Genomic DNA, 125,042 nt, shown 5'->3' with positions numbered 1-125,042 from the left:
CTGTCTCTCTCTGTCTCTCTGTGTGTGTGTCTCTCTCTCTCTCCTCTGAGCTATGACACAGAAGAGCATTCAGGAAATTACTTTTCTCCTGCTCAGAAAGAAGGCCTCTACTTGGTCCAGTCTCTGCATGGCTAAGAACTCTGTCTGGCCATCTTGCTCAGCTGTCTTGGTAAAGGGCTCAGAGCTGCAACTGCCAACCCAGCCTCCCTGCCCCACGACATAGCAGGAGAAACCAAGCCTGGAGCTCCAGGTTCTTGGTAGAGAGTCCCAGGACACTCTCTCTGGACCTTGAAGTTCCTGGTCAGCCTCCTCCACTGGGGTAGGCCACACTCCTCTATAATCAAGGGCTGCCACGGGCTCTTGGTGGGGGCTGACGGCTCTGCGTCCTCACCTGCACACGACATGGAGAGTGAAGGATTCCTCTGTAAGGGACTCACTCAGCTGACAGGGGGTTTGGTTAGAGATTATCTTTGGCACAGAAAGGGAAGCAGCAGGTAATCCGGTGAACGCTGAATGATTAAACCGGTCGACTGGCACGGAGGCTGAAGCCACAGCCAGCCTCGCGTGCTTTCGTCAGGGCCGATTATCGGATAAAAGCAATTACCTGCCTGCCAGGGTATACATACTGTAATGGAATGAATGTGCTTTTCCTGCATCCCTGCTCTGCCACTTCCCAGAGAAGTAATCCTGAGCCCGGCATGTGGCACGTCTGCTCTCGGGCTCAGGTTTCCTAGGTGTAGAGAAGGACTCATAAACCAGACTTACTGGGTTTGAGGGAGTGATTAGATGAGATCAACTATGGAGCAGGGTCTGAAAATTGCTAGGCACAGAGTAGGTCCTTGTTCTTACTAGTTAATTAGTACAGTTCCCTTGATGATGTGTTCCTCTTTCCTACTGCCTCTTAAGAAAGCTTGCAGGCCGGGCGGTGGTGGCGCACGCCTTTAATCTCAGCACTCGGGAGGCAGAGGCAGGCAGATCTCTGTGAGTTCAAGGCCAGCCTGGGCTACAGAGTGAGTCCCAGGAAATGTGCAAAGCTACACAGAGAAACCCTGTCTCGAAAAAACAAAAAGAAAGAAAGAAAGAAAGAAAGAAAGAAAGAAAGAAAGAAAGAAAGAAAGAAAGAAAGAAAGAAAGAAAGAAAGAAAGCGAGCTTGCAGAATGGGAAGTAAAAGGTACCAAGGAAAAACAGTGACGAACCTTGAACCTTGAGAGGAGCACAGTGCTGGAAGTCTGGGAGGGAGCGCTACGACGACATTCAGAAGCCAGAACCAGGGTGGAATTTTGTGTTCTTGCAGCTTCTTTTTCTGTCTGCTCAATGTCGTTCTCCCTGAATTAATGTTCCGTTGCTATATAACAAGCCACCCTAGAACACAGCAATTTCAGGCAATGCCCATTTACTCTCTCAGTTTTCTGGGTCAGGAATTTGGGCGACACTTCGCTGAGTCATCCACCCCAGGGTCTCACACAAGGCTGCAATTGTCAGTCAGGGCGTCCTTCAGCTCCCAAGTTCCCCCAGGTGGTCTGGAGGTTGTTGGCAGGGCTCAGTCATTTGTGGGGTACTGGACTGAGGGTCTCCTCAGTTTCTTGCTGGCTAATGTCTGGAGGCCCGTTTTCTTGTCAGGTGGGCCTTTCTGCAGGATTCTCATTCCTAGCGTACAACAGGGGCACTGGCCTCATTGGTATGAGCAAGACAAGGTAAGAGGTGGGGGACGATCATAAACTTTCAAAGATCAATCTCAAAGTGGTACCATCGTGTCTCCTTTATTCTATTCCTTAGAAGTGAGACACTAGGTCCAGTTCGTGCTCAAAGGATTCCATGAAAACCCGGATACCAGGAGGTGGTGATCACCGAGGACAGTCCTAAAAGGCTCACTACCCAACTGTCCTTCTTTCTGATGACTGCAGCGCTCCGTCCTCTATGAAGTGGTATGTGACTCTGGTGGGACTGCCCTCCATAATACCTGCCACCCTTCCCCATCCCCAGGGTGGGGATGGGGTGAGACCCAGAGCACACCAGCACAGTACATGCTCTTGGCACCATAACTGTGACCCCAAAGAGCAGGCACATGCCCCCAAGCTTGATCATTCAGAGCCTTTCCCTGGGATTTACAGAAGCAGAAACAAGGAGAGACAAGTTCACTCTTTAATCTGAAATCACTAACATGGAATAATTACATGCCTGTGGCTTCCTGTGGCTAGATCTTCCTCCAGCCATATAAATGAATTCCAACTACACCAGGAGCCATTCAGGACATCATGTTCTGAGGCAGAGGCAGGTTTAAGATAAAAGAGAGAACACAAATAGCAATGGACAGTAGTTTTTTTGGTGTTTTTTTTTTTTTTTCCTGGTCCTGAAGGTTGGTTCTACTTCTAGACCTAAAATATTCCCCTTCTCATCTGAGATAGTTTTAAATAGGTTCTATCAGTTGTAACGGAAAAAGGTGTTTTTTATTAATTTAGCCATAGTTTAGCATCTATAAAATCAAGGAGCTAAACTAAATGTTCGTTGTGGTTGTTTTTGTTTTTTTTTTTTGTTTGTTTGTTTTGTTTTTTTTCCGGGTTTCAAGTTCCAAGATTCTGATTTCAAATGTCTGGTTCTCAGTAAGAATTGAATTTTCCCGAAGCGAGGGAAGAGCAGGAAGAGCTGGTGTCTGGAGGATGAAGAACTCAGACACGTAGGTGAAGAATGCAGTTTTCTATGGCCCTCATAGACTCCTTTTCCGTATTAGCTGTGTGATCTCGGGGGAGCGAGCGGGCCTCTCCGCCTTTGCCCTATCGCCTACACCGTGGGTAATATCACCCCCTTCACGGGGCTGCGTAGAGACTGGATGAATCGGCTGGACGAATCGGCGTAGCTAAAGCGCCTGACAGGTTTTTCTTTAAACGTCCTTCCTTGCCTTTCACATCCAGTTCAAATACCAACTCTTCTGAAAACCTTCGCCAAACGCCCTTCGTGTCTTCTGTCTCCTACAGCTCTTCACTTCTGGTCCCAGTTTTCTAGCCCAATCCCCTTGGCTCCCCATCCTTTGTCCTTGGGTGTCTGGGACCCAAAGCAATGTCAAATACGCGGCAGCACAGACACGCACCAAGACACACCACGCCTCTCGGTTTCACCACCTCTTTGAGCAGCAGGGATTTCTGTCAGTCGAAACTCTGGTGTGCACGGATGATGCAGCCTCTCGAAAGAAACCACCGGTTGCTCAAGCTAAAGCTCCCGATTCCACGCAACTGGAAGGGCAAGCCGTCAGCAAGCGAGCACGGAGCCCGCGCCTGTGTTGGCGGGTGCGGTGCTGCCTGGCGGCTTGGAAGCTGACCAGAGACAGTAAACACGACGGTTGCCTGGGTGCACAAACACAAATTCAGCGCCTCCACACCTCACCCTCAGACTCTACAGTCATAGCGTCGGGGACACCACAAGTGACTACTTGTCAAGTACAGTGGCGAGGCCCTACCAACCCCCAAACACAGATAGGAGAGACAAAATCACAGTGAAGAGTTGGAAGGAAGTTTAACGGGAAGGCGTAGCCGGCCAGGAGAGGGCTGGTCTGCCGTGCTCACAGCTAAACAGTATGTGCATTCAGAAAAGGTGAGTATAAGCAAGAGTCTGTGTTAAAGGAGGAAACATGTCACCGCTTCTGAGAACACATTCTCTCCACCAGCTGAAGACTGGGTAAAAGAAGAAAAGATCTTTTGGAAATGCTCACCCACCGGCTGACAGGAGGGACATGTAGAGGACATTCTGCTAAGCTAAATGCTGCTGGCTGACCATGAAATATAGTTCATTCCCTTTTCTTTTAAGAAAATTGTATTTATTTAATGTTTAACGTGTATGGGGTTTTGTATGTCTGTGCATCAGGTGTGTTCAGTGTCCAGAGAGATCAGAAGAGGACGTCGGGTCCCCTGGGATTAGAGTTGTGAGCCGCCACGTGGGGGCTGGGAATTGAACCTGTGTCCTCTGGAAGAACAGCCAGTGTGCTTAACCACTGAGCATCTCTCCAGCCCCTGACACCTTTTGGGGGACGGGGTGGAGACAGAGTTTCTCTGTGTAACAATCTTGGCTGTCCTGGAACTCACTCTGTAGACCAGGCTGGCCTCGAACTCACAGAGATCTACCTACCTCTGCCTCCTGAGTGCTAGGATTAAAGGCATGTGCCACCATGCCTGGCATATCTCGTTTCTTAATGGTACAAATATTAATCATAGAAGCAGTGTAAAGTGCTTTTGGAATCTAAAGAGAATGAAGAAAACAAGATGCACACTCAGCTGGTGCAGTATGAAGTCTTCAAAGTAAATAATAATAAAGGCTTTAAATGCAGTTTTTATTACCCTGTGTTGTTTAGGATTCAGCTCCACAGCATGGTAGGACTTTAGATCACAATGAATAGTCTCCCAAAGGACTAGAATTTAAAAAGCAAAATGTCCCTCTTCTAATCCCTCTTCCTTGGGTACTTATTTATTATTATTATTATTATTATTATTATTATTATTATTATTCACATGTGCAAGCTTGTGGTGTGCGGGGTGTGTGTGTGTGTGTGTGTGTGTGTGTGTGTGTGTGTGTGTGTGTGGTTTGCCTAGGTTGGCCTGGAATCCACTATGTAGCCCAGGCTGGTCTTGAACTTGAGATTTTCCTGTCCCAGACTCTCAAGTGTTGGGATTACAGGTTTGTGCCACCATGTGTGGCTGCTGGTGACTTTTAAGCTAGGGAATCCCATGCTAAGGTGTGATCTTTAGATCAGTAGAACCGATGCTGAGGGCAGCCTTAGAGAAGACAGAGGTAGGTACTCCTGGGTAGAGAAGAACTACAAAGTGCCGTATTCTATAAAGACTGTGGATAGTGATGGCGCTGTTAAAGTGCACTGATTCTGTGGGGAAAACAGCTTGGGAGAGGTATGATAAAAAGCACAAGGAAGAGCAGTATGTACGAGTGACCCTCGGATTCCAAACATGTGCCCAGCTGTCAGGACGGGTGACAGGCTGTGACACCAATGAGAACCCGTTGTTGCCCCCATGGTCTCTTGTGGGCTGGTCTCCAGCTGCATCATATAAAGTCGTATGTCCTCCATTCACAGTCTTGACATCCAGACCGCGCCCCATGTCCCCACAGCAATTTTGAGAGAGTGTAGGAGTGAGGCAGGACCAGCTCAGTGCCGCTCCTGGAAACCCAGCAGGACGCGAGAGGCTGAGCCAGTGTCTCCCACTGAGAATGGGGCCCGTGTGGCGCCGTTATATCTTCCAAAGATTTAAAGGATGACTGCCGATCTGCCAGCAGCAGTAAACTAAATATGTAAGGGTAGCTGATCTACTGCTAGGGTAAGCGGTCCCCAGGCTGCGGCTCAAAAGACTGGGCAGGCAAAGGCTCTTGCTTTACATCGGTCTGATCTGATTCCCGCCTAGAAAACTCCTTAGCCTCCCCGAGTGTGAGTGTTGGCCCCTTCCACACCAGGCAAGTCTCTTCCCCTGGAAGCCTGCAGAACAGAGGGGTTGTCGTCTGCTGGAGCCACGTACCCTGCTGGAGCCTGCACTTGGGGATCTCTCTGATTGCTTCACAAACCCAAGGCTTTGTTTGGCTCAGCTTGAGAAAATTTTGCATTTTGTTTGGGGGAGGGAGGTAGTTTTTTGAGACAGAGTCTCACTATGTAGCCGTGGCTAGCCTGGTACTCACTGTGTAGACCACTTTAGCCTCAAATTTAACAGTGATCCGTCTGCCTCTGCCTCTGCCTCTGCCTCTGCCTCTGCCTCATGACTACTTTACAAGTATGCACACCAGAGCAGCTTAGCTTGGGATTGTTTGTGTATATTGTTCATTTATTCACACCTTTCTTTGAAAAGGTTCGCAGCATCTTGCCGTATAAAAAGATGTTTTGAGAATTCCTTCCCCAGAGAGGCATAAACAATGTCTACCACTCTCTGTAAGCTCCCGTCAACAAACTCAAGTACAGTTCCACCACATCCCACACTGGAGAACCAATGTGCTTGCTGGGCTTACCCACAGAGCATGGGGGGCGCTATTCTGGAAATCTTCCTTCCTCGTGGATGATGGTTTCTCTATAGCCACACAGCTGGAGCTTCCTGCCACTCACCCCTACCTCAGTTCATCACTTTAGGGCACAGTTGCACACGAGTGACTGGAAGGAGCGGAAGGGAGCAACCAAAATCTCAGATGACGATCCACGCCCCTTCCTTCTAAAAGGGACCGTCAATGGTCAACAGGCCTGTTCCTGATGGCCTCTTACAGACAGACACGGCTGGTCTGATGAAAACTGAGGCTCCTTTGCTAGGAAGACAAGCATTGACGACACAAGATTGATTTTACTAATAAGGGGAGGATTGAGATGCCTTCCTAAAACACCTGTGGTGCAAGGGTCCAGGCGCCCCCTGCTGGTTTGATTTTGCCCCTGCAGCCTCTTCTTGTCCAGAGGCCAGCGTCCCAGTGATAGCGTGCGGAATTTCACAGGGAGCAAAGCTAGGCTCACCAGATCCTGAAAATGCTCTTCCTTTCAGAGCCAATAATGACTGTCCCTTTTAAGGTGATCATGTTCAAAGCTCACCCCATCATTTTTCTGCCTTTCTCTTCCAGTAGATCTTGTGAAAATATTCTAATGTGTTCATTTGTGGAACATTGATTGGACCCTGCTGCCCTAGTTCTGAGCCAAGAATCAACACTGGGCATGCCCGTGAATGAGCAGCACTCACTGCGGCATTGGAAGACCAGCATACACGGAGCTGCCTTCTTTTAGGAGCTAACTCTGTAGTTACGCTGGTCATAGACTAAGGCAGAACTAGGCTGACCCCTGCAGGTGAGAGGAAATGCTAAGCATCCTGCCCCTGGTTGGCTCTGCTCTGGCCAGGCAGGCCACTCAGACCATCTCCTCCTGCTGGGTCGAGGACAGCCTGACCTGCAGGCATGTAACCTCCAGATTGGGAACAACGGCTTCCCCTTGGGACCTAACAAGAGCAAATTCTCAGAGCTGAAAGGAAACCCTGGGGTGGGCCCTGGCGCCTGTGGTTTAGCAAGCCTCATAGGAAGAGTTTGAGGCTCTCTTAAGTTTGAGGCCCACTCAGTGCAGTGTGGCCTCTCTGGCAGCCCTAGTTCAGTTTCATAATTGGGCCTCACAAGATGGCCTCTGCTGCCTCCGTCAGATTGGAAGCACGCTTCTGGATGTGCCGATTCTGTTCTCCTTACCCTCACAAAGGAGAAGACAAGGTTTGCCCAAGGCAGTTTTCTCCCCAGTATTTCTAATCTGTTTCAGAGGAAAGTGGAAGCCAGTAAAAGAGACCTCCCCGTGGTCCTCAAAGCCGCTGACAGTGACTCTGGGAGTCTGCCGCTCTCAGGCCTACAGCTACATCACCACAGAGCTGTAGACCTGTCCCTCTGGTTCCATAGGCCTTTTGCCCAGTGTTCTTTCTGGGATCCATGTTACCTCCAACTTTCTTTTCTTTGCTCACAGTTGCCTGATGCCACCCACTCGGAGATGGAACGTGGAAGGCCAGCTGTGAAAAGGTCTTAACAGGGTTTTGTTTTTTTTAAAAAAAAAAAATCTCCATCATCTAAAAACGCTGTTAATTACAGAGAACTAGGAAGTCACTAAAGACAGGGAGCCCTTGAGGATGTAAGTCTGTCCTCTTAGCCGGATCATAGAGCACATGTTTTCAAGTAAGTACGGGGTCTACTGAGCGAGCTGCAATGAAGGGAATACACCAACTGCCACCCCCCCGTCCCCTGCCCCACACACACATCTTTAAATGCTGACTTCCTAGCAGGTGAAAAGAATAGAGCCTTTATCGATATTAGTACCTTTGTGAACATCGTCAGAGAACTGGACACCGAGAGGGGGATTGTACTTGGAAGACACAGCTTTCTCTGCAGAAATTTTTAAAAAGTGAGGATACACAGTAGGAGCACTGTGCACAGGGCCTCACAAGGGGTGCTGACTGAGCCACAGACAGGCTTGCTGGGCCTCCCCACTTATATCGCTCCTCCTTCCCTTCCTTAGCTGTGGGGGAGGGGAAGAGCACAGAGGGAAGCGGCCTTCTCGCCAAGCATAGAGGGGAACCTCAGGAACGCCTGGAGGAAGATCTGGGGTCTAGCTACCTGGGCCATGGAGTCTGCTCGCTCATAGTAGACTTTTCTGTCTGAGGGGATTAGGGAAAAAATACTCACACATTCTCTTGATGGCTTCCTTCAGACCTTTTCTTTATTCTTCTTTTGCATTCTCTATTCTTTATTTTCCTGGTGATTTCCTTCTCATTCTTGATGTTTTCCTTCTAGCCCATTTTAACTCTATCTTTATTCTCTTTTTTTTTTTTTCAGCTTATATACCCCAGCAAAATTTTTCAGGCAATATAAAAATTACAATGTGATTATATTCTGTTTTTCAAGTGAATAATTACAATGAATACAAAACAACCAGTAAAAAAACATCATGTTTTCCATATCCCTTACATGATTAAACATTTTACACATTACAGGTGAAAAACAAATTATCCCAAGAACCCACACACATTCATACCCAAGCAACTTGTTATAGAATAACTGTGTGGGCAAGTAAAGCATTCTTCTCAGTTAGGTCTTTCACTGGTGGGCTGTAGTTTTGCAGTTACATAGAAAGGGTCAATTACTTTATTATTTATCTCGAAAAGTAATCTTATAAAGAGTCTTAAAGGAATCACAAACCTAAACTTTTATATATAAAAAAGAATCAGTCAGCTCTATTTTAAATCTTTGGGATGCATACCCACTCATCAATAGTTTCTTTTATCAGGAGATTGAGGGCAAAAATGGGCACAAGGAATTAATCATCACCTTTGATCACCAACCAAACCTATCAAGGAAAGTACATCAGCTAGCAACAATTGGGCTGCTTTGTATTTTTTACCCTAACCTAGTGAATCTGTAACTCAGCTATGTGTCCTTGTGAACCTCAGATTGTTTTCTGGGCTTTTTCATCTCAAAGCTATTATCAAAACATCTGATCTAACCTGAAGTTATTTTAAGGCTTTGTTTCAGCTAATGACGCACACTGAAACCTGTGACTGCACATCTATTCAGAGAATTAGAGCCAGCCTGGCTCCTGTGGACTCAGTTGTTTTCCTTAATCATTAACCTGAACTGCAGTTGATGCAGCTCCTTAGGTGAAACTCATAGGCCCTGACTGTGTAGTATTGACTTGTATTTAATGTTAGTCTAAACTAACATTATTATTATCGATTAGACAGTACAGCTTAGGAAGAAATAATCTTCATAATAATCCACAGGTAAGAATGCCCAGTAGAACAGGTTGTTTCCATGAGATAAACACACTACATTACAGGCAGTGGGGATCTTCCCACACCCATTCACACCGTGTTGTACCAAAGGTACCAAAGGAAGATGGGGCAAACATGTAAAGGCACAGCAGAAGCAAAAGACACTCTGGGGTCTATAGCTAGAGTTTTCCTGCCTGGCCCACAGTCCAGACAAATCTCTATCACCCGCCAGTCCCACAGCCACTCAGACACGACACAGAGACTTATATTGCTTACAAACTGTAAGCAATGGCCATGGCAGGCTTCTTACTAACTGTTCTTATAGCTTAAATTAATTCATTTCTATAAATCTATACCTTGCCACGTGGCTCGTGGCTTACCGGCATCTTCATATGCTTCTTGTCATGGTGGCGGCTGGCAGTGACTCCTTTTCCCTTCCTGTTCCCTTAATTCTCCTCTCTGTTAGTCCCGCCTATACTTCCTGCCTGGCCACTGGCCAATCAGTGTTTTATTTATTGACCAATCAGAGCAACTTGACATACAGACCATCCCACAGCAGGGGTCTATGATCTCAGGGCCTTGCCTATCCAAGAGCCACCCATCAGTGATTTTCCTACTGGTGGGCTGACACCTGATGCTCCTCTGACATGGTCACCAACACTGGAGAGCAACCTATAGAAGAGCGGCCCTTTTTACATTTGCTCTCTGAGAGGTGGGCCCATATAGGCCCGTTTCACACACAGGAGCTTCAACATGTAGGGAACACGGCTGGATTTCAGGACTGGAATTAAAAGGAGAGAATCGTGTAGTTAGTGTGGGAAGAGGAAACTGGGGCACAGCCAGAGTGACCACCACATACACACAGTACACACACAGAGCATACACACAGCACACACACAGAGCATATACACAGCGCGCACACAGCACACATGCACAGCGCATACACACAGCACACACACACAGTGCATACACACAGCACATACACACAGCACACACACACAGCGCATACACACAGCGCATACACACAGCGCATACACACAGCGCATACACACAGTGCATACACACAGCACACACACACAGCGCATACACACAGAGCATACACACAGCACACACACACAGCGCACACACAGAGCAAGCTCTTTTATTTCTGGATAGCCTTCCAAGAAGTGTCCAGCCCTTTCATCAGAAGTGAAAAGCTAATGTTTCTAGAAGATAAACTCCATCCAGTCCTTAAATGACTGACTATCTACTGGAAATTAACCATCTGGAAGTGGGCTATGTATAGGAGAAAGATGGGGTGGGAACTGAAGGAAGGGAGGTTTCTGGGTTCATAACTCATTGGGATCCACACCTTGGCTCTTTCAGAACCCTAGGGATATATCAAGTCCTCTGGGGAGTAGCAAGGGAATGTGCCTAAGGAAATCAGATCTGAGTGTGGGGACACAAAGACCGTCTAGGGGTGAGCAGAACCAGAGCTCAGGCACTTCTGGCTATGTGACGTGGAAGTTACCTCTTTTGACTGTTTCTCTCTCTCTGTAAATTAGGATCGTTTATTCATCTCATAAATATTCATTTTCCTGTGTGTGTCAGGTAGTGTCTCGGGCTTGAGAGACAGCCACAAGCAGACTAAAAGAGATGCTGTCTTTTTAAAGCTTTTATCTTAGTCAGGACAGGAAGACAAAACCACAGTATTCCTATTGCTATGAAAAGTGCTGAGCTGCCAATGCCTGTTAGTGTAAACCGAATGGCTTAGTGTGCTGAAGACCAAGGGTGTTGAAGGATCCAAAGTGGAGCAGAGGAAGCGGGAGCTGTGGGGAATGGGGTACAGAGGTGGTCAAAATGGGTCCCGGTGAGAAGTTACTGCCTGAGCAGATCTGAAAATGAAAAAGAACATTAGTTTCCTCAAAAAAAAATGTTCTACACCAAAGAGTAAAATTGTCTCATGCAAAACTATCAATGTAGAGTATTGCTAAGACTCTAGCACTCTGATAACATTCCATAAATGTCATCCATTGTTATTTTTATGCCCAAGTGAAGCCCAGCAGCTTTATGAGCACCACCCGTCAGGGTTGGCACATGAGGCAGAGAGTGCGGCTGTAAAGATGGCTGTCAAGAACTATGTTCATTTCATTTTCCTTTTCTAACGTCTGTGATCCATAGATTAGAAGCCCTAAATCTGTTAGAATTCCCAAATGTTGGGGATGGAGAAATGGCTCAATGCTTAAGAGCACTGGCCTCTCTTGAAGAGGGCCCAGGTTTGGCTCCCTGCATTGTATCAGGTGGCTCATCTGCAATTCCAGCTCCAGGGGATGCAACACCCTCTTCTGGCCTTCACAGGTACCTGCACACACACAGTTCATATACATTCATTCAAGTACACATACATACGCATAAAATAAGCAAATCTTTATTTAAAAAATCCAAAATACTTAAGTCCTGGATGAGATTTTTGAGCCCGTTCAAGTTAATGCCTTCGTTTTTGAAAGTGGGGAGACTGAGAGTTATAAAAACACGTGAGAATGGGGCTGGAGAGATGGCTCAGCAGTTAAGAGCACTGTCAACTCTTACAAAGGACCCAGGTCCAGTTCTCAGCTCCCACACAGTGGCTCACAACCATATATAACTCAAGTTCCAGAGGATCCTATGTTCTCTTCTGGTCTCTATGGGCACCAGGCACAAATGGTATGCAGGCACAATGCAAGCAAAACACCTGTACACATACAAATAAAATGAAAATTAAAAATTAAGGGGTTGGAGAAATAGCTTAGCGATTAAGAGCACTGACTGCTCTTCCAGACGTCCCAGGTTCAGATTCCCAGCACCCACATAGCAGCTCACAACTGTCTGTAATTCCAGTTTCAAGGGACCTGACATCCATGGCAAAACACCAATGAACATTAAATAAAAATAAATAAAAATTTAAAAAAACAGAAATTTAAAAATTAAGAAAACATGAAAATCTTGCTTGGAGCCACATTGTACTGATAAGAGCTGCATTTACAGGGACAGGAACACATGGCTTACTACGCCAAGGAAGCACCAGCCTCTTAGGACTATGAAGATCAGGACTGGCCATGAGCAGGCACTGGGGGAAGAAACACAGGCAGGAGCCACCCAGGATGTGTGACAGGAATGGGGGACAGTCAGTCTGCTGTCGGTGTGTTCTGTGCAGGCATAGACAGACAGACAGTCTGCTGTCGGTGTGTTCTGTGCAGGCATAGACAGACAGACAGTCTGCTGTCGGTGTGTTCTGTGCAGGCATAGACAGACAGACAGTCTGCTGTTGGTGTGTTCTGTGCAGGCATAGACAGACAGACAGTCTGCTGTCGGTGTGTTCTGTGCATGCATAGACAGTCTGCTGTTGGTGTGTTCTGTGCACGCATAGACAGACAGACAGTCTGCTGTCGGTGTGTTCTGTGCATGCATAGACAGACAGTCTGCTGTCGGTGTGTTCTGTGCACACATAGACAGACAGTCTGCTGTTGGTGTGTTCTGTGCACACATAGACAGACAGACAGTCTGCTGTCGGTGTGTTCTGTGCATGCATAGACAGTCTGCTGTTGGTGTGTTCTGTGCACACATAGGCAGACAGACAGTCTGCTGTCGGTGTGTTCTGTGCATGCATAGACAGACAGACAGTCGGCTGTCAGTGTGTTCTGTGCACACATAGGCAGACAGACAGTCTGCTGTCGGTGTGTTCTGTGCACGCATAGACAGACAGACAGTCTGCTGTCGGTGTGTTCTGTGCACGCATAGGCAGATAGCAGCCCCCTGGAACCCACGATGCTTCTCTTCAGGCCCGTTGTGCTTCATTTCATAGAACAAAATAAATCAAACATTGACATTGTTGAGACAGGATATGGCTGGCAACTTTAATTGTCTCTTTCTCCCCGTGACTATTCAGTGTGGATCTGAAACAGATTCGTAAATCAATGGTGCATGCATTGAATCAAATGTCTGAGAAGTGCTCTGTCTGACCCTCCTAGCAAGATTCCTTTAACATCATCCACTTAAGGAGTGCTTGTTGGATACTCACTGTGTCAAGTAGTGCCCCAGGAGTCGCTTAGCATACAACTCTGGACAAAACGGGGGAGCCTCGCCTCATATACTTGTATTGTAGTGGCCAGGCCAATCAGTGAGTCTTTAAAGTCTGTGGTTTAATCCTGTGTAGCCCAGGATGGCTTTAAACTCAAGGTCCTCCTAACCCAGACCCCAAAGTGGTGGGATTACGACTAAAGTCTATTATTTTTGAAGATGATGGATTATGGAGGACAAGAAACATCCAGAATTGGGAGAGAGTGTGCCACAGGAAGGAAGAGGTGCAGTTTAAAGGGGTGGGCGGGGGAGGGTTTGCGGCAGAGATCTGAAGAGAAGGCGCTGGGCCGCAGGAGCCTGGAGCAGAAGGCGTAACTGGGAGGCCCGGGCGCTGGCAAAGATGGCTGCTTCCCAGCCTTGTCCTGTGACTGTGTTAGTAATGGAGAGGCCCCGTATTACATCAGGTTTTCAGATTTTCTTGAAAACAACATTTAGTTAGGATTTGGCCATATTATCCCTAAATTATTTTAGGAATCAATGAGCTAGGTCTGACTAGATCACCGTTCTTCCCCCATAATAGGACCTACATCTCCAACAGTCCTCTCCACATCCTCTGGTCTCAGATTCACTCCCAGTTACTTCCTTACTTAGTTGCTGATCAAGCTCCTGCTGACCTTCAAGCCCTCTGCCTATGTAGAAGAGGCTAGGACATGTTCCCCACACACCTCGGTGGTTAATTTAGCAGACTTACTTCTACTCATATAAAATCCAGGGGTGGGTGGGTTTTCAGGTCTCTTTCCAGGCAGAGATCCCAGGGAGTGGGTTATTTCCAGCCTGTGGCTCTACAATTTCAACTTATGTACTAGAAGGGGAAGCCAGAGCTTGGGGGAAGCACTTTGACGCCTACATGCTTGACCTTGGACATGATGGCTCACATCACTTCTCTTGGCCTTTCTTTGGCCAGAACTAGTCACAAGGCCTTGCCTGCCTGCAAGAGATCTAGTATAGTGTAAGGATAGTCTTCCTCTGCATTCAGAAGGTCAAAGAATGGGATAGAAATGAATTACTTGAGTCTCTTACCTGCCTTTCTGTGGTAGAACTCAGAAGAGCTGCCTGGGTATGTCTATATGCTGGGATAGCATTGAGAAACGTCCCAGAGAGCTGAGCTGCCCAGCCATACACAGTAATTATATCCAGGGGCTCAGACAGCCTCCATCTCACTGTGTCTCTCCCACTACTAATGAGTACTCTTTGACCAAGTTTCTCAGCCTGTCTAAACCCGTTTCTTCGTCTTTAATTTGAAGATAAGCCTACCCATCACACAGAGTTAATATGAGGATTAGAAGGTATTATGCATACAAAGGGCTTTGAAGGTTACTTAGTAAGCTCTTGATACACACCCATTGTCTTCAACAAATAGCCCAGTCATTATGCGATGCTTTTAAACTTTCCATTATTCAGACTGTGCAAAAACAGTGCAAAGATTCCCAGGTCGTCTTCTTTTCTTTTTGTTTTTTGTTTTGTTTTTGTTGTGTTTTTTTTTTTTTTTTTTTGAAACAGGGTTTCTCTATGTAGCCCTGACGTTAATCCCACTGAATGAGAGTAAAGACCTTTACCCAAATCTTTTAGTTGAATTTAGCAAGCTTTATTTTCTGTCAGACAGGACTGTCTCCCTACAGCAGTGTTTGAAACAACAGCAGTGAATACGGGGGACAGTGGGGTTCACGCAGTTTAAAAAACTGCAAGATTAGGGTCTTCCCAAGGGTTGGGAATTTTGGGTTATGTAGGAATTTGGCTGAACATTTCAAAATTATTTGGCAGGACTTTTCATCTTATCAAGGTAGAGGTCAGGGTGTAGTGTGTGGAACATGTCAAATTCCAGAAAATGGGTCAAGACCTGGTCGAATTTAAGTTTTGCAGAAAACAGAAATGACTTCTAATCTTGTGGGGCGTTTACCCACCACCCCCACAGCTTCCCAGAGTTTTCTTGAGTGCGAGCAGCAGGAAATATTAGATGGAAGGATTTATAGCGGAGAATCTTGTGGAGATAAACAGATAGAAAATAAAGGATAGCCTGGAGAGGGCCTGGAACCTATTCCAACGGGCCCCGACTGTCTCTGGCCCAGGGTTTTTATAGAGACGCCAAGGGGTGGAGCAAAAGACCTCCTCCCCCAGCACAGCCAAGTGCAGATCATCTCAGACACCTGCACTCAGGCCCGTGGTCCTGATCATCCTCTATTCGGACCTGCTGGGTAAAGCCACGAGGGAGAACGGGCTCCCACAGTAAAGCCACGAGGAACCCAAGAACGGGCTCCCACATAATCTCAAGATGGAGTCAGGCTGGTCACCACTGACTGTCCAAGCACTCACTCTAGATCAGGCCAGCCTCATACCCAGAGATCCTCCTGCCTCTTGAGTACTGAGATTAAACCCAGTGTCCATATAGTCTTCTTAAATTCCTCAAATGTTAATATTTTACCACATTTACTTAAAAAAAATTCTGTCTCTTTCTATGTATAGTTTTTCGGAAATATTTAAAAATAAATGACAGACATGCTGGCCTTTGCCTCTACATACCACAGTGTATGTTTTCCAAAAATAAGGACATTCTTTTATATAACCATAGTATAACTCAAGACACTAACACTGAAACCATGATGTTATCTTATCTGCAGAGCTTATTCAAGTTTGGCCAGAATTGTTCACCAACATCCCTTATTATTGTCTAGAATCTGATATAATCTATAACATGACACATTCAGTTGTAATGTCTCTTTAAATCCCTTTAATTTGGAGAAACTTCTCCTTTTTGCCTTTTATGGTCTTGGCATTTTAAAATTACATTTATTTATTCGTGTGTGTGTGTGTGTGTGTGTGTGTGTGTGTGTGTGTGTGTGTAAGGGGCATATGTATGCTATGACTCAAGTATGGAGGTGAGAGACTGACTGGTAGGAACTGGTTCTCCTTCCACCATGTGAGTCCCAGAAATGGAACTCAGGTCATCAAACCCACAGAGCCACCTCACCGAAGTCCTGGATCTTTTTTCTAAGAGTTGCTTTGTGTCTGTTGTTCTTCATGGTTAGGTTCATGCTATGCCTTTCTGTCAGACACACTGCAGGAGTGATGCTGTTCCCTCCTACATGCTTGGTGTCAGGAAGCCACGTGCTCTTTGTCCGTTACTGCCGCGGTCCCCTTTGAACACTTGTTAAAGGTAGCGTCTGCCAGACGGTTCCACCATCAAATTACTGTTTTGGTCCTTCTTTCTGTCTTCTTTTCTTTCTTTCTTTCTTTCTTTCTTTCTTTCTTTCTTTCTTTCTTTCTTTCTTTCTTTCTTTCTTTCTTCTTTTCTTTCTTTCTTTCTTTTTTCTTTCTTTCTTTCTCTCTCTCTCTCTCCCTTCCTTCCTCCCTCCCTCCCTCCCTCCCTCCCTCCCTCCCTCCCTTCCTTCCTTCCTTCCTTCTTTCCTTCCTTCCTTCCTTTCTTTCTTTGACAGGGTTTCTCTGTGTAGCCCTGGCTGTCCTAGAACTCGCTCTGTAGATGAAGAGGCTGGTCTCAAACTCACAAGAGATCCACCTGTCTCTGCCTCTGGAGTGCTGAGATTAAAGATATGCACCACCACTGCCTGGCTATTTTGATCTTTCTAATCAGCATCCTCTTGGGAGATACTTTGAAATTTTATGACTATCCATCTTCTCATTTTACCTTTGTCCATCATTTTTAATTAATTAATTTTTGCAATAGAAATCCCATCTAGGGTCTCGCCCCTGCAGATAAGATCTCTACCACTGAGCTGCACCTGCAGTCCATTTCAGGTGTGTGTGCAGGTGTGTGTGTGCAGGTGTGTGTGCAGGTGTTATCTGTTTATGTTTATGTTGTTTTCTTTCTGACCTAGGGTTTCACTAATGAGCCCAGGCTGGCTTTCAACTCACTATGTAGCTTGAGAATGACCTGGATGTTCGATCTTCTGCATTCTTATGCCAAGAGCTAGGATTACAGATATGTACCACCATGCCTGGGTTATGTAAATCCATAGCCATGTGCTTTCTAGGCAAGTCTTTACCAACTGAGCTATATCCCCAGGCCCTATTTGATTTTTTAAATGATTTATTTATTTTTATTTTATGTGCATTGGTATTTTGCCTGCATGTATGTCTGTGAGAAGGTGTAGGCTGCCATGCGGATGCTGGGAATTGAACCCAGGACCTCTGGAAGAATAGCCAGTGCTCTTAATCACTGAACCATCTCTCCAGCCGTGATCTTTTTTTAGACAGAGTCTCACTGTGTAGGCCTGGAACTCACCAGGTAGACCAGACTGGCCTTGAATTCTCCTGGCAATCTTCTTGCCTCTGCCTCCCAAATGTCAGCTAATTTTAGCTTTCATTGATGAGTCTTGCCTGAAGCAATTAAGACCATGACCACAGCCAAATGACAATTTCCCAAAGCCATCATTCCTTCGCATGTATTTATTGGGAGTCATTAATATTAATGTATCTTGAGCCTCTCAATTAAATAGGCCTTCTGGTGTGGGACTAGGAAACTTGCCCTTAACAGGAAGATCAAGGAGGAAAGTTGAAGTATGAAAGGACACATCAATACCGGGAGATTTGTGGGATGGACACTATTATTCCTAGGGAAACAGAGAGTGTAATTTCTAGCAGGAATGAGTGCACTCACCATCACCACTCGAACCTTCCAAATCGGTAAACTGAGGTAAGGCAGTAAGATGCAGGCTTGCACACCTTTCAAAATTAACCAGTTAAACCACACCTTCTAAGCCCCAGTACTCTGTAGTCACACTGAGAAAGATGCAATTCCATCCTGTTTTCAGAAAGCATGGCCATGCGTGGGGAATCACAGAGAGGTGGGGCTGAGAGAAGAGGAATCTGCCTGTAGGACCTTTCAATGTCTGACTTTGATGGGACATGCAAACCAGGTAAGAATCCTGAGATGCAATACAGATCACGGTAGACATCTGGAGAGAGAATCATCCAACATTGTCCTTCCACTCCTGGATGTAGTTTTGAATGTAAAATCACTTGAGTTCTTAATGTCAGTGTCTTGGATAGTTTTATATCAACTTGACACAAGCTAAAGTCATCTGAGAGGAGGGAACCTCAACTGAGAAAATGCCTGCATGAGATTAGGCTGTAGACAAACCTGTAAGACATATTCTTCATTACTTATTGATGGAGGAGGGCCCAGCCCATTGTGGGTGGTGCCATTCCTGAGCTGGTGGTCCTGGGTTCTATAAGAAAGCATGCTGAGCAAGCTGTGAGGAGCAAGCCAGTAAGCAGCACTCCTCCATGGCCTCTGCATCAGCTCCTGCCTCCAGGTTCCTGCCCTGTTTGAATTTCTGTCCTGACTTCCTTCGATGAGGAACAGTGACATGGAAGTGTAAGCCAAACAAACCTTTTCCTCCCCTATTTGCCTTTTGGTCATGGTGTTTTGTAGCAGCAACAGTAACCCTAACTAAGACAACTGGTAACAGGTAAATGACTCAGAATACATGACATATTTTAATGGAAGACCTAACTGGAGCTACATTTTTAAGCACTAACAATATGCCCAGGCCTATAAAGTAAGGGAAATTTCTCTATGGGCTCTGAGATATTTGTCTAAGGCCTTACCCTGAGACAAAACTCTCATGGCCATCCATCTTCTCAGGCAGTATTATAGCCAACTGCATCAGAGTAGACAAGGCTCACTGATCTGATTCCGACAACAGAGGCTGAGAGCCAATTCTGAACACTCCATCCATCGATCCTCAAAAGGAACTGTGACCAGGTCCTGTTGTGTTGCACTCAGCTTTACTTCTTGGATGGCTACTTGTCAAAATTTCTCTTCTCTTCCAGAATCCATTGGTCTCCCTCTTCCTCTGTAATCTTGAAGTTCCTGATTTATAAGCATGGGCCACAGCCAGGAGTGTCATGTGTTAGATAAATCCGCCAAGGTCGGGCAAGAGAGCTCGGTAGATGAAGAAGCCGGCTGCCAAGGCTGACAGCCTGAGTTCTATTCCAGGGACTCACATAAAGATGGGAAGAGAAAAGTGATCCCACAAGTTCTCTGACCTCTACACGTACACTGTGGCGTGAGTGTGTGTGTGTGTGTTTGTGTGTGTGTGTGTGTGTGTGTGTGTGTGTGTGTGTGTGTGTGTGTAAAAAGATCTAGGAACTTAGACCTAATGTTTAAGCAGTTCACTAATAACTCTTCAGAGTTGGTTTTACTTGGTTTTAAAACTGCTTTGCCTCTGATGCCACGCATCCATACCACAGGCCCCACCGGGCATCACAGAGCCAGTTAACGGTAAGTCAGGCTTACAGATTTTTACCAGAAAAAAGCATTGGCATGAAGGATTAGTTGTTCCAAGTTTCTATTGAAATTTTGGTTGTCTAAAATACCCTGATAAGGACTTGTTGGGTATTCCTTTAAAATTTCCACTCCCTTGATACCATAATATAAATGTTCAGGGAATATCAAATGATGACCTCTGAGGACTTTTACTATTTTGTTACTTATTTAAATTAAGGCCATAGAGCTCTAACTTTATGAAAGATTATTTGGAAAACTATCAATCCCAAATCAGGGATGCTTACCCAGCTGGACATTAGAACAATAACTTACATCATATGTATAGACTAGTTGTGTGTTTTCCAGACTCAAAGCGAGAAACTTCATTTTAATCCTCAAGCCAAGCCTTCCTTGTGTATTGCAGTTCTCTCTCTCTCTCTCTCTCTCTCTCTCTCTCTCTCTCTCTCTCTTTCTCTTTCTCTCCCTCCCTCCCTCCCATGCATACAGTAGGAGAGTCGTATTTAACATGTTTGCTATGTCTATACCTATGGACCTTATTAAAGTGGTTCATTTGACTTTTCATTATAGCTGGTGTCTTAGTTAGGGTTTCTGTTGCTGTGATGAAGCACCATAACCAAAAGCAAGTTGGGAAGGAAAGGGTTTATTTGGGTTACACTTTCTTGTCACTTACTGGCCTGCTTCCCCTGGATTGCTCAGCCTGCTTTCTTATAGAACCCAGGACTAGCAGCCCAGGATGGCACCACCTACAAAGGGCTGGTCCATCCCCCATCAATTACTAATTAGGAAAATGCCTTACAGCCTTATGAGGGCATTTTCTCATTTGTGGCCCCTCCTTCAGATAACTCTAGTTTGTGTGTCAAGTTGACATAAGACCAGCCAGCACAGCTGCTATCTTTTCTGTTGTCCTCATATTTTAGTAAATAATTTCATTTTAAAATATCTAGGGATTGAGAGCAGATAATGTATGCAATATGTTTTCCCTAGTGACTATTACTCAAAAGTCATTAAACAAAATATTCTTGTTTGTCTTGATGTGCATGCTAAAACTTTGGTTTGTGTGTGTGTGTGTGTGTGAGAGAGAGAGAGAGAGAGAGAGAGAGAGAGAGACAGAGACAGAGACAGAGACAGAGACAGAGACAGAGACAGAGACAGAGAGAGAATCTCAATAAGATAGATAGAACCCTATGCAGGTAGAGATAATGCTACACAAATCAACTGCCCACAATGTGGAGGTACTCTGTATTTTGTAATGTTCACTTTGGGTAAATGCTTTTTCACTGTCAATAAATGTACATCTTACATTCCTACCCCCACCCCCTACAAAAAAAAGCCATTTTCAGTAAACACTGTGATGGTTCCGTTTTCAAGGGGTTAAAAAGCACAGCACCAATAAGAAAAGTGGAGCGACCAGCCATCCCTGTACCTTCCAGAAGGATTTGTAAGAGAAACGAGAAAGACAGGTTAGCAATCAGATAAAGAAACAGTCATGCGTGTCTCAGGCTTCCGTGGCTGGGTCGTGAAGGTGTGTTTCAAGGTGCTAGGGAATGAGAACTCGAAGATGCCAGAAGATGACCCCCCGAGAACTCGGGAGGGAAAGGGAAAGAACCGATGCTACTCCAGACATAACTAACCATGAGGAGGAGTGCTGAGGCGCGGGTCGTGTCGGGAAATGAAGTGTGGAGTCTTCTGTGAAGGAGAGAGTGAGGGAGTGGGCAGGGCTCGGAGTGGCCATAGGTGGTTCCGAGAAATAATAGGGCTTCCTGACACCAGAACACCTTAAGGATCTGAAAAGCAAGCGTGTCTGGGTGATGTCTTAGTCCAGACTGACGGCCTCAGAAATCTCCCCCGTGTCTGCTAGTTAGAACATCTGGCTAAGTGTCTAAGTCTGGTGGAAATCTTCAGCAGAATAACTGATAGCTGAGATAACCATTAGCATGCACTTTTCAGTACTTAGAGAAAAGACTTTCCATTCCCATCACACTGTTGAAATACTATTATTCTTCTTAGCTTCAGAATCCCGTCCCTTTACAAAGGCAAACACACACACACACACACACACACACACACACACACACACACACACACACACACACACCAAGCATGAGCTGTCTTGATCTCAGTTTCCCCATCCATCACCACATCCTCTCACTCTTTGACACACTGACTTTCTGGTGACCCCATTATTGATTTTTCCAAACAAAGTTGGCTTTCTACCCATTCCAGTGAGAGCAGCCATGGGTCTTTGTTAGATGTGTTTGTGTCAACTCGAAAGCATTTACCCATACGTCCACGGCCTTCTCTGCCACAGTGTGGTCAATTAGCAATGAAACACCAGTTCCTTCTTCCCGTGCTTCTGTGGAGAGACTGTCACAGTCATTTCCTGGAGAACTGATGCCTGGCAGCCTTGACAAGAAAGGACATGGTCACCATGGGGGGTAGGGCATGGTTGGTAGGGAGAACGAACTTAGGGTGTTGATGCCAGAAACAAGGTACAGTTGTGTGGGGGGGCACCTCTTCCCAGCTTCTAAACAGTTTCTGTGGATTCGAGTCTTTGGCAAACAGCAGCAGCTAAGCTGGAAAGCAGTGAGGAGCGTTCGCCTGGCCAGGGGAAGAATGAATGACTGGTGATGCCGCCCCAGAAATCCCAAGCATGGGGAAATCCTGTGGTGAGCTGCTTGAAGGGGAACCCAGAGCAGAAAAGTAGAGCCGTGCTTTGAGCAACAGTAGAAAGGACAGAATGAAAGCGCCCCCTCCTCTGTCATCTCTTCACAGAGATGGAAATCGTGAAATTTAGATGCTCAAACAGACGCTCGGCAATTTAGAATTTGCATTATTTTTGTGATTGGAGGCTGGTGCTGTTTAATACATGTCTATCACGTTACATCTCACTCCGGATTATTAGTGCTACATTGCCCTTTATTAGATGTACCTTGTTTTGTTTTTTAAATCTCCAATTAGTGATGCTTCAAAGAGCAATTTATGTAAGGGAAAAAGTAATCATAGGGTTATACAGTTAAGAGAAAGTCAGGCCTAGAGTCAGACCGTACTCATCTGTGGAGCCCTGCTGGACATTTAGAGTGTGCGTTGAGTCCATGAATGGAAACTGAGGGCACAGGACCGTCTGGATGCTCTGGCATGTACCTGCCAACGGGTGAAGAGTACAAAGACTATGGGGTCCATGAACAGAGTGGGGTACCCTTGGGAACGAAGGCAGTTAGGCAGAAACACAGCCAGACAGGTTATACGTTGTGTCCTTCCCAAGTCTGGCTTTTCCTTAACCGTGCTGTTTGTCTCCTAAGGACACGTGAGTCACTGCAGAGCCAACTTTTGAGCTAAGGCCTGAAGTCTGAACCAAGCACACCCACAAACAGTGTCTCTGTTGCTGCAGACTCCTTCAGCTGGAACTGAGGAGCCTCCCTAGCTGGTCTCGGGGCAGCTTCCCAAAGGAAGACACAGAAGAGCCAGCTGTTACAGCAGCGTCCTCTCCTCTCCTCAGCCGCTCTCTTCACGCTCTCCCCAGGGCGCAGCTGCACTCTGGGGGTGATCTCTGACCGCCAGCTTATCACAGCTGACACCAGGCCGGCCCCATCCTGTCCCGGCAAAGCATCCCACAGACTCCTCACTGTCTCTTAGCACGGGAACTGTCGTTTCTTAACGTTACAGAAGAGGAGGAGAAAGGGAGGGAAAAGGATGTAGGGAGGAAAGCACTGTGTGAATGGATAAGAAGAAATGCCCGTAACACACTTCAGTTCTTAAAAGGTAATTCGTCCAAAGCTCTATCTGGAATAAGATGATACCATTTTTCAAAAATAAAGAAAACAAAACAGAACCTCTATGGCCACCTGAGGTCTGCTTCCCGTGGGTTTGCTTGAAGGGCGCCAGGTGGGGTGGTTCGGCTAAGGTCCAAGCCCCTGTCCTTGCTGGGGGGTGGTGCACACTGAGCAGGTCTGGCCATAGAAGGAGAGGACAGGAAGGAAGAGGAGGAGGAGGAGGACAGGGAGGAGGGGGAGGAGGGCTAGAGCCAATGCTAGGCCAGAGGAGCTGAGAAGGGGAAAGTTGACCCAAAGAGACCGGATGCCACGGAAGAGGAGCTGCTACTTTGGGGACATGTTATCAGTGAAAGTCACTGTGGGCTGCGCACCTCTTTCAACAGGCGGTTTCTCAGCTCAGAATGACTTGGTGTCTTTGCTTTGCTTTTGGTTTTAATATACTGTGGAAACAAAGCTCCTTGTTGAATTTTTGGTCCATAAACAGTCAGAAAAACTTTTAAATTTATTTTGTTTTTTAAACCACTGCAAAAGGAAGATCATGGAACTAGTGTTTGCTGCCTTGAACTCCAGAGACCACACTGAATGGTCTTAAAGAAATGAGAAAATAGCCGGGCGGTGGTGGCGCACGCCTTTAATCCCAGCACTCGGGAGGCAGAGCCAGGCGGATCTCTGTGAGTTCGAGGCCAGCCTGGGCTACCAAGTGAGCTCCAGGAAAGGCGCAAAGCTACGCAGAGAAACCCTGTCTCGAAAATCCAAAAAAAAAAAAAAAAAGAAATGAGAAAATAGTTTAAATTTAATGTGTATGTATTTTCAGGCAACGAATGAGCAGTAGCTTAGGAACTACCACTGTAGATATAACCGTCTTGTTAAATAAGAAACACAGGGCCAATTGCAAAGATGAAAGCCCAAGAGATCAGAGCAAATGCTAAGAGCTAAAATCCTTACTCTTCACTGCCGCTGCTGTCCTCCTCAGCAAGAGACCTACATCCTGTGTGTTTGTCCTTTTTATTGACTTTCTATTCTGCCTTCTCATTGGTTGTAAACCCAACCACATGACCTCCTCGTCACTGCCCATCTATACAGACCTCCAGGTCTTCTATGGTTGGTATTGAGATTAAAGGCGTGTATCTCCATGCTGGCTGTATCCTTGAACTCACAGAGATTTGCCTAGCTCTGCCTCCCAAATGCTGGGATTAAGGGTGTGCACCACCACCGCCCAGCTTCTGCTATGGCTCTAATAGCTCTGACCCCCAGGCAACTTTATTTATTAACATACAAATAAAATCACATTTCAGTACAAATAAAATATCACCATATATCACCACCAACCATTCGGCTGCCCTCCATGACGGTCTAAGACTGTCACAAGCCCTGTGTCCACACAGATGCTGTGGATTACATTTCACTGGGCAAGGCTCCATAGAAAAAGCATTTGACAACAATGACACTTATGCATTTACAACTGACGAAGCAGAGAACTCGGTGCCCTAATAAGTGTCAGCATACAAATGTATGACAGTGGGAGACTTTCCCCAGCACCCCAACAGCGAGCTAACAAGTGCTTCTTGTTGAATTCACTGGGTTCTTAACTTCAGCTTACTTAGCAGTAAAGATCAGGACACATTCGACAAAACGCTGATCGAAGAAAATGCCCGAGACACAAGTAATTTACTTCATAGAGTCCATTTTACATAAACCAATTCCCCTTTCAAGGGGAAATACATTTACTTTTTAATGTGTTCGAGTGCTTTACCTGCACGTATGTCTGTGTGCCACATGTGTGCCTGGTGCCCACAGAGGTCATGTCCGCATTCAGAACCGCCCCTTGGGGACCTGCCCAGCATCCTGACCAGGTCATTTTACGTGAAGTCCCCTTTAAGAAAAAGCCCTCCCCCTTCTTCCTCCTTCCTTCCTCCTCCTCTCACTGTGAGGCAATGCACACACCTCCGCTCTCCTCTTTCCATCTTTCTCTCTCTCTTTCCCTCTCTCTCCCTCTTTCCCTCTCTCTCCCTCTTTCCCTCTCTCTCCCTCTTTCCCTCTCTTTCCCCTCTCTCTCCCCCCTTCTCTCCCCTCTTCTCTCTATTTCCTCTCCCCTCCCCTTTATAATAAAACTTTCCACGTGGATGCCACATCTGCATGGTGTGAGTAACTTTCCACCATGCCACACTGCCGCCCGCCACGTCTGCATGGCGTGTCTCCCATACCCACCGGGTACCTTGGCTCAAACTCACCAAGGCCTCTCGTGCACCGTTTTACAAAAGGTCAGGGGCACATTGGACCCCCTGGAACTGGAGTTACAGATGGTTGTGAACTGCCATGTGCTGGAAATTGAACCCCGGGTCCTTTAGAGGAGCAACCGGTCCTCTTAACCATTGAGCCATCTCTCCTGGCCCCACTTACGATTTTTTCCTACTATTATTTCAAATTTAATTATAAGTCTTTTCTGTATTTTCTAAATTGTTTGTGACTGTGCTGGCTAGTTTCTTGTCAGCTTGACACATGCTAGAGTCACTGGGGAGGAGGGGACCGCATTTAAGAAAACGCCTCTATCTGATTGGCCTGTGGGCACATCTGTGGGGGGCGTTCTTCTCGATTAGTGACTGATATGGGAGGACCCAGCCCACTGTGGCCAGTGCCACCCCTGGGCAGCTGGACCTGGGATGTATAAGAAGGCAAACTGAGCAGGCCCTGAGGAACAAGCCAGCAAGCAGCACTCCTCCATGGCCTCTCTTCAGTTCCTGTCTTCCATCATCGGTGGACTGTAACCTGTAAGATAAATCCTCTCCTCCCCAAGATGCTCTTGGACAGAATGTTCAACCACGACAATAGGAAGCAAGCAGGACAATGGTAGATGTGTTTTCATTTACAGCCACATGGTTGTTTTAAAACACACTTTAGACAATAACAAAAGACATTGTATCTTAAAAACTTCAGTCTCTATTTTGGTTCCCCACTGCTCTGTCTTCCCAAAAAAGAACCAGGGTCTGCCCAAACAAGAAATCCCATTTAACAGTAGGGTCCCCGCGGGTCTGCTTGCCTGGGTTGGGGGCAGTCGGTAAAGTCAGTCTCCTCTATTTGTGAAAAACTTCATTCAGAGCTTCTGCAGCAACGGCTGCCCCACTTTTCTGAGGCCCCTGCAACACTCATAGCATCGCTGGGCTTCAGTTTTCCACAGAAGAGAAAATGTGGGCGATCTAAAAACAAGCATGTATCCACCAGGGTTCAACCAGAGATGTGCAGGGAACTTCAACACAGTGTACCAGTTTCCACAAGATCAGGAGCACAGAGAGGCCAAGCGGGAGTCAAAGACATCTTAGAGATTAGCAACAAATGGAAGACATCACCTCACGTCAGCTGAAGGGACAAATTATTAGAGATGATGTGGCACACAGAGGAAACTCTCTTATGGGTGATGGGCATGAGGAAGGCATAGCACCTCTTGAAGAGAGCCTTCAAAGGGGAGACGTAGGGATGCAAGAGAGACACTCTTTGACATGCTTAGGTTGCTACTGAAAACTCATTCAGTAGAGTTCTTCATGGGAAACTGAAACATTTATCATATCAAATTTTCCTTTCTGTGGACATAGTGAAGATATTTATGTTTGTCTAAATGGAGTGCAGGAAAGATTTATGATTTTTTTTTTTTTTTTTTGGTTTTTTCGAGACAGGGTTTCTCTGTGTAGCTTTGCGCCTTTCCTGGAGCTCACTTGGTAGCCCAGGCTGGCCTCGAACTCACAGAGATCCGCCTGGCTCTGCCTCCCGAGTGCTGGGATTAAAGGCGTGCGCCACCAACGCCCGGCTCAAGATTTATGATTTTTACTCTATAGTCCCTGGTATATTTCTTGTTCATTTATTCCTAATTGCTGGTCATGGTGGCTCACACTTGTAAGATAGATAGATAAATAGATAGATAGATAGATAGATAGATAGATAGATAGATAGATAGATAGATAGATAGATTGTGGTGGTATTGTGTTCCCCGAAATACTGTGCACTCTAATAAACTTATCTGGGATCAGAGAACAGAACGGCCACTATATTAAACATAGAGGTTAGACAGTGGTAGCACACGCCTTTAATCCTAGCATTCCAGAGGCAGAGATCTGCCTGTATCTCTGTGAGTTCAAGGCCACACTGGAAACAGCCAAGCTTGGTGACTCATGCCTTTAATCCCAGGAAGTAGTGGCAGGAGGCAGAAAGGTATTTAAGGTGTGAGGACCAGGAACAATAACCTGGTTAAGCTTTTAGGCTTTTGAGCAGCAAAGTTCGGCTGAGAGGTATCCAGTCTGAGGAAACAGGATCACCTGAGGAATTGGTAAGGTGAGGTGGCTGTGGCTTGTTCTGCTTCTCTGATCTTTCAGCGCTCACCCCAATACCTGGCTTCGGGTTTGTTTCTAATACTAAGACTCTTTAAGATTCATGTTACAGATAGATAGATAGATCCTGGGCTGGAGAAATGGCTCAGCAGTTTAGAGCACTGGCTGATTTTGCAGAGGACCCAGGTTCAGTCTCCAGCCCCCACATGGCAGCTCACAACCATCTGCAACTCCAGTTCCAGGGAATCCAATACCCTCTTCTGGCCTCCACTGGCACCAGACATCATGCATGTGTCGTGAAGACATATATGCAGGCAAAGTGCTCATACCAAAACAAAACAAAACCAAAAACCCACATCTAATGAATCTTGTGAGGACGTGCATGCATGCATGTGTGCATTTGTGTGTGTAAGCGGCACGATAGTACACATGAAGACCAAACGTTAACAGCAAGTGTCTTCCTCTGTTGTACTCTACCTTATTTTTATTTAGATTTATTTATGTGTGTGTACATGTTTGTGTGCCTGCACATACCATGACACACACATGGAAACGACAGGACAACTTGTGGGAGTTGGTTCTCTCTCTCTCTCCACCATGTGGGTACCAGGGCTTGAACTCGGGTTATGAGGATTGCCTGCAAATGCCTTCGCCTTTGTCTCCCCACCCCTGGCCTTTGCTTGTTTGTTTTTGAGTCAGGATCTCTCACTGAACCTGGAGCTTGCAGGACCTGGCTGGCCAGCAGGCCCCAGGACCCTCCTGTCTGCCTGTCCTCCCAGCTCTGGGGCTGCAGGCACACACTGCTATATCCAGCTTCTTACATGAGTACCAGGGAGCTGAATTCAGGTCCACGGGCTTCTGTGGCTGGCACTTTATCCAATAAAATTCAGTCCCAATTAAAAAAAAAATTGCTACTATTAACAGTATACGTATTATACTTTCTCAATGTTGCTTATGTAATGTAAAGCCTATATGTTAATCTTTCATCGAGAAAAATTGTTGAGCCCTGGTAACTTGTCTATAGAGTTGGTGGTTTTTTATTTGGCTACTCTTAGCATTGTTGTGATGGTGATTGTGGTTGTGGTTGCTGTACCAGAGATCGAACTCGGGGGCTTGGACATGCTAGACAAGCAGCCTGCCGCTGAGCGACACCTCCAGTACAACGCGTGATAAGACCCTTTGTGGGATATTATTTTATTGTTACATTTGTTTCTGCTGCTTTTGTTAACGATGAAGTTACATTTGTTTGATTAAATAAAGTTAACTTGGTCGGGGTCAGGAGAATAAGTCAGCAACTGTCTGACAGGAAGTGATAGGGAGGCACTAAGCGCAGTGAGAGTTCTTTGGTGGGGCGGAGCAGAAGGGCGGAGCAGAAGGACTGACCCAGCAGAAGGACAGGCTGAGCAGGACGGCCCCCTTTTCCGGAGCAACAGAGAAAGTTAGCTTGTTGCTATTCAGCCTTTGTGAGCGAGCAGGATTTCACCACAACCTTTGGATCCTGAGTTCTGTAGAAGGATAGAGGTTTAGATAAAAGTTTCTTTTAGTAGCGGTGATAGCAGAGCCGGTGCCTGAGGGAACAGAATTCCTGCCTGGTTGCCGGCCTGCGGCCAACTGCTGCTGGTAGCTGCCAGTTACCATTGCCGACTGGGACAGCAGCTGAATGAGGTGCAGCCGCAGTGCTGAACGCAAAGCAACCGACAGTGATAGCAAGCACCTTCGCCTTCTCAAATATCACCATTCTAACCAGAGTGGTGGCGCACGCCTTCACTCCGGCACTCTGGAGGCAGAAGCAGGCAGAGCTCTATGATTTTGAGGCCAGCCTGGTCTACATAGCAAGTTCCATGCCAGCCAAGGCTGCCTAGTGAGACCCTGTCTTTTAAAATCGAACGCTAAATAAGTATAATTTTAAAATAAAAACCAAATTCACTTTAAAAAATAAAATAAAGCATCAACATTGGATTAGTATCTGTGGGATGCTTTTGTGCCGACTTCACACTCTTCAGTCTGGGAAGCAGGCTCAGTGTTCTCAATCTCCTTCTCATGGACACCGGGACAGGCTTCAGCCACCTGACTCACGCTGACCACACTCACCAAATATTTACTAGAATGCCAATCCTCGGCTTTATAGCAAGATTAAGTATGAGGCTGTCCATAGGCTCACGTTTCCTCCTCATCACTTTCTGTCCTTAGGGAAGCTTTCCTCAGAGACCAGATTGTCCTGGGAAGGCAGTGGGGTGTGGAAGGTGGTCTGAGGGAGCATGGTTGGCTCACGTGGTTCAGAACCCAAGTTCCTCTCCTGCAGACAAGGGAATAACGCCGTGTCCGCTGCTCTCTTTGTTTAATAGGTATGTACTGCAGCCACCCCTCTCCTGAGCGGTGTGGCCTATGGCGTGGTTAATCCTATGAAGGCCTGAGAATACCGGCACCTTTTCCAGCTTTGAGCCATAGTTTGGCATTCATAAGTTTGAATCATCTAATTTTAAGAAGCTGCGTTAAACATCATCCAACACATGTACACCCTTTGACCTTGCCATGGTAGTTGTGGGAAGTGAAGGCACCCACGGGTGTTTAAAGTCGCACCAAGGGGAGTTGACACACAAATGCACCCCAGTTTGGAATGGTTAGTTAACAAAACACAACACAGATGCTGTAAAGGCCAGAATATCTTTTCATACACGTAATGGGAAAATGTGCTGAATAGACAGGCAATAGGAAATAGGCAGGTCACCAAATAATGTATAATATTGTTAAAATGTGTTTATATGGACAAAATGTCTGCGTCCACACACACACGTTTATATATCTTTTCAAGATATTGACAGTGGTAATTGCCCATGGGTGTCCGTGTGTGTGTGGAATTGTGGAGTTGGACGCTTGCTTTTTATTACAATGTATTATCTGAACAAAGCTATTTCTTAACTTTTTCCATTTTAGTTTTTATATCAAGTACTTTTAAAGTATAATACCCTACAAATAGATGGTGGTGTATATTTGGAATTTAATAACAGGTCTTTGCTGTTCTTTTAAAAAAATTTTGTTTTGGCCGGGCGGTGGTGGTGCACACCTTTAATCCAGACACTTGGAGGCAGAGCTAGGCAGATCTCAGTGGGTTCAAGGCCAGCCTGGTCTACAGTGCGAGATCCAGGACAGGTACCAAAACTACACAGAGAAACCCTGTCTCTAGGGGGGAAAAAATGCCAAGAAGTGGTGGCACACGCCTTCAATCCCAGCACTTGGGAGGCAGAGGCAGGTGGATCTCTGTGAGTTCGAGGCCAGCCTGGTCTACAAAGTGAGTTCCAGGAAAGGCACAAAGCTACACAGAGAAACCCTATCTCAAAAAACAAAAAAACAAAAAAAATTGTTTTCTTTGGATTTTTGATTTTTTGTTTGTTTGTCTGTTTGTTTGTTTTTTATTTGTTTTGTTTTGTTTTGTTTTTGAGACAGGGTTTCTCTATGTAGCCCTGGCTGTCTTGGAACTCTCTCTCCCTGTAGACCAGGCTGGCCTCAAACTCAGAGATCCACCTGCCTCTGCCTCCCAAATGCTGCGATTAAAGACATGGGCCACCACCACCTGGCTTAATTTTTAATTATATTTTATTTATTCTGTGTGTGTGTGTGTGTGTGTGTGTGTGTGTGTGTGTGTGTTTACTTGTATATGTCTGTACACCATGTGTGTGCCTGATGCCCACAGAACCCAGAAGAGGGTGTTGAGATCACCTGGGACTGGAGTTACAGATGATTATGAGCAGCCTGACATGGGTACTGAATCAAACCAGGGTCCTCTGGAAGGGCAGCTAGTGCCCTTAACCACTGAGCCATCTCTCTAGACTCCCCCCAACCTTTGCTATTGTTAAGACCCTCAAAGTATGGAAAAGAAGGACAGTGCTCACTACCCAACCCACCCACAACCATTTTGCAAACCACAGGGAAGGAAGAACAATAAATAAATAATAAAACCTGACTCAAAGCATCTTCAGAGGAGGCAGGCTATTCATCTTTGGCAAACACCCACCAGGAAGACACAGCTGAGATGATTAAGACTCCTTCTTCACCCACACTCAACGTTAATGGAGAAATGGGGATCAATTAAATCAACTGTAGATTAACAAACTATAGCCCCTTTCCTTACCTCCCTTCCTAACCTCCCAACCTCTTGTTCCTTTCCAGCCATCTCTGAAGTTGGCTATTTAAGATTTTCCATGCATATTTTTATATTGAAAAATAGCCTTGACTGGGGATGTCATTCAGTTAGTCCAGTGCCTGCCCAGCACACACAAGACCCTGGATTTGATCTCTATCACCACACAAACAGGACATGGTACACATGCCTCTAATCCCAGAACTCTAGAGCCAGAGACAGGAGGATCAGAAAGCTCCAGGTGATCGTCTTCAGCACGTGTAATTTGAGGCCAGCCTGGAATACATAAAACCCAATCTTTATTTTATTTTTAGTTTTTTGAGATAAGGTTTCTCAGTGTCGCCCTAGCAATCCTGGAACTAGCTAGCTTTGTAGACCAGGCTGGCCTCAAACTCAAAGATCTGCCTGCCTCTGCCTCCCTCGTGCTGTGTTAAAGGCGTGTGTCACCACCACCCAACCTAAGACCCAATCTTAAAAAACAAAATTTAAATAAATAAAAGTAATAAAATTAACTCACGTTTTATTCCATGTTTAAATATACCTGGGCAAATAATTTATGCATGCATATTCTCTAACAACCTAATTTATTTTTGTTTGTTTTTAGAGATGGGTCCTTACCAACATGTGTGTGTAGTGTTTTGGTTTTGTTTGTTTGTTTGTTTTGTTTTTCGAGACAGGGTTTCTCTGTGTAGTTTTGGTGCCTGCCCTGGATCTTGCTCTGTAGACCAGGCTGGCCTTGAACTCACAGAGATCCTCCCGGCTCTGCCTCCTGAGTGCTGGGATTAAAGGCGTGCACCACCACCACCTGGCGTGTGTGTGTGGGGGTAGTTTTATCAGTGTTTCCTAGTCCCTAGTTCTATTGATATCTTCTCTTGAGGACCTTAACTACATGGTAAGGTTAGTAGCATGTTCTAGGCATAGAAAAAAAAAAAAAAAGACATTCCTGCACCACTGAGTCAGAACATTTTTTCAAAGGAGGTGATGTGTGAGCAAGTCTTACAGGACTTGAAGTCATTGACCAGGTATAAAAGGGCAAGGGTTCTAGGTAGAGGGACTCAAGTAGGAAAATGCAGGCATGTCTGGAAATATTTAGAGAGATATGCATTGCGGTGGCTATTCCTGCTTGTCAACTTGACTATATCTGGAATGAACTATAATCCAGAATTGGGGGGCACACTTGTGATCTGGATCTTGAGGCAGGAAGACAGCATGCCTTTAATCCAGACTTTGAGGCTGGATTGAATTAATCTGAGCCACACCTTTTGTTGGAAGCTGATATAGGGACCATGGAAGAAGGAAGGGGGTGTTATTCGCCTGCTCTCCCCCACCTCCATCAGCACATCCATTCCTTCTTCCAGGCCCCAGCAGACCAGCTGAGAAACCCAGCCGCACCGACTGAGCAGCTGCTAGATTCTTGGACTTTCCATTCATATGAGCCGTTGTTGGACTGCAGCCTGTAAGTCATTCCAATAAATTCCCATCTATAGCTATCGAATTTATTTAGACATATAGACATATATAGATATAAATATAGATATAGAAAGATGAGAGAGAGAGAGAGAGAGAGAGAGAGAGAGAGAGAGATTCATTCCATAGGTTCTGTGACTCTAGAGAACCCTGACTAATACATGCGTAATTGAGTGCATATGGTAACACAATAGGAAACCAACAGAAAACTATGGAAAACCTTGTTTCCAGGCAAAAGGCTTCTGTTTTTATTGTATAGACATACTGGGAGAAACAACTGAGGAGTTTTCAGTAATGAATGACATAATCTAGTACAGGCAATTACTTTGGAAGTAGCCCCGAGGTTGAGTTTGGGGGGTGGCTGGACCAGCAAAACAAACAACCCCGCCCAGAGGGAAAGGTGGCCTGTAGGTCCAGGTGTGATCTATAGTGCAGTGGTTTGTGGGCTCCCACGCTTTAACAAAGGGCATCGCGGGAAATACATCACTGGCTGCCCTACTTGACCGAAGGATTTGGAATCCTGACTGTGGCTCTAGATTGCTGATCTAGGATGGAAGTGCCAGGGATGAGTATAGTAACACTGCTCTAGGCTGAGGGCTTGAGTTTGTGCAGCACTGGTGTAAGGTGACTGTCCTTTTGTCCCACGGTGTATGCTTTACTTTGATCGTGCTAATGTCAATATCTCAAAGCCCCTAGTTCTGCCTTTATTTCACCCTGAGAACCTTAACTACATGATTCTTTTTGTTTGTTTGTTTGGTTGGTTGGTTGGTTGATTGGTGTTTTGTTGTTGTTGTTTTTGTTTTTCAAGACAGGGTTTCTCTGTGTAGCTTTGGTGCCTTTCCTGGAACTCACTCTGTAGCCCAGGCTGGCCTTGAACTCACAGAGATCCGCCTGGCTCTGCCTCCCGAGTGCTGGGATTAAAGGTGTGCGCCGCCGCCGCCGCCGCCACCACCGCCGCCGCCGCCACCACCACCACCCGGCCAACTACATGATTCTTAACCTAACACACGTGCCTGTGTTGGGATCAGTACTTGAGTGTTTCAGGACAGCCGTAGTTCCACAGACAGAACCTAACTAGTGCTTTTTTGACCTGTTTGATCATTCTCTCAATAATCACTTGAATATCATCTATGCCTGAAACTGAGGGAGCTGAAAAGTATCCTGGGGCACCCAGAAAAGCTTTCAGGGGCTGGGATCACCAACCCTGTCTTCTTAGGGCATGGATTTTACAGTTCTCTCATACGTGCTTGCCTTGGCTTCACGAGCTCAGAAGACTAAAAGCCCCACAAAGCTGTCTATCATCTCGCTACTGAGATAAGGTTCCTTATACGATTCTTCTCCAACAGTTAAAGTACTCTAGGGAATGTTATCTAAATGCATTTTCAAAGCCACACTTTCAACATTTTTACATCAAAAGAAATGAAAGTAATTGTTGGAATAACAATGAAAAGGTTTTTCTGGTAGTGCATAAAAGGGGAACCATTATCAGGTTGAGAAAGAATCCATTAATATTATGGATAGGGGTAATTTCCAAAGAATTTATGGTTGATAATTTATGAAACTACTGCTCTAAAATTTGGTCCATTTTCTTTAGTAAACCCTCATGGGTGTGATAATATGACAAGAATGTCAATGATTTTTTTTAAACTTTGAAATGATGCATGTTTACATAACTATTATAGAGCACAGAATTCTACACCATCCATTTGGTCCCTTCAGTTACTTCTCCAGCAAATGTGTGATGCTAGTAAACAGAGATGAAGAAGAACTGTTCTTTCCTTTTAAGGGAAAACTCCAAGTTGTCGGTGTGGAGCAGACTGGGAGATCAAAAACTATAATGAGTATAAGACCAATATTGTAGATATGCACAGGTTACTGAGAGGACTTAGAAAATGGGGAACGGGTAGAGTAGTGGGGAGTCAGAGAAGGCTTCAGGAAGAGGGACTGGGCTATGATTCCTCGTCCTCGTCCTCGTCCTCGTCCTCGTCCTCGTCCTCCTCGTCCTCGTCCTCGTCCTCCTCCTCCATTGTTGTTTATGTTTTGGTTTGGTTTGGTTTGTTATTTTTGGTTTTTTGAGACAGGGTTTCTCTATGTAGCCCTGACTGTTCTGGAACTCATTCTTTAGACCAGGTTGGCCTTGAACTCAGAGATCCACCTGCCTCTGCCTCCCAAATGCTGGGATTAAAAGTGTGCACCACTACCACCCAGTTTGATTGTTTCTTCTTAAGGAAAAAATTGGAGCAAGTTCAAGAGTATCTGTCAGAGTTCTTAGTTATAAGCAAAAGAGATCAACATTAGCTGGTTAAACAGTATAGAAATGATGTTAGATCACTCGATAGCTTTCCAGAATAACACACACACACACACACACACACACACACACACACGAAGTGGAGCGAGGCAGCAGAGGCCAGACAGTGGTGGCACACACCTTTAATCCCAGCACTTGGGAGGAGGAAACAGAAAGTGATATGGTTGGGCAGAGAAAGGAAGTGATAAGGTGGGGTGGAGACAGGAGCTTGGCCCTTTCAGGCTGAGGATTCAGTAGAGGTAAGAAATCTCTCTAGTGGCTGGCTCCTTTACTGATCTTTCAGCATTTACCCTGATATCTGGCTGTGGGTTTTTATTATTAAAACCAATTAGGATCTGTGCTACAGTTAACTAGTGTCTAGTTCCACTCTCTGATCTCCAAGCAAGCTCTATTTGTCACAACACAAACAAAATATCATACAACATTCCCCCCTTTTTGTCTAAAAAAAGTGAAGGTTTTAACTAACAGACTATATACAATAAGTACAATAACTATATACAAATATATACAGGTAACAATTACATTAACAATGTCTAGTCCATTAGTGTTTGACAAATTCAGAGAAAATACTCCATAATCTATCCTATCTTAGTGAGTCCAAAGTGTTGTACCTAATTTACCTTCTATCCTAACTTCCATTACCAACCCAAACTATCTTTTTATGTCTCTCAACCATATACACTTTACACCTCTTTAGTGAGTTTCTTTTCTGGGTCTGGTAACAATGAAAACTATAACTATCTAATCTTCAACTCCATCAGAGACCTGAGAAGAATATAATGAAGGACTTTCCCACCTTGTCTTGGCAAAGTTCTGCAGTCACTTTTTTCTCTGTCCTGCTTGTACAGTTTGTACAGCATGCTGCCAGCACTTGAGGCAAGGGCGGTTTCTTGCTCAGTAGCTCACTTTTGCTACCAAGAAAGTAAATTCCATATGGAGTTTCTTTGATGCCCATCATCTATCTTCTCTGAAGTAGACTGGTGCTGCCAGGAGCAGACATGTCTCACTGTCATTATTAAAAAAAAAAAAGAATCTTATGTTATTAAAACATCTTAAAAGCCATATTCCATAAATTTCTGAAGTGTTTGAAGACCACTTACTTGCCTATCTAAAATATATCTCTGTTTGACCTTGGAAACACATCTAACCTGACTACAAGTTTGATTGAAATAGGTGACTAACTACTGACATGCATTTCTTTATTATCCTAAATACTTTGTAATAATAACTTTCAAGGACTAGAAATTTACATTGTTAGATGAGCTGTATAGGTACAATAGCTTGAACAAGCATAGAAACATATGTGTAGAATGTTCTAACCAAAATAATCTTTAACTTGTATCAATATACAAAAATCCATATCAATGTAAAATATTTAAACTAGTAGTTGCTTTTTTATTTAAAAGTAAATGCAAAAATCTACCTTTTTATCCTATCATTTCTATAACATATACACAATATAACAAAAACAACCTCAAATTTCTATCAATATACAAAAATCCAAGCCAATGTAAAATATTTAAAACTAGTAGTTACTTTTTTAAAAGTTGATTCAATATCTACCCTTTTATCCTATTTCTATATCCCCCCACCCCCTTTTAAAATGAGATTCCTGGAGCTAGAGAGATGGCTCAGTGGTTAAGAGCACTGGCTGCTCTCCCAGAGGACCCAGGTTCAATTCACAGCACCCACATGGCAGCTCACAACTGCCTCTAACTCCAGTTCTAGGGGATCTGACACCTTCATACCAATGCATATAAAATAAAGTTAAATAAATAATTTTTTTTAAAAAAACAAGATTCCTGAATCTAATCTCTTGACAATTATCAATCACAACTTGTAATCAATGCACCTAAATGATGACAAATATCCACAATCCACTAAATGACCAAAAACCATCCACCCCACCTCTTGGGAATATGGGTATTGTGTTCTTAAAATTACTTCCTGTTGTCTGGGGATGACAGCATCTTTAGGAGACCCTGAAAAAAATTGAGATAATTGTCAAGTCTTGGGAGAGCTAGTTATATCATTTGTCTAGTCTCTGTGTAATGGGAAGATGCAGGACTTGTCTTAAGTCCTAGCTAGAGTATTATGTGAGGCTAGAGCATCTCACCAGCCACCTTGAAATTGTCTTCAGCAGTTTGTAGTTCAAAGCTTAGTGGAGTTACCATAGTCCAGGTGGAATTGTCATTGTGGGCCCCCATCTTCTTTTTGGAGACTTCAAAGGTCACTGTTAGGCATGGGCATGGTTCACTCCAGAAAACTTAAACATTTTAAATGTCATATGCAGCAGATCTCAAAGAGGTTAAAGGACCATAATTTGTTATATATATCCAGAATGCAAAAACTTAATTCCTAGTTATCTGATAGAGACTCAAACCCAAAATCATGTACAGAAAGCTAGATGAAGCCTTTTTCTAGAGTTAGTACTCTATATGACCATTAATATCAGAACAAAAAGTTTAAAATGTATATGTATATATTAATCTTATAAATTTGGGTATAATATTTATAGCTCAAGAAAAGTTTTGAAGAGTCAAAATAAAATCAAAGGATTATAAGATAAGTGGCAATAGAATAGTCCCTTAATTTTGGTTTGTCTTCTGTCCCATATCAGGTGTCTCTTCTGACATAAGACAGAGATTTTAGATTTTCCTTTTAACAAACATGCTTGGGTTTAGAGAAGGAGAGAGCCATTCTCCAACTCCAAAGCCAGCTTTAATTTTTAATTGAACTAGGGCTACATAAAGAACATTTGTGTTATGTGTCTGTAGAGAGGAGCAGAAACAAACATTTGGGAAGATTTATGAAATTTTATCCTGCTGGAAATATAATATACCAATAGGCCAATTTACCCCCTTTCTTGGGACATTTTCTCTGGATGATTCATCCTTTTTCTTCAGATGTCTACTGTGGGATGTCTTTTAATACACTGTGAATATGTGTTGCTCTGATTGGTTGATAAATAAAGCCATTGGCCTATGGCAAGTAAGGTTATAGCTAGGCAGGAAATTGAAGAGAGAGACAGGAAGAAAGACAGAGGGAAGAGAGATGCCAGCACCACCAAGAGAAGCAAGGTGTGAAATTACCAATAAGCCAGGGCCACATAGCAAATTATAAATTAATAGAAATGGGTCAAGTTATAAGAGCTAGCTAGCAAGAAGCCTGCCGTAGGCCATGCAATTGGTAATTAATAGTAAGCCTCTGAATGATTATTTAATAAGTGGCTGTGGAGCCTTGGGGCTGGCCAAGACCAAAGAAACCTTTCAGCTACATTTGGCTGCCCAATGTATAGGCTTGACTTTCCACCTAAAACTTGAGAGAACTTAAAAAGAAATTCTAAAATTGAGCTAAGAACAGCTTTTACTTCATGTTTCATGCAGGCTGAGATATAGAGATGCCAAGGTACAGAGACCCCATGGCATGTGGACTTGAACTACAGTATGGCTGGTTCATAGCACATGGGCTTGACCTACAGCATGGAAGATTCCTGCTGTGGCACACAAAGGTGTCTCCAAGCTGTGCAGCACACTGCATGGTGGATTTAGCTTTTAGTCTTACAGACAAAAAGGATTTATGAGCCAGCTGCACTCTCCCTGATGGCAGCATGGACCCCAGAGTTAGTGGGGTAAGCATGACTATCCTGGGTACCCACACCATGTTGAAAAGCTGAGGTGAACAGAGTCAGCAGCCAAGGCTGCTGGTCCTAGCCATGCAGCTTAGCAGTTTAAAATCTCTCCTGGTCACAGAAGGATTACAGATTCACAATGAGACAGATTCAGATGGAATAAAACTCTAAACTGTTTACAGTATGTATAAAAATGTATGTAGGCTTGGAAGAGAGAGGAAAAGAAGGATAGACAGTTATATAAAGAAATAAATAGTTTTAAAAATAAAGTATTTAAAGAGACAATAAGAATAACATAAAAATAAGCCATGTAAAAATAGAAATTACACAGAGAATCTGGATTATATTGTCTTTGGGATTTTTAACTACAGAAAGACATTTGATTGTAAAGGCTGCTGAATTAAACCAATATATATATTTTAAAGGTATCTGGACTTCAAAATTTGTGTCTAAGGTTACATTGCTTTGGAAAAGAGGTTCTGCTTTTGTTTCCACAGAAGAGGAGAACCTATGGATTGCTTCTAGGCTAATATGGTTTAATCAGCCAAGACCCCCTGGGAGGTCTCCAGGTGATCCAACATCTAGAACAGCTTCAAGGCAACTGGCTCAGAGAACACAGCCTCACAAATTACTCCAGTCAGGACTTGACTATAATTCTTAATTTTCTCAAGATCTCCATAAGATTGCAGCACCCCAAAACAGCAGGAAGTAGTATGAGAAGCTGTGGTGGTATTCTAATTGTACTGAAATGTGATTTTGATTGTATGTTAATAAATAAAGTTGCTCGGGGGTCAGAGCTATTAGAGCCATAGACAGAGTGTGGTGGTGGTGGCACACGCCTTTAATCCCATAGATCTCTGTGTGTTCAGGGATACAGCCAGCATTGGAGACATATGCCTTTAAGACCTGGGGGGCTGTACATACAGACAGTGATGAGGCAGTCACGTGTTTGGGTTTACAACCAATGAGAAGGCAGAATGACTATGAAACGACTGACACACAGGGAAATAGCTCTCTTTCGGGAAGCTGAGACCACCGCAGGAGGAAGGGTGAGATTTTAGCTCTGAGCTCTGACCTCTTGGCTTTCTCTTTTACATTGGTTCTGTGTTTCTTATTTAATAAGATGGTTGGTTACATCTACAAGAAGCTATGCCCAAATTCCCAAAATATTGTTTATAAATGTTTATTTTTATTTAAAGCAGGTGGATTATAAATGCAATCTCTTTCTAAAGAAGAAAAGGGATGATATTATAGATATGATAGGATGAAAGGGTAGATTATTGAATCTACTTTTAAAGAGCAACAACTTGTTTAAAATGTTTTACAATGCTATGGATTTTAGTTTATTGATACAAATTTAAAGTTAATTTTGTTATACTTTATGTATATTTCTACTCTTGTTTAAGGTATTATGTTTGTGCAGCTCATTTAAAATTGTAGTGTATAATTAAGAAATACAGATTAATAGTCATCTATAATAATCAAACCTATAGTCATGTTAGTTAAGTTTTCTAAGTATGCATAGATATATTTCAATTAGGTAGGTAATCTTCAAACACTTCAAAGACTTACAGAATATGGCATTTAAAAATGTTTTAAAAACTTAGACTTGGGCTGGAGAGATGGCTCAGAGGTTAAAGGCATTGGCTACTCTTCCAGAGGACCTGAGTTCAATTCTCAGCAACCACATGGTGGCTCACAACCATCTATAGTGAGATCTGGTACCCTCTTCTGACCCACATGAACAAATGCAGGCAGAACACTGTATACATAATAAATACATAAATCTTTAAAAATAAACAAACAAACAAACAAATAAATAAATAAATAAATAAATAAATAAATAAATAAATAAAACAGACTTTCTGGACAATGAGACACATCTGCTCCTGGCAGCACCAATTTACTTCAGAAAAGAGGATGGGCATCAAAGACACTCCATATGGAGTTTATCTTCTTGGCAAAAATAGCCATTTGGGCAAGAGGCTGCTCTTGCCTGGACTGCTGATAATGTGTTGTATAAACTGGACATGCAGGACCCATAGAAAAATGACCACTGAATTTGCCAAAATGGGGCAAAATGGTTCTTCAGGTTCCTATTTTATAGAGGAGACTATGAAATATCAGACATTCTGCAGGACACAGGGAGAAGCAAGTGAGAGACTCTAAGCCTATAGGCTGAAGATGGATGCTCCAATGTTACAGAGGAACTTCAGATGACTGTCCAGGCAGGCATCTGTCTCTGTCATTTCTAGGATTTTAGAAGTTGCTTACAATGCATTTCCTATTTACTTAGGTAGTATATCCTTCTGGAGTCTTTGATGTAGTTGAAGACTGGATAGTTATAATTGTAGTTTTTCTTAGTCATGATAAAAGATAAATTAGATATGAAACTTTAGACTCACAAATATAGGATCGATAGAATATTTTCTTTAATTTTGCCAAATACAAATAGACTAGATATTGTAGCTGTAATTCTTGCTTGATAACTGTTCTATTATATGTAATTTTACTATGTTAAAGTTAAAACCTTCCTCTTTGATTAAAAAGTAAAAGGGAAGTGCTGTGGGATGTCTTTCTGTACGCTATGAATATGTGTTGCTCTGACTGGTTGATAAATAAAGCCATTTGACCTAGGCAAGTCAGGTCATAGCTAGGCAGGAAATTGATGAGAGACAGGAAGAAGAGAGCTAGAGAAGAGAGACGTCAGTACCACCCGGAGAAGCAAAATGTGAAAATATCAGTAAGCCACAGCCACGTGGCAACTTATAGATTCATAGAAATGGGTCGTTATAAGAGCTAGCCAGCAAGAGGCCTGCCATAGGCCATGCAATTGGTAATTAATATTAAGCCTCTGAATGATTATTTTATAAGCAGCTGTGGGACCTTGGGGCTGGGTGAGACTGGAGAAACCTTCCGGCTCATTTGTCCAGTGGTCTTCAGATTCCTTAGCTGGTTGCCTTCATTCTTCTGGATAGACAAAAACAAAACCCTGCCACAACCCTAACTTTGGAAAGTTTCACTTTTGGCAAGTTACATCTGATCAAATGAAAAGCATTTGTTAGTCTTATAAATTAGTTTATGTTGAATGGTCATGCTGTTTGATGAACTATCACCTCTTCTAATGACGAGGTGGCTCTCATTTAAATCTAATCTTTATCAATTTTGATGGCATCCATAGCTTTCTTCTCCTGTGGAAACAAATGCAAAACCTCTTTCCCAATGTAACACTCCATCCTGGTTTCCATTCTGAGGACAATACATCTTTAAAGTATACAGGGTGATGTAATTCAGTAGTTTTTTTTTTCTATTATCCAATGTCTCTCTGCAGCTGTTGTTTCTTTCTCATTAGCATTAAGAAAATTTAAAGTTAATAAAGCATTGTGTAATTTATCTCTGGGTGTCTTTATTACCCCTTTCTGTTTATTAAGCATATCCTTTCGAGCTCATTTAGATCTTCCTATAACTACTTGCCCTGTAGGATTATGTGGTATACCTATAATATGCTTTATGTTGTAATATGCAAAAAAAAATTGTTTCATTTTACTAGAGACATATGCTGGAGCCTTGTCAGTCTTAATTTGTATAGATATCTCCATGATGGCCATAACTTCCAATAGGTGTGTAAATACGGTATTAGCCTTTTCAGAACTCAAAGCAGTTGCCTATTAAAATCCTGAATATGTATTTATGATGTGGTGTACATATTTAGTACCAAACTCTGCAAAATGAAACACAACCATTTGCCAAATTTCATTACTTTGAGGACACTTTTGGGTTACTTCCTTCAGGTAGTGGAGTTTGATTATACAAGAAAAAAGTGGGACATTTTTCTTATAATTTCCTTGACTTGTTGCCAAGTGATGGAAAAATCATTTTCCAGACCCTTGATATTAACATGGTGGGTTTTTTTTTTTCATGAAATTCTGAGGCCTCCAGAACATTTCCTACTAATAACTGATCAATTTCATCATTACCTTGTGCTAGAGGGCCTGGCAGACTTGTATGGAATCTGATATGTGTCATATATATATATATGGGATGATTACTATTCCTGACTAGTTCCTGTAATCATATAAATAACAGTTAATTCTGAATCATCTGAAATAAGTTCAGCAGTTTCAATGTGCTAAAAAAAACTCTTTCTGCATATTTAGAGTCAGTAACTACATTAAGAGGGTCTGTAAAATACATTTATACCATAAGAATAGTATATAATTCTGACTTTTGGACAGAATCATAAGGGCTTTGAGCCACTTTACTTAAATTTCTTGATTTATAACCTGCCTTTCCTGATTTGTTTGCATCAGTATAGAATGTAGGGGCTCCAGAAATTTGTGTTCCCTGTACAGTGTGAGGAAGGATCAAGTTAGTTATCTTTATAAACTGAATTCTCTTGCTTTTGGGATATTTGTTGTTATTTTTTCTCAAAAAAAAATTACTGTAAGCTTTGTGCCAATGTTCATTTTCTGCCCATAAAAAGAAAATTTCAGCATTAGTAAAAAGTACTATAATTTCTGCTGGGTACATTCCTGTCAATTGATGAAGTCTTAATTTTCCTTTTAGAATCAACTCAGAAACCTTTTCCATATATGTCTTTAATTTTATACTCTGTTTGTGCGGTAAAAAATCCATTCTAAGATAATATCTTCCCTCTGCATTAAAATCCCTGTAGGAGAATGCATAGAAGGTAAAATAACCAGGATATAATCAAGCTCCAGATCCAAACAAACAATCCACATGTGCATCCTGTAATTTCTTTTCCACCAAAGTCAATTCTCTCTCAGCTTCAGCTGATAATTCCTTGGAGTATTTAAGTCCTTGTGACTTTTTAATGTTTGAAACAAATTACTCAGCTCTTGAGTTGTTACTCCAGTAGTGGACTGTACATAGGTAATGTCTCCCAGCAATTTTTGAATGTCATTGAGAGTCCACAATTGATCTCTCCTGATTTGTACCTTTTGGGGCTGAATTTTTTTGTAAGCCTATTTTATATCCTAAGTAACTAATAGAGTCTCCTCTTTGTATTTTTTTCAGGAGCCATTTATAACCCCCAAGAAGGTAAAATTTTCTTTATTTCTTCAAACATTTTCTCTAAAGTATCTACATTTGAATCAGCTAGTAAGATGTCATCCATATAATGGTAAATCATAAATTGAGGAAACTGTACACAAATCATTTCCAAAGGCTGTCATACAAAATATTAGCACAGGATGGGACTGTTTAACATCCCTTGTGGGAGAACCTTCCATTGATATCTCTTAACAGTCTGAGAATTATTATAAGTAAGCACCATGAAGGCAAATTTTTCTCCATCCTTTTCTTGTAAAGGTATGGTGAAGAAACAGTCTTTTAAATCAATCACTATAATAGGCCATCCTTTAGGTAATAGAGAAGTCAAGGGAATTCCAGGTTGTAAAGAGACCATTGGCTGAATCACCTTATTAATAGCTCTTATATCTGTTACCATTCTCCATTTTCCAGATTGCTTTTTAATAACAAATATAAGAGAATTCTAAGGACTGGTTAATTCTTTGATATGTTAAGCATTTAGCTGCTCCTTTACCAGCTGTTCTAAGGCCTGTAATTTTTCTAATGTCAAAGGCCATTGTTCTGCCCAGACAGGTTTGTCAGTAAACCATCTTAAAGGTAGGGCTGCTGGTACCTTTGAAAGACCAGCAGCTGTTGTGCCCTGTTTTTGTACAACCTGAATGGTAAGTGACTGTTCTTTATAATACCTTTTAATATTTTCCCCAGAAACATATGTTAGTTTATGATTTGTTTCTGAGATTGGGGGAATGGTAATCTGAGTATTCCATTGCTATAACACATCATATCCCCATAAATTCATTGCTATATTAGTCACATATGGCTTTAATTTTCCTCTCTGTCCTTCTAGCCCTATACATTTGACCCATCTCATGCTTTGTTTTACCTGAGATAAAGTTCTAGTCCTCAAAGGCTGAACATTTACCTCCTGAAGAGACCAATTTAGATGCCAAGATTCTGGGGCAATTATTGTTATATCTGCCCCTGCATCTACAAAACCTTCAATTACACTGTCATTTATTTGTACCTTTAGCTTTGGTAGATCATTTATAGAAGTCTGCCAAAATATTTGCTTTATGGTTTCTCCTGAAATTTTTGTTTTATCTTCTAAATCTGTTCTATTATCCAGAGGAGTATGGTTTTGTTTTTGTTTTTTAACAATAGGCATTAGGTTCTTTAATTGCTCTACAGAGGAGTTTCCCCATGGTGACCAGGAATGCCTGAACCAAGTTTGACATGGGGGCCTGTGAGAGACCCCCTAAGATGTTTGCTGATGGCAAAGGGTTATTTTGACTGTCCCTTGTTGATCTGCATTCATTTGTCCAAGGTCAGCTTTTGCCACACCTTCTGCATACTCCAGAAGGGAGGGGCATTCTATTTGGATTATTCCTAGAAAAAACATTGTTTCTAAGAATGCTCTGTCTACAATCCCTTTTTAGGTGACTTTGTTTGCCACAATTAAACCACCTGACATTTTGACTTTTCTTCAAGCCTCTGGAAATCACCTCTCCTACCCAAGCGTCATCAAGCGTCAATCAATATTGACTGTATCTCAGGTCCATTCCTCTATGGGTGCTGATCTTGCCTTTAAAGGCCTAATTACCCTTTTGCATTGTGAATTAGCACTTTTTCTTTCTTTCTTTCTTCCTTCCTTCCTTTCTTTCTTTCTTGATTTATTTATTTATTTTTGAGACAGAGTTTCTTTGTGTAGCTTTGGAACCTGTCCTGGAAATTGCTCTGTAGACTAAGGTGGCCTCAAACTCACAGAGACCCACCTGCCTCTTCCTCCCAAGTGCTGGGATTAAAGGCATGTACCACCACTGCCCAACTATGAATTAGCATTTTCAAAAGCCAAAGATTCAATTATTATTTGTCTAGCTTCTGAATTTTATATCATTCTATTTACAGCTGAAGTCAATCTTTGTAAAAAATCAGTAAAGGTTTCTTTTGGGCATAGCATAACTTTAATAAATGTCTCTGTTCTCTTTCCTACTTCTTCAATTTTGTCCCAAGCATTCAAAGCTGCTGTACAGCATAGAGCCAGGGTGTGGTCATCCTATAATGACTGTCTTTGTACATCAGCATAATTGCCTTCTCCAAAAAGTTGGTCTTGGGAGATTTCAATACCTCTGGCCCTACTTTGTGTTCAATGGTCGTAGCTCATCTTCCCATCAGGTCCTCCATTGCAATTGAGGACCAAGTTCCAGTACTATTGTAACCACATCTCTCCAGTCTTCTGGGACAATTCTGCTACTAGTTGACCATGAATTTAATATCAACTTCACAAAAGGTGAATGCATGCCATATGAGACTATTGCTTCCTTAAATCTCCTCAAATCTTAACATTTCTACAGAAATCCAGTTAGCTCTTACATAGCCTTTGGAATATCTGTCATTTAGCAGTTCCTGTAAGGTGACTGGATAAATTAAGGTTAGTCGTTTGAAAATCTTGGGCTGTTCCTCTCTAATTTTATAATGCAATGCTGAGGTTGGTTCTCCTTTAAATTCCCCTGACTTTGTCTGAATATTTCTTGGGGCTTGTAACTTATCAGTCAAAATGGCATTATTTTCTCTAGTAACCTTTTCTAAGGCCTGTATCTTGGCACTTAAATTAACCAACTTTTTTAGGGATAAAACAAGAATAATCAAACTGATAATGTTTGTAATTGACATTACATAAATCCCATCTAAGTTAATTATCCCCTCATTTAATTGTTCCATTTTAAACCATTCACTGTGTAATCATATCCTAACTCCCTCTATCGTAATATAGTTTCCCATTTTTTAATATGGAAAAAAAACTTTTTTTTTAACTAATTGCCCCCTTTAAGAATTCCCATTTGTCTCACCAAATCTGCTGATCACGGTGAAGATGATGGTGAGGTGTAAGGCTGACTGCTGCTGTGCAGAACAGCAGAAACTGAGTGGGTATCAAGGCAGCTACCTAGTGTGACAGCAGCTGAGGAGGTGGTCCAAGGAAAGCCCACAACCCACTGGGAGAGGGAGCTGGTGGTCTGAAAATGCATACAGGGGATCACAGGGAAGAAGCATGTGTGGCAGAAGCTGCCTGAAGGCAGAGCTGGCTGGTAGTGGTGAGGGGCTAACTCTCATGAAGTTTGGAACCCAAGTGCCTGTGGAGTTTGCTGCAGAGAGGCTGCAACAACAACAACAAATCCCAAACTCACTCAGAGGGCTTGGGGGAAAAGGAATGGAAAACTTAGCCAGTGAGGTGGTGACTCTATCATCCAATGTCTTCTGCTATTTCTTTCTTCAGTTTTCAATGTAAAGTTAGTTCATTTCTGTCGTTATATTTATTCCCAGATGTGTGTGTGTTGTAAATGAGTTCGCTTTCCTGATTTACTTTGCAGTATTTTATAGTATACAAAGTCCAACTGGAACCGCCACTTAAGTGGCTTATTCTTGTGGTAAGAAGTCCTGTTGTCATTCTCATAACAGTATATTAGCACTGCTCCTTAATGAGCCGAACTGAAATCCCACTGTATTTGTGCCCATTAGACAGTCTAAACTAGTTACAATTGATTCCAGAGCTACAGTCATTATTTGTTTTCTCTTTTCAAGACCATCTTTTAAAAGATCTGCTCCAGAGTCAGAAATGCATTATTTAACAATGATTGTCTAGAGAATGTAATAATTTGTAAATAAATAAATCCATACCTCATCTGTACACTCAGGTATTTTAAAATTTTTCTTCTTTACATAGGCAGTCTAAGTAGCAGAGTAATAGAGTGTGATAGGCACTGGTGTATCTACTAGCTAGCTAGAGTCAACTCAATAACAGCTAGCATTTTGCTGTATTCATTTTATCTGTGTATACATGAAGTCTCTTTTCCTGAGACATTTAAAACTGAATTATAGATACAACATTTCAAACACTTAAAATGTGGGTATATCATTGTACAACTGCATATTATTATACCTAAATATTAACAATGCATTCACAAGGCTATATTTAATAATAGCACATATTCAGATTTAATAACTGGCTTAAGGGTCCCGGGATTAGCAGTGTTAGTGTTCAGAATTAGTGGAGGCAATATCGGCAGCTCTATGACAAGACTTCCCAAAGTTGGCACGACTGACATTCTGGATGATTCCTTGTCATAGAGACTGGCATGCTTTCTGCATTGTAGGATGTTTAGACAGATCCCTAGCTCCTACCTACAAGCCTCTAGTTGCACTTCCACTTCAATTATGATGATCAAAAATTTCTTCAGACATTATTCAATATCACCAGTTAAGGAGTGAGAGTGGAAGGTTGTGTTAAAATGGGTCCTAGTTGAAAACCACTAATCTCGGGGAAGATGTAACAATAAGGTTTTCCATTATGGGACAGATTCTTGGCATTTGTTGGGGTATTTTACATACATTATAATGTTCATCTCCCCTGGATAACAGGTCTGCACTAAAGAAATACAACACTAAAGAAATGTCGTAGGCCCTTGAGATACAACAATGGGGCCAATCTCCTTAATTAATTCTGCCAATTCATGAACAGTAAGCTTTCTATCTTCTAGCATCTTCTGTTTCTTTCTTTGGTCTTAAAGTTTTTATTGTGGGGTGTTTGGTTTCCTTCATTAAATTTAAATAGAGTTGGGCATGGTGACACATACCAATAATCACAGCACTTGGGTGGTGGAGACAGGAGTTCAAGGTCCTTTTTGATTAGCAAGTTGGAGACCAGCCTGAGCTACATGAGACCCTGGTTCAAAATAAAAAGTAAAAAACCAGAAAATTGTAAATCAGTATGTGGTATCATTTCTGCAGCTTTGCGGGGGGTGGGGGGGTGGTTCTGTGTTTTGTTTTGTGTGATGCAGGTTTCTCTACTTAAGGTATGATTCACAGAGTCTTGGCCCTAAATGAACTTTTAGGGGGTCAAAGAAATTCGAGTGACTGAAATGTTAAACAATAGTACCACAACATAACACTTGGCTAAAAAGGGTATATAGGTAAAAATAACTATTTATATATGATTACGATTTGTTTAAAGTCTGAATAGGAGAAAAACAAAACTAGAAATACAATAAATGGCCAGGCTTTCCTTTTCTTGATGCCAAATATAAGACAATATAGTCATCGTGTGTTTAAAAGATAAGCAAAAATGTTGTCAATGTCTCCAAATTCAATGAATATTTAGAAGAATATATCTCACAGACTTGCCATCTTAAAAACATTCAGCAGTAGCCAGGCGGTGGTGGTGCGTGTCTTTAATCCCAGAACGTGAGGCAGAGGCAGGTGGATCTCTGTGAGTTCGAGGTCTGGTCTACAGAGCTAGTTCCAGGACAGCCAAAGCTACACAAAGAAACCCTATCTCAGCCTCTTCCCCCCAACACACACACACACACATACACACACACACACACACACACACACACACACACACACACTGAAAAAAAACATTCAGCAGAGTTTCCTTTTGTAATATAATGTCTAAGCATTAGAATGCTGTCTTGGGAATTACATGTAAGAGTATCCAATTACTAATAGGTTTATTGTGCTCCCGAGTCATTTGGACAAATAGCTACTCAACTTCCAGGGCTTAAAAAAAGAATTGGCCTCTTCACTTACCTAGCAAAAATAGTCATTTGGTTATCATATAATCTGTGAAACCAGGAAGAAAATTTTCCAAAAGCATGATTTCCTTTTAATGTTTAGATCCACTGTTTTAAACATTTTTTATTTTAAATTCGTCAAACGTTTTCTTCGGATCTTACTCAGTATTTGTTTGGTAGAGCTATCAAGTGAAACAAACATGTTTGTCCGAAATCAATTAATTTCCAGTTTTACCGTGCAGTTTTTTGTGACTTTCATTCTCTGTCAATAAACATTTACGGTGACATACAATTAATTTTTTTCAGACTTGCCTTCGGACTACACCAGCAGGGGGCGAGATACAAAAGGAATAAATCTGACAAGCAATATAGATTTTTCTCACTTCAGTGACTGAGCAATAACAAAAAAAAATTCCAGCATAATCACAAAGCACTTTCCAATTTAAAGTGGTTCAGGCTCCGTTACCTTGCAATGACTGAATTGTAAAGAGACAAATGCAGGTCTATTTTAGTTCTTCAAGTTAATTTGTCTAGAACATTGTAGAGGCAGGATAAACCATGATGAATTGCTATTGTCCTTATCTTTCCCGACATGTATAATTCCTCCACTCAAAGGGCTGGACAGTTCTCTGTGATGACAATGTTTTCTGTCCTTGTTTCTTTGGGTTACTGCTGAGCTCTGCGGTTTGGGAACTATTTTAAATAATTCAACGTGGGCAGAAAGAGAACCAGGCAGGGCTCATGATTTGTAGGGTAGAGCCCAGGGTTCACCGTCTCAGACAGAAATAATAAACCTGCAGCCTTGTAGTCTGAGTTTTACAGTGGCACGTGTTCTAATAGATTCATGATAAAGGACGGGGAAAGGTTATAAAACAAAGACCAACTGCTCAGGACTGACGGAAACAAACTCTCTTATGACCTCTATTATAGAGAATCGCTCAAACGCACAAGTTGGTTTGAAAGATGTATGAAAAACGATCATCTTCTCCAAACACCAACAGAATTCTGGACTGATTTTGTAGAAGACGATTTGCTAGTTTGCCGGCTGACTTCTCATCCTAAGTAGGACAGTCGCTTCTCATTTGTTAAATAACAGCTTCCTCTTTTGTTGGCTTACATAAAAGGAGGAAGGGAATGGAAAACTCTTTTTTTCCGGGCGCAAAGGACGAGCTGATGAATGTTGTCCAGCCGGTTTTTTTTTTTTTAGCGGCGATCTGGTTCTGGGTTTCCGTACGTCTGCAAGTTTTATTCCAAGGCGAGACTTAGCCCGCTCCGGGGCGCCACGGTGAAGCCAATGGGCTGAGAGGAGCCGGGCTCGGTCGCCGGGAGCGCTGCTTCAGGGGGTCGGGCGAGGAGGGAGGACGTCCGGAGCCCACACTGGAGCGACTCGAGTGAGTCCAGAAAAGGCAGTCTGCCCGCACCCAAAATGGCGAACGCCGTTCGGCGCGACGGCGCCTGCGCAGGAGCCAGCGTTCGGTGACACTGATTCCCCCGGAGTGTCCTCCCCCGCCCCGGCCCCCTCCAGCGCCCGGCCCCGACCTAGCCACCTGCGCCCGGAAGTGACGTACGACAGCAGCGGCTCCCCGCTGCATGATGGGAGAGTGTGTGGAGTGGGCGGGGGTCTCCGCGGAGGAGGAGGAGGAGGAGGCGGAGGCGGCGGCGGCGGCGGAAGAGGGCGGAGGGTAGTGGGATGGGGGTCCCGCAGCAGCGCTGAAACTCCGGGTGGGCGTCCATGGCGCCGCTGCGCTGACGGGGCCGGGAGCAGCTCGCCTTCCGCCCTCGCCAGCTCAGCGTCCGAGTAACCGGTCCTTCCCCGGGGAGCCAGTTCCTCCCCGGGCCGCCGAGCCATGCCCATCGCGACCGTCCGGGACGAGCCAGGTGAGTGCTGCCGCCGCGCTCCCCGGCTGCCGCGGAACCCGGCCCGGCCAGTCGCCCCGGCCTGGAGCACCTGCCAGCGTCGGCCCGGCTGCGGGCCTGCGAGCTCCGGCGCGGGCTGCGCTCCGCTCCGCGGCTGCGGAACGCCGCTGGCAGCGCCCGAAGCCGTGGCACGGCGCTCGGCATCCCGGCCGCCGAGAGCCAGCCCTGCCCTCCCGGCCCGCCGTGGCCCGCCCTGCCCCTCGGCGTCCACCTGCCCGAGCGGCGCGCCCGGGCTCCCTCCCGGCCGCCGCCGTGGAGAAGTTTGGGGCTCCGCTCCGGCTTCCTCCTTCGCCCTCCTCCCTCGTGACAGGTGTAAACACTGTCTGCCTGGCGGAGGCCCGAGGCCGGCGGCTGCGGGAGTGTGCCGCCTCCGAGGGGTCTCGGGATGCTCCGGCGGGCAGAGGCGGCCCAGAGCTGCGTCCCTGGCGGAGAGGACCTTTTCGGCACTCCCCAGGAAATCATCTGCGTCTTCTCCCTCGTCGCGTTCGAAAGTTGAGCCATTATTCTTGAAGTGCCCGGCTTGGCAGGTGCTGCGGGCTGCAGGGGACAGAGGGTGAGCAGCGGTGGGTTCTTTTTCCCCTTGGAAACTGAGACTAGTTGGGCCTCCCACTGCCCCCCACCTTCTTGGTTTATTCAAGTTACAGCGTGATTTCCCTCTGAATCTCTTGCGGCTGAGGAAAGAACTGACTCATACATGTAAATATTAACGGGGGTGGGGGGGGAGCGTCAAAGGAGCGGTGGTTCTGTTTCAGAGTTCTAGCTTTAAGGAAAACTTTTACCCACAAACTTCACGGCATAAGTCTCTTCCACGAGGCACATCCTCATACTCTGAGGTGGGTTTTTGTTTGGGGGAGGGCAGTGGTGGGGATGGGGGCTCGGGAACGGTTTAAATCTGATTTTATATTTAACTGTTGCTTTCAGCTAAACTAATAGAGAAATATATGCTACACTCTAGGGGCAACTAGGCTTCAATTCTAATGCGTTGATAGAATCAGCCTAGTTTACCTACGTTTCATAAGTTTCTAAATATTGGCATTTGTAGTAATCATTTTTAACACTTTCCAAGGCCGTATTTGTTAAAACAAAGTATCTATGGTAGCCTAATACATGGAGATGTCTCACATGAATAGAGTTAGATCCAGCATCAAAATTTCTAGTTCAGCAGCCGGGCGGTGGTGGCGCACGCCTTTAATCCCAGCACTCGGGAGGCAGAGCCAGGCGGATCTCTGTGAGTTCGAGGCCAGCCTGGGCTACCAAGTGAGCTCCAGAAAAGGCGCAAAGCTACGCAGAGAAACCCTGTCTCGAAAAACCAAAAAAAAAAAAAAAAATTTCTAGTTCAGCAAATGGCACCTACTAGATTCTTAGGTCTAGTCTCTCTTCTGTGTATGTATCAGATACATACTGTTGTTTATCTGTTGGTGTTTAGAGACATATTTTAAGCCATTAACAAGCTCTGGAAAGATGTTTAGTATAGCAGGACTCAGATAATACATAGGGCACTTGAATTTGAGTGTTACCTGATCTTTTGACCTAGAGGATATAATGAAAATAATCTCGTGTCAAGCAAAGATAATATCCATAACGGCATTGAGAAATTTTGCAGAATCCAATTGCCTATGAAAATCTCATAATCTAGGTGATTCCATTATAGAACATTATTTTAAATTTTTAATCTGTTCTGTTTGTAATTAGTAAAAAGCTAGATGCAAAAAGTAGTGAAATTTGAGTGCTGGTGTTTTATTTTTTTTGAAACCTAACAGGCAAAGAATTCACTAAATAGCATCTCAGTGAGGAGTAGTCTGTCCCGCCTTTCCCTCAGGTCTCATAATAGCAGTCTCTTACGTATTTAGATACCTAAAACCCTCAAGAATTACCTAAATGTTTATATTCCAATTTAATGTTACCAACTATTTATTTTTGGGTTTTGAGACAGGGCTTCATGTAACCCAGGCTAGCTTCAAACTCCTAATCCTCCTGTCTCTGCATCTCAAGTGCTTGGATTACAAGTGTATGCCAGCATGCCCAGCTTCCAAAAATTTGTAAATTAAAAATAAAGGACTTTACTCTCTAAGCACATTCAGTTCCTCATTATGTAGGCCAGACTTTACAGCCTAAACTTCATTTTTTTTTGTTGTTGTTGTAGTTTTAATGTAACTTCGAAAATATTCAGCAGCTGTGGATTTTACATATGACATTTTGGTAATTAATTTTTTTCTAATTAGTATATGTATGTGTGTGTGCAGACACAATCACAAGTCTTTGCGAAGCATTGCATAATAATGTCTAACACTGATATGTGCTGTTTTCTGTCAGCTGGATCCTTGCCCTTTTCGGTTTGTTTCGTGGTGCTGAGGCATGAACCAGGGCCCCATGCATGGAAGGCAAGCACTGTGCTAGTGAGCCCTGTCCCTAGCCCAGCAGGATACTTTAAGAAATGTTTGTGTGAGTCAGGGAGGTGGTTCACTGGGTTAAAGGCACTTGCTGCCAAGCCTGGTGCAACCTGAGTTTGATCCCCAAGACCCAGATCGTGAAAAGAGAGAACTGACTCCTGCAGATTATCCTCTTGACTTCCACATGCATGCCATGGAAGACACATGCATGCATAGATGCACACATAAGTAAATATATGTAATTTTAAAATTCTACATTCTTTCTGAGAATACATTGTTATTTAATCCTCCCAACAGCTCTATACCTAGAAGGTAGCAATATAGCATGTTATCCCCATTTATCAGAGGAAACTGAGGCACAAAGAGTGATTTTCTTAAGGCAAATCAGCTGGTAGGTGACAAGGCAAGACACAATAGAACATTTATGTAGTTTTTAAAAATGTAGAACTATACCACTTTTTTCCCTGGGATTCATGAAGCATGTATCACAAGTATAAAAAATGTGTGGGCTGGGGGTGTTCTGCTCAGTGGTAGACCACTTGCCTGGCTCGTATAAGATCCTGGGTTTAGTCCCAGCACTGCACAAGAAAGTGGAATAATAAACACCAAGTAAGTGTAAAGTTAATCTCTGGAGAACTGGAGAGTGCTAAAGGGTCCGAAGACACCTATGACTTTTCAAATGCATCCTTCCTGTTTGACACCTACTTGATTAGAGTAAGTTAAGTGAGTTGTGACAGCTGTGTTAACAGTTGGGAGCCACCATGTGGTTGCTGGGAATTGAACTCAGGACCTCTGGAGGAACAGCCAGTGCTCCTAACCTCCTAGTGGCTGTGTGATCGTTCTTTTCCCCAAGCCTTGTTTTATTGCTTGAAATGCTTTACAGTAAAACAAAATGTTTAAACATTTCACTTCAAAACAAAGTGTCACTTTTTTCTTTTAGCAGGGTTTCAGAAGGGAATAGGGAAACAATGTTATTTTATATTGACTTCATTTTAAAGTACAGGAGCTATTAACTTTAAAATGCTTGAAGCATTTTCCAGGTTTCTGTGCCTTAACTTCTTTTGCCTGGGCCCTCATCTAAAATTGCTGCCAAACATCTCAACAGCCCCATCTGACATTCATGGTTCATATTTCTAGGTGGACCCTAAGATTAGGGGCTCATTGGTCGGTAGGTTAGACCAATTCCCTGGGAAAGAGAGGCCAGAAACTGTTGTGTGGGAAGAGTTCCTGAGAAGTGTAAAGAGGAGGAGAACAGATACAATATTCTATCATACTCTAGTTGACCACTCTCCCAAATAGCTAAGGTAAAGGCAAGCCTTTCAAAGATAAATTGCTAAGACACTTAGTATCTGTATGTTCAGAGCTTGATTTACAAGCACTCTAATAGTGATTAGTTCCCAGAGGAAAATAAAATAGTAAATTAGGGTAAATTTCCCCTTTTTGATTCTCTTTGTGTAGATACAGCATATTGTAAATAACTTCAATTGAATGTCTGCTGAGGCTCTTCAGATATTCTTAAAATAGTCATCAAGAACCGCCTCAGTGCCAGACCCTTTTGTAGGTGTTGGGGATACTGAAATGACAAACAGCAATAAAACCCTGCCACACACAGAGCTTTGATTTCGTGTGTGTGTGTGTGTGTGTGTGTGTGTGTGTGTGTGTGTGTGTGTGTGTGTGTGTGTGTGTACACGTACATGTTTGTGTTTGGGACAGGCAAATATAACAATAAGGTAGAAGACATGAAAAAAAGAGTTGGTTTGGGGGGTAAAGGAGCATTGCTTTTTACTTTAAGTCTTGGACTAGGTGGCGATTACAGGGTATTGATGGGTCTTGCTATATAATGTTGGTGAGGTTGAAGGCTTAAGACCTGCAGGAAGTCCAGAGAACCAGGGGCCAAGAATGGTAGATGTAAACACATACCCAGAATACTGAAAGGACAGCCGCAGGTGAGCACAGTGTTTCTAGAATAGCAGGCAGGAGAGTTAAACAGGAGGTCAGATCACAGAAAGAGGACACTTCAGCAGCGTTGGAAACCCTTTGTAAACATCCTAGAGACTAGCTTCTTACTGTGTGCAGTGGGAAGCAATTGCAAGGTTGCCAAGGGAAGATGTCAGATCACATATGTTTTGCTTTGTTTTGTTTATATTTTGTATGTGTAAGTTGTGTGCCTGGTGCCTGAGGATGCCAGAAGAGGGTGGTGGATTCCTGCAAGTGCAGTTGCGAAAGGTGGTACGCCATCATATGGGGGTGGGGGGGAATTGAACCCAGGTCCTCTTGCAAGGTCCTTGTTGCAAGAGCAACAAGTGTTCTAAATCCCTGAGCTAATTCACCAACCATTTATATTCTAAAAGAATATGTTAGGGCCGAGAATGCAATTCAGTGATAGATGCATACACACACACACACACACACACACACACACACACACACACACACATCTACCTTCAGACAAAAGGATGCATGTACCTTCTTTACAGGAAATAGACCGCAGGAATGCAGAAGTAGAAGCAGAAGCATTCATTGAGGAACTGGGTACAGTGGTGCAGCTCAGATGTAGTGTTCAGAACCGATAGTGTAGAGGTAATGAGAAGTGGCAGGGCAATGTTTGAGTTGAGACCTATGATCTCCCCATTGCTAAGTTCAGAGAAGTTATTGTGGCAGCCTTCTAAAAACCGAAGTCCATACAACCAGTGTCCTAGCCCATTCTGACACTTCATTCATCCTGCTTTCTAATCAAATTCTATTACATGACTTACAGTGCCCAGATAGTGTCTCCATGTATTATCCTTAGTGCCAGCCATTTTCTCTGTAAAACTGTTCAGAAACTTTCTTACCTGGGCATGGTAGCATACACCTTTAATCTCAACACTCAGGAGGCCAGCCTGGTGTACATACAGAGTCCAGGTCAGCCATGGCTACATAGGAAGACCCTGTCTCAAAGAAAGTAAGTTCTTTTTACGCCCCTAGAGCATCTAATCATTTTCATCAATCAAGTGTGAGCTTTTTCTTAGACTCCTGTTAGCCACACTTTATCTCCTTTAATACACACACACACACACACACACACACACACGCTGTTGTAAACTGTTAACCCTTCTCCTATTAACCCCCCTTATGAGCCTTAAATTTCATTAAGGTTGCTATTCCCTTTGCTCTGTTCTAGCAGTTTTGTATATAGTAGATACTCAGTGAATAGTTGGTTATGTTTTTATGATTAAAGCATACAAGAGTAAAAAGGGGCCTCATTTAAAAAAACAAAAAACCTGACCTCTTACAGTTTTGATTTGGTTTGGGTTTTTGAAATGGGGTCTTATTATGAACTGCTGGCTAGCTTGGTACTTACTGTGTGACCCAGTGTGGCCGCAAACTTGTGGCATTCCTCTTTCCTCACCTGCCCTCGTAAAGGGATTTACAGGCATGTGTCACCATACTTAGCTCCTGATCTCCCACTTTGTGGATAGCTGAATTCCCTCCTTCCACGCTTACATGGGTTCCAGGGATCAAGCTCAGGTCCCCAGGCTTGCACAGCAACCCCTTTACCCACAGAGCTTTCTTCCTGGCCCACCAAAATGGAATCTGCTGCATACCGTTTAGATCATTTTCCTTTACCAAGTTGCCTAAACTAATACTCAAGGCCATAATCAACTTCTTCCCCAGCTCATCCAAACATATACACCTGAGATGTTGAAATCATTATTAACTTCATGTTATATTTTTCTGGTTCTTAAATTATAGAAAAATATTGAAAAGTAGGGAGGGGAACCGGTATGCTTCATATGGCAAGAAGCCATCTGTTTATGTCTGACACCAAAGTGAGAGTCCAGAATATGATTAGAAGGAGTGCTGCAAGGGAAATGCGTGTGAGGCCAGAGGACAGCACTGAGTATCTTCCTCAGTGAGATCTGTTTGCTTTTCTCTTCTCCCCTCTACCTTTGGTTTTTTTAAGACAGGGTTTCTCTGTGTAGTTTTGGTACCTGTCCTGGATCTCACTCTGTAGACCAGGCTGGTCTTGAACTCACAGAGATCTGCCTGGCTCTGCCTCCCAAGTGCAGAGATTAAACGTGTGCACCACCACCGCCCGGCCTCAGTGAGATGTGTATATATGGGGTTTGTTTTGTTTTAAGGCAGATTCTCTCACTGACCCTGGAGCTCCCTGAGTTGGCTAGACTGGCTGGCCAGCACCTGTCTCTACCTCCTCTGGCCTGGGATTGGAGTCATTTTAACCTGGCTCCAAGCACAGCTTCTCATGCCTGTGCGGCAAGCACCCCACTCCTGTTTCCTCCTCACTGGTGCTGTGCTTCCAAGAGAAAGCTGTTAACGCTGGTGGTTGTTTTTGTTTTGTTTTGAGTCAGAGTTTCATGTAATCTGGGCTAACCTCTAACATTGCTTTGTAGCAAGGATGGCTTTGAACTTTTAACCCTTCTGCCACCATCTTGAGTGCTAGGATTACAGGTATGTGCCACCATGAGAAGCATATGTGTGCTGGAGATCAAACCCGGGGCTCACATATGCTGAGCAAGAACTCTACCAAATAAACTATGCCCTAGCCTTTTTATTTACTAGCAAGTTGTGAACATTTTCCATGTGACTAGTAATCTTTAAAACATGATTTTTTTAGTGACTATGAAGAATGCCATCAAGTGAGTTTCAAAATATTTTGCTATTTCTCTACAATTGGATGTTGTTGTTGTTGTTGTTACTTGGGTTGGCTCCTTCCTTCCTTCCTTCCTTCCTTCCTTCCTTCCTTCCTTCCTTCCCGCCTTCCATTGTTGTTGTTGTTGTTGTTGAAGTTGTTAATTTGACACATGCTACAGTTAAAAACACCTCCATCAGATGGCCTGTGGTGGGCAGTCTGATGGACATCTTGATTAGTGAGTGATGTGGGAGGACCCAGCTCACTGTGCAACACCACTGGGCAGGTGGTTCTGGGTTGAATAAGAAAACAGACTGAGCAGACCTTGATGAGCAGGTCAGTAAGCAGCATTCTTTCCTAGCCTCTGCATCAGTTCCTGCCCGAAGCTCCTGCCTTGACCTCCCTCAGTGATGGATTGTGATCTTGAAGGTGAACTAAACCTTTCCTCCCCCAAGTTGTTAAGTTGTTTTTGATCATGGTGTTTATCACAATTGAAACCTCACTGGGACATGGGATTTTCTGTTTCTTATGTTACAGAAGAGCATCTGGGTGAACAAGTTTGTACAGAACTACTATCTTTCGTTATTTTTCTTTAAATCAAGTCTTAGAAACAGTTACTAGTCTGCCCTCCACTCCCCCCAAAAAGCCTATTGCTTCCAAGAGGTTATAATAAAGCCGTTCTACCAGTGGTGGCTGAGTACCCTTCTCCTAGTTGATGGTCAGTGAGTGCATATTTTTTTCCTTTTCTTCCACTTTGTTTCATAATCCACCACAGTAACAGTTCCTTTAAGGTAAACTAAAGACCACAGACTTCTGGAAGGGGTGGCAGCAAAGGAGCGGTGGTGTGGAAGACAGAGAGGAAGGTGGGTGGGGATCAGCGAGTCGGCTTGACTGGGCTCCTGAAGTTGCTGGTGGCTTGGAGCTGCAGCTGGTAAGCCATTGGATGACTCTTGAAACCGTAGAGCCTGGGTACAAACTGGTTTGCAGGTCGTTTGAGTCGGTACTCCGGATGCACCATGAAGAGCATGTGAGGGAAATCAGTGCCGAAGTAGGCGCCATCTGTGTGTGTATACAGGTCCATGCACTTGGGGCAGCAGAGTTTCACCATGGCCTCACCTGAGATGTCCCAAATTCCGATGGGAAGCATGGGCTGGTTCTCACAGTACACAGGAGGACAGTAGCCAAAGTCTCCAAGTGCACATTTCTTAAAGTGTTTGCCTAAGCTGCGCGAGGCAGCACAAGCCTGGGAAATAGAGGGGGAAGGACCAAAGTTCAAGATCATCCTTGGCATCACACTGTGTGTGTGTAAATAAAAAAAACTTTCGTAGGCATCAATGTAAGTTGTACTCTTTGGGTCATGATTAGAAAATGGTGTGAAAAATCTTGTTTATGTGGCAGACTAATTTTCCGTTCTTTTCTAACCATAGATACTTGGTAGGTTACAAATAGCTTTTCCCCCGAGCCTTTGGTCTTTCTCCCTCTTCTTTCTCTATCTCAGACAAAGGCAAAACTTTAAACAAAAACATTAAAAAAAAAATTAACCAGTTAGAAATGTTTGCTGTAGAATTCTTTCCATAGTTTCCATGACGTTCTTGGTACAGGGAGTCTGCCTGGATGTTCTACACACAGGTACCCCTGGTAAGCACTATTGGCAAAGCTTTGGTTTTGATCCTCTTCCCCCAAGAATGGCATTGAAGTGGTGTTTTTATCTTTGGATTGTGTGTGTGTGTGTGTGTGTGTGTGTAGTTTATTATTTACATTTATAGTTGGTGCCTAGTTTGTCGCCTGGTTTCCTTCTGTTACTATGAATGCTATTGCATCAATGAAGGGCAAGAGAACAATTTAAAGTCAAGCTAATTACCTGGGAAAGAATTTGTAAGGTAAATCTGCTGTTACTTAGGTCATATTTAAAGGCCATATTTGTGAGTTTTAGATTATCTAGGATATTGTCTACTTTCTTAACTGTTAGCTAAGTGAATTCCAACTTTGTTCAGTTGTAGTTTTATGACTCTTAGAGCTGCTGCTTTTTCTATGTGGTAACTCTTGTGGGCAGTTACTGTTGTGTGGAGAGCAGATTGTAAGAGAAGAGCAGCAGCCAAGGACCTGACAGTCTTCTCTTAGTCACATTTTATAGTGGTGTTTTTATTCTTGAAAGTCACAAAGTAGTTTGTGATCTGCAGTGGGGAGAGGTGTTAAGGGTTTTTTGTTTGTTTGTTTGTTTGTTTGTCTTACAGTACTCTAGTCTTGTGAAGTTTAATGTATCAGTCTTGACTAAAATGTGAATTTAAAACATGCAGCAAGAAATTTCTTTCAAAGTATGTCAGCCATTCCTGTCAACTGGTTGCCGAGTTGTCTGTAGAAGATTCTTCATGACGTACTAAAGAAAATTGTTATAAGCAAAAAAAGCAAGAACCTTAGTTGGCTTACTCAGTGCAGCATCATGCTTTGGTGACTGGCAGACACCTCTGGGCGTGCTGAGTAATTACTTCCAAAGCAGATAGTCCTGTTAGCAGTTTTGTTGAATAAAAACCCAAGTCCTTTTTGTCCTTTAGTGGTGTTTCCTAAAGCGAGCACTTGTTTGTTCAGTCAGATTGTAGCACAGAGGACTCCCTTTCACGTCCATCTCATCTCAGGCCAGCATGCATAAGAATACACTTACCCAGTTAACCATGTGTGTTTTCGACTGACTTGGTGGACCGTTGACAGGCCAGGCGGGAGGAGCTGAAATCTACTTCCTGAGGGGTGTGGTGTATTCAAGAGCAGACAGTAGAATAATGATCCAGTAAGAACAACGTGTATCCAGTCCTTATTTTGAGCCAGGCCCTGAGCATGCAGAAATGACGACAGAGGAATGTGACCACACAGTTTTGTCCTCTTGAGCTCAAGGAAAGTAACTTGCGAGAGCAGACTCAGTGGTCTGGTAGGGCTGAAGCCAGCAGTTCTGTCTTGAGGGCTTGAATGGAACGTCTGGAAGTAGAGGTAGTCGGAGACAGGCCCTGTCAAGAGGCTCTGTGCCGAGGGATTCAGAAAGGCACAGGGGCAGGGCTTCGTTTTGTTCTGATTTCTTTTCAGACTGGAAGAATCGTGGATATTTGCAAGCTGAAGAGAAAGCATCAGTAAAAATGAAGAAATAAATTCAGAGTCCCTGAACACAACTAGGAAGGACAGCAGAAGGCCCCAGAATTGTTTATACACAGGGTTGTGGATATAAGCAAGATTTTACTGAGGAGGCATAGAATTGAGCTAGCTCTGTGCCCTTTAAAATGTATTGTCTTGTAAAGGTTCTGGGATGTGAGGGTAGAGAATTAGTTTCAAGGTGAATTAGTTTGCAGAAAAGAGTCAGTTATCAAATTTGGTCAGTTAATGTGACAATTTAAATGTAAAACCATCCATACTATTTCTGTTTACCTTCATTATTATTTGAAACACATCCAGATATGAAGAAAATACATTATTGTGGGTGTACATGTCTTTAGTTCAGTTAAAGGAATTTTCCCCCAGTGTTGGAGATTGAGCCTAGGACCTTGTACTCTGCCACACACATCCCTAGCCTAAGTAAAACGTCTTAGGAGTTTTTTAAAAATCAGATCCTATAAAATGATAATGCTTAACTGCTACTTAACAAGGTAATCAGCACTTCAGCAAATATATGTAACTGCTCATGTTGTAATTGACATTGTGTAATAATATTTCTACAGTTTTGTGTTGCCTTTATTGATACTGAAAACAGGATGACAAATTTCACTGTCACTTTGAGCAGCCCCGCCTTTCCAGGCTGGTAGAATCAAGATGTCCTGTGCTTGCTCTCCCTAGTCTCTTACAGTGAATACTAGGGACATTACTTTTGAAACCGATTTGCTTCTTGGCATTTTTGTTGGTTATCCTTTGAGTTTATCATTTTTCTCTTTCTAAATTAATGTGGTCTTTTCAGAGAACTTTCTCTGAACAACTCAGATACCTTTTAAGGGGAATTCTTTTCAGTCATTTCTGAAATGTTTTAAACCTCATCATATATTTGATTAGTTAATTCAGTTACTGGTGAGATTAATTTTAAGCTTTTATTTCTTCATATGTAAAATTAAGATAATTTCTCCCTCACAATAGTAAATAGACTAAATGATGCTGTGCCTCTAATCTCAGCTGCTCTAGAGGCTTTGGTGGGAATCTGTCAGTTTCGGGAATCGGCCTGGGACATATATAAGACTCCCATCTTCAAAAGAAAAAGAAAGATTAAAGGAGATAGTTTATAAATGTTTCCCACATAATGTTGGAACACAGTAGACCCTTAAGTACAAACTCAGTACTGAAGGTGGGCATGGAGAGTACATGTCTGTAATCTCAGGGTTAGGTAATCTAATGCAGGAATATGGCCCCAAGTTCGAAGCCAGCTGGAGCAAGACCCAGACACACACACGCACGCACGCACGCACGCACGCACGCACGCACACAGAGGAATGAAAACATGTGGTAGTAATGACAGTTAATACATCTTTTCAACAGTACTGCGTATTATTTTGCAGTTGACATATCGAGATGCCTGATATCTTCAATTCTTGGTTTTAAGTGGGTAGGTTAATTATGAGATCTTTAAAAAGACGTAGTTTGGGAGCTTGGAGAGAGGCTCAAGGGTAAAACGCTTTCTGTACAAGCATGAGGACCTGTATTTGAATCCCTAGAACCCACATAAATGCCAGGCTTGGGAGCGTGACTCTGTAACCCCAGTACTCACAGAGGCCGAGACAGAAGAGTCCAACAACAAGATGCAATGCACACTCTGACATTCGGACAAAAATGACACAGAGGTCTTTGTTGTTGTTGTGTTTCAAGACAGGGTCTCACTATGTATCTCTGGACTCCCATGGAACTTGCTCTGTATACCAGGCTGGTCTCCATCTCTGCCTCCCAAGTGCTAGAATAAAGGCGTTCACCACCACGTAATAGCTTGGTTTGGGGATTGTGAAAGTTTGCTTGAATAGCATTAAAATTTGTAGCCTGTGTTGTTCTATAAAAAACCTCCCTCAATTTTTCAGGGAAAGTGTGTGGTTTTCAGTGCCCTCTCTTGTTTTGCTAGGATATGTAAATAAAGTTAACCGCCAATGACAAACCATCCTAAAAGAGAAAGAAAAACAACCACTTTGTAGACTTTTAACATTAGAACCTTTTATTTATTTATTAATAAGTTTATGTATATGGGTATTTTGCCTGCACGTATGTGTACCATGTGCCTAGTGCCCATAGAGGCCAAGAAAGACTATTGGATACCATGAAACTGGAGTTACAGACAGTTGTGAGCTGCTGTGTAAGTGCTGGGAATCAAACCTGAGTCCTCCAGAAGAGCAGCCAGTGCTTCTAACCACCGATGTTAGAGCCTTTTCAAGTGCCGTGACATTGTGATAGGTAGAATGAAAACAGAAAAGTAAAACACAATTCAAATCTTCAAGGTTCAGAGGAAGGGCTCTTCTCTGGCTCTTAAACAAAACAGAATGTAGATGGTGTAGGTAAATTCAGCACATTTGACCCCTTAAATTCCTGTAAGGATAGTGTAGTAATGATTTCAAGGATATTGAGCTACTGTAACACAAGGCAACATTTGTAATGCAAATGATATTGTTAATTACTTATATCACGTTTTAATTATTTTTTGTGAAGAAAATGCAGATTTTTATTTAACAAGTGACTGACTGTAAACCTCAGACACACCAGATGAAAGAAGGGTGTGACTTTATGTATGGATGATCCACTAAATACACCTTGCAAGTATACCTTATGCTATCACATAACTTGAGAAAAAGTGTTTTTATTTCTCTTTTTCCTATCACTATTCTTTGGACATTTTAGTGCCCACCACAGTCTCAGCAAAAGAAAGTTTGGAATAAAAGGCCCTGTATAAAACTGGCTTGCATAGTCTAGGTCTTCTTGCCCCTTGTGGTGATTTGAATAAGAGATACTACGCCATAGGCTTAGATATCTGAACACTTTGTCTGTAATTGGTGGTATTGTTTGGGGAAGCCTTTGGGAGGTGGAGTTTTGCTGGATTTGGTGGTTTGAAAGAAAATGGCCCCAAAAGGAATGGCACTGTTAGGAGGTGTGGCCTTGTTGGAGGAAGTGTGTCACTGTGGGGGCGGGCTTTGAGGCCTCTTTGGTTCAAGCTTCCCTCAGTGTGACTTTCAGTCGACTTCTTGTTGCCTGCAAGATGTAGGGCTCTCAGCTATTCCTCCAGCACCACCTGCACACTGCCATACTCCCCTTCATGATCGTAATGGACTGGACCTCTGAAACTATAAGTGAGCCACCCTCAGTGAAGTGTTTTTCTTACAAGAGTTGCCTTGGTCATGGTGTCTCTTCACCGCAATAGTAATCCTAACTAAGATACTGGAAGAAGTATATTCCTGGAGGTGAACTTGGAGTGTGAACGGTCTTGTCCCGTTCTGTGTTTCCTCCATGCTTTGTGCTTGCCTTAGGAGATGTGAGCTCTCCGCTCTGCCAGGAAAGTACACTTGCCGCTAGCTGCTGTGCCTCCTGCCATGCTGAACTCATTCCTCTGGACCATAAGGCCAAATAAACCTTTCCTTCTGTAAGTCGCTTTGGTCATGGTGTTTTAGTCATAGCAACAAAAAGTAATGGACATCTGGACTTGAAAGGTGATGCCTTTGTTGGTACGAGTGAGCTGGTGCTCTGTAATGGATGGGGTTTCTTCTGGTGAGCAGGAGCTCACCAGCTTTCAACTTGTGGGGAGGGAATGCTTGGTGCTTAATTCTGGGGATTTGAGAGGCACTCTTTACTTAGCGATATGACTGCCATTAAATGTTAGCCCAAGGATATTTAGGGTAGATAATAAATGAGTATGTGTAAGAAAGGAGCAGAACGTGCAGAGTCTGTATCTTACATATAAAGAATCCTTTCTATTCCAACCAGGTCCCTTCTTATCAGCCTTTATTCTTGTGGTCTTTCCTTTAACTAAATAGGCACTATATATGCAGTTTACTTCAAGACACTCGTGAGAATTCTGGCTTGCATTTGCCTAATCCCCTGCAAAACATCTGTTTTAACAAACTATTACTGGTAAACATTGTGATCTTTGTCTTTTAACCTTGGTCTTCAGAGTGGATTTGTCATCAGGCCTAACCAAGCTTAAGAAATGATATTGTTTATATATGTAAGTCATATTGCACATTTTTGAGGGACTGGTTATAAAAATTAGTAAAGTCACCTTCATGTATCCTCAGTGTGGTTAAAAACAATTTTAAGGGACTTGTTCTCTCAAAGACCTTCCAAAATCTAGAGTCACATGAATGTTTTACCAACTAAACAAACATTGACTTGCCTGTTTGTTTAGGTGACAATTATTTGAGACACAGACTTGGTATAAATGTGATGGTAGTTAATAATTTACCCAGTATATAGAATCCACAAGGTACTAAGGATCTGGCATAGTTTTAGTTCATATTTTCAAATAACTTAAAATATGATTCCAGCCAAAATGCTTATGACCATAAGAATTTTAATTTGAGCCATTCTAATTTATATGTAAAGGTATGGTCTTGTGTTTCTTTTTCTTTTCTTTTCTTTTCTTTTCTTTTTTTCCGAGACGAGGTTTCTCTATAGCTTTGGAGCCTGTCCTGGACTAGCTCTGTAGACCAGGCTGGCCTTGAACTCACAGAGATCCGCCTGCCTCTGCCTCCTGAGTGCTGGGATTGCAGATGTGTGCCACCACCGCCCGGCTGTGTTTCTTTTTCTTTATTTTATTTTTATTTAGTTATTTATTTATTGTTTTTTTTTGTTGGTTTTTTTTGTTGTTGTTTGTTTGGGGTTTTTTGTTTTGTTTTTGAGGCAGAATATAGCTATGTTGCTTAGGCTGGTGTCAAATTCACTGTGTAACTCAGGCTAGCCCTCAGCACATAATTTGCTTGGCCTGTCAAGTGCTGGGAATGCAGACAAATGCTGTCAGGCTTTCTCTGTGCTTGTTTGTTAATTGTATGTGTGTGATGGCGGGGGCATGTGTACTACACATGCATATGTGTGTAAATGAGTGTTTCCTGTCCCAACTGCCTGGTCCCAAATAGCTGACTTGGAGGCTGAATATAAATTATAAATGCTCGGCCAATAGCTCAGGCTTGTGACTAGCTAACTCTTACACTTAAATTAACCCATATTTTTATTTATGCTTTGCCATGTGGCAGTACCTTTATTAGCATGGCACGTTCACCTCCTGCTCCCTATGTGTCTGGCTCAAGACCCCCTGACTCTGCCCTTCTCCTTCCCATCATCCTTCGTTTGGCCACATCACCTATACTTCCTCTCTGGGTTCTGGCCAATCAGTGATTTATTAAGCCAATTTGAGTGATAAGTCTTTACGGTGTACAAGAGGATTATTCCACAGCATGTGTGGAGTCAGTTCTCTCCTTCCACCTTTGTGTGGGTTCTTAGAATCAAACTCAGGTTGCCAGGCTGGAACGGTAAATGCCTTTACCTGCTGAGCTATCTCACAGGCCCTCTTACTATGATTTTAATGCTCGTTTTCTTGAGGACTTTTTTGTTTGTTTGTTCTTTTGAGACAGAGTCTCACTATGTAGCCCCAACTGGCCTGTAACTCACCATGTAGACCAGGCAGGGCTTGAATTCACAGAGATCCACTTGCCTCTGCTTCTAGAGTGCTGGGATTAAAGGCCCATGCCACCATACACAGCCTTCCTGATGACTGTCTATATGCTTATTGGCCGTTTGGTTATCTTTTGTGAAATACCTATTCAAATATGTTGGATATTTTTCTCCTGGGTTGTGTCACATTCGCATGTAGGAAATCTTTGTCTTCTGGATATGAGTTATTTGGCAATTTTGTGTATTGCAAATATCTTTTTCCAGGTAGATGATGGCTGCCTTTTCACTCTAGTAATAGTATTCTTTTGATAAAGAGAAATGATAAATTTTAATGTAGTACAAATTATCAGGTCCCCAGGCTTGCACAGCAACCCCTCTACCCACAGAGCTATCTTCCTGGCCCACCAAAAGGGAATCTGCTGCATACCGTTTAGATCATTTTCCTTTACCAAGTTGCCTTGGTATTAATTCAAGGCCATAATCAACTTCTTCCCCAGCTCATCCAAACATATACACCTGAGATGTTGAAATCATTATTAACTTCATGTTATATTTTTCTGGTTCTTAAAATTATAGAAAAATAGTGAAAAGTAGGGAGGGGAACCGGTATGCTTCATATGGCAAGAAGCCATCTGTTTATGTCTGACACCAAAGTGAGACTCCAGAATATGATTAGAAGGAGTGCTGTAAGGGAAATGTGTGTGAGGCCAGAGGACAGCATTGAGTATCTTCCTCAGTGAGATCTGTTTTCTTTTCTTTTCTCTCCCCCGCACCTTTGGTTTTTTAAGATAGGGTTTCTCTGTGTAGTTTTGGTGCCTGTCCTAGATCTCACTCTGTAGGCCAGGCTGGCCTCGAACTCACAGAGATTCACTTGGCTCTGCCTCCCAAGTGCAGAGATTAAACGTGTGCACCACCACCGCCCGGCCTCAGTGAGATGTGTATATATGGGGTTTGTTTTGTTTTAAGGCAGATTCTCTCACTGACCCTAGAGCTCCCTGAGTTGGCTAGACTGGCTGGCCAGCACCTCTGTCTCTACCTCCTCTGGGCTGGGATTAGAGTCATTTTAACCTGGCTCCAAACACAGCTTCTCATGCCTGTGCGGCAAGCACCCCACTCCTGTTTCCTCCTCACTGGTGCTGTGCTTCCAAGAAAAAGCTGTTAACGCTGCTTTTCCTCCAGTTCCTTGTGTTTGATCAAATTCAATGGGTTTTCATTTTTCTTTTGCTTACCTTTTTTTTGAGTCTGGTGTAACCCAGGCTGGTCTCGACCCTGCTGAGACCTTTAGAGTTATACATGCAGTTGCTCTACCATTGTTTGAAAAGTCAGTCTGTCCTCTGCTTACCACATTGTAATGGCAGTTTTGTGTTCTCATATGACCATTTGGCTTGAAATCAAGCCTTGCTATCTGGTAGTTTAATCATTCTCCTTGAAAAACTATTTTTAAATAGCCAAGTGGCTTAAGCTGATTGTAGTTCCCTTTCTTTTTTTCTGTCTTTTGCCTTCCTAAGCTCACTTTGCCTCTTAACTTTAAAGGTCTCAGCCTGCAGGCTCCTCTTTTCCTTGCCCATTTCAGACTTGAAGCCAGAAATCCTTAAGCAAGTGCAGCTTCTCTTGGTGAAAGATTAATACCAAGATGTCTTCACACAGTATGCTCTGCTGCTCTGGCTGCCAGTCTGCAAGGTCCCCAGTCTGGCCGACCGAAGCTTGGGCTTCTGGATCATTCCTCTGGCTCCTTTATATCACACCTTTCTTACCGAAACTCCCAGAAGCTATGCTCTACCTTGCCTCTTTTTTTTTTAATGACAATTTAATTTTGTCTGGTAGGTGGGGATGTCTACACAGAGATATTGACATATAAATTCAGATAAAAGGTTTTACTTAAGTCTTTTTAAAAAAAATTATTATTGATTATTCAGGACTCTCACATAATGCTCCCCATTGTGCTTACCTCCCAGTCTTCCCATGTCCACCCCCTCCTTTGTGACCCTCCTCCAAGAAAAAAGTTCCTTTAGTGGTTGTCCACATATTTACTGGAGCATAGTCAAATTCCTAGTTTTGCCTTGCATTTTCAATTACTGTTCCTTACCTCCATTGACCTCTAACCTTATAAGGATGTGATTTCCCATGAAAAACTTTTCCAAGTATAGAAGACCTCCTTCTAAGATCTCTTTCCCCTGCTTTGACTACTGTTGACATACTCTGTTTACTACCTGTAATGAGACTCTGTGTCAACTATTTGTGTTTACTGTGGTTTCATTGTTCTCTGACTGCCAAGACAATACCCCCATGTGTTCACTTCCTTCTAAAATGTCTCGGAAAAAGCAGGCATAAAAATAACAAGTGAAATGCCTCCCCTCTCCCCACTTACTTGCTCAGGTAATATACAGAAATTAGATGGCTGGTTGGAAAATTTTATGGTGCTGAGTAAATCATCTGTTAGGAAGGATGAGGAAACAGTGTGTATGTCAGGTAATGTTGTTGGTTGTTTTATTAATCTTTACTTTTTTTGACTCTTTGGGAGGCACACCACCCAGCTTCCAAATAAATCACATGGAGTCTTATTACTTATAAATACCCGGCCTTAGCTTGCCTTGTTTCTAGCCACCTTTTCTTAAATTATCCCTTTTCGCTTTTGCCTCTGGGCTTTTATCTATCTCTATTCTGTATACCTTTCTTTGCTTCTTACTCTGTGGCTTGTTGTGTAGTTAGGTGGCTGGGTGGCTGGTCCCTGATGTCCTCTTCCCCTTGTTCTCTTGCTCCTTCTTTTTCTCTAATGTTATTTTCCATCTATATATTCTCTGCCTGCCAGCCCCACCCATCCTTTCTCCTGCCTTGCTATTGGCCATTCAGCTCTTTATTAGCCCAGTCAGGTGTTTTAGACAGTCACTGTAACACAGGTTCACAGAATTAAACAAATGCAACATAAAAGAAGGCACAACACATCTTTACATCATTAAACAAATGTTCCACAGCATAAACAAATGTAACACATCTTAAAATAGTATTCCACAACAGGGTACAGCATTGAAGTAGCTCATTTACCTTTCCATCACTGTTAAGCAGAAGCAGATATTAAAAACCCCATATTTTCAGTGTTTAACAGCCATGGGTTATGTAAATCAAATATAATTTTTAAATTCATTGTACAATTGCTACTTTAATTAACATAAATCCTTTTTTAAGTAGAGTTGACCTGGATACATAATTATCTGGGAATGTATAAACCTCTTCCACGTTGACTGGTTGGCTGATACTTAGAAGCAGTGGCATGAACTTTCTGAAAGTTTCTGAAGGACAAATGAGCCAGAGACCAGACCTGCTGGAGAGGAAATAGAGCAATGCTTGTTCTTTGAACAGGTGTTTCTGGGTTGAGAAGTACAGACATTTTTGTAGTCTGGAAGGCCAGTCCAGTTTATAACACCTAGAAAATAGAAGACCTTGCCAAGATGTGACAGGAAGGAAAATTACTATTTCCTGTGTTACTGCCTTGGTTGCAAGTGACCTGGTTCAGATTTTTGTGTTTATATTGACAACTGATTTTGAAATAGGCCTGAACCAATTAATTGTTCCATTTTCAGACAGTGAAAGATTCTGTAAAAAAACAAACAAACAGCCGGGCGGTGGTGGCGCACGCCTTTAATCCCAGCACTCGGGAGGCAGAGCCAGGCGGATCTCTGTGAGTTCGAGGCCAGCCTGGGCTACCAAGTGAGTTCCAGGAAAGGCGCAAAGCTACACAGAGAAACCCTGTCTCGAAAAACAAACAAACAAACAAACAAACAAAAAACCAAAACAAAAAAACAGTAGTTTAGCTATAGGCAGTTTCTGCTGGAAAGATCATACATTGTTCTTTAAATATCAGGTATTGCTGGGCATGGTGCCTGATGCCTGTATTCCCATTACATAGAAGAAGATTTAGGAAGGAGGAGGATTGCCATGAATTGAGGCCAGCCTGAACTACGTAGCAAGGCAATCTTTTTCTTTTTCTCTTTTTTTTTTTTTTTAAGGTTCAGCATAGGAAAGTAAAATGGTACACTCACCTGAAATTATCTTTGGCAGCTTTTAAAAACCGAAATATGCCCTTACCATAGGTTTCAGCATCATACTCTTGGCATCTTGCATTTCTAAAAGTACCTGTATATATGGATGTTCTTAGCATCTTTACTATAATTCTGTTTAAAATAGAAAATACTAGAAACTACCCAAATGTTCTTCTCAATTAGGGGGTTGCACAATAGTACATCTATACAGTGAAACACTACTGACCTGTGGACAGATGTGATAACCAGGGTGAACCTCAAAGGTGTTAGATGGAGTAAGAAAGAAGTCAACTCTAATGGGTTTGCCTGCTGCGTAATGCTGTTTACCTACCACTCTGGAGCTGGACCTGGTAGTGCGGCCTGAAACACCACTGCTCTTGAAGCTGAAGGAAGATGCTCTAAGCTCAAGACTTTTCTGATACAGAGCAAATAATCCAAGTCCAACCTTGACAACTTTGTGAGACCCTGTCTCAAAATAAAAAGTGAAAGCTGAATAAGATCTGTTGGAATGTTAAAAATTTGCTAACCAGTTTCTGATTTTGCTCCTATATTAGAGCTGTACAGATGTCCCCGTTACGGGGAGCTAACTTATAGGGTACATAGGACTTCATACTGTTTTTGCAACTTTTTTAAGTCTGTTGTTATTTCAAATAAAATCTTTTTTTTTTTTTTTTTTTTTTTGGTTTTTCGAGACAGGGTTTCTCTGTGTAGCTTTGCGCCTTTCCTGGGACTCACTTGGTAGTCCAGGCTGGCCTCGAACTCACAGAGATCCGCCTGGCTCTGCCTCCCGAGTGCTGGGATTAAAGGCGTGCGCCACCACCGCCCGGCATCAAATAAAATCTTTTAAAAAGAAAGTATATTGTACATTCATGTTCATGGAAGCCTTATTCACAATTAACCAAAAAGGTGTGGCCAGGCCAAGAATTGACTGACAAACTACGGCATATACATACAGTGGGGGATTATTTAGCTGCGGATACAAATGAACCCTGAGATAAGCTACAAAAGATGGACTCTGGAGACTTTATGCTATGTAAAATAAGAATGAGGAATTACTGTTTGGTGAGTACAAAGGTGTTTTGGAAGATGAAGGACCAGGTTTTTTTTTTTGTTTGTTTGTTTGTTTTTTAGATATATATATATGATAATGGGTGTATACTTTGTATAAGTAATACATTTATTTAAATATAACTTTTTTTTTAATGTGTGTGTGTTTTTTCTGCGTGTATGTATGTGTACCACATAGGTGCCTAGTGCCTGAGGAAGTCCCAAGAGAAGGTGTCAGAACTGGAGCTATGGATGGTTGTAAAGCAGTATGAGGGTCCTGGGAACAGAACCCAGGTCCTCTGCAAGGCCAGCCAGTGCTCTTAACTTTTGAGCCATCTCTCCAGCCCCTTAATTTTTTTTAAAGATATCTTTTGTTTTTTATGTGTCTGTGTGTTTAATAGTATATGTGTGCAAGCGCCCGAGGAGGCTAAAAGGATGACAGATCCCCAGAGCTAACAAGTGGTTGTGAGCTCCTCGGCATGGGTGCCGGCAGTTGAACTAGCCAAAGCTCTGACCTCCAATGTTTATTTATTATTTGTTCATTCTATTTATTTTCATTTTGAGAGTTGGGGAAATGATTCAATGTATAAGACCTGCTCTACAAATTTGAGGCCCAAGTTTGAATTCCTAGCACCCACATAAAAAACCAGGCATGACTATATGACCCCAGTATTGGGGTGCAAAGACAGGCAGATCCCATGAGGTAGCTGGCCAGTCAGCCAGTCTAGCTAAGAAAAGGTCAGCATCCAGTTCAGTGAAAAACAGTGTCTTAAGGCAATGAGGTAGAGAGCAAAGGAGGAAGACGACACCCATGTCCTGCTCTGGACTTGTGAGCATGCACAGGCATGTGTACATGGGACACTAGACAAGAAAATGTCAGTTATGTGTATCTTTTATTTCTTTCTTTTAAAACTAACAGAAGGCTGGGTGATGGTGGCGCACACCTTTGAACCTTGCACTCAGGAGGCAAAGGCAGATGGATCTCTTAGTTGGAGGCTAGCCTGGTCTATAGAGCAAGTTCCAGGACAGCCAGGGCTACACAGAAAAACCCTGTCTCAAAAACAAACAAACAAAACAAATCAGAATCCTCTGCTGATGTAGTTATTTTCTCCTTATGGTGATTTCATAATGAAAATCATTGAAGATAAATATGCCACAGTGGCCCCTTTTTCTGACTTGTACACTTCCATCATGTAAGACTTAATGGATGACCAGTCCTTGACCTCTAAGTCCTGGACCTCAAAGTCACTTTCAGTCTGTCTTTTAATTGGAGAATTAAGGCCATTTATATTCATGGTTGTTGCTGAAAGATATATACTACTAGCTCCTGTCCTTTTGTTGTTTTCTTCTGGTTACTTTAAATAATCTACACCCATTTATTTTTCTCTAAATTCATAATAGAAGTTTGATGGTTTATTGAATCAATCGTGTTTGATTTTTTTTCTAATTCTCATTGGCTTATTTTACTATCCTGGTGAGGCTTATTTCTTTCATGATTGTGTTGATCCTCCTCCTCTTTGTGTATGGTTTAGAGGTCATGAATTTGGTTTAAGCTCATCTTGGGAGGGCTTTATCTCACCTTTGATTCTGAAGGATAACCTGCCTTGTGGATCCAGTAATCTTAGTTGCCAGGTATTTTCTTCCAGGACTTGAAACACAGCATTCCACACCTTCTAACCTCTAGATCTCTGCTGATCATTTTGCTGTTATTCTGATGGACCTTTTTTATACATGACAGCACTTCTTTTTTGAAGCTTTTAATAATCTTTCTTTGTAATGTACTTTTGGCAGTTTAACTATAACATGATATGGAGAGGTTTTCTTCTGAGCGTGTCTGCTTGAGATTCTAAATGTCTATAAGGTTTGGGAAATTTTCTGCTAGTGTGTCCCTGAACAAATTTTCTATGCTTTTTACTTTCATTTCTGTTCCTTTGTCTATACCAACTTATAATTTTGCTCGCTTACCTTTCTTAGGTCTTGTATTTCTATAGATTGTTTCTTACTATGTCTGAATTGATAATTAGTCAACATTGTTCTTAAGTCCTGATGTGTTTGCTCCAGTTTCTTGGTGAGGCTTTCACCTGAGTTACTTGTTGGATATGTTGAGCTTTTCATTTCTAAGAACTCTGCCTCTTTTTCAGAATCTCTTATTGACATGTTCTTTCAGATCCTCTATGACAATAATTCATAATAATTATAAATAGTGAGTATTTTATGTACTTCATTTTTTTTTTTTTCAAGACGGGGTATCTCTATAACGGTCCTGGCTGTCCTGGAACTTGCTTTGTAGCCCAGGCTGGCCTGAAACTCATAGAGATTCACCTGGCTCTGCCTCCCAAGTGCTGGGATTAAAGGTATGCACCACCACCACCCAGTTTTACTTCTTTTTTTTTTTTTTTTTTTTTTTTTTGGTTTTTCGAGACATGGTTTCTCACAGAGATCCACCTACCTCTACTTCTGCCTCCTGAGTACTGGGATTAAAGGTTTACTTCATTCTTAAACTGACCTTGTCATGGTTATTCTGATCCTTTGTGTGAAGACTAACAAATGAAACCTAATATTAAAAGCAAAGGTTGAGAGCTGAAGAGGTGGCTCTTATTCTATTAATTTATTTATTATTATTATGGTTTTTTGAGACAGGGTTTTCCTGTGTAACCCTGGCTGCCCCAGAACTCACTCTGTAGATCCACCTATTTCTGCCTCCCAAGTGCTAGAATTAAAGGCGTGAACCATCATTGCCCAGCTTATTTTATTATTTTTTAATTATTCCTTAATTTATTGAACTGTTTTATTCTCTTTGAGATCACTGATCGTTTTTTAAATTAATCTTTTTAATTATTTGCCCATAATTACATTTATTTCATACAGTATTTCGTAGATTTAAATTTAGTTACTGGTGAGTTATGAATTTTTGTAGAAATACTGCCCTATTTATTCATAATTTTTAGGTTTTTCTGTGTTGGTATGTGAGCATCTGTTGGGAGGACTATCTCTCACTTTATGTGGGGTCTCCTTAGTGAACAGCTTCTCCTGAGGGCTCAGTCCTCAGTACTGTACAGCGGAGGGCTCAGTCCTCAATACTGTACAGCGGAGGGCTCAGTCCTCAGTACTGTACAGCGGAGGAAACCAGCTGTGCTAAGAGGTTGTCCTGCTGCACTGGAGCCCTCCCTTCCCTGAGGGACCTGCGGATCTGCACTGGTGTTTCTCCCGTGTGCTTTTAGTTTTCCTATTTACTTTTCATCCATACTTGTATTCTTTCTTTCTCCTTCTCCCACCCCATTTCATCTTTTTTAGGCAGGCTCTGACTGTGTGGCCCCAGTGGGTCTGGAACTTCCTATGTAGTCTGTTCTGGCCCCAAACTTGGACTCCCTCTACAACCTTCTACATGCTTGGATTGCAGGTGTGAGCCACCAGGCCTGACATTTTCAGTGCTTTCTGGATTCCTAGAGTTCTTTCTTTCTCCAAATATAGTTGTCCTTTCTCATTCACAGAGCTGTGCACAAATAGTTTTATCATCCTCTCCCTGCCCAGACCTTTGCTTTTTAAAATGTATTCATTTTATATTATGTATGAGTGTTTTGCCCAAATGTTTTGCTTACATGCACGTGTTTGTGCTTGGTGCCCAAGGATGTCAGAAGAATGCGTCAGATCCCCTGGAACTGCAGTTACGGCTGGTTGGAAACCACCACGTGGGTGCTGGGAATTGAACCTGGGTCCTCTGCAAGAGCAGCAAGTGCTTTTAACTGCTAAGCCATCTCTTCAGACCCTAACCTTTGCTTTTAATATTAGGTCTCATTTGTTGGCCTTCACACAAAGATCAGAATAACCTTGGCAGGTTTAGTTTAAGAATTAAGTATATAAAATACTATAAATTAATGAGTGTGGGAAAGCATATCCAAAAATTTTACTTGGATCTTTAAATTATACAGCAAAATAAATTTTAAATTTATTTTAATGTTCTTTTTAAGTACAGAAGTAGAGGAAGATAAAAGTGAAAGTGTATTAACTCTTAAACTTGTATGATAGCAAAATGAAGAAAATTGCAAATGAGAAGATTGTATATTGATTTGTTGTTATAAAAGTAAATTTGAGAAAGTATTTTTTCCGGTTTTTTAAAAAATGAAGTTGAGCTGGGCCGTGGTGGTGCACGCCTTTAATCCCAGCACTCAGGAGGCAGAGCCAGGTGGATCTCTGTGAGTTCGAGGCCAGCCTGGTCTCCAAAGTGAGTTCCAGGAAAGGTGCAAAGCTACACAGAGAAACCCTGTCTTGAAGGAAAAAAAAAAAAAAAGATGGAGTTGGACATACCATATGACCCAGTGTTCACATTACTGGATAGCTGTGTCTTAGAGAGATGAAAACTTAGGTTCTTAGAGCAATCTGCACATGTTAAATATGTGTCCTGCTCATGATCTTTTCAACCTATGATAAGGTTATGACGGTATAGCCTATGATAAGTCAGGAAACATCCGCACTGTAGTTGTTGGCTGCGTCATCACCACTGGGGGAACCTGGGTAGAGTATGTGTGTGAGAACCCTACAATTTTCATAACATCTTCTGAGCCTTGAACTAATTCAGAAGGAAAAGTTATCCAAAAGTCAACTTGGGCCAGAAATAAACATTGAAAATCAAAATGAAAAACATAGCAATTATTAGAGATAAAATAATTATGTGTATAATATAATAAATATATGTGTGTATATGTATACATGTATATCTATATATATATAGAGAGAGCAGCAAGCACGCAGTCTCCAGTAAATTCAAACAAGAGTTTTTAAAAGATAGGAGAGTACCTGAGAGGAAATTGTGTAGGTGTACTTTTATATGTTTAAGATTCTCTAAAATCACAGCCTGTGGTGGTGACATACATCTGTAATTCCAGCACTTGGGAAGCAGAGGCAGACCAGGAGGATCTCTGAGTTTGAGGCCAGCCTGGTTTACAGAAGTTTTCCAGGACAGCCAAACAGAGCTACCCTGTCTTGGAACAAAAAGGAAGAAAGGAAAAAGATTCTCTGAAACCCCAAAATTTCATTGTTCTGCCAAATGTCCCCAGTAGTAAATGCTAAAAAATAAAATAAAAAACAATAGATCATAACTATGCAATTTCACCCAAGAGAAAAATGGTGCTTGCCAAAACACAAGAACCTAAATTCTATTACCAGAACCCAAGGGTTTAAAAAAAAAAAAAAAAAAAACGTTGGTTGGAGGTAGAAACAGGTGTTCCTGAGGCTGGCCAGCTACCCTAGCCTATGTGGCAAGTTCCAGACCAGTGAGAGACTAGGTCTCAAAAACAAAACGGTGGATGGAGTGAATCTGAGCAACAATTCGTGATTTGCACTCAAAGACACACGTGTATCTGTAATTACGCACACGTATATGCACACACGCACATACATATACACAGAACAGAACAGTAATTTTCATTGTTTTGGTGGTGATAGTTTTGGTTTGTTGTTTGGTATTTTGAGATTAATGCCCAGGTTAACTAGCTATGTATCTGAGGATGACCTTGATCTTCCTTCGTGTACTTCCTGTTACCATGCCCAAACAACTTTGTACTGTTTTAAAGTAGCTTGAAAAACCTTGTTATAGCGAATCTGTCTTCTCAACAACAACAACAAATGCTTTTTCTTTCTTTAAGGCATAAATTAATTATTGGGAAGCTGCTAAACAATGGAGCCAGACATCATTCGAATGTACTCTTCATCTCCCCCACCACTGGACAATGGAGCAGAGGATGATGATGAGGATGACTTTGGGGAATTTGGTGGATTTTCAGAAGTCAGCCCTTCTGGTGTAGGGTTTGTTGATTTTGATGCACCAGATTATACTCGTCCTAAGGAAGACTTTGTACCTTCAAACCATTTTATGCCAATTCATGATTATTCAGAAAATGTAGATAGCCTTACAAGCTTTAAGTCCGTTAAAAATGGTAATGATAAGGATATCACTGCTGAACTTTCTACTCCTGTGAAAAGTCAATCTGATGTTGTGCTTTCTACCACCAGCAAAGAAATGATTCCATCTAAAACTTTAGACACTTCCATCGACAGCATGGAAAGCCTGGGAGATTTACATAAAGTAGTGGTGCCAGGACCAAACATTGGACAACCCAGAAGTTTCTCTCCAGGAGATTTTAGAACTGATACGAACATTGTCCATCAAACCAAGCAGTTAGAGAGCTGCAACGGTGCAAAGCCTCCTTGTCTGGAAATTCTAACAAACGGGTTTGCAGGTTCAGAAACTGTAAACCCTCAGGGAACAGATGACCTAGACAACACGGCTGAGTCAGAGGGACTGAAGCCTCTGCGCTCTTGTGGCACTGAGTGTGGTGTAGACTCGGCAGCTATTCCTGCTAAGGAATTTGCAGACTTTGCTGCATTTTCCCAAACAGAAAGGATACAACTAGAAGAAATAGAATGTGCAGCTTTAAGTGATGGTGATGCACTGACCATTCAGGAAAACAGCAGAATCAACAGAGTCAGTGAACTGAATTCTGTGAAGGATGTGTCTTCGGGTAGAAGCTCTGAGGATAAAGGAGTTACTGATGGAGAACATCAGGTCTGTGTTTCAGAAGTCCATGTAATAACTGACAGAGGTTTCAGTGTTGAAAAACAAGACCAACAAACACTGCAGCAGGATGAATTTTTAAATTCAAGAATTCAGTCTGAGGCTTGGAGCCTGGGAGACTCAACTGAAAATTCCGAAGCCATTAGGAGGGACCAGTGTAAAACTGAGGGAAATGATTTATTTGCTTCTAAATGTGCTGACCTATGCATGGATTCTATTAAAACTTCTGATGTTAATGAAGTTGATTCTTCCAAAGAAGAAAATAGAAAGTTTACTAATTCCAAAATCCCAAACCTTGATCCCACAGAAGAAAATATTTTAGATGATTCGACTGCAAGCATCAAAAATGGGGACAGTGGTAACGACTGTATGACCTGCCATGACACCAATGAGGATGATTTTGGTGACTTTGGCACAGCCAGTGGCACCACTCCGCCTTTTGTTACTAGTACTCAAGATTCAATGAGTGATGTCACTTTTGAAGAGTCCTCGGAGCATTTTCTACATTTTAGTGAACCAGGTGATGATTTTGGAGAATTTGAGGATACAAATGCTGTTTCTTGCCCAGAGGAAATGATATTTGCTGAATCCGACCTAAAAGAGACCTCTGGTAGTTTATCAGAGGAAGATCAGTTGGCAGGAAAGGCTTTTGGAAAAGACAGTGAACCTGACTCAAAACTGAAAAATGGTCAAGACGGTGAATTTGGAGATTTTGATTCTGTGCCAAATACTCAAGACAGTGGTAGTGTTTTTCAAGACTCGGATGATTTTGCAGACTTCAGTTCAGCTGGTCCTAGCCAAGCTGTAGATTGGAATGCTTTTGAGGATGAACAAAAAGATGGTTGTTCTTGGGCTGCCTTTGGAGACCAGCAGGCTACAGAATCCCATCATCGAAAGGAAGTCTGGCAGTCACATAGGACAGATGAAAATGTTGATACTCTGGGAACCCCTAAGATGCACAGTGTCTCTTTTGCAACTTCCAAAGGAACAGTTGCTGGTGGCCATTTGCAGGATTCGGCCACTTCAGTTCAGGTATTTACTAATTTCCTCTATTTGTATAACATGTTAGTTGCCAGGGAGACTTCTAATACAGCTTAAAAAAATTAACTGAGTACCTGCTAAAGGGGTGTCTGTGTGAAATATTATATTGCTGGCCTGATTTATAGATTAGTTAGAGTTTTCACAACCTTTGAAAAATTGTAAAATTGCTATCATGCAATTTATCGTGCTTCTTAGATAACAGAAATTTATCAGTTTAAATTATTCATTAATAATGTTTGTTTTAAATATTAGCCATTTTCCTTCAGTTTTTATCGTTACAGTAATTTTTTTAAAAGGTTAAGACTTTTTTTTTTAACTTTAGAGGTTAAAAAAAGTCAGTTAACTATGTCTCTTAAAAATTATTTAAGTACAGTTTTGATTACAGGAGAGAGCTAATGGGATTTGAAACCTCGTAATTTAACAGCCACAAAAAGATCTGGCATGAGATAAATTTAGGTTTAGCCCTAGAAGAAGAAGTGACTGTGGATTAACTTATTGTGGTTATAGTAATTTATTTATAGCTTCTTGCTTGTGTGTATATGTGTTTTTGTTTTGTTTATAACTATTCTTAGGGAGTAGATGTATCAGGGAGAATATTTGTACTACTTAGCACCTGTGTGCAGTTCTTTCTGGTTCATACTCTTTCAGAAGAGGTTCATTAATATTTATTTTGATCTAAAGTAGCCCCTGTAGTTGTAGCTTGATCTCATTGTTTCACAGTCCTGAGTTGTACTCTGTACTAATTTTTACTATTACTAAGCACTTCTTTAGAGCCGTCATTGATGGGGAACATCTTCTCCATAGCTTGGTTTTAATATTAGTGTAGGCTACTGTTTTTCCAGTTGTCTGTTGCTAAGAAAACCATTTTTAACTGGAAGTATCTCTGAAGTCTGTTAATTGAGTAATTCCACTTCATTGCTTTGATAGCTTTGATACATGTGGTATTACCAGTTTGTACTCACAGCTTCTCACTTTTCATTGGCTTTGAGTTTGCTTGCTAAATTCAGTTATTGCATGGCTCAGCTAATGTGCAGTGGTCCTATTTAATAATTTATCATTGAGGAAAGAGCCTTATAATTTTAACAACAAATTAACTAACTTTAATACAAAATGAAGACTATTGGTTTGACCTAACCCTTTCCCTATTTAGTTTCAGTGCAGTAAAGTATAAGGTGACAGTGGTATTGGGTGATCTTTAGTTTGTAGCCTTAGAACTTTTAACATCATCAGATAATGAATTTTTAAAAGTATGACCATTTCAGATGGAAATTTCTAACACGATCCATGTTGAGTTTATTTATATATAATTTAATAATTGAATATATATACACATACATAATCATATATGGGTTTCATTGAAATATGACATGTGATTGTGCATCTTGACAGCCTTTTGAAAGCTTTATGGTTTGGGATAATGAGTGAAAAATGTGCAGAAAGAGAATTTTGTGTTTAAATAAAATGTAAACTGCATAGAGATAGCAAAAATACTTATTAAAACTTGCTGAGATCTTTTGAGCCAGGCTTCACACTTTTATGATTGGGGAATGGGACATGCAGAATTTCAGTGGTAGATGTAGAGTGGAGAACGAACTACTGAGAACAGTCTGGGAAGAAAGCCGAGGTGGGGAACTAGGTAAACCGCTAGCAGACTGAGTCAGGAGTGCATCCAGATTAAACAGTGACTTTCTTGGCCTGCTGTTCTGAAGGAAGCTGGCCTGGACTTTCCTCCCTGGACTTGAGATTCTGATGAAAATGTACATTAGTCCTAATCTTGCCCTTTGAGAGAGGATTATGTTCGTTAATGTTTCTCTTAAACTGTCCCTTAGCTGCAGCGGGCCTCCTTCCTAGTCTCCTCAGTGCTGGGCTGCAGGCAGGAGCCACCTCACCTGCCAGGAGCGGTGATTAAATGGCCTAGAAGCCTTTTCAGCAGAAGAGTTTACAGCATAAGCATTGATTTGCCCCTGAGCTTTTGTAAAACTAAATATTACTCAGAATGTCACTTGAGAATCTAGGGCATTGGTAAATACTAACATTTTCTTCGGGAAGGGAGGCCATGAAGTTATTTTTTGTTAGTAGCCATCCTGCTGTTATTACTGGAAAAAGTTATTAGATGAAATTTGAGACCTTTAAGAATGAAGGATGTAGGGTTGGAAAATGGCTCAGCAATTGAGAGAGCTGCTCTTCTGGAGGACACAGATTCAGTCCCCCAGCATCCATGCCCAATGACTCATCACTGCCTGGAACTCCAGCTCCAGAGGCCCCCACTCCGCTGACACCTGCACTTATGTACACACACCCACACTGAGCCACACATACACAAAATTAAAAATAAAAATTGGGTTGGAGAGATGGCTCAGCAGTGAAGAGCACTGTCCCTTTTTCCAGAGGACCTAGGCTCAATTCCCAGCACCCACATGGCAGCTTTTAGCTGTCTGTCACTCTAGTTCCAGGGGACCTGACACCCTCACACAGACAGGCAAAACACCAATGAACATAACATAAAAATAAGTAAATCTTTTTTAAAAAAGTAAAATAAAAAAGACATTTTTAAAACTTAAGGATGGGGCTGGAGAAATGGCTTAGCAGTTAAGAGCACTTGTTGCTCTTGTAGAGGATGCAGGTTCAGTTCCCAGAACCTACATGGTAGCTTCACAACCGTCTGTAACTCCAGTCCAGGGACTCAGTGCCCTCTTCTGAATTCCACCGGTACCAGGCATGCACATGGTGCACATAAATAAATGCAGGCAAAACATTCATACAGATAAAATAAAGCTTTAAAATTTTGAATAAGGAAAAGTTAATGGTGTGGGTGGCAGGTCTTTCATTACTGCCACGCCACTGCCCCTTGGCAGTGTACTTTAGAGTACTTTAGAGTGTACTAGAACTCTGACCTGTTTAAAACAGTTAAGGAGACAGCAAAAGGAAAGGGATGGTGACAACGCTGTGGCCGTTGGAGGCGAAGGTACTAGTGTTTCTCTAGAAAGTCAGCATTCTCAAGCTGAATACAACACTTCTTTTCTTCCGTAATCATCTGCCCAAGATCACGCATGTTCCACTTTTCATACACATTTGGATTTGTGGCTGGAAATAGAAGCATCAAAATAAAGGAATTAAGGCTGTATGTGATGGCTCATTCCAGTAATCCCAATACCATGGAGGCTAAGACAGGAGGTTGGGGGAGGGGGTGGATGTCAAGGCCAGCTTGAGCTCTATAGAGTTCCAGGCCAGCTTAAACTTCATAGTGAAACCCATCTCAAAAAACAAACAGAGCTGGAGAGATGGCTCAGTAATTAAGACCACTCACTGTTCTTCCAAAGATCCTGAGTTCAAGTCCCAGCACCCACAAGGCAGCTCACAACTGTCTGATGCCCTCTTCTGGTGTTCAGATGTACATGCAGACAAAGTACCCATATACATAACTACATAAATGAGTAAATCTTAAAAAACAAACAAATAGATTTAAGATTTGAGCTTTGTCGGTCTTTGTTTACGAAGTATTTGGTTGAATTGTATTTCTTTTTTACTGTTTCCCCCTCAGAAAGTTTGGCATTCTGGCCTTTAATACCAAGTAGAAGTATTGTGTTAGATTTGTCCAGAAACTGTACAGAGAGAACTGATCATCTTTTCAGAGCATGGTAAATATTACAGTGGCTACTCTTTTTATAGTTTGAAATTAGGGATTGATAAGTATACAAGCGTAGCTGTATTTGATATCTTACTTAATATTTAATGATGGTAAGGCATAAGGTGTCCTCTGAAGTGGAAGATTAAATTACTTGGATTTTAAGTTTCTTCTACATAAGACTTAGTGTTACCAATAGCAAAACTATTGCAATAGAAAAATCAGGATTTCATCATAAGCAAGAAAGAAAAAATAATTGGAAATAAGCTGAGGAGATTTTAACAGGCGCCTTAAATACAAGATACTTTAACAAGGTGTGCGTTTCCGTGGCAGAAGAACCAGGTCTAAAATCCCAGGGCCAGTGCCACTCGTGCTCTGAGAAGCCGAGCTGCACCTGCAGTACACTAAACTCCCTGAGGTTTGTTTGGTTTTGCATTACTGGGGATTCAAAGTAGGACCTTGTCTGCTAGGGACCATTCTACCACTGAGCCACACCCCCAGCCCCATATACCCTTTTTATATTCTTGTGTCACTTATGAAATAGAGATGTTTCATTTAAGGAGAGAGAGAGAGAGAGAGAGAGAGAGAGAGAGAGAGAGAGAGAGAGAGAGAGAGAGAGAGAGAGCGCAGATAGAACCAAATGGGGTGTGTGTAAGAGAAAGAGGGGAAGCAGGAGGGAGAAGGAATAAATATATAATAGATAATATTTGCTAGAAATTAAGAAGCTCAAGATACATATTAAACTGGAGACCATGGAAACTGTAGTTTTGGTGTGAATTTGAAAGCCTGAAAGCCAGGAGAGACAGTATGTGTGTTCCAGGAATACAATTCAGGTAAGAAGAGAAGGAAACCAGTATCTTTAGACAGAAATTCCCTGGTTCTCAGATTCTGTTTTCTTCTATCCAGGTCTTTAATTGGATGCAGCCCTCCCGTCTTAGGGAAGGCAGCCTGATTTAGTCAGTTTATCAGCTTCTATATTAAATTTCACCTAGAAATATCCTCATGTTTGAACAAATATCTGAACATCTGATGGCCTCATCAAGTTGATGTACCAAATTAACAGTGAGTGAACATATCCTTCAGGATGTTTGGAACACTTATAACCTGTTCGTGGCTAAGACATACCATAAGGGACTTTCTATATTAGGTAATATGTGTGACTTATTTGCATCAGTAAACAAGATGAAATGACTACCTATATACCCCAGGGCTTTGGTCCCCGACCTGCAGACAGAGATAGAACAGTAGTGGCAATGAGTCATACATTGTAGCCATAATTTTTCTCTGGTCCTGCCTGGCCCCGCAGTCCTTCGGCCGCTTATAAAATAATCATTCAGAGACTTATATGAATTACCAATTGTATGGCCTATGGCAGGCTTCTTGCTAACTAGCTCTTATAACTTAACCCATTTCTGTTAATCTATAATTTGCCATATGGCTGTGGCATTACCAGTCTGCTGGCATCTTGCTGCTCCTTTGGCATCTGCTGGTGGCTCATCTCTATTCTCTTTTCTTCTCTCCATGTCTCTGCTTGGATTGCCCATCTTCCTCTAAGCTGCTTTGCCATAGGCCTAAACAGCTTTATTTAGTAGACAATGGGAGCAACACATATTCACAGCATACAGAAAGATACCTCACAGCAATACATGATGCTTTATCCTCTTTGATGAATTAAACTTGCAATTGATTAATCATTTTCACTTTTTCAGGAGTCAGTTTGGTTTAAAAATATAATTATAGAGACATTCAAGGTAATGAAGGACTCTGATAGCAAATTATATATGAGAGATGAGAAAACTGGGGAAGATGGAGAATGAAACAGTGGTAGAGCCAGTGCCCACATTGTGACTTTTTTCAAGTCCCTTCACCATAAAAAAATGCTTAAAATTCTCTTCTATGACTTGAAATAACAATGAGTTTATTCTTATATGTAAACATAATACTTGCATAATAATATTAGCTCTTAAAACATTTTCATGGACTCCAGTAAATCTTGTGGGCCCTAATAACAGCTAATAAGTGTTGTGCCGTCTGTCCACCTTAGCTCTAGACAGTCTAGAGACTAAAAGCAAGTCTCTATAGTGGTGCTGCTAATTGGATCCAAGTGTTTAGACTAACTTCCCTTAAGCAACTTCTCTGTCTCATGACTTACACAGTAAAGGGACTGGAGAGATGCTGTTAGTGAAGTGCTTGTAATCCCAGCACTGGCTGGGAGAGGGAGGTGGAGAGACAGCTAGGTCCCTGGATCTCCATAGCCAGCCAGCCTAGCCAAATCCTTGAGCTCTAGAAGCAATAAGACCATGTCTCAGCAAGCAAAATGGAGAACAATTGAGAAAGAAACCCAAGGTCAGCCTATGGCCTACACATGCGCGCGCGCGCGCGCACACACACACACACACACATACACACACACACGCACACACACACAAAGATTTAGAGAATAGTAGTACTTGAAAATTTAGAGAATAGTAGTACTTGAAAATGCTTGAGGTTGAAATTGTACTTACAACGGTACTTAGCTCATTGATTTTGTATACAGTAAGGGCTCAGTAAATGTTAGCTGTTTTTGAGGTTGGGTGCTGAGGAGATTGAATAACCTCACAAACAAACTGTTTAGAAAATGACTGTAAGTAGCTGGAGAGATGGCTCAGCTGTTAAGAGCATTTGCTGAAGGTCTGGAGAGATGGCCAAGTAGTCGAAGACATTTGGTCCTCTTGGAGAGGACCCCGGTTTGGTTTCCAGCACCATTTGGTGGCTCATAGCTGTCTGTAATACCAGTTTCAGGCATAGACATGGTACACGTAAGTGCATACAAGCAAGAACATTTCCTTTGGAAGTTTGTGTAGTGCCTTCTGGTACCATGAAAGCTAGTTCTCAGGGAGGAGGCATTTCAGGTCGGTTCCAGCTTCAGGGCCTCTAGGCCCTACATCTGAAATGTATGGTGTTTTCAGCAATAAAGACTTAATGTTCTGCCTCTGGAGGACAAACAAGGACAATTGCAATAAATAGCCTATAATAAATAGCCTGTAAGGGAGTCTCTTGGACAAATCTGACCAACAACTCAAAACAGGGCTTCTCTGCCTAGTGTTGGCATTTTTATTTGATGGTCTTTGGCTCCTGATGTAGCATTGCTAGCCCGGAAGAGATAATATCATTTAAACTATATAAGCATATTTATACACAGACTCACAAATATTATAGAGCTATTTTTAGGTAGATGGCATGACTCCTTATGATTTTTTTTAGACATCACTACTGTTATTTTACCCTCCTCTGTATCCTCCTTCCCCATCCCTAATTACAGCCCCTTCTTTTCCCCACCCTGATATTCCCCTCTCTGTTGTTCTCTAATTCTCCTATCCTGGCAATAGTCACATTTTACTTTCCTGGTTTCTGCAGTGACTCCAGGACATGTTCTCACATCTAAAGAGTTGGAGCTAGGAGCCTCCAATGACAGAGAACATGTGACATTTGTCTTTCTGGATCTGGATTACCTCACTCAATAGGATATTTTCTAGGTCCCCATTTATCTGTAAAGTTCATGGCTTCTTCTTTCTTTATAGCTGAATATTATTCCATCGTGTATATGTACCACATTTTCGTTTTTCATTCATTGGTTGAAGGGCATTTAGATTGTTTCCATTTCTTAGCTGTGGTATAAGCAAGTATCTGTGGAGCAGGATATTGAGTCCTTTGAAGATATGCCAAGGAGTGGTTCAGCTGGGTTATATGCTAGATTTATTTTTAGCTTTTTGAGAATTCTCCACACTGATTTCTAGAATGGCTAGACCAGTTTGCAAGCTGGTGGGATTTCTTTTCTTTTAAAAGATTTATCATATAATACATTTCCAACATCAAACATAGCATAATATATAGAATACATTCAGCTGTTGTTGCCAGTATATATTGTAATTAGATCAACATGCCAACCTTTACATGTGAAAGATTTAGATAGCTTGCAATAAGAAACTTTCGTAAGCACAACAGTCTTAAATCAAAATGAAGTACAATTTAAAATCTCACATAAATTAATTTAGTTATCCTCTTCCCAGCTGTGTTCAGAATTTAAGAATTAAAGACATAGTCTGTCCTTCAAAGCCCCTATAATTTTCAGAAGCTCAAATTAAAACTGCTTTCATGGTCAGACAGTGGTTGCTGTACTCAGGAGGCAGAGACAGGCAGATCTCTGAGTTCGAGACCAGCCTCTCAATAGCGTTGAGTTCCAGGACAGTCAGGGCTACACAGAGAAACCCTGTCTCAAAAAAAGAAAAAAGGGGGAAAAATAACTGCTTTCACGACAACAAATACAGTGATTTGAAGTTGAAATTCAGTCTTCCCACTTAATATTTATGTGCCTATGTGACTGTAGGCAAGTTAATGTAACTTCGCTATGCTCCATTTTTCTCATCTAGAAAGAGGATATAATACTGTTACTTCTGGAGCTGGAGAAATGGCTCAGCAGTTAGGAGCATTTGCTGCTTCTACAGAGGACCTACCTAGGTTTGGCTCTCAGCACCCACATCACATGATTTACAAACAGCTGTAACCCCAGGCAGCTGCATGCACATGGTACATACACATACGTAACTCCAGCACACAATAAATAAATAATATATAATTACTTCCAAAATGCTTCCATGCCTTAAATGAACCAATATTTATTTGTAAAGCATATAAAATGATGTCTGGCACATGGCAAGTACGATGTAACTATGATTTATTAAACAAAAACTGTAATACATTATATCAGGCCTTTTCAGTGTCTGTGTTCAGAGAATGAATACCTTTGGTCTTCTGCTAAATTTAGTTCTTCGGTTTCTGAACTGGGTTCTTTAGGTGGACTTTTCCTGTCCTGCAGCCACTCTCAAATAAATACACTGAGGCTTATATAAATTACAAATGCTTGGCCAATAGCTCAGCTTGTTACTAACTAGCTCTTACATTTTAAATTAACCCATATTCCTTATTTACCTTCTGCCAACTCCAGCTACAATGTGGCAGTACCTTTATTAGCATGGCAGGTTCATCTCTTGCTCTCTCTGCCTCTGGCTGGCGACTCCTCTGACTCTGCTCTTCCCATCCTTCTCAGTTTGACTTTCCCACCTAACTTTATCCTGTCCAGCTGTTGGCCGGTCAGCTTGTTTATTAAACCAATCATAGCGACATATATTCACACAGTGTGCAGAAGGATTATTTCACAGTAGTATGTACTGATTCTGTTTGCTTTACAAGTGCCATGTTAACCTATGTACAGAACCTAGAGCTCAGCCTGTCTGACTGCTTGGAGTTTTATGCCTAATACAAGTCCATATGTGTTAGAGCATGTTATTTAAATGTCACTGTTCAGCCAATCATGGTAGTACATGCCTGTAATCCCAGTACCTGGGAAACTAAGACAGAATTCCATATTTGAGACCAGTCTGAGCTACATGGGGCAGGGGACGTTTGGGCTGGAGAGATGGCTGCTCTTCCAGAGGACATGGGTTCAATTCCCATCCACATGGCCTGTAGTGATTCCCCTGCAGGCTTCACAGCAGGCAGGGAAAAAGTGATCCAAGAAGAGACCAGAATGAAGCTTGGCTCAGCCCGATGTGATTGTAACCAGTACTAGAGCAGTCTGGAGTCTGCCCAGACCGTTTTACTTTAGCCGTATTCAAGCACAGCACAGTTTTGAAAAACGTATTCAGATGACAATTAACTCAGTCCCGAGTGCACAACAATTGAAGACATGCTTACATTGAGAGTCTTCTTCATAAAGTACATCTGGCTCCTTTCACACGAACGGGGGCTGTTGACTCCGAGTTAGTGCCCAAGATTTAGGGTCTAGAGAGCTTGACTGAGGTAAGCATAGTCCTGTGGTGTCAGGACCGGACCAGCCCTCAGATAATACAGAGGTCACTAAGGCTGTTGTAAGGCACACGTGGCCTCACTCAGAAGAGTGGGTTATGCTCTAAAAACAGTGCTCCAGACTTAGGGGAAAGGTCTTGGAGAAGTGAAACATAAAGTCTGGGGACACAGCAGAGCCTGTCTCCTCAGACAGCAGAGGATGGCCAGGGTGTAAACATCATTTCCAGCACTCCAGGAAGAGCAGCTGTGCACCTCACTCCTTTGAAGAGGTGAGCTGTGTGTTTAACTTCCTGGCTTCTCCAGTGTTTATCTGTGTGCACCGGGCTCTTTGTTCTCTACAATGGCAGCTTATACCTTAAGGGTCTCTCCATCATCTTCTCTCTCTGGTCTTTATGTCTTTTCTTACCTCTATCCAGATGTATCCCTTCTGTCTCTCTTGATTTCTTCCTTCTAACTAACTTTATTTTTTCCCCTTAAAGCTTATATACCCCCAACAAAATCTCTCAAGCAGTATCAAAATTACAGTGTGGTTACAATCTAATTTTCAAGTGAATGATTACAATGAATGCAAGTAAAAAACAGCATGTTTTTCACATCCCTTACATGATTAAACATTTTATGTATTACAGGTGAAAAAAAGTTGTCCCAGGAACCCACATACATTTATATCCAAGCAACTTGTTATAGATTAACAGGGTATAAGCAAGCAAGGTATTTTTCTCTGCCAGTTTTCTTGCTGGCAGACTGCATTTTGCCATTACAAAGGACCAATCATTTTATTTTATCTCAAAAGGTAATCTTATAAGAATCACAGATCTAAACTTTTATATATGAAAACAGTCAGCTCTGTTTTAAATCCTCGGGGTGCATACCCACTTTTCAACAGTTTTTACATCGGAAGCTGAGGGCAGAAATGGGTACAAGGAATTAATAATCACCCTGATCCCCAGCGATCCTAGTAAGCCAGCCAGCAGTAGCCGGGCTGCCATTGTCCTTGTCCCTGACCTTGCTCAGCTATTAAAAGTATGCCCTTTGTTTTCCAAGATTTTTTTTTAACCTCAAAGCCATTAACAAAAACATCTTAACCTAACTTTAAATCATTATTTAAAGCTTTGTTTCAGCTGTGTTGCACACTGAAACCCGTGAACACATCTCTCAATGTTAGGATTAAAAGAACTTGAACTACTTAGCTTCTGGGACTGTTGGTTTTCTTTATCATTAACCTGAGCCACAGCCTATACTCAAGAGAAACTAGCTGAGTTGAGTGACACTTCCTTGTTATTTTCTATCCTCTTCAGCCCCTGCTTTATCAGAGGTGGAGCCAGCACCGTATTTTGCTTTTACCTATATTAATTTTCCCACTAAGCTAGCCTCTGCCATAATCCCTTAATCATCAAAATCCTATTTAAAGTAACACTTTTATGGTATAAAATCATTGCTTTAGTTCAACAGTAGAACTTAGGAGGAAATCATCTTCATAATAATCCACAGGTAAAAATGCCCAGTAGAGCAGGCCGTGGTGGCGCACGCCTTTAGTCCCAGCACTTGGGAGGCAGAGGCAGGCGGATCTCTGAGTTCGAGGACAGCCTGGGCTACATTGAGAAAACCTATCTCGAAAACCAAAAAAAAGGGGAGGGGATGTCATAACAAATTTAATGGAAACCTTTGTTAATTCTGTTAGCTGCTTTGTGTTGTGTTGAGCTCTTTCCCTGTGGCTGGTGCTGTTAGCAGATTTGATCATTTAATATTTTATTGCTCCAGTTCTGGAGTTGGCAAAGAATGGCCCAGGGCACAGATCTGTCCCTTACTTCTTGCTTTCGTACTCGAAGTTTTACTGGAACCCACTCATACTTGCTTGTTTAGAGATGGCCTACAAAGCCTAAAGTAATTACTCTATTGCTGTCTGTTGAAAATGTTGCTAAACCCTGTTTTGCCTCATCTAACAAAAGATTGGAAACAATGTATTTTCTATCTAATTCTGAAGATATGTAAAACACAGTTTTAAATATTTTATGTACTTTATATCCTTCGTGGGGAAAGGCTAAAGACAAAGAAATTGAAGTGATTAGGTTAATGGGATTTTCCTCCCTCAAATACTCTGCAGTCATTTGAGCAGATGTTCATTGACTAGTATGCCTAAAACCTAAGCTAGGTGCAGTATTGTCCAGCCAGTTCAATTTAGGATTGCTGTTTTCTTCTGGTGACAGTTGAGTTTTTCCCTGTTCCTTTAAAAAGGTAACAAAGATGATACAGTAAAGATTTAATTTTCTGGTAAATAAAATGTGGTCCTAGGTGAGTTTTTATTTACCTTCCCTGCCCACGAGGGAAGTGCTCATCAGGTTTCCAATTAGATAGTTATCTGATCTCTTTCAAAGTCATGTCTGTCTGTCCCCCCTGTTGAAGCCAGTTAGTACTGGTTCCCCTTGACAGGCTCAAGTTTCAGGAGCCTGGGGATCTGAAGTCTACCATTTGCTTTAGGGTTCATAATTGAAAGTGAGACTTGTCTCGTCTCACATGAATATAATGAGGGCATCAGAGAACTTTGGCAGAGTTGGCAAAGGAGTGCCCTGAGACTAATTATAAGTGATAAGGCTTTGCTTCCAAAAGGGAGATTTGGGCACTTGGAAAATGTGATTCTAGAAATTATGCCCTTTGTTTTTCTTCTTCCTAGTTACTGACTACTCCAAAGGAGAAATCAAGTGTTAACTTGTTTGTGTCAGTTGCCAGGAGGAATTTTGATGTGGCATTTTCTGTTGTCAACTTCAGTAGCACATTTAATCTTCTAACAGACTTTAACTTATAACAGTTTGTATTCCTACTGATGTTTAAATAGTAAGTTGAACTCAGTTTTAAAATATCCTGCATGTATATGAAACACAGTTAAGAAGATGGAAATAAGGTTGCACATATACAATAAATACAGTGGTATCTCCCCCCCCCCCAAAAAAAAAATCACTATTCTAAATCCAACAACTTTGAATTAAAAAAAAAAAAAAACTCAAAATGCCAAGTAAATTTATCCATTTATTTTATGGTGAGAAGATACTCTAGTAAATGTCCTGGCTTTACCTTAAGGTAAGTAAAGAAATGGGATTTCTAGAAGATAATACATGATGTCAAAAATGATAAGGAGCTGTTGAATTTTAGATCAGTAAAAACTAAGACACTCAGCCCAGCAGGATGGCTCAGTGGGTAAGAGTGTTACTGCCAAGCCGGAAGGCCTGAGTTTAATTCCGCGATCCGTGCATGTGGTGGGAAGGAGAGATCCACCTCGCCTCCAGGCGTGCGCCCTGGCGTGCAGTCCTGCGCCACCACTGCGCAGAAAGTGAATACATGTAAAAATTTAAGATTTACTTCTATTATCTTTAAGTATGCGTAGGGGTGTGTGTGTTTGCATATGGGCATGTGCATGTGAGTACAAGTACCCCAGGAGACCAGAGTCACGGGCTCCCCTGGAGCTGGAGTTGTGAGCTGCCTGATGCGGCTGTGCAAACTGAACGGGGACCTCTAGGAGAGCGGAAGTGCTCTTAATGGCTGAGCCTTCTCTCCAGCCCCACGCCCAATTCTTTTTATTGACACACTCTTTCTTACAGTGTTCTGCACCTGTTTCAGCAGAGGTATTTCAAAAAGGCTTTCACGGTTAAGTGTTTATGTCAAGAAAGCAGTTCTGATTAGCTGTGGTAGCCTACTTTTCCCAAATACCCAACTTCCTTGGTCTGTATGTCTCTATGCTTACTCTGTTACCTGAGTAATGGAGAGAAGATGAATGCTGTCTGATTTCTTTTTTCTTTTGGTTTGACTTTCAGGAGATTATTCAGACTTGGAAGTTACTTTCTTACTATACAATAGAGCAATAACTTTTTCTTTGTAGAGATCTGTAGCAGACTAAGATACTATATGGTAGGACAGTGGATGCTTGGCACTTCCTGTTAGTCATGTCTGCAGCAACAGCATGAATGCTCAGGCATTTAGAGTCATTGTGGAAGTTGTTCCTCTCACTGTTTTCTGTACTTGAGTGGTGGGTGGTTTCCTTCCCTCTTACAGGAGTAGATTGTGTGTGTGTGTGTGTGTGTGTGTGTGTGTGTGTGTGTGTGTGTGTGTGTGTGTGTTCGCACTTGCGCACGCGTGCACTAAAATTATGACATCATTAAAACTGAAGAAATGAAAGTGAACTTTTTGGGGGTTGATTCAGACAGCTTTACTCAACCGGTTGGAGAGAATTTTCGAAGCCTGTTTTCCTTCTGTATTTGTCCCTGATGCTGACGAGGAAGTTACTTCCCTGAAGCACTTGCTGGAAACAAACAACTCGCAGATAAAAACAAGAGAGGCCTTAGCTGGAAGTGGGTAAGTAGATAGTTCTTAGAGAACGTGATTCTGTTCATTTCAGTTGGTCTGATTTGTAAAGATTTCTCACAGCATTGTTTTAAAATACTATATTTGAAGCCTAATCATGTGCTAAAAGACTTGAAGAAATTATCCCTGTTTCTCTACTTTTGAGATGTTTCTTTTGATGCCTTTAAATTAACATTCTAATCAGCCAATGCTCTGTTACCTCCTGACTACCTAGTGTGATAAATGAGCTGGTTTTTGTTTTAGGCAGTGTCCATCTCTGTAGCCCAGGCTATACTTGAGTATAGCCCAGGCTGCACTCAAGCTCAAGGGCTGAGATTACAGGGATGTGTCAGCACCCCTAACGTCAGTGAAAATGTGTCTGCACACTTGGCTTCACTGAAAATGTAGCTCTTCTGCTATTTTGTTTTCATCTTCTCGGCATACTGACATCACAGCTTTTGGTTAATTTTTTAAATGTCGTATTTTCCTTTTAACTGTGTAAATACTATGTATTGCTTAATAAGCCCTTGTTTTCTCTTCATGCTGTCTTCCTAAACTTTATGCAAGGTGAGCATCCCTAATGTGGAAAGCCCAACTTTGAAGTGCTGTGAAATCCACCCCTATGGGCTGTGGGTGTGGATCACTTGCCCAGCCTGCTTATACAAGGCCTCAGGTTTGGTCTCCAGCACTGAAAAAGGAAGAGAGCTTGATTACGTTTTTAATCCACAGATTTTTGAGCATTGACATGACATTCAAAAAGTTTATAATTTTGGAGCATTTCAGATTTTAGATGCCCAACAGTAAAGTCTACAAAACCTAAACCTAAAACAGTCTGAAGCCCAAAATACTTCTGCTCTCAAGCACTTCACATAGTCTCTCCTCTATTTTCTACATCTTCCCTTGCCCCTAAGAGCCTATTCATACAGTTTTCCTGGAGATCAAATTTATCAGGCTGTCATCCCCTGGCTCACCCTGTACCAACTCTCTTGCTCCTGTTTAGAATGGTTCAGCCTAGGCTTCTTTATACCTGTCATCTTAAAACTCCCCTTCTAGCTTACTTGATATCGCCTGTTAGGGAGACTGCACAAGAGGCCAAGTTCTCCTAATCCGTGCAGATGTACACGTTGTTGCTCGGCTGTGGTTTCACAGTGAAGCATCTTGACGGGAGTCACACTGACGGCTTGTTCTTCATAGTGAGCGTTCCTTTATAGCTTTACCTTTACAGTCATCAGCTCTCCTCTGCCTCTCTTCCGTTCCTGGAATTCCTGTTAAGTACTTGATGTTAGGGTGTCTAAATTCATACTCTGATTTTCATTTCAAAGTTACTTCTATTTCTGGGCTTTCTTTTTGTACTTCATCATTTTCTGCCTTTGGAAGCATCTTTTCCTTCTCAAATTTTCCCTCTCTTCCATTTAACTAAGTCACTTGTAACTAGTTTGTCCCTCTTTGTAGCCTCAGTATTTCTGGTATAGGCTTTCAAAAAGGGCACAAATCTCTTTCCAAGAGAATCAGTCAAAGGAAATAATATACCATACGACAATACACCCCATAAAATACTGAAAGATGGTCACTGCTAGCCTAATAATAGGATCCAAGTAGTAAAAGACATCTTACTGAGAGCTGTAGGCTGTAACTAAACAAATGATGGTGCATTGACCTGAGTGTGATGTAGCCATTGGCAAAGTCACAGCAATCCCTCCCTGTCCACAGGGAGTGTGTGACAAGATCCCGGAAGATGCCTAAAGTGTTGAATAGTGCTAATGTCTATACATGCTCTGTTTTTCTATATGTCCACAAAGCCTCATTTATAAATTAAACATAGTAAGAGATTATAAATAGTAACTAATAGAAGATTACACTGTAATAAGAGTTATGTGAATGTGATCTCTCAGCACACCTTATTGTACTGTGATATGAGATGGTACAGTGTATGTGATGAGATGATATGAGGGAAATACTCATAATAGCACTAATTAAAAATTAATGTATTTTGTCTTACTAGAGTTTCCCCTTGAATATTTTCATACCATAGTTGACCACAGGTAACTGAAAACCATGAGAAAAAAGGACAGGGACAGATGGTAAAAGGTGCTACTGTACATATGCAGGCCAGAAAATACAACCTGAAAAAGAAATAGAAAATCATATATTACAGATCCATATTTAGAAAGGAAGAAAATATAATTGTACCTTTGTGAATCAAGACTGAAGGACAGCTGGGCATGGTAGCACAGAATCCCAGCACTCTAGAGGCTGAGGCAAGAAGATCCAAAAGCTATGTCTACCTGAGCCTGTCTCAAACCACAAAAAGGAAAATATTGAGTAATTCTATTAAAATGGTGGGTGCCAGGTAATTTTTTTTTGTTTTAAATGTTAATTTTTTGAAACAAAATATGTAGCACAGGCTAGCCTGGAACTTCCTATGTAGCCAAAGATGACTGAACCGCTGACGTTTTTTTTCTTCTGAGTGCTGGATTGTAGACCTACACAGTAGGCCAGGTTTTTTCAGTGCTGGGGATGGAACCTAGGGATTTGGGCATGCAAGGCAGCGCTCAACCAACTGAACTGTAGCCCAGCCCTTAAATGTTTTTCTTTTCCAATAAAAAGGAACAAGCTAGGACTGGAGAGATGGCTCAGCAATTAGAGCACTTTACAGTGCAGAGGACCTGGGTTCAGTCCCTGGCAGCAACATAGTGACTTACAGCCTTCCATGACTCCAATTCTGGGGGATCTGATACCCTCTTCTAGCCTCTGAACATAAGAGGCACAAATGTGTGACACATACACACATGCAGACAAAATACTCACACATATAAAAATAAATAAATGGTCTTTTTTTTTTTTTTTTTTTTTTAAGAAACAAGCTGATTCCTGGACTGTAGTCCTTCGTATGAGATTAACTTATCTTTCTAATTACTGTTAGTGCTGCCTCTTGATTGCACTGAGGTAACAGTTGATACACAATTGATTGCAATGTATGGTATATCATCAGTGTATTGAAGGGGAAGTTCATGGTGAAAGCGCTTGAGTAACGTGTTGTTGGCTTCATTGTGGCCTTTACAGTGAACTGCTGGATGTGTGGACGGAACTGCAGGATATTCATGATGCACATGGCTTGAGATACCAGTGGGGTGGCTCCCATAGCAACAAGAAGCTTTTGTGCTCCTTGGGAATAGACACTCGAAACATTGTGAGTTTGTTAGAACCTTGAAAAACACTTTAATCAACCTGTGCATTTTTTAAATTTATTATTCTGTTTAAGCTGTGACTATCTAGCTCTACAAAGAAATAGTTGGCTTGAATGTTCACCTATTTTGAATGTGGAAATTTTTATTTATTTATTTATTTTTTGGTTTTTCCAGACAGGGTTTCTCTGTGTAGTTTTGGTGCCACTGAATGTGGAAATTTTAAGACACTGTAATGTTCCTGTAAAGACAGTGGTCTTCTTTTTTTTTTTTTTTTTAAAGATTGCTTGCTTGCTTGCTTGATTGATTATGTATACAATATTCTGTCTGCATGCATGCCTGCACACCAGAAGAGGACATCATATCTCATTACAGATGGTTGTGAGCCACCATGTGGTTGCTGGGAATTGAACTCAGGACCTCTGGAAGAGCAGCCAGTGCTCCTAACTGCTGAGCCTTCTTTTCTCTCCAGTCCAAGTCGGTGGTTCTCAACCTTCCTAATGCTGCGACCCTAAATACAGTTCCTCATGTTGTGGTGACCCCAACCATAAAATGATTTTTGTTTCTACTTTGTAATTGTAATTTTTCTGTTATAAATCATAATGTAAATATCTGATTTGCAGGATAGCTGATAGGGGACCCTGTGAAAGGGGTTGTGACCCACAGGTTGAGAACCACTGCTCTAAGTATTATTTCTTAGAAAATTTTTGTTTTTCCTTAACTGTAAAATGAAAAATTGGGCTGGGTTACATATATGCACACATGAATGTATGTACACACATGTAGTATGTATGTTTGTAAGAGCCCATAGGAGAGCTTATATTTTATTCTGTTCATTATTCACAGTATAATAAACATTGTAAGCATATTAGAAACAGTTTCATTGTATGACAGACAAACCATTCTCTAAACACATGTTCTTTCTCCCTGATACAAACCCAGCTGTTCACTGGCAATAAGAAGCAGCCTGTTATTGTGCCCATGTATGCAGCAGGATTGGTAAGTACAGAATATTTCTGCGTATATTCATCTTCATTGCATTTATTTTTTTAAAATCATCTTATATAGCATGACAAAAAATTAGTTGTTTGTTTTGAGATACAGTCTTTCTCTGTAGACCTGGCTGGCATAGAATTCTCAGTTAGAACAGTCTAGCTCTGGCTTACAGAGACTCGCCTGCCTGGCTTTGCCTCCTGAGTGCTGAAACTAAAGGTGTGCATCATGCACTCGTCAGAAAGTGGGTTTGGTGGTAGTGGTCTGGGGTTGTTGCCTGGTTGTTTGTTGTTTTTTCTAGACAGGGTTCTCTGTGTTAACAGCCCTGGCTGTCCTGGAACTCTCTCTCCCTGGAGACCAGGCGGGCCTCAAACTCACAGAGATCCACCTGCCTCTGCCGCCCAGGTGCTGGGATCCAGACTCTGGTCTCACCCTCATCCGGCAGATACCGAAGCTGAGCCATCTCCTCAGCCTCTTTTCTAACTTTTAAAATGAAAAAGGGAAGATAAAGTACCTGGAACCTTAGAGATGTTTTAATTCAATTATTAATTTTAAATAAAACAACATTGAAACTATGGATGTCCAAAAGAGCATGAAATACCAAATTATAGTACATGAAAATGAGCCAGGACCTTAGAGTTTCCATTAATATTTTAATATTTTTAATGTGTAAATTTTGTTTTTCCAGATCTACCAGGTAGTTCTGGCAAATGGGCATTTTTCATTTTATTCTTTAGCAAGATTTAGTCAGATTTTGTAGCTTTGTGGGGAGTGGGTATGCATGTGGGGTCACTTCGCATGTGGGTGCAGATGTCTATAGAGACGGGGGAGGACAGAGTCCTGCTCCGTGACTCTGCCTCATTCCTTTGAGACAGACTGCTCCCTGAGCCTGGAGCTAGACTGCAGGCCAGCAAGCCCTGGCATCCTCTGTCAGCACTCACGTGCGGGGCTCACAGGCATGCGTGAGTCCTCAGGCTTGCACAGCAAACATTTAGAGCCAGCTTCCCAGCTTCTCAGTCAAAAGTTTGATGTTTGTGGTTTTGGGGTGAGTTATGCTAAATGAAAATGTCCTATCCAGTAAGCTAAAAATGTCATGTTACTAGAAGGAATAAATTGAACTTAAGGGGAAAATGTAAAAACAAAAGAAAGCTGAGTGTGGTGGTGCAGACCTATAATCCCAGCACTGAGGAGTCGAGGATACAGGAGAATCAGGAAGGAGTTCACAGTCATCCTTTTCTCATGGCTCATTCAAGACTAGCCTGGGCTACATGACACCTCACTTGTAGACAGTTTGGTCAGCTTGCCAGCCATGTCGCATCAGCACATTAGCTACCTCAGAGTCCTGTGAGGAGTTGGTGGCTAAAGCTTACACTTCATTTTGTAACTTTATTGCCTGTAATAGTAAAAACGGACTGTTTTTAAGCCCCATACTAACATTTATTTAGTGAACGTAAATAGATCTTCCCACCTCTTTCACTGTGGTTTCTGGGTGTGGGTGGTCGGGGTCCATGTTGTATGACTCTGTCCATCTGCTTCCCTGCCCAGGCAAGCAAGCCTGAGTAAACAGTGAACTAATATCCAGGGATATCTTTAATACCAAAGCTCAATTTTAACTGTATTTTTTCCCCTATGGTGCATTTTATATGAAGGAGTAGACCTGAAATAATCTTTTGTTGTTGTTGTTGTTGTTTTTTTTTTTTTTTTTTTTTTTTTTTGAGACAGGATTTCTCTGTGTAGCTTTGGAGCCTTTTCTGGAACTCAATCTGTAGCCCAGGCTGGCCTTGAACTCACAGAGATCCACCTGCCTCTGCCTCCCAAATGCTGGGATTAAGGGTATGCACCACCACCACCTGACTAAAATAATCATTTAAGTTTCTGGTTCTTCAACTTCAAAATTGTTTGGAAAATTTAGGACAGATTTCTGTGGTCTGAGTGTGATAGTACACGCCTTTAATCCCAGCACTTGGAAGGCAGGTGAGATCTCTGTGAGTTTGAGGCCACCCTGGTCTATAGAGTGAGTTCCAGGATAGCCAGGGCTACACAAAGAAACCATGACTCCAAAAAGAAAAAAGAAAGAAAAGAAAGGGGTGGGGAGACACATATTTCTGGCACTCTCTTAAGCTTTTTATTAAGTGGATTTAAGGCATAGCTTGAGAATTTCTGCATCTGATAAAGGTTTAGGTGCTGTTAATTGGCAACTACATTTTGAGCACAGCTGGTTTAAATCAGTTCCAATTAAGAAATGTGGCTGACACTAGTAATTACCAAATATATTCTTTTATAAAAACATATTGAAGAACCTGTATAATATATAATATATATGTGATACCAAGTTGACTAGGAACTTCTTTTCATCTGTCTATCTACTACAGGAAAGCCTGTCATGTATATTAGATTTAGGAACTGGGTCTGTAGGAAGGGGAGGGGTTGAGTGTATAAATTGCTCTTACTAGTTTACTCCCCTGAGGGAGTAAGGATTCTACTTAAAAGGCAGCTTTAGAAATCCACAGATTCTGAGATTCCTGTCCTAGAGCTTTGATCTCCCACACTCATGCTACACAGAGTTAAGAGTGACTTGTGTGTGTGTGTGTGTGTGTGTGTGTGTGTGTGTGTGTGTGTGTGTGTATAGAAATGTAATAAATATTCAAGAGCTTATCAAGTTGTTTGATTTTGTTTGGTTGGTTTCCAGAGATGTAAGCACTTTACTCTGGTCCTCAGCTATGATTTTTTTTTTTATTATTATTATGTATACAGTGTTCTGCTTGTGTATATCCCTTCAGGCCAGAAGAGGGAGAGATCTCATTACAGATGGTTGTGAGCCACCATGTGGGTGCTGGGAATTGAACTCAGGACCTCTGGAAGAATAGCCAGTGCTCTTAACCTCTGAGCCATCTCTCAAACCCCTCAGCTATGATTTATAATATACAAAAAAAAAAAAAAAAAAAAAAAAAAAAAAAACTTTGCTTTTTCATACTATTAACCTGGATTGTCAATTTTGTGTTTGGTAGAGCCTTGATACCAAATAATTTTCTTTTTGTTGTTTCTATACCCATCCAAAGTACTTACCTTTTTTACTTAAAAAGTGTGTTTGGGCTGGGCTGTGGTAGTGCACGCCTTTAAGCCCAGCACTCAGGAGGCAGAGGCAGGAGGATTTCTATGAGTTCGAGGCCAGCCTGGTCTATATAGTAAGTTCCAGGACAGCCAGGGCTATTACACAGAGAAACCCTGTCTCGAACCCACTCCACCCACAAAAGTGTGTTTGAATTGTTTCAGATCCAGTGGAGTACAGAGAGTGTGTTTTCCTCTCTGAAATGGCAGTCTTTCTCTGTTTTCTTTGCCAGACCCAGGGTCTCAGTACCAAGACACCAGCTCAGATTTAAAGACATTAAACTCATACTAAAAGACACTGTGTTTTCAACATACCTCTATGTAAAAAGATTAATATTAACAGAGTAACATTAGTGTCTTAAACACCATAAAGTAAAATCTTACTTAAAATGGAAGATTTGACTTCAAAAAATTTTATTCTACAATAATCTTTTTTTCTTTTAGATTGCCATTACAAATTTTGTGTTATCCCTCTCCAATTAATGACTAATACACCTTTTTCAGGGTATGTTAGAGCCCACCAAGGAACCATTGAAACCACTATCTGCTGCAGAAAAAATTGCTTCTATTGGTCAGACAACCATTATGACACCAGAAATGAACACGTGTATATCTGATCCCTTCCAGGTAAACTATTTGTGTGTGTGTAAGCATGCATATGAACACATAATCACACATACTGGTTTATTTTCCTTAATATATCTTTTATCTTTACATTTGTAAAATGTGATGATAGACATGTTTTTGATTGTTAATTAACATTCTTAGACTACAGTAGGCAAATTATCTGTAATTTTCAAAAATAAAAAGATAGCCAAGCAGTGGTGGCGCACACCTTTTAATCCCAGCACTCAGGAAGCAGAGGCAGGTGGATCTCTGTGAGTTCAAGGCCAGCCTGGGCTACAGAGTGAGTTCTAAGATAGCCAAGGCTACAAAGAGAAACCCTGTCTTGAAAACAAAAAAAAAAAAAAGAAAGAAAGAAAGAAAGAAAAAGAAAAGAAAATGATATGTAAAACATAGATCCAACCCTTTCAAGTGTGTTTTAAGAAACATCTGTTGTTCCTGCTGTACCTCACTGTGCCAAGCCTGGTGTGCACGCTGCCTGGCTTCATGGATGGTTGGCGGGTGTCCGCTACCCCCCTCTCCTTGGCCCACACTGCACTCGCAGGGCTGCCCCACCTGTGCCGGTCCCTAGGTCACCTGCCGCAGCACACTGACCTCTGTCTTGATCACCGTCCGTCCCCACGGTCTTAGCTGCTCCCCTATCCTTTCTGAAAAGGCAGCTTTCGCATTGAGACACTTAGTGTCGGTTTTCCCTCTTTGCCCTTTTCCTCCTCTACACAGCCATCCCCACAAATGCTGCTCATTTCAGTGGAGTTAGCTGTTGCTTGTCATTTTGCCCCTACGTCTTAGAAGCTTCTTCTGTTCATAACCTTACAGCGTGTTATATTCTTACATAATTTAATTCAGACTTAACTAAAGGTACATTCCAGGTAACCAAATGAAATCCATGTATTTTATTTAGAATTTCATGCTGGGTTGCTTGACTCCATACCCGTGGTTCAGCTTAAAACAGGCACCTGAAGGAGTGCATTGTGAAGATCTTCTTCATATAAAGTGATACGTCTCACCTCTCGTCATTGGGATGCATGTATAATTTTTATGTCACTTTTTGGTCCCTACAGTAATACTGTTGTATCTGGAAGTGGCTATGCTTTTCAGGTGACATGACAGTAGCCTGTAATGCTGGAAATTTGCGAATTACATCAGAACTACCTCTTCAGGATCCCATTTTTCTTTCTTTCCCCCATAAACCATAGCCACACTTCCTGTGTGTCTGCATTCTTAGCCTCTCTGAAGAGTGGTTTTCGAGCATACTACAGTTGCATGATTTCTTTCAGTCTACCTACTCGATCTCAATTTAAAGACTTGTTTTATGGTTTTGGGTCCCCACCCCACCCCAACCTGAGTAGGATTTTTCAGTACTACAACCATTGCTTCTCTTGTTAAGGGATTTTAAAACTTTGGAACCCAGTGTACTGACAAACCTGTCATTCCAGGACTTGGGAGAGTTAGGCAGGTTAATCTTGATTTCAGGGTTAGAGGGAAATTAGTGAAGTCTTGGAGGGGACACCAGGGTGGCTTTTTTTTTTTTTTTTGCGGAGAGAGTATCTTGCACTCACATTGTATGGAGGCGAGTGTAACCACCTGGTCATCAGTAGCAGCTTTAGCCACTTTTGGTAGAGCTACTTAGTTGTGAGTCAGATTAAGTCCAGGGCCGGAAGTGATTTCTCACACCCTGCACCTTCTTTTCAACAAGGAAACATACTTGGGAAGCCTCACTGACTTGCCCAGGGTTGGGCATCAGTGGTCAGCAGGACCAGGACCAGGCCTCTCTCTGCCAGCCTCTGTCTGTTCTAGTTACAGACCAGCTTTTCCCCAGCGTTATTGTTAACTTCTTTGAAAAATTACAGGTACCCATGGTATTCTAAAGATAGAAGAAAGAAAAGGCTTTTGGCTGCCTTTCACATAATTATAGTAAATATGAAGTATAATCAGGACTAAGCTAGGATCTTTTTTATATAGTTCTGTATGCCTTGGTCACGTGTATGGATGCAGGTAATCACCCCCACAGTCAGCATACAGAACCCTTCACTCAGCACAGAGGCTATCTTAGAAGCTGAGAATGTAGCTCAGTGGCAGATCAGTGTCAGGGCCTTGGGAGCTAGTGCACAGCACAGACACAGGACAAAGATACCCTCAGTAGTTACACTCCGGGCCCACTGTCTTATCCCTGGCATCTCTTAATGTCTTATACCTTCCTCCTCAGCCTCTAAGCTGAACAGCCTGAACATGATTTTTGGAGAGTAGATGCTTATGTTAATTTGCCTGTCCCTATTTTACCAAAGCAATTATAGTATCTTCCCCGAAGAACCAGTTCACATTTCTATCCTACATATAATAGCATCTTTCCCCATAAAAATAAATAAGTATAATGTTGTAATAGTGCCTTCCTTACAGTGAAGCATGACCAGCAAGACCAACAATATGAGCGGAAATAAGCAACGACATGTTGATATTTAAAAATCTAATAGAACACAAGTTATTTCTGTAAGTGTTAACACAGTCAGCAAAAGAGAAAACAAAATAGTTTTCTGAGTGAAAAACTAAGTGACTGCTTATTTAAAGAACATCTGTCAACTATCTTCTATTTGATATTTACCATTGTTCACTTCGTTATAAAATTTAAAAACCTAGAGTAGTCAAATCAGTTGTAAGAATTCATTTTAGTGCATAAATCTCCCAAGGCATGGTAGTGCGTGCAGTGATCACACTTGGAGGACTGAACAGAATTCGAGTTCAAAAACCAGCCTGGCCTCACAGTCAGTTTAAGGCCAGCCTGGGCAATGAAACGAGACCCTGTCTCAAAAAGAAAAAAAAAAAATCTGATTCCACGTAATTTCTAAGCCAAAAAACTTGACTAAAATAAACCCCTGAACTGTTCTGGGGTACATACCTACACACCTGCAATCTGGCACAAGGAAGCAGAAGGACCACAGGTTTGAGACTAGCCTGAGAAATATATCAGGACCTCATCTCAAAAACATGTTAGTTGGGCTGGAGAGATGGTTTGGTGCATTAAGAACACTGCCTGTGCAAGCATGAGGCCGAAGTTTGAATCTCTCTCACTTGAATAAAACGTGGGTATGTCCACTCAGAGTCTGTGACTCCAGCACTGTGCAGGACAGAGACAGCATGGTCCCTGGGACTTGCTGACTGGCAGCCTAGCCCCAGGCTCAATGAGAGACCCTGTCTCAAAGGAGTAAGGTAGAGTGGGATAAAGCAGGATAGCAGGATGTCCAGTGTCTTCCTCTGGTCTTCCCACACACACTCACACAAATGCACTCTCTCTCACTCACTCACTCACTCTACCTCTTTCTTCCCCGCCCCTCTCTCACACACAGACACACACACACACACGCACACATGTGCATGCGCATGCACATATGTACACTTAAATATCTGAAAATCAACACTTTAAAAATGTCTATCCCAGCCAGGCATGGTGTTACATACCTTTAATCCCAGCACTCAGGAGGCAGAAGCAGGCGGGTCTCCAGTCTGGTCTGCATAATGAGTCCCAGGACAGCAAGATCTACATAGTAAGACCTTGTCTCCAAAAGAAACAAAGTGTGCATCCCACTTACTGGCCTACAGTTTCTTTTCTTTAAAGTCAGGAGACTTGTAAAGAACTAGAGGCTTTGGGATCTGCACCTCCTCATTTGATACATCATGAGACCAGCTAAGTTAATAAAGATCAATATAATTAGTTACCGTCGTCAATGATCCAAATTGACTTTCAGTGTAGTTCCTTCTCTGTTAGGTTGCATTTTATCTGCTGGTGTTACATGACTAGTATTTAAAATAAATGTCATCACTAAAAAAGTCTGTGTTTTAAATCCTTTTCTTAAAATCCAACAGTTTAAAACACAACTTGAGAAAGAATGAAGTAGAATCAGTACATAAATTTGTTTGAAAATTTAAAGATACTCCATTTGTTGGATGTGTATTTTATAATGTCAATAAGCATACTGTTTATAAATTTTGCAATTTCAGTTTGTGTTATTATTTGCAAATAACCTGAAATTATATATTATCCAAATTTTGTCTATAGGTACATTGTTGCTTAGTGGTCTTGCTGTATTTTGGGGATTTTGCTTTTAAGGATTCTTTACGTTGCTACCACCTGTACTGATTAATTTTTATTTTGTTTGTTTGTCTGTTTGTTTTTGTTGTCTTCCACTCTAGGAGTCTCTACCACCCGTCCAGTTTGACTGGAGTAGCAGTGGCCTTACTAACCCTTTAGATGGTACGTCTCTCCGTAGAGCCTCTAGCGCCAGAGCTAGAGTTAAGAAAGCCACACAGTTCAGACAGACTTCTCTCTGCTGATTTCCTTTTTGTTTGAACGTAACTTCTTATTCTTATCTTTGGAAATTCAGGCTTTCTTTCTAAATAGTAATTGCTCAAGATACCAGCCATTACTATTATCAACAATATTAATACCCCAAGTATTGGTAGTAATAGCAAGGTTTTAGTTCCTTTATCTTAAGTTAAAATTAGATAGTTTAAATGGTATTTTAGCTAGGACCAATTTATTTGAATGTTTTACAGCTTTACTTTGTGAAATTTTCTCGGATACAAAGTCTTGTGGTTAGAGGTTGCTTCAAAGCATAAAGCACAATTATTCACTTAACCAAAAACAGTATGCAGAGCCACATTTATTGACTTAATGTAGTTTTCAGATTCAGTAGCATTTTATAGAGTACTTATATGCAAATGGAAGATGAATGATTTTCATGATGATTTTTAAACTTATCTCAAATACTAACAGAGCAGTTCCAGAAATCAGTAGTTTTTCTTATGACTTTAAAACTCTGAAAGGGGAGTAACTTAGGCAAATACTGTAGGGTCTTTAACACACAGTGCTAGTTTTAGAGCCCGTGCTGTGGGTTTTCAGTGGCCCCTAACGTATAACTGCTTCTTAAGCCATTGGAGCCGTTGTCTGGAATATCTGTTACTGTCGTCTCAGTGGCATCCAGCATCCCATTGCCGGAGACACTCGTACCAGCTTTTCCTTGTAGCTAGGATCCTAGAACACCTGGAAACCATCAATTGAATGTCCTGCTGAAGGAAAGCCTGGATGCACCTTTGCTATTGTCTGGTGTCTTCAGTCAAATCATCATGCTTTTTATTAACCACTTCTTTACAAATGTATACTATTTGTGATTACTCTTGCAGAGTTAAAGGGGAACAGTACAGCTTGCACATCAGGGTAGGGCAGTTATCCCCTATTATGTTACTTTAAATAAGTTAATGTATTGATGCATGTCCTGAAACGCACAACCTTGTCATTGTTTTCAAAAGCATTCATTAGAAACCAGAAGTTGTTCATCGGAGCTAACATGAAAGATCGGGCATGTCGTGATTTCACGTTGGGTTAAGATTAAGTATTGTTTCCCTTTAACTAGTATGCCTTCCCTGGTCTTTCTGATACCTTTCAGTTTGACTGAAAGAACTGGCTTCTAACTAAAACCTAACCAAGTGTTACATTCTTTACATTGTACATGAGGAAATATACATCGAGTTAAATTGTTACTTTAGTTATGAAAACCTAATACTGTACGCATTGTTTTGATGTTGATTTTAAAAATGTGTAATGACTACTAATTATAACCTGCATGTTCAAGTGTGTGTCTTACCCCTTTTTACACATAACCCCTCCTCCCTTGGCTTACCTTCTGTGTGGCTGCCTACCAACACGGTCACTGCATTCCAAGCTAGTGGAGGTTCCACTCTCCTGAACCTTGATTTCTTTGGGCCCGTGGATGACAGTAGCTCTAGCAGCAGCACGCTCCCAGGTCAGCAGAGTTTCAGCACAGTTGTGGTTATCTCTAAGAGCATGGGCACACTTGACTTTCCTATAAACAAGGAGACAGCTAGATCCCAGTCCGAGACTCTCCTTCTGATGTCCGACTGTAAGAGACAACTTAGATGAAATGCAGTTCTAAGAGGACTTGCTCAGAGCTGGCAGTGGTTTCTACAGTAATGCAGCCCCGCTGGCTGTATACAGCTAAGGATGTTTTGTTTTTCACCCCTCTAAGTGGAAGATGTATTTGTAGCTTATTTTGAAAGCACATTCTGTAAAGCCATTTGAAAGTAGCACTAGTTTAGAGAGAGAAGAATGTTTTGATGCACAAAGAGGATTTCACATTATAGCGTCTATAATAATGTAATTTTTATAAATTCTAGCATTTTAATTAGCTCTTATTAGTGCTGCTAAGTATACAATTGAATCTCAAATGTTGGAATTTAGCATGTAGTTATATAGTCCCACATCAAAAAAAAAATTACTGTTTTTATGTAGCTCTTAAATAGAAAGCATACTGTTAGTTTCCATGGAGGGGGAAGAAAAATTAACAAAAGTTAATAGTAGAAAGTAATTGCTTGAACCTAACAGCAAAAATTAAGCTTACCTAGTACCTGTTAATGTTCAGCCCTACAGTTCATTGACCAAAGGACTAATGTACTTTGTCATTTTCTAACCAAATAAAAGATGGAAATTATAATGGCATTTTAATGTTTACATTTTATTGAATATGATTTTAATGAATCCTTGCCATCCCAAGTTGTGACCTGGTAATCACTGATCATCAGACAGCTACGGGGTCCTGTTCCAATGCTGACTTCTGGGATGCAGATTGAGGATTCCCTTCTGTGCCCACGAGTGGCCAGCTGTGTAGCCTGGGGTCCTGAGAATTGGGGGCTGTTTTGTTTGGGGTGGGTCTATTAGGTAACCCAGCCACCCACTTCAGTGGTTTATCAGCCATGCTGGTATATGAAGGAAAGCTAAGGGTGAGCCTGGACCCAGGAAAGCAACCAAGTCAGCTAAGGGTAAGCCTGGACCCAGGCTGCCCTTCCCTTAGATCCAGCTCTGGAAACCTGCTCCTGCCACAGGAAAGCCCACACAGCCTAGGATAGATTGACAACATTTCTCAAATCTAAGCTCCTAGTTTTCAAAATTCATGCAAGTACATGAAAAAGTCTGTATCTGGTTTTGCTACTTACTTAAATTTGATATCTTACTACTTAAAGTTCTAATAAGTCTATCTGATTTATGGGACAGCCTGCAGGAGCTAAGATTGTCTGACAGTTCATAATACTTACTGGAAGTGAAGGAGAAGCTGAGAATTATCCAGGTTCCCTCTCAGAAGAATTTGGTCACAGTCTGCATTATAATTAAAATGAAGTTACTTTCTCTTTGGGGTGCCTAAAACTTGGTTTAGATTTTAAATTTGCTTATATTTTAAATTCATTTAAAAAGCACTGATAGGAAAACCAGTAACCTGGTTGCTTAAAGAAACCTGGTTGCTTAAAGCAGTGCAGAGATTTCCTGATAATTGGGCTCAGGGTACAGCTGCAAGTTGATTTAACTCTGCAGTGGATGTGAACACTGCCTGGTCCAGGGCAGTCTCTGCCCCTGGGAAACCTTTAAAACCCTCCATTTCATCAGTATGCTCCGGCTGCTGTGTAAATTTGATTATAATCAATTTGCTTTGGCTTTGTATTGTTATTGGGTCTTAGGAAAACTTGCCCTCAAGCTTCAGGGATGGCTGCCTTGCTTAGTGTTCATCTTAGCACTTGTTGGTCCTTTCTGAACTTGTTTATGGGAAAGTCATTTATCTTAGCTTGCTGTTGATTATCTTGTGTGTGTTCTTAGGAGGCTGGCATAGAACTTGGATGGCTACTTTAATTGTGTAATTAAGCTGTGCCTCATTAAGGTTCTGTTGAAAAAAAAAAAAAACTTCCATTAAAAACTTCTCTCTAGTTTTTAGTGGATAATTACCTGTCTCTGAACATGTTGACTGTAGTTGTTACAGCGCTCAGGCAGTGTTTGGTCGGGGGGCAGTTTATGGAGGGAGGGATGTTTGGGGGAAGAAAGGTGGTTTTTCTGCCATGGCCAGCACTACTGCTCAGTCTGCCGCTTTACTCTGCCCACTGAGTGTCCAGTGTTCACAAACCCATCAGAGATCTGCCTGGCACTTCCCTGTTGCTGCTGGTCAGGATGCAGGCGTTCTGCATCCTAGAGAGTCCCCTTCAGCAGTGGGCTTACTCAGAAGCTAGCCTTTAACAATGGAAGAGGGGAATAGTCTGGGCTCATTTGGTCTTTATATATACATATCTGCAGTTTTACACATTCTATCTTGGGCCTGTATGCTTGTTGTAGAGAATCGAAAGTTTTAAAGTCTGTCTTGGAAGTGTATGTTGATGAACTATTAAGAACTTGAGAGTCAACATACACCTTCTCTAGCCTTTCTCCCTGAGTGGGCTTGGTAACTGTGGGAGCAGTTGCTGGTTTATTTCTATAAACATCTGGAATCCACACTACTACCTGTGCTCACTACAGACTTGGTTCAGAAAGGAGAAAGCTTGTTCAGACATTTATTGTAATTTTTTTTGTCTAATCTTATTTCTTAAAAAAATAAAATTGAGCCAAGTGCAGCCATGCACATCTGTAGTCCCAGCTGAGGCAGGAGGATCACCTGAATCAGGAGTTCAAGGCCAGCCTGAGCAATATTGTAATGCCCTATCTCAAAGAAAAAGAAAAAGAAAACACTGGAGAAGCCGTCAGACATTTGTATGAACTGATGCTTAACTGTGGCCCAGCTTAGCTTCCCTGTTACTCCAGCTTGCCATCTAAAAGAGACTGTACATACCTAATCGATCCTGGAAAGAAGCATTTTCATTTTGTCTAAAGTGGAGCTCGACTCGCTTTCTCTGGAAGTATTCTACCCTCTACCTCTTACTTGAAGCACATGTAGTATATTTTTAGTAATAACTTGATGCTTTGAATAATTGTTCACATCTTTAGTCATAGTAAAGATAAACAAATCATTTTCTACAGTACAGACTTTATATTAATCTCCAAATCTCTGACATGGAAGAAAATACTGGAGTTTAAAAAAAAAATAGATGAGATCAGAGCAAGGTTCAAAATAAGGTTCATTGGCCAATTTAAAAATTGAGAATGTTGAGCTGGAGAGATGGCTCTGAGGTTAAGAGCACTGGCTGTTCTTCCAGAGAACCTGGGTTCATTTCCCAGCACCCACATAGCAGCTCATAACTGTCTGTAACTCCAGTTCCAGGGGATCCAAACACCTTTACAAAGACATACATGCAGGCAAAACACCAATGCACATAAAATAAAAAATAATTTTAAAAAAAATTGAGAATGTTGGAGGTCAGGTATGGTGACTCATACCTGTAATCTCAACACTAAGGAAACTGAGGCAAGATATTTATTATGAGTCAAAGCCAGTGTAGACCGTAGAGTAAGACCCCATCTCAAAAAATAAGAAGATAAAAGTTGAGAATATTGTAGCATGCTCATTCTTTTTATAAACACTGATGATGTGTCAGAAATGAATGTAAAACTGAATGATAGGTTCTTGGAGCACTTGGGAGGCATCAACTACATACAACATTTATTTCAAAATAGAATTTTTATGTGTTCCTTTATAGATACTTCAAAGCCTACCATTTAATTAAAAAAAAAAATAGACATGGGGTTAATTGGCTCAATAGTTAAAAGCACTGACTGCTCTTGCAAAGGACCTGAGTTCTGTTCCCAACATCTATACGGTGGCTCACAACTATCTGTACCTCCAGTTCCAGGGGCTCCTACACCCCTCTGGCCGCCTCAGTCACTAGGCATGCATGTGATGTACATACATAACTGCAGACAGACACACATAAAATAAAAGAGTAAACACAGATGGCTCAGCAGGTAGAGGTGCTTGCTGCCCAAGCCTGCAGACCCAAGTTCAGTCCCCAGAAACCATGCCCGGGTGAAAGGTGAGAACCAGATGCACAAGTTACCTGGCGTCCACCCTGTTGTGGCACACGTGCCCTTCGGTGGCCCACACAGCAATGACTTCACATGATCTGACAGTGAGTGCTTCTGCAGACTCGGATGTGGCTAGGTATTGCTGTTAGGTTTTGGATTGTGGCTCACTGTGACCCATGCAGCTTGCCCTCACTCACTGTCGTTCTGTGTGTGCTGTAAGGTGTGGATCCAGAGTTGTATGAATTAACAACTGCTAAGCTGGAGACCTCCACCTCAAGCCTCAAAGTGACTGACGCATTTGCAAAGCTCATGTCTACAGCGGAGAAGACAAGCACGTCGACCAGGTAAGCCTGCTCTGAACTGGCCCTGACTTTGTGTCCTGCTTTAAGGGGCCGCAAGCAAAGCATGCAGGTGGCAGTGTGTGTGTGCTAAACTAACTTCCTGTGTTAAAGCCAGTAGATGGCGAAGCCTAGAAAACATCGTCAGATTGATGGTTCATGGTGAACTTGATGGGAGATTGACAGCTGTAACAGGAATCTTCCCCTTCCCACACTCCTCCATAGAAACCAGTTCTGACTGTTGAGATGCTGGTGCCGCTGAGGAGCGTCCCCGCCCCTCGTGTTGGTGGAGAAAAGCTTCTTTTCAGGGCCCCAGTCTCCCGGCTGGTGTCACACAGGCTGCCATGTTTACACTGACTTGCAGCAGTAAAGTCCTTTTCTTTTTCAGACTTTGGCTGCTGTGCACCCTAACTGGAGAGCATCATGCACCCCTTTACCAGGCTTATGGGGGCCTCTTCAGGGACAGCTGTCTCCTGGTGTTCGAGCCAGAGACACGCGCTGTCACTTGAACCTTGTACTTGAGTTGAACACAGGCATCGGCTGAGCCAGTTCCTAGTGGAAGGGAGTTGTTCCTGACAGGGCTTCACCAGTGCCAGGGCAGGGGCTGATTGGTTAGCACCCTTCTGTTTCCCAGACCATCGTTCATGTGCATTTTCAAGAGGGATGTTGATGTGTCAGTGGCCCACTTTAGGAGAAGTTTAGAATTTCCTATTAAATAACACATGCTATTTAGATTTATCTTTTTAAAGTTAATTCTTTCATAAGAAACATTTATTTCTTCCTTTTTCTTATGATTTTTTTTTTAAATTTTTGCTTAAATGATTGCAATCTCTGGGTTTTTGTTTGTTTTTGAGACAGGGTCCTTCTGTGTAGTTTTGACTGTCCTGAAACTTGTTACATAGACTAGGCTGGCCTTGAACTTAGAACCACCTCCATCTGTCTCCCCAATGCAGGGGTCAAAGGTGTGCACCACCACTCCGGACTTAAATGATCACAGTGTCTTTTAAACCTTATTCTCTATGGGTGTCCAACCATTCAACAGACAGGAACAATTTTGAAAAGCTGCTGTTACTAGTTTTATGACTGTAGATGCCTTTAATTTCCAGGAAATAGATTTGGAGCATGTAGGTCCTTTTGCCCACAGGTTCACGCCATTGCTGAATGGCCCTGCATTGTCTTTGCCTGTGAAGTGAACCTTCTGTAATGACCTGCTGTGGGGTTTGTGCTTGTCTTGCCTGGGACTCCCCTGCTGTCTGGGAGCCGGTCTGCCGAAGTTCATCCTGTGCCAGTAGGGGGAGCTCTCCCCACGCTCTTAGCTGTGTGCCTTCCTTTAGGCTCCTGGCCTGTCACTGTGTTAATAGCCCAGCCTCCATTCCTGCTAGACTTCGCTCCGTCTTCTGGCCTAAAGAATCAACTACAGCGGTAGCTCCCATCTAGGAGGCAAGCTGTAGCTGCCAGCGAGACTCTCCCTAATACTGTCTGACCTTCCTGTTGTTGAGGTACTGGAGAGCAGACCCAGGGCCTTACATACTCCAGGCTCTACCACCGGGCTCTTCTCAGACCCACTTTAACATGGAAATGAAATAAATTGAAAACAAGCTGCCAACTTTGAAGTTCATTTTGAAGGATGTTTTGTTCTTTGAAAATAATGAGAAAAAGATATCCACATCTTAGTATTTAAAGTTCTAAAGTATCACCAGTGGAGTGTGGGAGTTTATTTATTTGTTTGTTTTGCAAGGGCAGAAGCCGGTGTTTTGTTTTTTCCCACTGCTAAGGTCAAACCAAAAGCCTTGTGCATGCTCGGCAGATGTTTAACGTAGAGCGTCAGGCCCAGCCTTCCGTCAGCAAGTCTTAGTTGTGCAGAGAGAAGACAGACAAGTGGCTTGTGAGATTTCAAAAGGCTTTTTCAGTCTTTTTTCAGGATTTATTTCGTGTTCTTTTTAAGTAAAGGTTAGCAAAAGCGTCTTGGCTCTTGACATTACATGGACAGTTGAGTGGAAAAGCTTTTTGAAGAACTATAGGATAGGAAAGGGTTAAAGCGGGAGCTGAGGTGGGTGTAGTGATGACGCTTATAATTTCAGCATCCAGAAAGCTGAGGCAGGAGGATCATAAACTTGAGACCAGGCTAGGCAACAAAGCAGAATTCTGTCTCTAAGAGCAAAGAAACTGTCGTTGGATAGAGGAGGACATCTGACATGGAGCATGTCTTTCCTCCATTTCTAAAATGGTATGCGTTTGGTTATTGTCGGGGTGATGGGTGCTTGAGCCTGGTGCGCCTGTGACAGTGGGGGACAACTGTGGGAGTCAGTTCTCTCCTTCCACCTTGTGGGTCCCAGGGACTGAACCCAGGTTGTCAGGGTCCTTGACTGACTGAGCCCTCTTGGAGGCTCCCACAGCTTCCCAGAGCCTTTGAACACTGAGGAAACGGGATGGGGTCTTCTCTTCCCGTGGTGGGCTCTGGTCTCGCACGTCACTTCTTTTCTTGTTTGTGTGTGGTAGGTGTTCTGATGTGCTCTGGGTCTGACTGGAGCCAGTTTGTCCCTCCTTAGGCAGCCTGGAACCCACACTGGAGGGGCCACAACCTAATGTCAAACTGTGCAAACCAAATTGGCATAGCACACTACAGGCATGTGCCGCCGCATCTGGCTGTGGGGGGGAGGGGTTGTTCCCATGGCCTTGTCCACGCCAGGCGAGCGCACACCCTGATCTGCATCCCTGGCACTCACCATGTTATTTTTAAAGAAATCCAAGTTTGAAGATAGTTCCGCCTTCTTGCTCAGCTGTCCTGTTATGGAGAAAAGTTATTTTCTAGTTACATTAGTGTGTGGCCAGCTGGGGGTAGCTACAGCGGCCACTGACTGGCATCTGTACAAGCCCAGGAGCTAGTGGCTAGCGGAGTGCTTCGGTTCCGTGTGGGATCTTACTGACTTAGTGAACATCATCCATTCTGCCTTTCTCACGTGTGTGAACTCACTAGTTTTTAGCAGAGTCACAAAGCTTTGTGACTGTCATCAGTAATGACCCAGAAAATGTTTATTACCTTCAGCCTAGAATCCCCAGGTACATTTGCCTGTTCGATTGTGTGGTATGGGCAGAGGCTTGAGTCAGGGTCTCAGGCTGAGGTTTTGGGTTTTTTTGTTTGTTTGCTTTTCCGAGGTTTCTCTGTGAAACAGTCCTACTTATCCTGGAACTCACTCTGTAGCCCAGGCTGCCTCCCGAGTGCTGGGATTAAAGGCATGCGCCACCACCGCCCAGCCTCAGGCTGAGGTTTTAGCTCAGCAGTAGCATTTGCCTATCATGCACAGGTCCTGGGTTTGAGCCCTGGCACAACATGGCAAAAAAGGGGGCGGGGGATTGGAAAAGGAAAACAAGCATCTCAGGCTTGCCTTAGACTCAGTACTCCTCACCCTCCAGGGGCTAGATCACAGACGTGCACACCACACAGGGCTTAGTGGCCTGTGGTGACTGGCTGAGGCAGGGTCTCATGTTGCCTAGTGGCCCTGAACACCTGATCCTCTTGGCATTCACCTCCAGAGTGCTGGGATGTAGTGTTTTATATTCCCACCAGTAACGGGAGCTTTCCAGTTTCTCCACATTCTCTCCAAAACGTGTCTGACCTTCGGTGAGCTGTGCCAGTGGGTGTGAAGCTGTACCTCGTCATTGTAATTTGCATTTCCCTGGTAGCAAAGCTATTGAACATCTTCTGATGTGCTTATTAGCATCCATGCCTCTGCTTTCAAGAATGCTGCTTGAGATTCTCTGCCTGTTTTCAGTCAGATCATTTGTAAGCTTTCCTTATAGGCTATAAATACCAGACCTTGGGGCTGGAGAGACGGCTCAGTGGTTAACAGCACTGGCTGCTCTTCCAGAGGACCTGGGTTCCCAGCACCCACAAGGCAGCAGCTCACAACTGTCTGCAACTCCAGTTCCAAGGCTTCCAACACCCTCACACAGACATGCACAGAAAATAAAAACCAATAAATTATATTTAAAAAATACCAGACCTTTCTCAGACACATAATTTTCAAATGTTTGCTACTCTGTTATCTTTTCAGTTTCTATACCATGTGTCAGCACTCAAAAAACAACTGGGTTCATCAAAATGAAACTTTCTTTTGTTATTTGTACTTTAGGTTAAAATAATTGTTGCCTAATTCAAAATTAGGAGGCTCTTATACCTAACAGTTTGTAGTTTCAACCCTTATATGTGGGTTTTTAATGTATTTCAGTTTTGTGGGGGTTTTTTTTGTTTGTTTGTTTCATTGGTTGTTTTGTTTGGTTTTTGAGAAAGGGTTTCTCTGTAGCCCTGGCTGTCCTGGAACTCAGATCTGCCTGCCTCTGGTTCCCAAGTGCTGGGATTAAAGGTATGAGCACCGCACCCAATTTTCTAAGGCATTTTTAAATTCATTTTAATGTAGTAGAAAGTGGGAGAAGTCTATATTCCCCCCACACCCTGCCCTGCACAGGGATATTCGGTTATGCTGCAGTTTCTTGAAAAGTTTCTTTACCCTTTTGAAAGGTCTTACTTACATGTCTGCTTTTGGGGAGAAGTGAATTAATTGATCACAGGCCACTGGACTGTCACTTGTGTGTAGTCCATTGACAAAGGTAAATCTCAGCTAAAAAGAAACGGAGATCAATATAATTGTTCTCAAAGTCTCAAGCATGTGCTTTGTGTATCTTAATAAGAATAGCTCACATAAAAATCATAGGAACTTTTAAATTCCATTTCGTATTGCCTCTGAAAGCCATGGTCACACCTAGACCAATCGTCCAGTTGTCTCTTGGTTAAGAACTTTGCTTGTCCTTCTCTCCCGGACCTACCTGCACTTCACAAATGGGGAATCTTCAGGACTACTTGCACATACTGGTGTTTTCTGCAAGTAATGTTCACTGAGTTCTTTATTCCTCCAATCTCTGTCAACTGGAAATTACATCCAGAGGCTTGCAAATACAGGGTAATAAACATTTCGCCTGGGCTGGGTCAGAGTCTCCCAGCACACTGAAACTGCCCCACGCCCTGCGGACTGCATGGCTGCAGGCTGACCACTGCACTCTGCAGTCATGTTAGTGATGGTGCCTGACCGAGCCTAGGAAGCAGACACTTGTTTGACTCGGAAGTTCCTCGAGCATCTGATGATGGATTACATTAAGTGGGATCCAAAATGTAATTTTTTTTTTAATGTAGGATCGCCATTGTGTTCTTCTAAGTAGGACTGGGTTGAATATTGATTCATCTGCTGATATGATCACCATAAAAAAAAGAATTGGAGGCTGGAGAGATGGCTCAGTGGTTAAGAGCACAGACTGTTCTTCCAAAGGTCCTGAGTTCAATTCCCAGCAACCACATGGTGGCTCACAACCATCTGTAATGAGATCTGGTGCCCTCTTCTGGCCCGTAGGGACACATGCAGACAGAACACTGTATACATAATAAATAAATATTTAAAAAAAAGAATTGGGCTTTCTGTAGTCAATTTCAAGTGATCTTTGGTCTGAAACTGATCTCTATTCAAATAGTATCTATGTGACTGAAACGATCCCTTCAACATATTTAACAACTGGATGGTTTGGATGGCATTGTGCACTGTCTGGGCATATTTGATGCTCGCTGGGTATTTTCTTCAGCTTGCCCACTAGTTCACCAGGAATTTTTGTGAATCTGTGATATGCTTCAAGCTACTTGCTTGTTCCAGTGAGGGGATGTGGTTAAGAGACATTGTCTACAGGACCAGAGGCCTGTAGGGTTTCCAGACTGCCTCCCCGGTTCCTGCCTGCATCCCAGCTTGGCAGGAGGCTCTCTCTGGAATTCCCCGTTAGGTTGAGAAAGCCTGAGGTGAAGTGACTTACAGGCCTTGCACCACACCTTTCGTGTTGAGGTGATTTTTGGTAGTTTTGCAGCAGGCGGGGAAATCCAGGTGGGCGGACTGTTACCAAGGCTTTAGCACTCTACTTGTGCTTAGTAATGTTGGAAGATTATGGCTGGGTAGATGCTTAACTAAGGCCTTGAGCCTGTACACATGTGCATATGGGTCTCTGTGTCTTCATGCTTATGTCATGGACAACAAAGAAGCCATGTCCATTGTCCTTCAGCAGCTAGCAGAGGAAAAGCCATCAGCTGCCCCGAGACTGCTGACCGCAAGCCTGGAGAGGGAATGACTTTTCCCAGAACAGCCCCATTAACACACTGGTCCTTTCTCATTGCTGACAGGAAACCAAAAAGAGAGGAACACCTAAGTGAAGAGGCTGTGAAGGTGATCGCCAGCCTTCCTGACCTAACCTTCATGCATGCCAAGGTGTTGATGTTCCCAGCCACGCTGACACCTTCCACAAGCTCCCAGGAACAAGCAGACGGATAGCTGGTTGAACTGGACAGTTCCAAATACTTTTCCTTTCCTCCATCCCTCCCGACCATCAAAAACATATCTGCTGTAATGTAAAAATCAATAAATACATTCAAGTTCAGCTGATTTGTTGGTAAGCCACACTAGAAAGGTATACATAGTAATGTATATTTATTTACATACTGAAGTCCTAAATTTATATTAGAAAAAAATGTAAATAATTGGGGATGAACATTTTTGAAGATTTATTCTTTTGTGTTGCTGGGGTGTATACATTTATGTCTTTGTGAAATACACTGGTGGTGTCCTTCTTAAAAAAACTTTTGAAATAAAAAAAGAAAATTAAAAACTAAAATCTCCACTGTCTGTGAAATCCCCTTCAGTCTTTCCCATTGCACTGGCCGCCCTTACTTCCCCTGCTGTGTGCGCTGTTATTTCACCATCACAGAAGCTCAGATCCCCGTCTGGTTTTCAGTTTTGTATGTGATGGTTCTTGTCAGGCCTGGCTTTCGTTAACTTTTCTGGGCTCTGTTTTTAGTTTTTTCAATCTGGCATATTGCTGTGTGACCTTTTGCAGAGGTCATCGCTGCTCTCTGGTTGTGGGGTGTGGATCACTGTCAGAATTTGATTAGAGGCTTGATCGAGATTGTGCCTGTTTTAATTAGTGTGATTTGGAGAAGGACCAAATGATATGAATGTCTTAAAATGAAATTGGTTAGAAATCTTTCTGTTCTATCATACCATTATTCTTTGAGGATTTTGCACAGTGTAAAATGACATAATCATAGATTGCTATGGTTTAGGCTGTATATACAGTAAAAACAAAACAAACTGGGTTTTCAATGTTTGGGGAAATTCCTATGGAAAAAAGAGAAGACATGTAGAAGAACCTCTAACAGGGTTAATGTGCATGCCCAAGGTTTTTGAGATTTCAGTGTGTAAATTTCCTTTTAGCTTACACAATAATAAAATAATTTAAAAGAAATTTAGTCTTTTGTCTTTGTACTTTAGCGTCTCGGGGAACATGTAATGCATTTGAATATGTGGTTTTATTCAGAATTAATGTTTTGTTTCACAAGAAGGTAGGACTTCTATCTGGTTAAAATCAGGAAGAATTAGAATCTGGTTTCTCCGAACTGAATCGTGAGGCTGGAAAGATGGCCCACTGGTCAAGGGCACTTGGATTTGCAGAAGACCCAGGTTCTAGTCCCATGGTGGCTCACAGCCATCCATAACTACAGTTCCAGGGGATCGACCCTTCTGACATTGGAGGGCACCAGCCACAATTATGTTAACAGACATACATGCAGGCCAAACATTCATACACAGAAAGTGAAATAAATTAAGCTATTAATCTCTAGGGCCAGCTAGCCTGGTTTACACAGTGGCAAAAGAGATTGTCTCAAGGTAGAAAGGTGACAACTTGAAGGTTGTCTGCAGTGACACACGTGTACACACACACACACACACAAATAGAGTCAGTGCTTTTTAACAACTGAACTGTTTTTATATGTACAATATGAACTCATAAAAGAAATTCCCATGATTCATTATAGCCTGTCTTCAGAATATTGAGATAGTAAAATAAGAACTTATAGGGCTGTGCAGTGGCGCACACCTTTTAACCTCAGCACTCAGGAGCCGGAGGCAGGCAGAGCTCTTTGAGTTTGAGGCCAGCCTGATCTACAGAGAGAGTTCCAGGATAGCCAGAGCTATACAGAGAAACCCTTGTCTTGAGAAAAAAAAATTATAGGGAGTCCCCCCGAAAATGTTCCCATCAAATTAGGTTGAGCAGAAAATTCCTAAAAAGTAATGTGGGGTGGGGGTCTTAGAGAGAGGGCACAGCGGTTAGGAGCACCTGTCGCTTTTGCAGAGAGGGCCAGGGTTTGCTCCTCAGCGAGCACATGGCAGCTCACGGACATCTGAAACTCCGGTTTCAGGGGTCTGACACCCTGCTCTGACCTCTGGCACCAAGCACACATGAGTTACACATACATACATGCAGGCAAAATAACCACATAAGTTTAAGACAAAAATAGTTTTAGAATATTGTCATAAGACATTTGCCAGAAAAAGGGGTGACATTTGCTAGAGCCAATGGCAGCCTACAGTGTCCACTAGAACGGGCCAGTGGAACGGGCCAGTGGAAGGCATGACACCATTGATGCCAGGTAAGAATGGCCTGGAGTGACCGATGCTTCAAGTCTGATATTTCAGGCATAAAATAAGGAATCAGGGCTGGTGTTTACAGCACTGTCCTCCGAGCTGGCCACCATGTCCACGTGGTCAGCTGCGCCTACTTATCATCCTAGCAGTGCTGGCTGGCGGTCTCACAGAATGGAGGATGGGGAGTTAGGGCACCTCCCCTGAGCACCCAGCCAGGGGTATGCAGCTGGGCCCTAATGCACGTGGCCTTTGCATCTGGAGCAGGGCCACAGTGTGTGGTTTGAGGAAGACTAGAGGATGTGGGCTCCATCTACACAGCCATGAGGAAGCCACCATCCATGCGGGTTGAAGACAGTCCGGGGTGGCTGGGGATCCCCGGTGCTCCGTGCCCTGTAAGTGTGTCTAGTAAATTCAGGAGGTTTTGGGGAGAGGGGGCAGATCTGGTGCCATGCTTTGTTATCGGGACTTTACGAGGAGGCGGTGTATATTGCATGGTCTCCCCACCCAGGAGGGAACGGCCCACAACAGGAGTGGGGTGGCTATTTTAGTCGTAAACTTGACTACATCTAGAATTAACTAAAACCCAAAAGTGGCTGGGCACACCTGTGAGGGACTTTTGCTAAATTAAATCATTTGAAGTAGGGAGAGCCACTTGTAGTCCAGATCTCTGCAGTAGGGGGGTAGTCCTTTAGTGCAGATCTCTGGAGGTGGGAAGCTCCCGTCTGGGTCGTACCTGCTGGAAGCCTGTGGACGTGGAAGAGGGCAGCTTCTGCCTTTGCTGCCTGCTCGCCTCCCCAGCAAGTCCGTTCCTCCCCTGGCATCAGTGCCTACTTCTTGGGATTCCAGCATACACCGACGGCCGGCCGAGACTGAACAACGACTGGAATTTTGGACCTTCCAATCATAGGCAGCCATTGTTGGATTAGCTGGATCCCAGCCTGGTAAGTCACTCGAATAAATCCCCTTTCTCTACATAGAGGGATTCAGTCTGTAAATTCTGCTACACTAGAACCCTGACTAACGTAAGGGGCTAAGGAATCAAAATCAAAGCATGTTTCACATGCTTAATGTCCTGAATTTGTCCCCAAGCATGTAGGCCACGCGCGCGCGCGCACACACACACACGCTCGCAGAAAGAGTGAGAGAGAATTGAGGTGGAAGCTACCTTAGGGAGTCTAGGCTTTGACAGCTGAAAGGTGAGCTGCTCAGTGCTCCCCCAAACCTCTCCCAGGAGCTCCAGAGGCATCAGAGCCAGGACACACGCAGCCGGGGGTTGTCTTGCCGTAACACACCTTAGGCTAATATCAGGGCCGAGTGGTTACAGAAAACCCTGTTCAATAGAAACACTGTTGCTGCAAAATAGAAAGGGTCAAAGATGAGTCAGTTCTCACAGCAGAGGAAGTGACTGAAGCATGATCCAGGAGTCTGACTTATGTTCAACAATCGCAGCTATATCCAGAGGAGGACCCAACCCAGCTTCAGTTACACCTTCCTGTGTGTTCCCTCAGAAGGAATGGCCTACATAGTCTGAACATGTACAGGGTCGCCACTGGGCTCAGGACCCTCAAGGGACCCCACACGCTCTCACTGTGACTAGGAAATATCATCATAAGCTTCCTGTTGTTTCGAGCTGTCTCCCTTGTTGTTGGATAAACCTAACCCCCTTTCCCTGCATATCTGAAGGTCACTGTCATGCTCCCCTTTGACCAGGTCTTCCCCTGTCCACATTCTTCTCTGAATGTCAGTGTGGTCCCCAGGCTGGACCAGGCATCTCCTTGCCGCTGGCGTGGGCTTCATGTTTATTCTGTTTCAGCACTTAGCCTATCCTACAATGCTATCCCAGGTGATGACAGATCTGCCTCTTTAACTCATGTAGGTGAGTAGCTTCTCCCCTAACTACCATCAAATCAAACTTCCTGTCATCTTATATCGCTGGAGTTTTAGAACCTAAAAGCAGGTTTCCCGTTTATCTTTTCCCAGCCTTACTATGTCCACTTTAGACACTGTTTCAGACATCCACTGCCCCAGACTGTCATTGTGCCCTGTTGTGTGCAGACTCTTCCCTCGTCCTCAGCCTTGTCATTCACTGCCTGGGAAACATACTTCAAGATCCAGATCACCAGAACAAACACTCACCAGGGGGAACCATTGCAAATGCCCGCAGGGGTACCAGGCGGGCTTGGGCACTCTGGCTTCTCAACAGTACACCACGCTTCTTCATCTTGGCTACAGATCACGACAGGCAAAGTCCTGCTGAATCCAGTCACAGAACCTGTGACATCTCACAGGCCATCATAAGCATTTACTCTACATGCCCTAAGAGGTGGTAAGTCCAGGATGAAATGCTCAGCCAGGTGTGTTGGTCCACAGCTGTAATCCCAGCACTCAGGAGGCTGAGGCAGGAGGATCAGGAGTTGAAAGGCAGTTTGGGCTACAGAGAGGGATTTGAAAAGATAAAATGGCATCCATTCAGGCTCAAGGTAGACAGTCCACATCATCTGTGGCACAGTGAACACAGAGCCAGTAATTTCTATCAATCGGGTCAGTATCCTGTCACTACAGATGAGGATAAAGATAACTGTAGAAGGACACAGAGAACTCTCTCTGTGACAGAAGTAAGCCAAAATGCCATCCTCCCTCCCAGGAAGCCGAAGCCACCCTTCCAATGTGTGTCATGTTTCAGTTAGCCACCATTTCGGTTACCTTAAACTTGAATGACCATGTGAACTTGGCCACTCCCTGCTCCTCACATCCCTCGATGGGGCCGCCATCCTCTTCATCTCCATCTCTGAGGGTCAGTGACGCAGATCACCCAAGACCAAAAGAACCAAGGCATGGGACTAAGGAGACCTCCTGCACCCACCTCAGAACTGGTGGCTCTAGTGTTGAACTTGAGTCTATTTCCTCCCTAGGTCCCTGGAGCAAAAAGCTTCCCAAAGGTCGGGCCTGGTGTGCATACCTGCAGGTCTAGCCTTCAAAAGGCAGAGGGGAGAAGATTCCAAGTTTGAGGCCAACCTGGACTACATGGTGAGATTCTGATTCAAAATATCAAATGAGTGAAAGAAAAGATGGGGGAGGCAGGGGGGAGGAAGAAGAGAGGGGCAGGAGGCGGGGAGGAGGGGGGCAGTTCCAGTGTTCTGGGTGGGGCCTTCCTGGCCTCTCCGTGAGCCACAGGTCTCTTCTGCCACTGGCCAGCATCATTGGAGGGCCAGGACTCCAGCTTTAGTTCCCATGCCCCAGGTACAAATCCTCGCGTGCCCCATACTCACTGCCCTCACTAGGCCCTCTCTCGATGAGTCCACATCCAGTGTTCACTCTTGTCCGGTCCCCTGCCTCACCCTATGGGTCTAGAGTCCCGCCAATCACACCTCTTAGCTGCTTTCTCCCTCCAGACCCACTCACCTTACCTGACTGCCCTTTCGCCTCCAGGTGACACGTCTTTGTCTTTCTTCCAGAATGTTCTTTTCCTAGAACAAGTCCTTCCTGAAGCCCTCTGAATGAAGACTTGCCTTACCACATTGCCCAGGCCCGGGCTCTGCCTCTTCTCTACACTGTGGTCTCTTTGCTGACTACCAAATGCCCCAGCAGCTGGCTAAAACCACCCCTGACCCAGGAAAACATGTCCTCATCCATTCGCCAGCATCCTCTCCTTGGAAATCTTTCTGCCACCCACACTGAGCAGAACTGGCCCTCCAGCATCCCAGGGTTCTTTGCAAACCCTCTGGCCACATGACACTAGTTACATTAAAGACTGTGTCATGAAACATACCCCACCCCATCCCACTCCCACTCATTTAAACACGTGGTTCCCAGCTGGTCGTGCTACCTTGGAAGGTTCTGGAAACTCTGGGAGGTGTGCTGAGTTGGGGAAGTAGGTCACTGAGGGCGGACCTTTGGATGTTACATCCTGGTCCCTCCCTCTCCACTTCCTGGTCCACCATGATTTGCATCGCCATCAGCACATGCTCGCACAGCAGCAAACCCCACCACTTCTCTACCGTAATGAACCCTCCCTGAACCAAAATAAATCTTGCCTCCCTTTGGTTGCTTCTGTTCGGTACTGTCACAGGGACCCCAAAACCAGCTGGAACACTACTCAGTGACGGATAAACCCTGTTCTCATGATAACACCAAGACGTACTTAGTGGATTTGCTGGTGAGGTCACAAGACTGGGAATGTTCTATGACTTCCCCCAAGGCCACTGAGTCAAGAGGAGCGAGAGTCCTGCTCCCAGGTCCAGATGACCGTAGTGCATGACGGTCACACTAACAGTCTCGGAGGAAGGAGGCTGCCAGCCACGTCACTTCCTGATCAGCCTTGTGCCATTCTCCCTGGTCTTTGCTCCCTGAGAACAGGGCTCTGTCTGTAAGTCTGTCCCTGGGACTCCACATGACACTGCACACAGACAGTGCATGAACCACTCAGGCAACAGCAGTGCTCTTTCTAGAAACTGTTTCGTCCACCTGCAAATAATGTAAACCTAACCTCAAGCTCTGTCTGAAATCACCGCCCCGAGTCCCCAGTTCAGCCACTGACCTGGTTCACCAGGCTCTGAGACAACCCTGCCAAGCCAGCAACCCCAAGTCCATAGGGCTCCAATGTTGCTAACGCTGGTTGGTGT

The 125,042-nt window shown here is 42.6% G+C and overlaps 1 protein-coding gene across 5 annotated transcripts; it reads left to right on the top strand.

Moving 5' to 3' along the window:
- The first annotated feature begins 51,582 nt into the window (after positions 1 to 51,582).
- Aftph (aftiphilin) lies at positions 51,583 to 119,239 on the top strand. 5 transcript variants are annotated; one of them, XM_076546041.1, is made up of 10 exons: positions 51,583 to 51,721; positions 78,108 to 80,068; positions 93,742 to 93,893; positions 96,945 to 97,071; positions 98,009 to 98,065; positions 101,672 to 101,794; positions 105,977 to 106,037; positions 107,506 to 107,586; positions 111,793 to 111,916; positions 118,122 to 119,239. In XM_076546041.1, the coding sequence occupies exons 2-10, from the start codon at positions 78,140 to 78,142 to the stop codon at positions 118,267 to 118,269; spliced, it is 2,802 nt and encodes a 933-aa protein (XP_076402156.1). In that variant the 5' UTR covers positions 51,583 to 51,721; positions 78,108 to 78,139; the 3' UTR covers positions 118,270 to 119,239. The 5 variants fall into 5 exon arrangements, with proteins under 5 accessions (XP_076402156.1, XP_076402159.1, XP_076402160.1 ...); XM_076546042.1 differs by lacking the exon at positions 51,583 to 51,721 and adding an exon at positions 52,093 to 52,313; XM_076546043.1 differs by lacking the exon at positions 51,583 to 51,721 and adding an exon at positions 52,295 to 52,593.
- The last annotated feature ends 5,803 nt before the right edge of the window (positions 119,240 to 125,042 follow it).

The sequence above is a fragment of the Peromyscus maniculatus genome, chromosome 10 (genome assembly GCF_049852395.1).
Source record: "Peromyscus maniculatus bairdii isolate BWxNUB_F1_BW_parent chromosome 10, HU_Pman_BW_mat_3.1, whole genome shotgun sequence".
Taxonomy (NCBI): domain Eukaryota; kingdom Metazoa; phylum Chordata; class Mammalia; order Rodentia; family Cricetidae; genus Peromyscus; species Peromyscus maniculatus.
The sequence above is the reverse complement of the archived record's forward strand: the minus strand, read 5'-3'. Positions and strand labels throughout refer to the sequence as shown.

Excerpts from the sequence above, each read along its gene's own strand:
- Aftph (XM_076546041.1), top strand. The coding sequence starts at position 78,140 with ATGGAGCCAGACATCATTCGAATGTACTCTTCATCTCCCCCACCACTG. Across the intron at positions 101,795-105,976 it reads GTATATCTGATCCCTTCCAG|GAGTCTCTACCACCCGTCCA; the intron begins GTAAACTATTTG and ends CTTCCACTCTAG. Across the intron at positions 111,917-118,121 it reads AAGACAAGCACGTCGACCAG|GAAACCAAAAAGAGAGGAAC; the intron begins GTAAGCCTGCTC and ends CATTGCTGACAG.